Raw genomic sequence first — 129,000 nt, forward strand, 5'->3', positions numbered from 1 at the left:
ACTGACTCCCTCTGTCTGTGTCCCTCACTCTCTCTGATATTCTTTCTCGCTCTCCTTCTGTCTGTCTCTCTCTGCCTCTGCTACGATATCCCGCCTGAAGTCTGTGATCCCGCCCAGGGTGCGGTCTGACTGCTTCCCCTCTCCGACAGATGCACCGTTTCCTGCCGCCGCAACTCCCCCCGCCCCCCAACCACCAACTCTCTGAGTCAGAGTTGCTGGAGCCAGGGCCTGAATTCAGAACTTCCCTCTCGGCACACGCGTGTTTCACTGCACGTTTCGAATCCGTCCCCTCTCCGGGGCGACTCACCACCCCTGTCCCTCCTCTGCTCCCTTCCCTCATCACCCCGTCCCTCCTCTGCTCCCTTCCCTCACCACCCCCGTCCCTCCTCTGCTCCCTTCCCTCACCACCCCCGTCCCTCCTCTGCTCCCTTCCCTCACCACCCCTGTCCCTCCTCTGCTCCCTTCCCTCACCACCCCCGTCCCTCCTCTGCTCCCTTCCCTCACCACCCCTGTCCCTCCTCTGCTCCCTTCCCTCACCACCCCTGTCCCTCCTCTGCTCCCTTCCCTCACCACCCCCGTCCCTCCTCTGCTCCCTTCCCTCACCACCCCGTCCCTCCTCTGCTCCCTTCCCTCACCACCCCTGTCCCTCCTCTGCTCCCTTCCCTCACCACCCCTGTCCCTCCTCTGCTCCCTTCCCTCACCACCCCCGTCCCTCCTCTGCTCCCTTCCCTCACCACCCCTGTCCCTTCTCTGCTCCCTTCCCTCACCATCCCCGTCCCTCCTCTGCTCCCTTCCCTCACCACCCCTGTCCCTCCTCTGCTCCCTTCCCTCACCACCCCCGTCCCTCCGCTGCTCCCTTCCCTCACCACCCCTGTCCCTTCTCTGCTCCCTTCCCTCACCATCCCCGTCCCTCCTCTGCTCCCTTCCCTCACCACCCCTGTCCCTCCTCTGCTCCCTTCCCTCACCACCCCCGTCCCTCCTCTGCTCCCTTCCCTCACCACCCCCGTCCCTCCTCTGCTCCCTTCCCTCACCACCCCTGTCCCTCCTCTGCTCCCTTCCCTCACCACCCCTGTCCCTTCTCTGCTCCCTTCCCTCACCACCCCTGTCCCTCCTCTGCTCCCTTCCCTCACCACCCCTGTCCCTCCTCTGCTCCCTTCCCTCACCACCCCTGTCCCTCCTCTGCTCCCTTCCCTCACCACCCCGTCCCTCCTCTGCTCCCTTCCCTCACCATCCCCGTCCCTCCTCTGCTCCCTTCCCTCACCACCCCGTCCCTCCTCTGCTCCCTTCCCTCACCACCCCCGTCCCTCCTCTGCTCCCTTCCCTCACCACCCCTGTCCCTTCTCTGCTCCCTTCCCTCACCACCCCTGTCCCTCCTCTGCTCCCTTCCCTCACCACCCCCGTCCCTTCTCTGCTCCCTTCCCTCACCACCCCTGTCCCTCCTCTGCTCCCTTCCCTCACCACCCCTGTCCCTTCTCTGCTCCCTTCCCTCACCATCCCTGTCCCTTCTCTGCTCCCTTCCCTCACCACCCCCGTCCCTCCTCTGCTCCCTTCCCTCACCACCCCTGTCCCTTCTCTGCTCCCTTCCCTCACCACCCCTGTCCCTCCTCTGCTCCCTTCCCTCACCACCCCTGTCCCTCCTCTGCTCCCTTCCCTCACCACCCCTGTCCCTCCTCTGCTCCCTTCCCTCACCACCCCTGTCCCTTCTCTGCTCCCTTCCCCCCCTGTCCCTCCTCTGCTCCCTTCCCTCACCACCCCTGTCCCTCCTCTGCTCCCTTCCCTCACCACCCCTGTCCCTTCTCTGCTCCCTTCCCTCACCACCCCTGTCCCTCCTCTGCTCCCTTCCCTCACCACCCTGTCCCTCCTCTGCTCCCTTCCCTCACCACCCCCGTCCCTCCTCTGCTCCCTTCCGATCCCCGACCATCTCGCTCCGCTTCTCTTCTAAATTCGCCTCCCTCCCGTCCCCCTCTAGCCTCATCCACCCCTCCCATCCCGCTCCCCTTTACGCCTCTCCTCCATCCCCTCCCCCTTCCTCCTTCCCCCTCCCCTTCCCCCTTCCCCCTCCCCCCTCCCCCTCCCCTCCCCTTCCCCTTCCCCATCCCTCCCCCTTCCCTTCCCCTCCCCTTCCCCTTCCCCTTCCCCTTCCCCTCCCTTCCCCTTCCCTCCCCTTCCCCCTCCCCATTCCCCCACTCCCCCTCCCCACCCCATTCCCCCACTCCCCTCCCCCTCCCCATTCCCCCATTCCCCTCCAAACTTTACCATCCCCCACTCCTCTCCCCTCCCCCTTCCCCCACTCCTCTCCCCTCCCCTTCTTAGCCTCCCACTTTCCCCTCCCCTCCCCTACCCCTTCTCCCCCTCCCCTTCCCTCCCCTTCCCTCCCCTCCCCCCTTCTCCCCTACCCTTCCCCTCCCCTCCCCCTTCCCCCACCTCTCCCCCTTCCCCACTCCTCTCCCCCTTCCCTCCCCTCCCCTCCCCTCCCCTCCCCTCCCCCTTCTCCCCTCCCCTTCCCTCCCTCCCCTTCTCCCCTCCCTTCTCATCCTCCCACTTCCCCCCTATCCCTTCATCCCCATCCCCTCCCCTCCCCTCCCCCTTCTCCCCTCCCCTCCCCCTTCCCCCTCCCCTCCCCCTTCCCCCACACCTCTCCCCTATCCCCCTCCCCTCCCCTTCTCAGCCTCCCCACTTTCCCCTACCCTCCCCTACCCCTCCTCCCTCCCCTTCTCCATCTCCTCCCCTCCCCTTCTCCATCTCCTCCATACCCATCTTCTCCCTTCACTATTCCCTCCTTTTAAACCCTCCCTCTCCCCTACCCCTTGCCCCTCCTTCCCTTCTCCTCTCTCCCCCCTCTGCCCTTCCCTCTCCCCACTCTCCCCACCCCACTTCTCCCCCCCTCTCCCCCTTCTCCCCTCCCTCTCCCTCCCTCTCCTCTCCCCTCCCTCTCCCCCTTCTCCTCTCCCTCTCTCCCCCTTCTCCCCCTCTCTCCCCCTCTCCCCCCTTCTCCCCCTCTCTCCCCCTCTCTCCCCTTCTCCCCTCTCTCCCCCTCTCTCCCCCTTCTCCCCCTCTCTCCCCCCTCTCCCCTTCTCCCCCTCTCTCCCCCTTCTCCCCCCTCTCTCCTCCTCTCTCTCCCCCCTCCTCTGCCCTTCCCCTCTCCCCACTCTCCCCACCCACTTCTCCCCCCCCTCTCCCCCTTCTCCCCTCCCTCTCCCCTCCCTCTCCCCTCTCCCCCTTCTCCTCTCCCTCTCTCCCCCCTTCTCCCCCTACCCTCCCCTACCCCTCCTCCCCTCCCCTTCTCCATCTCCTCCCTCCCCTTCTCCATCTCCTCCCATCTCCTTCTCCCTTCACTATTCCCTCCTTTTAACCCTCCCTCTCCCCTACCCCTTGCCCCTCCTCCCTTCTCTCTCCCCCCTCTGCCCTTCCCCTCTCCCCACTCTCCCCACCCACTTCTCCCCCCTCTCCCCCTTCTCCCCTCCCTCCCCTCCCTCTCCCTCTCCCCTCTCCCCTTCTCCTCTCCCCTCTCCCCTTCTCCTCTCCCCTCTCCCCTTCTCCTCTCCCCTTCTCCCTCTCCCCTCTCCCCCTTCTCCTCTCCCTCTCTCCCCCCTTCTCCTCTCCCTCTCTCCCCCTTCTCCTCTCCCTCTCTCCCCCTTCTCCCCCTCTCTCCCCCCTTCTCCCCCTCTCTCCCCCTTCTCCCCTCTCCCCTCTCTCCCCCTCTCTCCCCCTCTCTCGCCCTTCTCCCCCTCTCTCCCCCTCTCTCCCCCTTCTCCCCCTTTCCCCCCTCTCTCCCCCTTCTCCCCCTTTTCCCCCTCTCTCCCCCTCTCTCTCCCCTTCTCCCCCTTTTCCCCCTCTCTCCCCCTTCTCCCCCTCTCTCCCCCTTCTCCCCCTCTCTCCCCCTTCTCCCTTTTTCCCCCTCTCTCCCTTTTCCCCCTCTCTCCCCCTCTCTCCCCTTCTCCCCCTTTTCCCCCTCTCCCCCTCTCTCCCCCTTCCCCCCCTCTCCCCTCCTCTCCCCCTCTCTCCCCCTTCTCCCCCTTTTCCCCTCTCTCCCCCTCTCTCCCCCTTTCCCCCCCCTCTCCCCTCCTCTCCCCCTCTCTCCCCCCTCTCCCTTCCTCTCCCCCTTCTCCCCCTTTTCCCCCTCTCTCCCCCTCTCTCGCCCTTCTCCCCCTTTTCCCCCTCTCTCCCCCCCCCTCTCTCCCCCTTCTCCCCCTCTCTCCCCCCTTCTCCCCCTCTCTCCCCCTTCTCCCCCTTTTCCCCCTCTCTCCCCTTTTCCCCCTCTCCCCCTTTTCCCCCTCTCTCCCCCTTTTCCCCCTCTCTCCCCCTTTTCCCCCTCTCTCCCCCTTTTCCCCCTCTCCCCCTCTCTCCCCCTCTCTCCCCCTTCTCCCCCTTCTCCCCCTCTCTCCCCCCTCTCCCCCTTCTCCCCCTCTCTCCCCCCTCTCCCCCCTCTCCCCCCTCTCCCCCCTCTCCTCATCCCCTCTCTCCATCCTCTTCTCCCCTCCTCCCCTCCCTTCCCCTTCTCCCCCTCCTCCCCTCCCTCTCCCCTCCCCTTCTCCACCTCCCCTCCCCTCTCCCTTTCATCCCTCTCTCCCTCTCTTCCCTCTCCCTTTCCTTCCTCTTCCTCCCTGTCCCTCATCTCCTTTCTCTCATTCATCCACCCTCTCCCCTCTCACTCATATCCCTATGTTTATAAGGTACAATGACATGCAAAAGTTTGGGCACCCCTGGTCAAAGTTTCTGTTAGTGAATAGCTAAGCGAGTATAAGATGACCTGATTTCCAAAAGGCATAAAGTTCACGACGACACATTTCTTTAATATTTTAAGCATGATTACTTTTTTATTTCCATCTTTTACAGTTTCAAAATAACAAAAAAAGGAAAAGGGCCCGAAGCAAAAGTTTGGGCACCCTGCATGGTCAGAACTTAGTAACACCCCCTTTGGCAAGTATCACAGCTTGTAAATGCTTTCTGTAGCCAGCTCAGTCTTTCAATTCTTGTTTGGGGGAGTTTTCGCCCATTCTTCCGTACAAAAGGCTTCTAGTTTTCTGAGAGTCTTGGGCCGTCTTGCATGCACTGCTCTTTTGAGGTCTGTCCACAGATTTTTCAACGATGCTTAACTCAGGAGACTGTGAGAGCCATGACAAAGCTTTCAGCTTGTGCCTCTTGAGGTAGTCCATTGTGGATTTTGAGGAGTGTTTCGGATCATTATCCTGTTGTGGAAGCCATCCTCTTTCCACCTTCAGCTTTTTTACAGACGGTGTGATGTTTGCTTCCAGAATTTGCTGGTGTTTAATTGAATTCATTCTTCTCTCTACCAGTGAAATGTTCCCCGTGCCACTGGCTGCAACACAAGCCCAAAGCAATATTGATCCACCCCCGTGCTTAACAGTTGCAGAGATGTTCTTTTCATGAAGTTCTGCACCCTTTTTTCTCCAAACATACCTTTGCTCATTGCGGCCAAAAAGTTCTATTTTAACTTCATCAGTCCACAGGACTTGTTTACAAAATGCATCAGGCTTGCTAAGATGTTCCTTTGCAAACTTCTGACACTGCATTTTGTGGTGAGGATGCAGGAAAGGTTTTCTTCTGATGACTCTTCCATGAAGGTCATATCTGTGCAGGTGTCACTACACAGTAGAACAGTGCACCACCACTCCAGAGTCTGCTAAATCTTCCTGAATGTCTTTTGCAGTCAAACGGGGGTTTTGATTTGCCTTTCCAGCAATCCTACGGGCAGTTCTCTCGAAAAGTTTTCTTGTTCTTCCAGACATCAACTTGACTTCCACCATTCCTGTTAACTGCCATTTCTTAATTACATAGGAAATGGCTACCTGAAAATGGCTATCTTATAACCTTCTCCTGCTTTGTGGGCATCATTTATTTTAATTTTCAGAGTGCTAGGCAGCTGCTTAGAGGAGCCCGTGGCTGCTGATTGTTGGGACAAGGATTGAGGAGACAGGGTTTGAAATTTGCATCACCTGGTCTTTTCTAATGGTAACTGTGAACAAGCCAGAGCCCTAACAAGCTAATTAAGGTCTGAGACCTTGGTAAAAGTTATCTGAGAGCTCAAATCTCTTGGGGTGCCCAAACTTTTGCATAGTGCTTCTTTCCTTTTTTTCATGCTAAAATTGTACAAAACAAAAATAATCCTCTAATCTCGCTTAAAATGTTGAAAAGAATGTTTCATCTTTAACTTTATGACTTTTGGAGATCAGTTCATCTACTCACTTAACTATTCACAATAACAGAAATTTTGACCAGGGGGTGCCTGAACTTCTGCATGCCACGGTATTTATTATTTCGATTTGTTTTGTTTGCCACCAATATGTAGTTCTGTGGCTTCACCAGCACCATCTTAAACCAGACGCCATGCATTTAGGTTGGGTAGATATTGAGGACTATGGTTCAAATAAGGGCAATGGGATTATCACACTGACCATGTTGCTCGAATCTGTGACTCCTCTCTGACTGTTCACCTACCCTGAAAATCTCTCTCTACACCCTCCTTCCGGATGTACGACCTCAAACCTGTCCCAGCAACACACTCAAAATGCTGGTGGAACACAGCAGGCCAGGCAGCCTTTATAGGGAGAAGCACTGTTGACATTTCGGGCCGAGACCCTTCGTCAGGACCCTTATAGATGCTGCCTGGCCTGCTGCGTTCCACCAGCATTTTGCGTGTGTTGCTTGAATTTCCAGCATCTGCAGATTTCCTCGTGTTTGCTTATGAACCTATCCCTCTGCCTCTTTGGTCTGCTGAGTTCTTCCAGAGGTTTAATTCTTACCTGGTTCTGCCACTCACTTCATGTAGGGGTAGGGTGGTGACACGAACTTCAGTGAACTTTGGCTGCAGCAGCAAGCATAGCAGTGCCCCAGAAGAGCAGGGTGAGCTGCCTCAGTGACTCTCCCCAGTCTCACTCATATCTACGGTGAGAGGTTGGTTATGAATCAACTCCTGTCTCAGCAAGGATCTGGACTCACTCCAACTTGCCTATTGCCACAATAAATCTACAGTGGCTGCAATCCCATTGGCTCTCCATGTGGTCTGGGATCACCTGGACATCAGGATTATTGATTAGAGCTCAGTGTCAACACAATCACACCCTCAGTTCTGATCAGAAAGTTCCAATACTTGGGCCTTCTGTATCTCCCTCTGCAACTAGATCCTTGACTTCCTCACCAGGAGACCAAAGTCTGCGCGGATCAGAAACAGCATCTCCTTCTTGCTGACCATCAACATTGGTTCACCTGCTTAGCCCACCGCTCCACTCTCTCTCTACGTACGACTGTGTGGCTAGGCACCTTCTATAAATTTGCCAATAACACAGCTACAGTTGGCAGAACTTCAGACGGTGACAAGGAGCGAGATCAATCAAACTTGCACTCAACGTCAGTAAGAGCAAGGAATCGATTGTGGACTGTAGGAAGGGGAACTTGAGGGAACACACACCAGTCCTCATCGAGGGATCAGAAGTGGAAAGGGTGAGCAGTTTCAAGTTCCTGACTGTCAACATCTCTGTTGTATAATTGTGCCAACATATTGATGCAATTACATGTAACCCTCAGGCTCGGTCAGCTTGGGTTTGTCTCGGGAGAAACAGCCCCTGGCCCCGCCAAACTGAGAAATCACGTGTAATGTACCATCCGATGTACTGTGTAATGTAATGTAATGTAATGCAATTACATGATTGAACTGTATGAATCTTAATCTGAATATAGGGTTAGTAATGAAAATAAAAAAGGGCCCATCTCAAGGAAAAGTCCCCGTTGGAACTCACTCAGTAGTCTTTCTTCCACCATGGGTCTCCTCCGAGCGTCGCAGACCTTTGGACCCTCAGATCCCAGTCCACTCTATCTGGTGGTCTCCACACACGTCTTCCCTCTTCATCTCTCCTCGACCAAAGACCACGAAAAATCACCTTCCAGATTCACAAGACAGAGCAACATGCTCTCATTGGCTAACAGTCCCGTTATCTCCAGTCATAACCCAAACATGGCCGCTACAGAGAAACCGTTACCTCAGCAGGGAACATTACAGAGAAGCCATTACATTAGCAGTGAATCCTCACAGTGTGTTACATACAAAAAAACTATGAGAGCGGCTATATGTCACTAGGAGTTTGAAGAGATTTGATATGTCACCAAAGACACTTATTAATTTCTACAGATGTATGGAGAGTATTCCAACTGGCATCACTGTCTGGGATGGAGGGGCCACTGCAAAGGATTGGAAAAGGCTGCAGAAAGTTGTAAACTCAGCCAGCTCCATCGTGGGCACTGCCCTCCCCAGCACCGAGGACACCTTCAAAAGGTGGTGCCTCAAGAAACAGCACCCATTATTAAGGATGCTCATCACCCAGGAGACACCCTCTTCTCATTTTTACCATCAAAGAGGTACAGGAGTGTACAGACACACAGACACAGGAACAGCTTCTTCCCCTCAACCATCAGATTTCTGAATTGACAATTAACCCATGAACACTACCTCAATTTCTTTTGCTCTCTTTTTGTACAACTTCTTTAATTTATTAAAAATATATTTCATTGAAATTTTTATATATTTTGTATTATTATGTATTGCTTAGTACTGCTGCAGCAAAATAACAAATTTCATGATGTTTGGTGATATTACAAGTGATTCTGATTCTGGTCTGAACAAAGTGCTATTGAGTTATATTTTCAACTTCCTGCTCTTCACCTCCTTCAGAAATCAATGCACCCCAGAGATCCTCTGTTCACCCTTGTACACGAAGGTCCGTCTCTGACCCCGACTCTCCTCACTGTTCACAGTTTGTGTCAGATGAACCCTTAGCATACTCCACCGTTCGCAGTGCATGTCCAATTCTTGTCCCTCTGTTCCTCAGTACCTGACACCTTCCCATTCACTCCCACCGTCCAATCTCCTAATGGGACCCAAACCCTTCCCATTCACTCCCACTGACCGCAGTCCCTTCCTATTCCCATTCACTCCCACCGTCCACACTCCTAATGGGACCCCACCCCTTCCCATTCACTCCCACCGTCCACACTCCTAATGGGACCCCACCCCTTCCCATTCACTCCCACTGACCGCAGTCCCTTCCTATTCCCATTCACTCCCACCGTCCACACTCCTAATGGGACCCAACCCCTTCCCATTCACTCCCACTGACCGCAGTCCCAATGGGACCCCCCCTTCCTATTCCCATTCACTCCCACTGTCCACACTCCTAATGGGACCCCACCCCTTCCCATTCACTCCCACTGACCGCAGTCCCTTCCTATTCCCATTCACTCCCACCGTCCACACTCCTAATGGGACCCCACCCCTTCCCATTCACTCCCACCGTCCACACTCCTAATGGGACCCCACCCCTTCCCATTCACTCCCACCGTCCACACTCCTAATGGGACCCCACCCCTTCCCATTCACTCCCACCGTCCACACTCCTAATGGGACCCCACCCCTTCCCATTCACTCCCACCGTCCACACTCCTAATGGGACCCCACCCCTTCCCATTCACTCCCACCGTCCACACTCCTAATGGGACCCCACCCCTTCCCATTCACTCCCACCGTCCACACTCCTAATGGGACCCCACCCCTTCCCATTCACTCCCACCGTCCACACTCCTAATGGGACCCCACCCCTTCCCATTCACTCCCACCGTCCACACTCCTAATGGGACCCCACCCCTTCCCATTCACTCCCACCGTCCACACTCCTAATGGGACCCCACCCCTTCCCATTCACTCCCACCGTCCACACTCCTAATGGGACCCCACCCCTTCCCATTCACCTGCTTGGTCAAGGACTGTGTTGCAGTTATGTACACCGATGATGTCAGACAGGAAGTGAGAATGAGACATTACCCCCATACCCACAGATTCACACCTCTCTCATTCTATACATAGCAGCACATCCGCTCCCTTTTCTTAGAATTCCTCTAACTTCGAAGTGAGAAATTGTCACAGAAGGTGTGAAGTATCATTGAGTGGTGACTGAGAACAGAAGTCCTGGCTGATTCTCTCCTCTCTCTCTCCATCTAACGCAGGGTCCCTTGACAGTGATGGGGAACAGGAAACCCAGCAGAATTACCCCCCCACCTCTCTAACCCCAGGGTCACTGGACAGTGATGGGGAACAGGAAACCCAGCAGAATTACCTCCCCACCTCTCTAACCCCAGGGTCACTGGACAGTGATGGGGAACAGGAAACCCAGCAGAATTACCCCCCCACCTCTCTAACCCCAGGGTCACTGGACAGTGATGGGGAACAGGAAACCCAGCAGAATTACCCCCCCACCTCTCTAACCCCAGGGTCACTGGACAGTGATGGGGAACAGGAAACCCAGCAGAATTACCCCACCACCTCTCTAACCCCAGGGTCACTGGACGGTGATGGGGAACAGGAAACCCAGCAGAATTACCCCCCCACCTCTCTAACCCCAGGGTCACTGGACGGTGATGGGGAACAGGAAACCCAGCAGAATTACCCCACCACCTCTCTAACCCCAGGGTCACTGGCCAGTGATGGGGAACAGGAAACCCAGCAGAATTACCCCCCCACCTCTCTAACCCCAGGGTCACTGGACGGTGATGGGGAACAGGAAACCCAGCAGAATTACCCCCCCCCCACCTCTCTAACCCCAGGGTCACTGGACAGTGATGGGGAACAGGGAACCTAGCAGAATTACCCCCCTACCTCTCTAACCCCAGGGTCACTGGACAGTGATGGGGAACAGGAAACCCAGCAGAATTACCCCCCCCCACCTCTCTAACCCCAGGGTCTCTGGACAGTGATGGGGAACAGGGAACCTAGCAGAATTACCCCCCTACCTCTCTAACCCCAGGGTCACTGGACAGTGATGGGGAACAAGAAACCCAGCAGAATTACCCCACCCCTACCTCTCTAACCCCAGGGTCACTGGACAGTGATGGGGAACAGGAAACCCAGCAGAATTACCCCACCACCTCTCTAACCCCAGGGTCACTGGACGGTGATGGGGAACAGGAAACCCAGCAGAATTACCCCCCTACCTCTAACCCCAGGGTCACTGGACAGTGATGGGGAACAGGAAACCCAGCAGAATTACCCCCCCCCCCACCTCTCTAACCCCAGGGTCACTGGACAGTGATGGGGAACAGGAAACCCAGCAGAATTACCCCCCCCCCACCTCTCTATCCCCAGGGTCACTGGACGGTGATGGGGAACAGGAAACCCAGCAGAATTACCCCACCACCTCTCTAACCCCAGGGTCACTGGACAGTGATGGGGAACAGGAAACCCAGCAGAATTACCCCACCCTTACCTCTCTAACCCCAGGGTCACTGGACAGTGATGGGGAACAGGGAACCTAGCAGAATTACCCCCCTACCTCTCTAACCCCAGGGTCACTGGACAGTGATGGGGAACAGGGAACCCAGCAGAATTACCCCCCCCACCTCTCTAACCCCAGGGTCACTGGACAGTGATGGGGAACAGGAAACCCAGCAGAATTACCCCACCACCTCTCTAACCCCAGGGTCACTGGACAGTGATGGGGAACAGGGAACCCAGCAGAATTACCCCACCCCTACCTCTCTAACCCCAGGGTCACTGGACAGTGATGGGGAACAGGAAACCCAGCAGAATTACCCCACCACCTCTCTAACCCCAGGGTCACTGGACAGTGATGGGGAACAGGAAACCCAGCAGAATTACCCCACCACCTCTCTAACCCCAGGGTCACTGGACAGTGATGGGGAACAGGAACCCTGGCAGAATTACCCCCCTACCTCTCTAACCCCAGGGTCACTGGACAGTGATGGGGAACAGGAACCCTGGCAGAATTACCCCACCCCTACCTCTCTAACCCCAGGGTCACTGGACAGTGATGGGGAACAGGAACCCTGGCAGAATTACCCCCCTACCTCTCTAACCCCAGGGTCACTGGACAGTGATGGGGAACAGGAACCCTGGCAGAATTACCCCATCCCTACCTCTCTAACCCCAGGGTCACTGGACAGTGATGGGACAGGAATCCTGGCTGATTCACTCTCTCCCCCTCCCCACTCTCTCTCTAACCCAGGGTCCCTGAACAGTAATGGGGAACAGGAGCCTGGCCAATTCGCTACCCCCCATCTCTCTCTAACCCTGGGGTCACTGGACAGTGATGGAACAGGAACCCTGGCTGATTCTGCCCCCCATTTCTTCTAACTGGGGGTTATTGGACAATGATGTGGTACAGAAATCCTGGGCGATTCACCCCCTGCCCCTGTCTCCCTCTACCCCTGGGGTCACTGGACGGTGATGGGCAACAGGAACCCTGGCAGATTCACTCCCCTCCTCTCTCTCTAGCCCAGGGTCAAATATTCATTTTTTTTCTCTCTCCCTTCACACACACACTATTTAATTCAATAACAGAGACAGGGAAAGGGGGAGGGGAGGGGGAGAGAGAGTGAGGGAACATTTTGATGCACCATCAATAACTCACTCTGAGACGTGGAGGCGAGATATCGGCTTTTATTGACTGGAAGAAGGAGAAGCAGTGAGTGACCACCATACTACATCCTGGAGACTGAGAGGCCGGGCTCCGGCCTTGATCGCCTTTATACAGGGGTCTATGGGACGAGCCACAGGAGCAGTCAGCGGGGGGCGTGTCCACAGGGGTCTGTGGGACGAGCCACAGGAGCAGTCAGCAGGGGGCGTGTCCAGACAGGTATATGTAGTTCACCACACATTTTGGGAAAGAGGGTGTGGTAGAGAGGCACTGGGGTATGAGTGACGGTGTGATGGAGGGGATGCTGGGGCCTATGTCTCTCTTTACTGCAGAGGGCAGTGTTGTACAGGTAGTTGCACACAGGAAGGTGAGGCCTGTTACGGGACACTTTCGTTCTGTGTGATCAGACTGCTGGGTTTCCTGCTCCCGAACACCAGTCCTTGCCTTTTCCCTCCTCATCCTCTCTCTGACCACCTCCCTCATCCTCACCCCATCCCTCATCTTTCACATTTCCTCACTCCTTTACACTCCCACACCTCCCTCCTCCTTTTCCTTTTATCCCCCTCCCATGACTGTAAGATATAGGAGCAGAATTAGGCCATCAGCCCATTGAGTCAGCTCTGCCACTCTACCACAGCTGATTTATTATCCCTTGCAACCCTATTTTCCTGTTTTCTCCTGTGGTGAACTACGTGTGCCTGTCTGAACACGCCCCTGCTGACAGCTCCTGTGGCTCCTCCCACAGGCCCCTGTATAAAGGCGATCTGAGGCCTGACGCTCGGCCTCAGTCTCCAGGACATAGTATGATGGACACTCACTCCTGGTTCCTTCTTCCAGTCAATAAAAGCCGATATCTCGCCTCACGTCTCAGTGTGAGTTATTGATGGTGCATCATCTCCCTATAACCTTTGAAACCCTGACTAATCAAGAACCACTCAATGCCCACTTCAAACATACCCAATGACTTGGCCTCCGCAGCTGTCTGTGGCAATGAATTCCACACATTCACCAACCTCTGGCTTAAGAAATTCTTCCTCATCTCTGTTGTAAATGGACATCCCTCTATTCTGAGGCTGTGCCTAGACTCATGCACTGCAGGAAATAATCCTCTGCATGTCCATCTAAACCCTTCAATATTCAATAGGTTTCAATGATCCAGCAAGTACAGGCGCAGAGGCATCAAACACTCTCTTTCATTCTCCTAAGCACATTCCCAAAATCATTCTCATGAACCTCCTCTTGACCCTCTCCAATTCCAGCACCTGTTCTTAGATAAGAGGCCCGAAACTGCTGACAGTTTCTGTGGGGTCTGACCTGTGTCTTATAAAGCCTCAGCATCACATCCTCCCTCTTATATTCTAGTCCTCTTGAAATGAATGATTGCATTTGCCTTCCTCACCACTGTCTCAAGTTAACCTTTAGGGAATCCTGCACAATGACTTTGCACATCAGATTTTTGAATTGTTTCCCTGCTTATACAATAATCCATGCTTTTAACTTTTCTACCATGGACATACACTTCCAGACTCTGTAATCCATCAGCCACTTCTTTGCCCATTCTGCCCATTCTCCTCATCTGTAAGTCCTTCTGTAGCCTCTCTGCTTCCTCAATACTACCTGCCCCTCCACCTATCTTTGTATCATCCACAGTCCTTAATTCCATCATTGATATACAGCGGTCCCAATACAGTCCTAATAATTCCATCATTGATATACAGCGGTCCCAATACAGTCCTAATAATTCCATCATTGATATACAGCGGTCCCAATACAGTCCTAATAATTCCATCATTGATATACAGCGGTCCCAATACAGTCCTAATAATTCCATCATTGATATACAGCGGTCCCAATACAGTCCTAATAATTCCATCATTGATATACAGCGGTCCCAATACAGTCCTAATAATTCCATCATTGATATACAGCGGTCCCAATACAGTCCTAATAATTCCATCATTGATATACAGCGGTCCCAATACAGTCCTAATAATTCCATCATTGATATACAGCGGTCCCAATACAGTCCTAATAATTCCATCATTGATATATAACAGTCCCTGTGGGACCTTATTCCCTCTCTTTGCCACCTGCCGATCAGCCAATCTTCTACACATACCAATATCTCTCCTGTGAGACCACGGGTCCTCATCTTGCTTAGCAGCCTTGTGTGTGGCACCTTGCCAAAAACCTTTGCAAAATCCAAGTACACAACGTCCACTGACTCTCCTTTGTCTATCCTGCCGATATTTCCTCTAAGAATTCCAACAGGTTTGCCAGGCAAGATTCTCCTGCAGGAAACCATGCTGATTTCGGCCTATGTTGTCACGTGCCTCCAAGTAGCCTGAAATCTCCTCTTTAATTAGAGGAGTTAAGATGTTGTCAAAGTCCAACATCTTCCCAACCACTGAAGTCAGGTTAATTAGCCAATAATCTCCTTTCTTCTGCCTCCCTCCCTTCTTAAAGAGTGGGGTGACATTTGCAATTTTCCAGTCCTCTGGAACCATTCCAGGATGAAGTGATTTGTGAAGGATCACTACTAATATCTCCCCAGTCTCTTCAGCAACCTCTTTCAGAACCCTGGGCTGGAGTCCATCTGGTCCAAGTGACTGACTTAGCTACTTGTGACTGGTTCAGCTTCTCAAGCGCCTTCTCCTTGGTAAAACAAACTACACTCAATTCTGTCCCTGACACTGGAATTTCTGGCATGCTGCTGGTGTGAAGACAGATGAAAATGCTTACTAAGTTCCTCCACCATTTCTTTGTTCCCCATTACTACCTCTCCCATGTCCTTCTCCATTGGTCTCATATCCGCCTGATGCACCATCAATAACCCTCGGAGACGGGAGGTGAACAATTGGCTTTTATTAGCAACAAAAGGGAGCACGGCATCTCAGAGACTGAGGGAGGAGCAGTGCCTCCAATCGCCTTTATACAGGGTCTGTGGGAGGAGCCACAGGAGCAGTCAGCAGAGGGGTGCGTCCAGACAGGTATACATAGTTTACCACACCGCCGTTGCCTCTATTTTACATATTGTGACGCTCTGGGGGGGTGTGGTCGACAGCGCGTCCCTGCATTTCTAACGACCAGCACTGATTATTGTTCTCATGTTAAAATGCTGTTGTGGGATTGTGGTAGGAAGCTCCAGTTCACTGATTGTTACATATTAGCTTGGGTTATACAGTTACTCGCTTGTGGTCACCCTAAATGTAACCAGAGTGTGTGATGTTCACCTCCCCCGTCTGAGTGAGAATGGTTAAGTTCACTCTCCGGGTCCCGATCTGTTTTGTGTTTATCACAATAAGACGGTTGTTGAGTTAACAAGCTTCCTCGCCTCTCATTATGGACCAAATGCTGCATACGGTATCTTATATCTAAAAATCATTTGATATCCTCTTTGATATTCTTGGCTAGCTTAGCTTTGTATTTCATCTTCTCCATTCTCATCTCTCTTGACTCACCCTCCCCTATCTCTTCCCTCTTACCCCCATCCTTCTTTTCACATCCTCCCATCGCTCCCCTTTCCCTCTTGTTCTTTGCCTTCTCCCACCCTCCCACTCCTGACACCACTCCCTCTTTCTCCCTCAATAACATTCACCAGATGTGTTTGAATAACAACATTTTAATTGATATTTTGAAAGCTGAGGTGTGTGGTGAGGAGTGGGCGGGATTATGCATGAGGTTATGAGGAGGGTTGGGGAAGATTGGGGGTAAGGAGGGAACGTGGAAGAAGGGGAGAGGTGAAGCAACAAAAGGGAAGGAGGAGGGGCAGGTATTTGAGTGGGGTGATAGGACAGGGTGAGATTGGGGTGTGGGGTGACGGGACAGGGTGAGATTGGGGTTGTGTGGGGAGGGGAGTGGGGTGACGGGACAGGGTGAGATTGGGGTTGTGTGGGGAGGGCAGTGGGGTGACGAGACAGGGTGAGATTGGGGTTGTGTGAGGAGGGGAGTGGGGTGACGGGAGAGCGTGGAGTGGGGTTGTGGGGTAGTTATTGTGCACTGCCATGTAGATAGTCTTGTTGCCCCCGTGCCAAGCTGACGTCCCTTTGCTGACTCAGCTCTTCGTCGAACGTTCCCTCCTCCGCGTGTCTTCTTCCGGCAAGTTCACAGCTTGTGCCCTCGGACACCAGACGCCAAGGGAAGAACGTGGACCGCACCCAGGTGGGCTCTACAGTAACATAAACACAGACATCACACCTGTCCCCAGAAACTGAAAGGCCAGTGAATGGTGAATGTGCGGCAGGAGATGTTCTCCACAGCAGCTTCGGCAGGGTCTTTGTAAAAGTCTGTCCTGGGAGGCTCATCCCGGAGATTAAGATGTGAATTGTCTGTTTGGATCCTGAACTGGCTCGTCTCCAGAAACTCTGTGACGTATTCTGCTGGCCGTCCACAAGCACTGGCATTTAACAGTAATCTGAAATGGGACCCCTGCTCTCTGTGATAGGTATCAGTGATCTGGATGGGAGAGTTAGTAAGTTTGCAAATTATACAAAGATTGATGGGATATTGAGATCTGTAGCCGGCTGGCAAAGAATATCAAGTGATATTGATCAGATGCAGAGAGGGAGGCGAAGGTTGTGCACGGGGAACAGACAGAGGTGGACAAACGTAGTATCTGGGGAATGAAGAGAGATGGACATTGTGTACGGGGAATGGAGGGGGATGGACATTGTGTACGGGGAATGGAGGGAGATGGACATTGAGTACGGGGAATGGAGAGAGACGGACATTGTGTATGGGGAATGGAGGGAGATGGACTGTGTACGGGGAATGGAGGGAGATGGACATTGTGTACGGGGAACGGAGGGAGATGGACATTGTGTACGGGGAATGGAGAGAGACGGACATTGTGTATGGGGAATGGAGGGAGATGGACATTGTGTACGGGGAATGGAGGGAGATGGACATTGTGTATGGGGAATGGGGGAGATGGACATTGTGTACGGGGAATGGAGGGAGATGGACGTTGTGTACGGGGAACGGAGGGAGATGGACATTGTGTACGGAGAATGGAGGGAGATGGACATTGTGTACGGGGAATGGAGGGAGATGGACATTGTGTACGGGAAATGGAGAGAGATGGACGTTGTGTACGGGGAATGGAGGGAGATGGACGTTGTGTACGGGGAATGGAGGGAGATGGACGTTGTGTACGGGGAACGGAGAGAGATGGACATTGTGTACGGGGAACGGAGGGAGATGGACATTGTGTACGGGGAACGGAGGGAGATGGACATTGTGTACGGGGAATGGGGGGAGATGGACATTGTGTACGGAGAATGGAGGGAGATGGACATTGTGTACGGGGAATGGAGGGAGATGGACAATGTGTACGGGGAACGGAGGGAGATGGACATTGTGTACGGGGAACGGGGGGAGATGGACATTGTGTACGGAGAATGGGGGGAGATGGACATTGTGTACGGAGAATGGAGGGAGATGGACATTGTGTACGGGGAATGGGGGGAGATGGACATTGTGTACGGGGAATGGAGGGAGATGGACATTGTGTACGGGGAACGGAGAGAGATGGACATTGTGTACGGGGAACGGAGGGAGATGGACATTGTGTATGGGGAACGGAGAGAGATGGACATTGTGTACGGGGAATGGGGGGAGATGGACATTGTGTACGGAGAATGGAGGGAGATGGACATTGTGTATGGGGAATGGGGGGAGATGGACATTGTGTACGGGGAATGGAGGGAGATGGACATTGTGTACGGGGAATGGAGGGAGATGGACATTGTGTACGGGGAATGGAGGGAGATGGACATTGTGTACGGGAAATGGAGGGAGATGGATATTGTGTATGGGGAATGGAGGGAGATGGACATTGTGTACTGGGAATGGAGGGAGATGGACATTGTGTACGGGGAATGGAGGGAGATGGACATTGTGTACGGGGAATGGAGGGAGATGGACATTGTGTACGGGGAATGGAGGGAGATGGACATTGTGTACGGGGAATGGAGGGAGATGGACATTGTGTACGGGGAATGGAGGGAGATGGACATTGTGTACGGGGAACGAAGGGAGATGGACATTGTGTACGGGGAATGGGGGGAGATGGACATTGTGTACGGGGAATGGAGGGAGATGGACACTGTGTACGGGGAATGGAGGGAGATGGACATTGTGTACGGGGAATTGAGGGAGATGGACACTGTGAACGGGGAATGGAGGGAGATGGACATTGTGTACGGGGAATGGAGGGAGATGGACATTGTGTACGGGGAATGGAGGGAGATGGACATTGTGTACGGGAAATGGAGAGAGATGGATATTGTGTATGGGGAATGGAGGGAGATGGACATTGTGTATGGAGAATGGAGGGAGATGGACTGTGTACGGGGAATGGAGGGAGATGGACATTGTGTACGAGGAACGGAGGGAGATGGACACTGTGTATGGGGAATGGAGGGAGATGGACATTGTGTACGGGGAACGAAGGGAGATGGACATTGTGTATGGGGAATGGGGGGAGATGGACATTGTGTACGGGGAATGGAGGGAGATGGACATTGTGTATGGGGAATGGGGGGAGATGGACATTGTGTACGGGGAATGGAGGGAGATGGACACTGTGTACGGAGAATGGAGGGAGATGGACATTGTGTACGGGGAATGGAGGGAGATGGACATTGTGTACGGGGAACGGAGGGAGATGGACGTTGTGCACGGGGAATGGAGGGAGATGGACACTGTGTATGGGGAATGGAGGGAGATGGACATTGTGTACGGGGAATGGAGGCAGATGGACTGTGTACGGGGAATGGAGGGAGATGGACATTGTGTATGGGGAATGGAGGGAGATGGACATTGTGTACGGGGAATGGAGGGAGATGGACATTGTGTACGGGGAATGGAGGGAGATGGACGTTGTGTACGGGGAATGGGGGGAGATGGACATTGTGTACGGGGAATGGAGGGAGATGGACATTGTGTACGGGGAATGGAGGGAGATGGACACTGTGTACGGGGAATGGAGGGAGACGGACATTGTGTACTGTGAATGGAGGGAGATGGACACTGTGTACGGGGAATGGAGGGGGATGGACACTGTGTACGGGGAACGAAGGGAGATGGATATTGTGTACGGGGAATGGGGGGAGATGGACATTGTGTATGGGGAATGGAGGGAGATGGACACTGTGTACGGGGAATGGAAGGAGATGGACATTGTGTACGGGGAATGGAGGGAGATGGACATTGTGTACGGGGAACGGAGGGAGATGGACATTGTGTATGGGGAATGGAGGGAGATGGACATTGTGTACTGGGAATGGAGGGAGATGGACATTGTGTATGGGGAATGGAGGGAGATGGACATTGTGTACGGGGAATGGAGGGAGATGGACATTGTGTATGGGGAACGAAGGGAGATGGACATTGTGTACGGGGAATGGAGGGAGATGGACATTGTGTACGGGGAATGGAGGGAGATGGACACTGTGTACAGGGAATGGAGGGAGATGGACATTGTGTACGGGGAATGGAGGGAGATGGACATTGTGTACGGGGAATGGAGGGAGACGGACATTGTGTACTGGGAATGGAGGGAGATGGACACTGTGTACGGGGAATGGAGGGGGATGGACATTGTGTACGGGGAATGGAGGGAGATGGACATTGTGTACGGGGAATGGAGGGAGATGGACATTGTGTTCGGGGAATGGAGGGAGATGGACATTGCGTACGGGGAATGGGGGGAGATGGACATTGTGTACGGGGAATGGAGGGAGATGGACACTGTGTACGGGGAATGGAGGGAGATGGACATTGTATATGGGGAATTGAGGGAGATGGACATTGTGTACAGGGAACGAAGGGAGATGGACATTGTGTATGGGGAATGGAGGGAGATGGACATTGTGTACTGGGAATGGAGAGAGATGGACATTGTGTATGGGGAATGGAGGGAGATGGACATTGTGTACGGGGAACGAAGGGAGATGGACATTGTGCACGGGGAATGGGGGGAGATGGACATTGTGTACGGGGAATGGAGGGAGATGGACACTGTGTACGGGGAATGGAGGGAGATGGACATTGTGTACGGGGAATTGAGTGAGATGGACACTGTGTACGGGGAATGGAGGGAGATGGACATTGTGTACGGGGAATGGAGGGAGATGGACTGTGTACGGGGAATGGAGGGAGATGGACATTGTGTATGAGGAACGGAGGGAGATGGACACTGTGTACGGGGAATGGAGGGAGATGGACATAGTGTACGGGGAACGAAGGGAGATGGACATTGTGTATGGGCAATGGGGGGAGATGGACATTGTGTACGGGGAATGGAGGGAGATGGACACTGTGTACGGAGAATGGAGGGAGATGGACATTGTGTACGGGGAATGGAGGGAGATGGACATTGTGTACGGGGAACGGAGGGAGATGGACGTTGTGCACGGGGATTGGAGGGAGATGGACATTGTGTACGGGGAACGGAGGGAGATGGACGTTGTGTACGGGGAATGGAGGGAGATGGACATTGTGTACGGGGAACAGAGGGAGATGGACGTTGTGCACGGGGAATGGGGGGAGATGGACATTGTGTACGGGGAATGGAGGGAGATGGACGTTGTGTACGGGGAATGGGGGGAGATGGACATTGTGTACGGGGAATGGCGGGAGATGGACATTGTGTATGGGGAATGGACGGAGATGGACATTGTGTACGGGGAATGGAGGGAGATGGACATTGTGTACGGGGAACAGAGGGAGATGGACGTTGTGTACGGGGAATGGGGGGAGATGGACATTGTGTACGGGGAATGGAGGGAGATGGACGTTGTGTACGGGGAATGGGGGGAGATGGACATTGTGTACGGGGAATGGAGGGAGACGGACATTGTGTACGAGGAACGGAGGGAGATGGACACTGTGTATGGGGAATGGAGGGAGATGGACATTGTGTACGGGGAACGAAGGGAGATGGACATTGTGTATGGGGAATGGGGGGAGATGGACATTGTGTACGGGGAATGGAGGGAGATGGACACTGTGTACGGAGAATGGAGGGAGATGGACATTGTGTACGGGGAATGGAGGGAGATGGACATTGTGTACGGGGAACGGAGGGAGATGGACGTTGTGCACGGGGAATGGAGGGAGATGGACACTGTGTACGGGGAATGGAGGGAGATGGACATTGTGTACGGGGAATGGAGGGAGATGGACTGTGTACGGGGAATGGAGGGAGATGGACATTGTGTGTGGGGAATGGAGGGAGATGGACATTGTGTACGGGGAATGGAGGGAGATGGACATTATGTACGGGGAATGAAGGGAGATGGACATTGTGTACGGGGAATGGAGGGAGATGGACGTTGTGTACGGGGAATGGGGGGAGATGGACATTGTGTACGGGGAATGGAGGGAGATGGACATTGTGTACGGGGAATGGAGGGAGATGGACACTGTGTACGGGGAATGGAGGGAGACGGACATTGTGTACTGGGAATGGAGGGAGATGGACACTGTGTACGGGGAATGGAGGGAGATGGACATTGTGTACGGGGAACGAAGGGAGATGGACATTGTGTATGGGGAATGAGGGGAGATGGACATTGTGTACGGGGAATGGAGGGAGATGGACTCTGTGTACGGAGAATGGAGGGAGATGGACATTGTGTACGGGGAATGGAGGGAGATGGACATTGTGTACGGGGAACGGAGGGAGATGGACGTTGTGCACGGGGAATGGAGGGAGATGGACACTGTGTACGGGGAATGGAGGGAGATGGACATTGTGTACGGGGAATGGAGGGAGATGGACTGTGTACGGGGAATGGAGGGAGATGGACATTGTGTGTGGGGAATGGAGGGAGATGGACATTGTGTACGGGGAATGGAGGGAGATGGACATTGTGTACGGGGAATGAAGGGAGATGGACATTGTGTACGGGGAATGGAGGGAGATGGACGTTGTGTACGGGGAATGGGGGGAGATGGACATTGTGTACGGGGAATGGAGGGAGATGGACATTGTGTACGGGGAATGGAGGGAGATGGACACTGTGTACGGGGAATGGAGGGAGACGGACATTGTGTACTGGGAATGGAGGGAGATGGACACTGTGTACGGGGAATGGAGGGGGATGGACACTGTGTACGGGGAATGGAGGGAGACGGACATTGTGTACGGGGAATGGAGGGAGATGGACACTGTGTACGGGGAATGGAGGGAGATGGACGTTGTGTACGGGGAACGGAGGGAGATGGACGTTGTGTACGGGGAATGGAGGGAGATGGACATTGTGTACGGGGAATGGAGGGAGATGGACATTGTGTATGGGGAATGGGGGGAGATGGACGTTGTGTACGGGGAATGGAGGGAGATGGACATTGTGTACGGGGAATGGAGGGAGATGGACATTGTGTACGGGGAACGGAGGGAGATGGACGTTGTGCACGGGGAATGGAGGGAGATGGACACTGTGTACGGGGAATGGAGGGAGATGGACATTGTGTACGAGGAATGGAGGGAGATGGACTGTGTACGGGGAATGGAGGGAGATGGACATTGTGTACGGGGAATGGAGGGAGATGGACATTGTGTACGGGGAACGGAGGGAGATGGACATTGTTTACGGGGAATGGAGGGAGATGGACATTGTGTACGGGGAATGGAGGGAGATGGACGTTGTGTACGGGGAATGGGGGGAGATGGACGTTGTGTACGGGGAACGGAGGGAGATGGACATTGTGTACGGGGAATGGGGGGAGATGGACATTGTGTACGGAGAATGGAGGGAGATGGACATTGTGTACGGGGAATGGGGAGAGATGGACATTGTGTACGGGGAACGGAGAGAGATGGACATTGTGTACGGGGAACGGAGGGAGATGTACATTGTGTACGGGGAAAGGAGAGAGATGGACATTGTGTACGGGGAATGGGGGGAGATGGACATTGTGTACGGAGAATGGAGGGAGATGGACATTGTGTATGGGGAATGGGGGGAGATGGACATTGTGTACGGGGAATGGAGGGAGATGGACATTGTGTACAGGGAATGGAGGGAGATGGACATTGTGTACGGGGAACGGAGGGAGATGGACAATGTGTACGGGGAATGGAGGGAGATGGACATTGTGTACGGGGAATGGAGGGAGATGGACATTGTGTACGGGGAATGGAGGGAGACGGACATTGTGTACTGGGAATGGAGGGAGATGGACACTGTGTACGGGGAATGGAGGGGGATGGACATTGTGTATGGGGAATGGAGGGAGATGGACATTGTGTACGGGGAATGGAGGGAGATGGACATAGTGTTCGGGGAATGGAGGGAGATGGACATTGTGTACGGGGAATGGGGGGAGATGGACATTGTGTACGGCGAATGGAGGGAGATGGACTCTGTGTACGGGGAATGGAGGGAGATGGACATTGTGTATGGGGAACGGAGGGAGATGGACACTCTGTACGGGGAATGGAGGGAGATGGACACTGTGTATGGGGAACTGAGGGAGATGGACACCGTGTACGGGGAATGGAGAGAGATGGACATTGTGTACGGGGAATGGAGGGAGATGGACATTGTGTACGGGGAACGGAGGGAGATGGACATTGTGAACGGGGAACGGAGGGTGGTGGACATTGTGTACTGGGAATGGAGGGAGATGGACATTGTGAACGGGGAATGGAGGGTGATGGACATTGTGTATGGGGAATGGAGGGAGATGGACATTCTGTACGGGGAATGGAGGGAGATGGACATTGTGTACGGGGAATGAAGGGAGATGGACATTGTGTACGGGGAATGGAGGTAGATGGACGTTGTGTACGGGGAATGGGGGGAGACGGACATTGTGTACGGGGAATGGAGGGAGATGGACATTGTGTACGGGGAATGGAGGGAGATGGACACTGTGTACGGGGAATGGAGGGAGACGGACATTGTGTACTGGGAATGGAGGGAGATGGACACTGTGTACGGGGAATGGAGGGGGATGGACACTGTGTACGGGGAATGGAGGGAGACGGACATTGTGTACGGGGAATGGAGGGAGATGGACACTGTGTACGGGGAATGGAGGGAGATGGACGTTGTGTACGGGGAACGGAGGGAGATGGACGTTGTGTACGGGGAATGGAGGGAGATGGACATTGTGTACGGGGAATGGAGGGAGATGGACATTGTGTATGGGGAATGGGGGGAGATGGACATTGTGTACAGGGAATGGAGGGAGATGGACATTGTGTACGGGGAACGGAGGGAGATGGACATTGTTTACGGGGAATGGAGGGAGATGGACTGTGTACGGGGAATGGAGGGAGATGGACGTTGTGTACGGGGAATGGGGGGAGATAGACGTTGTGTACGGGGAACGGAGGGAGATGGACATTGTGTACGGGGAATGGGGGGAGATGGACATTGTGTACGGAGAATGGAGGGAGATGGACATTGTGTATGGGGAATTGGGGGAGATGGAAATTGTGTACGGGGAATGGAGGGAGATGGACACTGTGAACGGGGAATGGAGGGAGATGGACATTGTGTACTGGGAATGGAGGGAGATGGACACTGTGTACGGGGAATGGAGGGGTATAAACATTGTGTACTGGGAATGGAGGGAGATGGACACTGTGTACGGGGAATGGAGGGGGATGGACATTGGGTATGGGGAACGGAGGGAGATGGACACTGTGTACGGGGAATGGAGGGAGATGGACACTGTGTATGGGGAACGGAGGGAGATGGACACCGAGTACGGGGAATGGAGAGAGATGGACATTGTGTACGGGGAATGGAGGGAGATGGACATTGTGTACGGGGAACGGAGGGAGATGGACATTGTGAACGGGGAACGGAGGGTGGTGGACATTGTGTACTGGGAATGGAGGGAGATGGACATTGTGAACGGGGAACGGAGGGTGATGGACATTGTGTATGGGGAATGGAGGGAGATGGACATTGTGAACGGGGAACGGAGGGTGATGGACATTGTGTATGGGGAATGGAGGGAGATGGACATTGTGTACGGGGAACGGAGGATGATGGACATTGTGTACTGGGAATGGAGGGAGATGGACATTGTGAACGGGGAACGGAGGGTGATGGACATTGTGTATGGGGAATGGAGGGAGATGGACATTGTGTACGGGGAACGGAGGGTGATGGACATTGTGTATGGGGAATGGAGGGAGATGGACATTGTGTACGGGGAACGGAGGGTGATGGACATTGTGTACTGGGAATGGAGGGAGATGGACATTGTGAACGGGGAACGTAGGGTGATGGACATTGTGTACGGGGAATGGAGGGAGATGGACATTGTGTACGGGGAATGGAGGGAGATGGACATTGTGTACGGGGAATGAAGGGAGATGGACATTGTGTACGGGGAATGGAGGGAGATGGACATTGTGTCCGGGGAATGGAGGGAGATGGACACTGTGTACGGGGAATGGAGGGAGACGGACATTGTGTACTGGGAATGGAGGGAGATGGACACTGTGTACGGGGAATGGAGGGGGATGGACACTGTGTACGGGGAATGGAGGGAGACGGACATTTTGTACGGGGAATGGAGGGAGATGGACACTGTGTACGGGGAATGGAGGGAGATGGACAATGTGTACGGGGAACGGAGGGAGATGGACGTTGTGTACGGGGAATGAAGGGAGATGGACATTGTGTACGGGGAATGGAGGGAGATGGACATTGTGTATGGGGAATGGGGGGAGATGGACATTGTGTACGGGGAATGGAGGGAGATGGACATTGTGTACGGGGAATGGAGGGAGATGGACATTGTGTACGGGGAACGGAGGGAGATGGACGTTGTGCACTGGGAATGGAGGGAGATGGACACTGTGTACGGGGAATGGAGGGAGATGGACTTTGTGTACGAGGAATGGAGGGAGATGGACTGTGTACGGGGAATGGAGGGAGATGGACGTTGAGTACGGGGAATGGAGGGAGATGGACATTGTGTACGGGGAACGGAGGGAGATGGACATTGTTTACGGGGAATGGAGGGAGATGGACATTGTGTACGGGGAATGGAGGGAGATGGACGTTGTGTACGGGGAATGGGGGGAGATGGACGTTGTGTACGGGGAACGGAGGGAGATGGACATTGTGTACGGGGAATGGGGGGAGATGGACATTGTGTACGGAGAATGGAGGGAGATGGACATTGTGTACGGGGAATGGGGAGAGATGCACATTGTGTACGGGGAATGGAGGGAGATGGACATTGTGTACGGGGAACGGAGAGAGATGGACATTGTGTACGGGGAACGGAGGGAGATGGACATTGTGTACGGTGAAAGGAGAGAGATGGACATTGTGTACGGGGAATGGGGGGAGATGGACATTGTGTACGGAGAATGGAGGGAGATGGACATTGTGTATGGGGAATGGGGGGAGATGGACATTGTGTACGGGGAATGGAGGGAGATGGACACTGTGTACGGGGAATGGAGGGCGATGGACATTGTGTACGGGGAATGGGGGGAGATGGACATTGTGTACGGGGAATGGAGGGAGATGGACATTGTGTACGGGAAATGGAGAGAGATGGATATTGTGTATGGGGAATGGAGGGAGATGGACATTGTGTACGGAGAATGGAGGCAGATGGAAATTGTGTACGGGGAATGGAGGGAGATGGACACTGTGAACGGGGAATGGAGGGAGATGGACATTGTGTACGGGGAATGGAGGGAGATGGACATTCTGTACGGGAAATGGAGAGAGATGTATATTGTGTATGGGGAATGGAGGGAAATGGACATTGTGTACGGGGAAAGGAGGGAGATGGACATTGTGTACGGGGAACGAAGGGAGATGGACATTGTGTACGGGGAATGGGGGGAGATGGACATTGTGTATGGGGAATGGAGGGAGATGGACACTGTGTACGGGGAATGGAAGGAGATGGACATTGTGTACGGGGAATGGAGGGAGATGGACATTGTGAACGGGGAACGGAGGGAGATGGGCGTTGTGTACGGGGAATGGAGGGAGATGGACATTGTGTACGGGGAATGAAGGGAGATGGACATTGTGTACGGGGAATGGAGGGAGATGGACATTGTGTCCGGGGAATGGAGGGAGATGGACACTGTGTACGGAGAATGGAGGGAGATGGACATTGTGTACGGGGAATGGAGGTAGATGGACATTGTGTACGGGGAACGGAGGGAGATGGACGTTGTGCACGGGGATTGGAGGGAGATGGACATTGTGTACGGGGAACGGAGGGAGATGGACGTTGTGTACGGGGAATGGAGGGAGATGGACATTGTGTACGGGGAACAGAGGGAGATGGACGTTGTGTATGGGGAATGGGGGGAGATGGACATTGTGTACGGGGAATGGCGGGAGATGGACATTGTGTATGGGGAATGGACGGAGATGGACATTGTGTACGGGGAATGGAGGGAGATGGACATTGTGTACGGGGAACAGAGGGAGATGGACGTTGTGTACGGGGAATGGGGGGAGATGGACATTGTGTACGGGGAATGGAGGGAGATGGACGTTGTGTACGGGGAATGGGGGGAGATGGACATTGTGTACGGGGAATGGAGGGAGATGGACGTTGTGTACGGGGAACAGAGGGAGATGGACGTTGTGTACGGGGAATGGGGGGAGATGGACATTGTGTACGGGGAATGGAGGGAGATGGACGTTGTGTACGGGGAATGGAGGGAGATGGACGTTGTGTACGGGGAATGGGGGGAGATGGACATTGTGTACGGGGAATGGAGGGAGACGGACATTGTGTACTGGGAATGGAGGGAGATGGACACTGTGTACGGGGAATGGAGGGAGACGGACATTGTGTACTGGGAATGGAGGGAGATGGACACTGTGTACGGGGAATGGAGGGGTATAAACATTGTGTACTGGGAATGGAGGGAGATGGACACTGTGTACGGGGAATGGAGGGGGATGGACATTGTGTATGGGGAACGGAGGGAGATGGACACTCTGTACGGGGAATGGAGGGAGATGGACACTGTGTATGGGGAACGGAGGGAGATGGACACCGTGTACGGGGAATGGAGAGAGATGGACATTGTGTACGGGGAATGGAGGGAGATGGACATTGTGTACGGGGAACGGAGGGAGATGGACATTGTGAACGGGGAACGGAGGGTGTTGGACATTGTGTACTGGGAATGGAGGGAGATGGACATTGTGAACGGGGAATGGAGGGTGATGGACATTGTGTATGGGGAATGGAGGGAGATGGACATTCTGTACGGGGAATGGAGGGAGATGGACATTGTGTACGGGGAATGAAGGGAGATGGACATTGTGTACGGGGAATGGAGGGAGATGGACGTTGTGTACGGGGAATGGGGGGAGATGGACATTGTGTACGGGGAATGGAGGGAGATGGACATTGTGTACGGGGAATGGAGGGAGATGGACACTGTGTACGGGGAATGGAGGGAGACGGACATTGTGTACTGGGAATGGAGGGAGATGGACACTGTGTACGGGGAATGGAGGGGGATGGACACTGTGTACGGGGAATGGAGGGAGACGGACATTGTGTACGGGGAATGGAGGGAGATGGACACTGTGTACGGGGAATGGAGGGAGATGGACGTTGTGTACGGGGAACGGAGGGAGATGGACGTTGTGTACGGGGAATGGAGGGAGATGGACATTGTGTACGGGGAACGTAGGGTGATGGACATTGTGTACGGGGAATGGAGGGAGATGGACATTGTGTACGGGGAATGGAGGGAGATGGACATTGTGTACGGGGAATGAAGGGAGATGGACATTGTGTACGGGGAATGGAGGGAGATGGACATTGTGTCCGGGGAATGGAGGGAGATGGACACTGTGTACGGGGAATGGAGGGAGACGGACATTGTGTACTGGGAATGGAGGGAGATGGACACTGTGTACGGGGAATGGAGGGGGATGGACACTGTGTACGGGGAATGGAGGGAGACGGACATTGTGTACGGGGAATGGAGGGAGATGGACACTGTGTACGGGGAATGGAGGGAGATGGACGATGTGTACGGGGAACGGAGGGAGATGGACGTTGTGTACGGGGAATGGAGGGAGATGGACATTGTGTACGGGGAATGGAGGGAGATGGACATTGTGTATGGGGAATGGGGGGAGATGGACATTGTGTACGGGGAATGGAGGGAGATGGACATTGTGTACGGGGAATGGAGGGAGATGGACATTGTGTACGGGGAACGGAGGGAGATGGACGTTGTGCACTGGGAATGGAGGGAGATGGACACTGTGTACGGGGAATGGAGGGAGATGGACATTGTGTACGAGGAATGGAGGGAGATGGACTGTGTACGGGGAATGGAGGGAGATGGACGTTGAGTACGGGGAATGGACGGAGATGGACATTGTGTACGGGGAACGGAGGGAGATGGACATTGTTTACGGGGAATGGAGGGAGATGGACATTGTGTACGGGGAATGGAGGGAGATGGACGTTGTGTACGGGGAATGGGGGGAGATGGACGTTGTGTACGGGGAACGGAGGGAGATGGACATTGTGTACGGGGAATGGGGGGAGATGGACATTGTGTACGGAGAATGGAGGGAGATGGACATTGTGTACGGGGAATGGGGAGAGATGCACATTGTGTACGCGGAATGGAGGGAGATGGACATTGTGTACGGGGAACGGAGAGAGATGGACATTGTGTACGGGGAACGGAGGGAGATGGACATTGTGTACGGTGAAAGGAGAGAGATGGACATTGTGTACGGGGAATGGGGGGAGATGGACATTGTGTACGGAGAATGGAGGGAGATGGACATTGTGTATGGGGAATGGGGGGAGATGGACATTGTGTACGGGGAATGGAGGGAGATGGACACTGTGTACGGGGAATGGAGGGCGATGGACATTGTGTACGGGGAATGGGGGGAGATGGACATTGTGTACGGGGAATGGAGGGAGATGGACATTGTGTACGGGAAATGGAGAGAGATGGATATTGTGTATGGGGAATGGAGGGAGATGGACATTGTGTACGGAGAATGGAGGCAGATGGAAATTGTGTACGGGGAATGGAGGGAGATGGACACTGTGAACGGGGAATGGAGGGAGATGGACATTGTGTACGGGGAATGGAGGGAGATGGACATTCTGTACGGGAAATGGAGAGAGATGTATATTGTGTATGGGGAGTGGAGGGAAATGGACATTGTGTACGGGGAAAGGAGGGAGATGGACATTGTGTACGGGGAACGAAGGGAGATGGACATTGTGTACGGGGAATGGGGGGAGATGGACATTGTGTATGGGGAATGGAGGGAGATGGACACTGTGTACGGGGAATGGAAGGAGATGGACATTGTGTACGGGGAATGGAGGGAGATGGACATTGTGAACGGGGAACGGAGGGAGATGGACGTTGTGTACGGGGAATGGAGGGAGATGGACATTGTGTACGGGGAATGAAGGGAGATGGACATTGTGTACGGGGAATGGAGGGAGATGGACATTGTGTCCGGGGAATGGAGGGAGATGGACACTGTGTACGGAGAATGGAGGGAGATGGACATTGTGTACGGGGAATGGAGGTAGATGGACATTGTGTACGGGGAACGGAGGGAGATGGACGTTGTGCACGGGGATTGGAGGGAGATGGACATTGTGTACGGGGAACGGAGGGAGATGGACGTTGTGTACGGGGAATGGAGGGAGATGGACATTGTGTACGGGGAACAGAGGGAGATGGACGTTGTGTATGGGGAATGGGGGGAGATGGACATTGTGTACGGGGAATGGCGGGAGATGGACATTGTGTATGGGGAATGGACGGAGATGGACATTGTGTACGGGGAATGGAGGGAGATGGACATTGTGTACGGGGAACAGAGGGAGATGGACGTTGTGTACGGGGAATGGGGGGAGATGGACATTGTGTACGGGGAATGGAGGGAGATGGACGTTGTGTACGGGGAATGGGGGGAGATGGACATTGTGTACGGGGAATGGAGGGAGATGGACGTTGTGTACGGGGAACAGAGGGAGATGGACGTTGTGTACGGGGAATGGGGGGAGATGGACATTGTGTACGGGGAATGGAGGGAGATGGACGTTGTGTACGGGGAATGGAGGGAGATGGACGTTGTGTACGGGGAATGGGGGGAGATGGACATTGTGTACGGGGAATGGAGGGAGACGGACATTGTGTACTGGGAATGGAGGGAGATGGACACTGTGTACGGGGAATGGAGGGAGACGGACATTGTGTACTGGGAATGGAGGGAGATGGACACTGTGTACGGGGAATGGAGGGGTATAAACATTGTGTACTGGGAATGGAGGGAGATGGACACTGTGTACGGGGAATGGAGGGGGATGGACATTGTGTATGGGGAACGGAGGGAGATGGACACTCTGTACGGGGAATGGAGGGAGATGGACACTGTGTATGGGGAACGGAGGGAGATGGACACCGTGTACGGGGAATGGAGAGAGATGGACATTGTGTACGGGGAATGGAGGGAGATGGACATTGTATACGGGGAACGGAGGGAGATGGACATTGTGAACGGGGAACGGAGGGTGGTGGACATTGTGTACTGGGAATGGAGGGAGATGGACATTGTGAACGGGGAATGGAGGGTGATGGACATTGTGTATGGGGAATGGAGGGAGATGGACATTCTGTACGGGGAATGGAGGGAGATGGACATTGTGTACGGGGAATGAAGGGAGATGGACATTGTGTACGGGGAATGGAGGGAGATGGACGTTGTGTACGGGGAATGGGGGGAGATGGACATTGTGTACGGGGAATGGAGGGAGATGGACATTGTGTACGGGGAATGGAGGGAGATGGACACTGTGTACGGGGAATGGAGGGAGACGGACATTGTGTACTGGGAATGGAGGGAGATGGACACTGTGTACGGGGAATGGAGGGGGATGGACACTGTGTACGGGGAATGGAGGGAGACGGACATTGTGTACGGGGAATGGAGGGAGATGGACACTGTGTACGGGGAATGGAGGGAGATGGACGTTGTGTACGGGGAACGGAGGGAGATGGACGTTGTGTACGGGGAATGGAGGGAGATGGACATTGTGTACGGGGAATGGAGGGAGATGGACATTGTGTATGGGGAATGGGGGGAGATGGACATTGTGTACAGGGAATGGAGGGAGATGGACATTGTGTACGGGGAACGGAGGGAGATGGACATTGTTTACGGGGAATGGAGGGAGATGGACTGTGTACGGGGAATGGAGGGAGATGGACGTTGTGTACGGGGAATGGGGGGAGATAGACGTTGTGTACGGGGAACGGAGGGAGATGGACATTGTGTACGGGGAATGGGGGGAGATGGACATTGTGTATGGAGAATGGAGGGAGATGGACATTGTGTACGGGGAATCGGGAGAGATGGACATTGTGTACGGGGAATGGAGGGAGATGGACATTGTGTACGGGGAACGGAGAGAGATGGTCATTGTGTACAGGGAACGGAGGGAGATGGACATTGTGTACGGGGAAAGGAGAGAGATGGACATTGTGTACGGGGAATGGGGGGAGATGGACATTGTGTACGGGGAACGGAGGGAGATGGACGTTGTGTACGGGGAATGGAGGGAGATGGACATTGTGTACGGGGAACAGAGGGAGATGGACGTTGTGTACGGGGAATGGGGGGAGATGGACATTGTGTACGGGGAATGGCGGGAGATGGACATTGTGTATGGGGAATGGACGGAGATGGACATTGTGTACGGGGAATGGAGGGAGATGGACATTGTGTACGGGGAACAGAGGGAGATGGACGTTGTGTACGGGGAATGGGGGGAGATGGACATTGTGTACGGGGAATGGAGGGAGATGGACGTTGTGTACGGGGAATGGGGGGAGATGGACATTGTGTACGGGGAATGGTGGGAGATGGACGTTGTGTACGGGGAGCAGAGGGAGATGGACGTTGTGTACGGGGAATGGGGGGAGATGGACATTGTGTACGGGGAATGGAGGGAGATGGACGTTGTGTACGGGGAATGGAGGGAGATGGACGTTGTGTACGGGGAATGGGGGGAGATGGACATTGTGTACGGGGAATGGAGGGAGACGGACATTGTGTACTGGGAATGGAGGGAGATGGACACTGTGTACGGGGAATGGAGGGAGACGGACATTGTGTACTGGGAATGGAGGGAGATGGACACTGTGTACGGGGAATGGAGGGGTATAAACATTGTGTACTGGGAATGGAGGGAGATGGACACTGTGTACGGGGAATGGAGGGGGATGGACATTGTGTACGGGGAATGGAGGGAGATGGACACTCTGTACGGGGAATGGAGGGAGATGGACACTGTGTATGGGGAACGGAGGGAGATGGACACCGTGTACGGGGAATGGAGAGAGATGGACATTGTGTACGGGGAATGGAGGGAGATGGACATTGTGTACGGGGAACGGAGGGAGATGGACATTGTGAACGGGGAACGGAGGGTGGTGGACATTGTGTACTGGGAATGGAGGGAGATGGACATTGTGAACGGGGAATGGAGGGTGATGGACATTGTGTATGGGGAATGGAGGGAGATGGACATTCTGTACGGGGAATGGAGGGAGATGGACATTGTGTACGGGGAATGAAGGGAGATGGACATTGTGTACGGGGAATGGAGGGAGATGGACGTTGTGTACGGGGAATGGGGGGAGATGGACATTGTGTACGGGGAATGGAGGGAGATGGACATTGTGTACCGGGAATGGAGGGAGATGGACACTGTGTACGGGGAATGGAGGGAGACGGACATTGTGTACTGGGAATGGAGGGAGATGGACACTGTGTACGGGGAATGGAGGGGGATGGACACTGTGTACGGGGAATGGAGGGAGACGGACATTGTGTACGGGGAATGGAGGGAGATGGACACTGTGTACGGGGAATGGAGGGAGATGGACGTTGTGTACGGGGAACGGAGGGAGATGGACGTTGTGTACGGGGAATGGAGGGAGATGGACATTGTGTACGGGGAATGGAGGGAGATGGACATTGTGTATGGGGAATGGGGGGAGATGGACATTGTGTACAGGGAATGGAGGGAGATGGACATTGTGTACGGGGAACGGAGGGAGATGGACATTGTTTACGGGGAACGGAGGGAGATGGACATTGTGTACGGGGAATGGGGGGAGATGGACATTGTGTATGGAGAATGGAGGGAGATGGACATTGTGTACGGGGAATCGGGAGAGATGGACATTGTGTACGGGGAATGGAGGGAGATGGACATTGTGTACGGGGAACGGAGAGAGATGGTCATTGTGTACAGGGAACGGAGGGAGATGGACATTGTGTACGGGGAAAGGAGAGAGATGGACATTGTGTACGGGGAATGGGGGGAGATGGACATTGTGTACGGAGAATGGAGGGAGATGGACATTGTGTATGGGGAATGGGGGGAGATGGACATTGTGTACGGGGAATGGAGGGAGATGGACACTGTGTACGGGGAATGGAGGGAGATGGACATTGTGTACGGGGAATGGAGGGAGATGGACATTGTGTACGGGGAATGGAGGGAGATGGACATTGTGTACGGGAAATGGAGAGAGATGGATATTGTGTATGGGGAATGGAGGGAGATGGACATTGTGTACGGAGAATGGAGGGAGATGGAAATTGTGTACGGGGAATGGAGGGAGATGGACACTGTGAACGGGGAATGGAGGGAGATGGACATTGTGTACTGGGAATGGAGGGAGATGGACACTGTGTACGGGGAATGGAGGGGTATAAACATTGTGTACTGGGAATGGAGGGAGATGGACACTGTGTACGGGGAATGGAGGGGGATGGACATTGGGTATGGGGAACGGAGGGAGATGGACACTGTGTACGGGGAATGGAGGGAGATGGACACTGTGTATGGGGAACGGAGTGAGATGGACACCGAGTACGGGGAATGGAGAGAGATGGACATTGTGTACGGGGAATGGAGGGAGATGGACATTGTGTACGGGGAACGGAGGGAGATGGACATTGTGAACGGGGAACGGAGGGTGGTGGACATTGTGTACTGGGAATGGAGGGAGATGGACATTGTGAACGGGGAACGGAGGGTGATGGACATTGTGTATGGGGAATGGAGGGAGATGGACATTGTGAACGGGGAACGGAGGGTGATGGACATTGTGTATGGGGAATGGAGGGAGATGGACATTGTGTACGGGGAACGGAGGATGATGGACATTGTGTACTGGGAATGGAGGGAGATGGACATTGTGAACGGGGAACGGAGGGTGATGGACATTGTGCATGGGGAATGGAGGGAGATGGACATTGTGTACGGGGAACGGAGGGTGATGGACATTGTGTATGGGGAATGGAGGGAGATGGACATTGTGTACGGGGAACGGAGGGTGATGGACATTGTGTACTGGGAATGGAGGGAGATGGACATTGTGAACGGGGAACGTAGGGTGATGGACATTGTGTACGGGGAATGGAGGGAGATGGACATTGTGTACGGGGAATGGAGGCAGATGGACATTGTGTACGGGGAATGAAGGGAGATGGACATTGTGTACGGGGAATGGAGGGAGATGGACATTGTGTCCGGGGAATGGAGGGAGATGGACACTGAGTACGGGGAATGGAGGGAGACGGACATTGTGTACTGGGAATGGAGGGAGATGGACACTGTGTACGGGGAATGGAGGGGGATGGACACTGTGTACGGGGAATGGAGGGAGACGGACATTGTGTACGGGGAATGGAGGGAGATGGACACTGTGTACGGGGAATGGAGGGAGATGGACGATGTGTACGGGGAACGGAGGGAGATGGACGTTGTGTACGGGGAATGGAGGGAGATGGACATTGTGTACGGGGAATGGAGGGAGATGGACATTGTGTATGGGGAATGGGGGGAGATGGACATTGTGTACGGGGAATGGAGGGAGATGGACATTGTGTACGGGGAATGGAGGGAGATGGACATTGTGTACGGGGAACGGAGGGAGATGGACGTTGTGCACTGGGAATGGAGGGAGATGGACACTGTGTACGGGGAATGGAGGGAGATGGACATTGTGTACGAGGAATGGAGGGAGATGGACTGTGTACGGGGAATGGAGGGAGATGGACGTTGAGTACGGGGAATGGAGGGAGATGGACATTGTGTACGGGGAACGGAGGGAGATGGACATTGTTTACGGGGAATGGAGGGAGATGGACATTGTGTACGGGGAATGGAGGGAGATGGACGTTGTGTACGGGGAATGGGGGGAGATGGACGTTGTGTACGGGGAACGGAGGGAGATGGACATTGTGTACGGGGAATGGGGGGAGATGGACATTGTGTACGGAGAATGGAGGGAGATGGACATTGTGTACGGGGAATGGGGAGAGATGCACATTGTGTACGGGGAATGGAGGGAGATGGACATTGTGTACGGGGAACGGAGAGAGATGGACATTGTGTACGGGGAACGGAGGGAGATGGACATTGTGTACGGTGAAAGGAGAGAGATGGACATTGTGTACGGGGAATGGGGGGAGATGGACATTGTGTACGGAGAATGGAGGGAGATGGACATTGTGTATGGGGAATGGGGGGAGATGGACATTGTGTACGGGGAATGGAGGGAGATGGACACTGTGTACGGGGAATGGAGGGCGATGGACATTGTGTATGGGGAATGGAGGGAGATGGACATTGTGTACGGGGAATGGAGGGAGATGGACATAGTGTTCGGGGAATGGAGGGAGATGGACATTGTGTACGGGGAATGGGGGGAGATGGACATTGTGTACGGGGAATGGAGGGAGATGGACGTTGTGTACGGGGAATGGGGGGAGATGGACATTGTGTACGGGGAATGGAGGGAGACGGACATTGTGTACGAGGAACGGAGGGAGATGGACACTGTGTATGGGGAATGGAGGGAGATGGACATTGTGTACGGGGAACGAAGGGAGATGGACATTGTGTATGGGGAATGGGGGGAGATGGACATTGTGTACGGGGAATGGAGGGAGATGGACACTGTGTACGGAGAATGGAGGGAGATGGACATTGTGTACGGGGAATGGAGAGAGATGGACATTGTGTACGGGGAACGGAGGGAGATGGACATTGTGTACGGAGAATGGAGGGAGATGGACATTGTGTACGGGGAATGGGGAGAGATGCACATTGTGTACGGGGAATGGAGGGAGATGGACATTGTGTACGGGGAACGGAGAGAGATGGACATTGTGTACGGGGAACGGAGGGAGATGGACATTGTGTACGGTGAAAGGAGAGAGATGGACATTGTGTACGGGGAATGGGGGGAGATGGACATTGTGTACGGAGAATGGAGGGAGATGGACATTGTGTATGGGGAATGGGGGGAGATGGACATTGTGTACGGGGAATGGAGGGAGATGGACACTGTGTACGGGGAATGGAGGGCGATGGACATTGTGTACGGGGAATGGGGGGAGATGGACATTGTGTACGGGGAATGGAGGGAGATGGACATTGTGTACGGGAAATGGAGAGAGATGGATATTGTGTATGGGGAATGGAGGGAGATGGACATTGTGTACGGAGAATGGAGGCAGATGGAAATTGTGTACGGGGAATGGAGGGAGATGGACACTGTGAACGGGGAATGGAGGGAGATGGACATTGTGTACGGGGAATGGAGGGAGATGGACATTCTGTACGGGAAATGGAGAGAGATGTATATTGTGTATGGGGAATGGAGGGAAATGGACATTGTGTACGGGGAATGGAGGGAGATGGACACTGTGTACGGGGAACGAAGGGAGATGGACATTGTGTACGGGGAATGGGGGGAGATGGACATTGTGTATGGGGAATGGAGGGAGATGGACACTGTGTACGGGGAATGGAAGGAGATGGACATTGTGTACGGGGAATGGAGGGAGATGGACATTGTGTACGGGGAACGGAGGGAGATGGACATTGTGTATGGGGAATGGAGGGAGATGGACATTGTGTACTGGGAATGGAGGGAGATGGACATTGTGTATGGGGAATGGAGGGAGATGGACATTGTGTACGGGGAATGGAGGGAGATGGACATTGTGTACTGGGAACGAAGGGAGATGGACATTGTGTACGGGAAATGGAGGGAGATGCTCATTGTGTACGGGGAAAGGAGGGAGATGGACACTGTGTACAGGGAATGGAGGGAGATGGACATTGTGTACGGGGAACGGAGGGAGATGGACAATGTGTACGGGCAATGGAGGGAGATGGACATTGTGTACGGGGAATGGAGGGAGATGGACATTGTGTACGGGGAATGGAGGGAGACGAACATTGTGTACTGGGAATGGAGGGAGATGGACACTGTGTACGGGGAATGGAGGGGGATGGACATTGTGTACGGGGAATGGAGGGAGATGGACATTGTGTACGGGGAATGGAGAGAGATGGACATTGTGTTCGGGGAATGGAGGGAGATGGACATTGTGTACGGGGAATGGGGGGAGATGGACATTGTGTACGGGGAATGGAGGGAGATGGACACTGTGTACGGGGAATGGAGGGAGATGGACATTGTGTATGGGGAATGGAGGGAGATGGACATTGTTTACAGGGAACGAAGGGAGATGGACATTGTGTATGGGGAATGGAGGGAGATGGACATTGTGTATGGGGAATGGAGGGAGATGGACATTGTGTACGGGGAATGGAGGGAGATGGACATTGTGTACGGCGAACGAAGGGAGATGGACATTGTGCACGGGGAATGGGGGGAGATGGACATTGTGTACGGGGAATGGAGTGAGATGGACACTGTGTACGGGGAATGGAGGTAGATGGACATTGTGTACGGGGAATGGAGGGAGATGGACATTGTGTACGGGGAATGGAGGGAGATGGACATTGTGTACGGGGAACGGAGGGAGATGGACGTTGTGCACGGGGAATGGAGGGAGATGGACACTGTGTACGGGGATTGGAGGGAGATGGACATTGTGTACGAGGAATGGAGGGAGATGGACTGTGTACGGGGAATGGAGGGAGATGGACATTGAGTACGGGGAATGGAGGGAGATGGACATTTTGTACGGGGAACGGAGGGAGATGGACATTGTTTATGGGGAATGGAGGGAGATGGACATTGTGTACGGGGAATGGGGAGAGATGAACATTGTGTACGGGGAATGGAGGGAGATGGACATTGTGTACGGGGAACAGAGAGAGATGGACATTGTGTACGGGGAACGGAGGGAGATGGACATTGTGTACGGTGAAAGGAGAGAGATGGACATTGTGTACGGGGAATGGGGGGAGATGGACATTGTGTACGGAGAATGGAGGGAGATGGACATTGTGTATGGGGAATTGGGGGAGATGGACATTGTGTACGGGGAATGGAGGGAGATGGACACTGTGTACGGGGAATGGAGGGCGATGGACATTGTGTACGGGGAATGGAGGGAGATGGACATTGTGTACGGGGAATGGAGGGAGATGGACATTGTGTACGGGAAATGGAGAGAGATGGATATTGTGTATGGGGAATGGAGGGAGATGGACATTGTGTACGGAGAATGGAGGCAGATGGAAACTGTGTACGGGGAATGGAGGGAGATGGACACTGTGAACGGGGAATGGAGGGAGATGGACATTGTGTACGGGGAATGGAGGGAGATGGACATTCTGTACGGGAAATGGAGAGAGATGTATATTGTGTATGGGGAATGGAGGGAAATGGACATTGTGTACGGGGAATGGAGGGAGATGGACATTGTGTACGGGGAACGAAGGGAGATGGATATTGTGTACGGGGAATGGGGGGAGATGGACATTGTGTATGGGGAATGGAGGGAGATGGACACTGTGTACGGGGAATGGAAGGAGATGGACATTGTGTACGGGGAATGGAGGGAGATGGACATTGTGTACGGGGAATGGAGGGAGATGGACATTGTGTATGGGGAATGGAGGGAGATGGACATTGTGTACTGGGAATGGAGGGAGATGGACATTGTGTATGGGGAATGGAGGGAGATGGACATTGTGTACGGGGAATGGAGGGAGATGGACGTTGTGCACGGGGAATGGAGGGAGATGGACACTGTGTACGGGGATTGGAGGGAGATGGACATTGTGTATGAGGAATGGAGGGAGATGGACTGTGTACGGGGAATGGAGGGAGATGGACATTGAGTACGGGGAATGGAGGGAGATGGACATTGTGTACGGGGAACGGAGGGAGATGGACATTGTTTACGGGGAATGGAGGGAGATGGACATTGTGTACGGGGAATGGGGAGAGATGAACATTGTGTACGGGGAATGGAGGGAGATGGACATTGTGTACGGGGAACGGAGAGAGATGGACATTGTGTACGGGGAACGGAGGGAGATGGACATTGTGTACGGTGAAAGGAGAGAGATGGACATTGTGTACGGGGAATGGGGGGAGATGGACATTGTGTACGGAGAATGGAGGGAGATGGACATTGTGTATGGGGAATTGGGGGAGATGGACATTGTGTACGGGGAATGGAGGGAGATGGACACTGTGTACGGGGAATGGAGGGCGATGGACATTGTGTACGGGGAATGGAGGGAGATGGACATTGTGTACGGGGAATGGAGGGAGATGGACATTGTGTACGGGAAATGGAGAGAGATGGATATTGTGTATGGGGAATGGAGGGAGATGGACATTGTGTACGGAGAATGGAGGCAGATGGAAACTGTGTACGGGGAATGGAGGGAGATGGACACTGTGAACGGGGAATGGAGGGAGATGGACATTGTGTACGGGGAATGGAGGGAGATGGACATTCTGTACGGGAAATGGAGAGAGATGTATATTGTGTATGGGGAATGGAGGGAAATGGACATTGTGTACGGGGAATGGAGGGAGATGGACATTGTGTACGGGGAACGAAGGGAGATGGATATTGTGTACGGGGAATGGGGGGAGATGGACATTGTGTATGGGGAATGGAGGGAGATGGACACTGTGTACGGGGAATGGAAGGAGATGGACATTGTGTACGGGGAATGGAGGGATATGGACATTGTGTACGGGGAACGGAGGGAGATGGACATTGTGTATGGGGAATGGAGGGAGATGGACATTGTGTACTGGGAATGGAGGGAGATGGACATTGTGTATGGGGAATGGAGGGAGATGGACATTGTGTACGGGGAATGGAGGGAGATGGACACTGTGTTATGGGAACGAAGGGAGATGGACATTGTGTACGGGGAATGGAGGGAGATGCTCATTGTGTACGGGGAATGGAGGGAGATGGACACTGTGTACAGGGAATGGAGGGAGATGGACATTGTGTACGGGGAACGGAGGGAGATGGACAATGTGTACGGGGAATGGAGGGAGATGGACATTGTGTACGGGGAATGGAGGGAGATGGACATTGTGTACGGGGAATGGAGGGAGACGGACATTGTGTACTGGGAATGGAGGGAGATGGACACTGTGTACGGGGAATGGAGGGGGATGGACATTGTGTACGGGGAATGGAGGGAGATGGACATTGTGTACGGGGAATGGAGAGAGATGGACATTGTGTTCGGGGAATGGAGGGAGATGGACATTGTGTACGGGGAATGGGGGGAGATGGACATTGTGTACGGGGAATGGAGGGAGATGGACACTGTGTACGGGGAATGGAGGGAGATGGACATTGTGTATGGGGAATGGAGGGAGATGGACATTGTTTACAGGGAACGAAGGGAGATGGACATTGTGTATGGGGAATGGAGGGAGATGGACATTGTCTACTGGGAATGGAGGGAGATGGACATTGTGTATGGGGAATGGAGGGAGATGGACATTGTCTACGGGGAATGGAGGGAGATGGACATTGTGTACGGGGAACGAAGGGAGATGGACATTGTGCACGGGGAATGGGGGGAGATGGACATTGTGTACGGGGAATGGAGTGAGATGGACACTGTGTACGGGGAATGGAGGTAGATGGACATTGTGTACGGGGAATTGAGTGAGATGGACACTGTGTACGGGGAATGGAGGGAGATGGACATTGTGTACGGGGAATGGAGGGAGATGGACTGTGTACGGGGAATGGAGGGAGATGGACATTGTGTACGAGGAACGGAGGGAGATGGACACTGTGTACGGGGAATGGAGGGAGATGGACATTGTGTATGGGGAACGAAGGGAGATGGACATTGTGTATGGGGAATGGGGGGAGATGGACATTGTGTACGGGGAATGGAGGGAGATGGACGTTGTGCACGGGGATTGGAAGGAGATGGACATTGTGTACGGGGAATGGAGGGAGATGGACATTGTGTACGGGGAACGGAGGGAGATGGACGTTGTGCACGGGGATTGGAGGGAGATGGACATTGTGTACGGGGAACGGAGGGAGATGGACGTTGTGTACGGGGAATGGAGGGAGATGGACATTGTGTACGGGGAACAGAGGGAGATGGACACTGTGTACGGGGAATGGAGGGGGATGGACATTGTGTATGGGGAACGGAGGGAGATGGACACTGTGTACGGGGAATGGAGGGAGATGGACACTGTGTATGGGGAACGGAGGGAGATGGACACCGTGTACGGGGAATGGAGAGAGATGGACATTGTGTACGGGGAATGGAGGGAGATGGACATTGTGTACGGGGAACGGAGGGAGATGGACATTGTGAACGGGGAACGGAGGGTGGTGGACATTGTGTACGGGGAATGGAGGGAGATGGACACTGTGTACGGGGAATGGAGGGGTATAAACATTGTGTACTGGGAATGGAGGGAGATGGACACTGTGTACGGGGAATGGAGGGAGACGGACATTGTGTATGGGGAATGGACGGAGATGGACATTGTGTACGGGGAATGGAGGGAGATGGACATTGTGTACGGGGAACAGAGGGAGATGGACGTTGTGTACGGGGAATGGAGGGATATGGACATTGTGTACGGGGAATGGAGGGAGATGGACGTTGTGTACGGGGAATGGGGGGAGATGGACATTGTGTACGGGGAATGGAGGGAGACGGACATTGTGTACTGGGAATGGAGGGAGATGGACACTGTGTACGGGGAATGGAGGGAGACGGACATTGTGTACTGGGAATGGAGGGAGATGGACACTGTGTACGGGGAATGGAGGGGTATAAACATTGTGTACTGGGAATGGAGGGAGATGGACACTGTGTACGGGGAATGGAGGGGGATGGACATTGTGTATGGGGAACGGAGGGAGATGGACACTGTGTACGGGGAATGGAGGGAGATGGACACTGTGTATGGGGAACGGAGGGAGATGGACACCGTGTACGGGGAATGGAGAGAGATGGACATTGTGTACGGGGAATGGAGGGAGATGGACATTGTGTACGGGGAACGGAGGGAGATGGACATTGTGAACGGGGAACGGAGGGTGGTGGACATTGTGTACTGGGAATGGAGGGAGATGGACATTGTGAACGGGGAACGGAGGGTGATGGACATTGTGTACTGGGAATGGAGGGAGATGGACATTGTGTACTGGGAATGGAGGGAGATGGACATTGTGTACGGGGAATGGAGGGAGATGGACATTGTGTACGGGGAATGGAGGGAGATGGACATTGTGTTCGGGGAATGGAGGGAGATGGACATTGTGTACGGGGAATGGGGGGAGATGGACGTTGTGTACGGGGAATGGAGGGAGATGGACACTGTGTACGGGGAATGGAGGGAGATGGACATTGTGTATGGGGAATGGAGGGAGATGGACATTGTGTACAGGGAACGAAGGGAGATGGACATTGTGTATGGGGAATGGAGGGAGATGGACATTGTATACTGGGAATGGAGGGAGATGGACATTGTGTATGGGGAATGGAGGGAGATGGACATTGTGTACGGGGAATGGAGGGAGATGGACATTGTGTACGGGGAACGAAGGGAGATGGACATTGTGTACGGGGAATGGGGGGAGATGGACATTGTGTACGGGAATGGAGGGAGATGGACACTGTGTACGGGGCATGGAGGGAGATGGACATTGTGTACGGGGAATTGAGGGAGATGGACACTGTGTACGGGGAATGGAGGGAGATGGACATTGTGTACGGGGAATGGAGGGAGATGGACTGTGTACGGGGAATGTAGGGAGATGGACATTGTGTACGAGGAACGGAGGGAGATGGACACTGTGTACGGGGAATGGAGGGAGATGGACATTGTGTACGGGGAACGAAGGGAGATGGACATTGTGTATGGGGAATGGGGGGAGATGGACATTGTGTACGGGGAATGGAGGGAGATGGACACTGTGTACGGAGAATGGAGGGAGATGGACATTGTGTACGGGGAATGGAGGGAGATGGACATTGTGTACGGGGAACGGAGGGAGATGGACGTTGTGCAAGGGGATTGGAGGGAGATGGACATTGTGTACGGGGAACGGAGGGAGATGGACGTTGTGTACGGGGAATGGAGGGAGATGGACATTGTGTACGGGGAACAGAGGGAGATGGACGTTGTGTACGGGGAATGGGGGGAGATGGACATTGTGTACGAGGAATGGAGGGAGATGGACGTTGTGTACGGGGAATGGGGGGAGATGGACATTGTGTACGGGGAATGGCGGGAGATGGACATTGTGTATGGGGAATGGACGGAGATGGACATTGTGTACGGGGAATGGGGGGAGATGGACATTGTGTACGGGGAATGGAGGGAGACGGACATTGTGTACTGGGAATGGAGGGAGATGGACACTGTGTACGGGGAATGGAGGGAGACGGACATTGTGTACTGGGAATGTAGGGAGATGGACACTGTGTACGGGGAATGGAGGGGTATAAACATTGTGTACTGGGAATGGAGGGAGATGGACACTGTGTACGGGGAATGGAGGGGGATGGACATTGTGTATGGGGAACGGAGGGAGATGGACACTGTGTACGGGGAATGGAGGGGGATGGACATTGTGTATGGGGAACGGAGGGAGATGGACACTGTGTACGGGGAATGGAGGGAGATGGACACTGTGTATGGGGAACGGAGGGAGATGGACACCGTGTACGGGTAACGGAGGGTGATGGACATTCTGTATGGGGAACGGAGGGAGATGGACATTGTGTATGGGGAACGGAGGGAGATGGACACCGTGTACGGGGAACGGAGGGAGATGGACGTTGTGCAAGGGGATTGGAGGGAGATGGACATTGTGTACGGGGAACGGAGGGAGATGGACGTTGTGTACGGGGAATGGAGGGAGATGGACATTGTGTACGGGGAACAGAGGGAGATGGACGTTGTGTACGGGGAATGGGGGGAGATGGACATTGTGTACGGGGAATGGAGGGAGATGGACGTTGTGTACGGGGAATGGGGGGAGATGGACATTGTGTACGGGGAATGGCGGGAGGTAGACATTGTGTATGGGGAATGGACGGAGATGGACATTGTGTACGGGGAATGGGGGGAGATGGACATTGTGTACGGGAAATGGAGGGAGACGGACATTGTGTACTGGGAATGGAGGGAGATGGACACTGTGTACGGGGAATGGAGGGAGACGGACATTGTGTACTGGGAATGTAGGGAGATGGACACTGTGTACGGGGAATGGAGGGGTATAAACATTGTGTACTGGGAATGGAGGGAGATGGACACTGTGTACGGGGAATGGAGGGAGATGGACACTGTGTATGGGGAACGGAGGGAGATGGACGTTGTGCACGGGGATTGGAGGGAGATGGACATTGTGTACGGGGAATGGAGGGAGATGGACATTGTGTACGGGGAACGGAGGGAGATGGACGTTGTGCACGGGGATTGGAGGGAGATGGACATTGTGTACGGGGAACGGAGGGAGATGGACGTTGTGTACGGGGAATGGAGGGAGATGGACATTGTGTACGGGGAACAGAGGGAGATGGACGTTGTGTACGGGGAATGGGGTGAGATGGACATTGTGTACGGGGAATGGAAGGAGATGGACGTTGTGTACGGGGAATGGGGGGAGATGGACATTGTGTACGGGGAATGGAGGGAGACGGACATTGTGTATGGGGAATGGACGGAGATGGACATTGTGTACGGGGAATGGAGGGAGATGGACATTGTGTACGGGGAACAGAGGGAGATGGACGTTGTGTACGGGGAATGGAGGGATATGGACATTGTGTACGGGGAATGGAGGGAGATGGACGTTGTGTACGGGGAATGGGGGGAGATGGACATTGTGTACGGGGAATGGGGGGAGATGGACATTGTGTACGGGAATGGAGGGAGATGGACACTGTGTACGGGGCATGGAGGGAGATGGACATTGTGTACGGGGAATTGAGGGAGATGGACACTGTGTACGGGGAATGGAGGGAGATGGACATTGTGTACGGGGAATGGAGGGAGATGGACTGTGTACGGGGAATGTAGGGAGATGGACATTGTGTACGAGGAACGGAGGGAGATGGACACTGTGTACGGGGAATGGAGGGAGATGGACATTGTGTACGGGGAACGAAGGGAGATGGACATTGTGTATGGGGAATGGGGGGAGATGGACATTGTGTACGGGGAATGGAGGGAGATGGACACTGTGTACGGAGAATGGAGGGAGATGGACATTGTGTACGGGGAATGGAGGGAGATGGACATTGTGTACGGGGAACGGAGGGAGATGGACGTTGTGCAAGGGGATTGGAGGGAGATGGACATTGTGTACGGGGAACGGAGGGAGATGGACGTTGTGTACGGGGAATGGAGGGAGATGGACATTGTGTACGGGGAACAGAGGGAGATGGACGTTGTGTACTGGGAATGGGGGGAGATGGACATTGTGTATGGGGAATGGAGGGAGATGGACGTTGTGTACGGGGGATGGGGGGAGATGGACATTGTGTACGGGGAATGGCGGGAGATGGACATTGTGTATGGGGAATGGACGGAGATGGACATTGTGTACGGGGAATGGGGGGAGATGGACATTGTGTACGGGGAATGGAGGGAGACGTACATTGTGTACTGGGAATGGAGGGAGATGGACACTGTGTACGGGGAATGGAGGGAGACGGACATTGTGTACTGGGAATGTAGGGAGATGGACACTGTGTACGGGGAATGGAGGGGTATAAACATTGTGTACTGGGAATGGAGGGAGATGGACACTGTGTACGGGGAATGGAGGGGGATGGACATTGTGTATGGGGAACGGAGGGAGATGGACACTGTGTACGGGGAATGGAGGGGGATGGACATTGTGTATGGGGAACGGAGGGAGATGGACACTGTGTACGGGGAATGGAGGGAGATGGACACTGTGTATGGGGAACGGAGGGAGATGGACACCGTGTACGGGTAACGGAGGGTGATGGACATTCTGTATGGGGAATGGAGGGAGATGGACATTGTGTATGGGGAACGGAGGGAGATGGACACCGTGTACGGGGAACGGAGGGAGATGGACGTTGTGCAAAGGGATTGGAGGGAGATGGACATTGTGTACGGGGAACGGAGGGAGATGGACGTTGTGTACGGGGAATGGAGGGAGATGGACATTGTGTACGGGGAACAGAGGGAGATGGACGTTGTGTACGGGGAATGGGGGGAGATGGACATTGTGTACGGGGAATGGAGGGAGATGGACGTTGTGTACGGGGAATGGGGGGAGATGGACATTGTGTACGGGGAATGGCGGGAGGTAGACATTGTGTATGGGGAATGGACGGAGATGGACATTGTGTACGGGGAATGGGGGGAGATGGACATTGTGTACGGGAAATGGAGGGAGACGGACATTGTGTACTGGGAATGGAGGGAGATGGACACTGTGTACGGGGAATGGAGGGAGACGGACATTGTGTACTGGGAATGTAGGGAGATGGACACTGTGTACGGGGAATGGAGGGGTATAAACATTGTGTACTGGGAATGGAGGGAGATGGACACTGTGTACGGGGAATGGAGGGGGATGGACATTGTGTATGGGGAACGGAGGGAGATGGACACTGTGTACGGGGAATGGAGGGAGATGGACACTGTGTATGGGGAACGGAGGGAGATGGACGTTGTGCACGGGGATTGGAGGGAGATGGACATTGTGTACGGGGAATGGAGGGAGATGGACATTGTGTACGGGGAACGGAGGGAGATGGACGTTGTGCACGGGGATTGGAGGGAGATGGACATTGTGTACGGGGAACGGAGGGAGATGGACGTTGTGTACGGGGAATGGAGGGAGATGGACATTGTGTACGGGGAACAGAGGGAGATGGACGTTGTGTACGGGGAATGGGGTGAGATGGACATTGTGTACGGGGAATGGAAGGAGATGGACGTTGTGTACGGGGAATGGGGGGAGATGGACATTGTGTACGGGGAATGGAGGGAGACGGACATTGTGTATGGGGAATGGACGGAGATGGACATTGTGTACGGGGAATGGAGGGAGATGGACATTGTGTACGGGGAACAGAGGGAGATGGACGTTGTGTACGGGGAATGGAGGGATATGGACATTGTGTACGGGGAATGGAGGGAGATGGACGTTGTGTACGGGGAATGGGGGGAGATGGACATTGTGTACGGGGAATGGAGGGAGACGGACATTGTGTACTGGGAATGGAGGGAGATGGACACTGTGTACGGGGAATGGAGGGAGACGGACATTGTGTACTGGGAATGGAGGGAGATGGACACTGTGTACGGGGAATGGAGGGGTATAAACATTGTGTACTGGGAATGGAGGGAGATGGACACTGTGTACGGGGAATGGAGGGGGATGGACATTGTGTATGGGGAACGGAGGGAGATGGACACTGTGTACGGGGAATGGAGGGAGATGGACACTGTGTATGGGGAACGGAGGGAGATGGACACCGTGTACGGGGAATGGAGAGAGATGGACATTGTGTACGGGGAATGGAGGGAGATGGACATTGTGTACGGGGAACGGAGGGAGATGGACATTGTGAACGGGGAACGGAGGGTGGTGGACATTGTGTACTGGGAATGGAGGGAGATGGACATTGTGAACGGGGAACGGAGGGTGATGGACATTGTGTACTGGGAATGGAGGGAGATGGACATTGTGTACTGGGAATGGAGGGAGATGGACATTGTGTACGGGGAATGGAGGGAGATGGACATTGTGTACGGGGAATGGAGGGAGATGGACATTGTGTTCGGGGAATGGAGGGAGATGGACATTGTGTACGGGGAATGGGGGGAGATGGACGTTGTGTACGGGGAATGGAGGGAGATGGACACTGTGTACGGGGAATGGAGGGAGATGGACATTGTGTATGGGGAATGGAGGGAGATGGACATTGTGTACAGGGAACGAAGGGAGATGGACATTGTGTATGGGGAATGGAGGGAGATGGACATTGTGTACTGGGAATGGAGGGAGATGGACATTGTGTATGGGGAATGGAGGGAGATGGACATTGTGTACGGGGAATGGAGGGAGATGGACATTGTGTACGGGGAACGAAGGGAGATGGACATTGTGTACGGGGAATGGGGGGAGATGGACATTGTGTACGGGAATGGAGGGAGATGGACACTGTGTACGGGGCATGGAGGGAGATGGACATTGTGTACGGGGAATTGAGGGAGATGGACACTGTGTACGGGGAATGGAGGGAGATGGACATTGTGTACGGGGAATGGAGGGAGATGGACTGTGTACGGGGAATGTAGGGAGATGGACATTGTGTACGAGGAACGGAGGGAGATGGAAACTGTGTACGGGGAATGGAGGGAGATGGACATTGTGTACGGGGAACGATGGGAGATGGACATTGTGTATGGGGAATGGGGGGAGATGGACATTGTGTACGGGGAATGGAGGGAGATGGACACTGTGTACGGAGAATGGAGGGAGATGGACATTGTGTACGGGGAATGGAGGGAGATGGACATTGTGTACGGGGAACGGAGGGAGATGGACGTTGTGCAAGGGGATTGGAGGGAGATGGACATTGTGTACGGGGAACGGAGGGAGATGGACGTTGTGTACGGGGAATGGAGGGAGATGGACATTGTGTACGGGGAACAGAGGGAGATGGACGTTGTGTACGGGGAATGGGGGGAGATGGACATTGTGTACGGGGAATGGAGGGAGATGGACGTTGTGTACGGGGAATGGGGGGAGATGGACATTGTGTACGGGGAATGGCGGGAGATGGACATTGTGTATGGGGAATGGACGGAGATGGACATTGTGTACGGGGAATGGGGGGAGATGGACATTGTGTACGGGGAATGGAGGGAGACGGACATTGTGTACTGGGAATGGAGGGAGATGGACACTGTGTACGGGGAATGGAGGGAGACGGACATTGTGTACTGGGAATGTAGGGAGATGGACACTGTGTACGGGGAATGGAGGGGTATAAACATTGTGTACTGGGAATGGAGGGAGATGGACACTGTGTACGGGGAATGGAGGGGGATGGACATTGTGTATGGGGAACGGAGGGAGATGGACACTGTGTACGGGGAATGGAGGGGGATGGACATTGTGTATGGGGAACGGAGGGAGATGGACACCGTGTACGGGGAACGGAGGGTGATGGACATTCTGTATGGGGAATGGAGGGAGATGGACATTGTGTATGGGGAACGGAGGGAGATGGACATTGTGTACGGGGAATGGAGGGAGATGGACATTGTGTACTGGGAATGGAGGGAGATGGACTGTGTATGTGGAATGGAGGGAGATGGACATTGTGTACGGGGAATGGAGGGAGATGGACTGTGTACGGGGAATGGAGGGAGATGGACATTGTGTACGAGGAACGGAGGGAGATGGACATTGTGTATGGGGAATGGGGGGAGATGGACATTGTGTACGGGGAATGGAGGGAGATGGACACTGTGTACGGGGAATGGAGGGAGATGGACATTGTGTATGGGGAATGGAGGGAGATGGACATTGTGTACAGGGAACGAAGGGAGATGGACATTGTGTATGGGGAATGGAGGGAGATGGACATTGTGTACTGGGAATGGAGGGAGATGGACTGTGTATGTGGAATGGAGGGAGATGGACATTGTGTATGGGGAATGGGGGGAGATGGACGTTGTGTACGGGGAATGGAGGGAGATGGACACTGTGCACGGGGAATGGAGGGAGATGGACATTGTGTACGGGGAACGAAGGGAGATGGACATTGTGTATGGGGAATGGGGGGAGATGGACATTGTGTACGGGGAATGGAGGGAGATGGACACTGTGTACGGGGAATGGAGGGAGATGGACATTGTGTATGGGGAATGGAGGGAGATGGACATTGTGTACAGGGAACGAAGGGAGATGGACATTGTGTATGGGGAATGGAGGGAGATGGACATTGTGTACTGGGAATGGAGGGAGATGGACTGTGTATGTGGAATGGAGGGAGATGGACATTGTGTATGGGGAATGGGGGGAGATGGACGTTGTGTACGGGGAATGGAGGGAGATGGACACTGTGTACGGGGAATGGAGGGAGATGGACATTGTGTACGGGGAACGAACGGAGATGGACATTGTGTACGGGGAATGGGGGGAGATGGACATTGTGTACGGGGAATGGAGGGAGATGGACACTGTGTACGGGGCATGGAGGGAGATGGACATTGTGTACGGGGAATTGAGGGAGATGGACACTGTGTACGGGGAATGGAGGGAGATGGACATTGTGTACGGGGAATGGAGGGAGATGGACTGTGTACGGGGAATGGAGGGAGATGGACATTGTGTACGAGGAACGGAGGGAGATGGACACTGTGTACGGGGAATGGAGGGAGATGGACATTGTGTACGGGGAACGAAGGGAGATGGACATTGTGTATGGGGAATGGGGGGAGATGGACATTGTGTACGGGGAATGGAGGGAGATGGACACTGTGTACGGAGAATGGAGGGAGATGGACATTGTGTACGGGGAATGGAGGGAGATGGACATTGTGTACGGGGAACGGAGGGAGATAGACGTTGTGCAAGGGGATTGGAGGGAGATGGACATTGTGTACGGGGAACGGAGGGAGATGGACGTTGTGTACGGGGAATAGAGGGAGATGGACATTGTGTACGGGGAAGAGAGTGAGATGGAAGTTGTGTACGGGGAATGGGGGGAGATGGACATTGTGTACGGGGAATGGAGGGAGATGGACATTGTGTACTGGGAATGTAGGGAGATGGACACTGTGTACGGGGAATGGAGGGGTATAAACATTGTGTACGGGGAATGGAGGGAGATGCACATTGTGTTCGGGGAATGGAGGGAGATGGACATTGTGTACGGGGAATGGGGGGAGATGGACATTGTGTACGGGGAATGGAGGGAGATGGACACTGTGTGCGGGGATTGGAGGGAGATGGACATTGTGTATGGGGAACGGAGGGAGATGGACATTGTGTACAGGGAACGAAGGGAGATGGACATTGTGTATGGGGAATGGAGAGAGATGGACATTGTGTACTGGGAATGGAGGGAGATGGACTGTGTATGTGGAATGGAGGGAGATGGACATTGTGTACGGGGAATGGAGGGAGATGGACATTGTGTACGGGGAACGAAGGGAGATGGACATTGTGTACGGGGAATGGGGGGAGATGGACATTGTGTACGGGGAATGGAGGGAGATGGACACTGTGTACGGGGAATGGAGGGAGATGGACATTGTGTACGGGGAATTGAGGGAGATGGACACTGTGTACGGGGAATGGAGGGAGATGGACATTGTGTACGGGGAATGGAGGGAGATGGACTGTGTACGGGGAATGGAGGGAGATGGACATTGTATACGAGGAACGGAGGGAGATGGACACTGTGTACGGGGAATGGAGGGAGATGGACATTGTGTACGGGGAACAAAGGGAGATGGACGTTGTGTACGGGGAATGGGGGAGATGGACATTGTGTACGGGGAATGGCGGGAGATGGACATTGTGTATGGGGAATGGACGGAGATGGACATTGTGTACGGGGAATGGAGGGAGATGGACATTGTGTACGGGGAACAGAGGGAGATGGACGTTGTGTACGGGGAATGGGGGGAGATGGACATTGTGTACGGGGAATGGAGGGAGATGGACGTTGTGTACGGGGAATGGGGGAGATGGACATTGTGTACGGGGAATGGAGGGAGACGGACATTGTGTACTGGGAATGGAGGGAGATGGACACTGTGTACGGGGAATGGAGGGAGACGGACATTGTGTACTGGGAATGGAGGGAGATGGACACTGTGTACGGGGATTGGAGGGGTATAAACATTGTGTACTGGGAATGGAGGGAGATGGACACTGTGTACGGGGAATGGAGGGGGATGGACATTGTGTATGGGGAACGGAGGGAGATGGACATTGTGTACGGGGAATAGAGGGAGATGGACACTGTGTATGGGGAACGGAGGGAGATGGACACCGTGTAAGGGGAATGGAGAGAGATGGACATTGTGTACGGGGAATGGAGGGAGATGGACATTGTGTACGGGGAACGGAGGGAGATGGACATTGTGAACGGGGAACGGAGGGTGGTGGACATTGAGTACTGGGAATGGAGGGAGATGGACATTGTGAACGTGGAACTGAGGGTGATGGACATTGTGTACTGGGAATGGAGGGAGATGGACATTGTGTACTGGGAACGGAGGGAGATGGACATTGTGTACGGGGAACGAAGGGAGATGGACATTGTGAACGGGGAACGGAGGGTGATGGACATTGTCTATGGGGAATGGAGGGAGATGGACATTGTGTACGGGGAACAGAGGGAGATGGACGTTGTGTACGGGAAATGGGGGGAGATGGACATTGTGTACGGGGAATGGAGGGTGATGGACGTTGTGTACGGGGAATGGGGGGAGATGGACATTGTGTACGGGGAATGGCGGGAGATGGACATTGTGTATGGGGAATGGACGGAGATGGACATTGTGTACGGGGAATGGAGGGAGATGGACAGTGTGTACGGGGAATGGAGGGAGATGGACGTTGTGTACGGGGAATGGGGGAAATGGACATTGTGTACGGGGAATGGAGGGAGACGGACATTGTGTACTGGGAATGGAGGGAGATGAACACTGTGTACGGGGAATGGAGGGAGACGGACATTGTGTACTGGGAATGGAGGGAGATGGACACTGTGTACGGGGAATGGAGGGGTATAAACATTGTGTACTGGGAATGGAGGGAGATGGACACTGTGTACGGGGAATGGAGGGGGATGGACATTGTGTATGGGGAACGGAGGGAGATGGACACTGTGTACGGGGAATGGAGGGAGATGGACACTGTGTATGGGGAACGGAGGGAGATGGACACCGTGTACGGGGAATGGAGAGAGATGGACATTGTGTACGGGGAATGGAGGGAGATGGACATTGTGTACGGGGAACGGAGGGAGATGGACATTGTGAACGGTGAACGGAGGGTGGTGGACATTGAGTACTGGGAATGGAGGGAGATGGACATTGTGAACGTGGAACGGAGGGTGATGGACATTGTGTACTGGGAATGGAGGGAGATGGACATTGTGTATGGGGAACGGAGGGAGATGGACATTGAGTACGGGGAATGGAGGGAGATGGACATTGTGTACTGGGAACGAAGGGAGATGGACATTGTGTACGGGGAATGGAGGGAGATGCTCATTGTGTACGGGGAATGGAGGGAGATGGACACTGTGTACAGGGAATGGAGGGAGATGGACATTGTGTACGGGGAACGGAGGGAGATGGACAATGTGTTCGGGGAATGGAGGGAGATGGACATTGTGTACGGGGAATGGAGGGAGATGGACATTGTGTACGGGGAATGGAGGGAGACGGACATTGTGTACTGGGAATGGAGGGAGATGGACACTGTGTACGGGGAATGGAGGGGGATGGACATTGTGTACGGGGAATGGAGGGAGATGGAAATTGTGTACGGGGAATGGAGGGAGATGGACATTTTGTTCGGGGAATGGAGGGAGATGGACATTGTGTACGGGGAATGGGGGGAGATGGACATTGTGTACGGGGAATGGAGGGAGATGGACACTGTGTACGGGGAATGGAGGGAGATGGACATTGTGTATGGGGAATGGAGGGAGATGGACATTGTTTACAGGGAACGAAGGGAGATGGACATTGTGTATGGGGAATGGAGGGAGATGGACATTGTGTACTGGGAATGGAGGGAGATGGACATTGTGTATGGGGAATGGAGGGAGATGGACATTGTGTACGGGGAATGGAGGGAGATGGACATTGTGTACGGGGAACGGAGGGAGATGGACATTGTGAACGGGGAACGGAGGGTGGTGGACATTGAGTACTGGCAATGGAGGGAGATGGACATTGTGAACGTGGAACGGAGGGTGATGGACATTGTGTACTGGGAATGGAGTGAGATGGACACTGTGTACGGGGAATGGAGGGAGATGGACATTGTGTACGGGGAATTGAGTGAGATGGACACTGTGTACGGGGAATGGAGGGAGATGGACATTGTGTACGGGGAATGGAGGGAGATGGACATTGTGTACGAGGAACGGAGGGAGATGGTCACTGTGTACGGGGAATGGAGGGAGATGGACATTGTGTACGGGGAACGAAGGGAGATGGACATTGTGTATGGGGAATGGGGGGAGATGGACATTGTGTACGGGGAATGGAGGGAGATGGACGTTGTGCACGGGGATTGGAGGGAGATGGACATTGTGTACGGGGAATGGAGGGAGATGGACATTGTGTACGGGGAACGGAGGGAGATGGACGTTGTGCACGGGGATTGGATTGAGATGGACATTGTGTACGGGGAACGGAGGGAGATGGGCGTTGTGTACGGGGAATGGAGGGAGATGGACATTGTGTACGGGGAACAGAGGGAGATGGACGTTGTGTACGGGGAATGGGGGGAGATGGACATTCTGTACGGGGAATGGAGGGAGATGGACACTGTGTACGGGGAATGGAGGGAGATGGACATTGTGTATGGGGAATGGAGGGAGATGGACATTGTTTACAGGGAACGAAGGGAGATGGACATTGTGTATGGGGAATGGAGGGAGATGGACATTGTGTACTGGGAATGGAGGGAGATGGACATTGTGTATGGGGAATGGAGGGAGATGGACATTGTGTACGGGGAATGGAGGGAGATGGACATTGTGTACGGGGAACGGAGGGAGATGGACATTGTGAACGGGGAACGGAGGGTGGTGGACATTGAGTACTGGCAATGGAGGGAGATGGACATTGTGAACGTGGAACGGAGGGTGATGGACATTGTGTACTGGGAATGGAGTGAGATGGACACTGTGTACGGGGAATGGAGGGAGATGGACATTGTGTACGGGGAACAGAGGGAGATGGACGTTGTGTACGGGGAATGGGGGGAGATGGACATTCTGTACGGGGAATGGAGGGAGATGGACGTTGTGTACGGGGAATGGGGGGAGATGGACATTGTGTACGGGGAATGGACGGAGACGGACATTGTGTATGGGGAATGGACGGAGATGGACATTGTGTACTGGGAATGGAGGGAGATGGACACTGTGTACGGGGAATGGAGGGAGACGGACATTGTGTACTGGGAATGGAGGGAGATGGACACTGTGTACGGGGAATGGAGGGGTATAAACATTGTGTACTGGGAATGGAGGGAGATGGACACTGTGTACTGGGAATGGAGGGGGATGGACATTGTGTATGGGGAACGGAGTGAGATGGACACTGTGTACGGGGAATGGAGGGAGATGGACGTTGTGTACGTGGAATGGGGGGAGATGGACATTGTGTACGGGGAATGGAGGGAGACGGACATTGTGTACTGGGAATGGAGGGAGATGGACACTGTGTACGGGGAATGGAGGGAGACGGACATTGTGTACTGGGAATGGAGGGAGATGGACACTGTGTACGGGGAATGGAGGGGTATAAACATTGTGTACTGGGAATGGAGGGAGATGGACACTGTGTACGGGGAATGGAGGGAGACGGACATTGTGTACTGGGAATGGAGGGAGATGGACACTGTGTACGGGGAATGGAGGGGTATAAACATTGTGTACTGGGAATGGAGGGAGATGGACACTGTGTACTGGGAATGGAGGGGGATGGACATTGTGTATGGGGAACGGAGTGAGATGGACACTGTGTACGGGGAATGGAGGGAGATGGACACTGTGTATGGGGAACGGAGGGAGATGGACACCGTGTACGGGGAATGGAGAGAGATGGACATTGTGTACGGGGAATGGAGGGAGATGGACATTGTGTACGGGGAACGGAGGGAGATGGACATTGTGAACGGGGAACGGAGGGTGGTGGACATTGTGTACTGGGAATGGAGGGAGATGGACATTGTGAACGGGGAACGGAGGGTGATGGACATTGTGTACTGGGAATGGAGGGAGATGGACACTGTGTACTGGGAATGGAGGGAGATGGACATTGTGTACGGGGAACAAAGGGAGATGGACGTTGTGTACGGGGAATGGGGGGAGATGGACATTGTGTACGGGGAATGGCGGGAGATGGACATTGTGTATGGGGAATGGACGGAGATGGACATTGTGTACGGGGAATGGAGGGAGATGGACATTGTGTACGGGGAACAGAGGGAGATGGACGTTGTGTACGGGGAATGGGGGGAGATGGACATTGTGTACGGGGAATGGAGGGAGATGGACGTTGTGTACGGGGAATGGGGGAGATGGACATTGTGTACGGGGAATGGAGGGAGACGGACATTGTGTACTGGGAATGGAGGGAGATGGACACTGTGTACGGGGAATGGAGGGAGACGGACATTGTGTACTGGGAATGGAGGGAGATGGACACTGTGTACGGGGATTGGAGGGGTATAAACATTGTGTACTGGGAATGGAGGGAGATGGACACTGTGTACGGGGAATGGAGGGGGATGGACATTGTGTATGGGGAACGGAGGGAGATGGACACTGTGTACGGGGAATGGAGGGAGATGGACACTGTGTATGGGGAACGGAGGGAGATGGACACCGTGTACGGGGAATGGAGAGAGATGGACATTGTGTACGGGGAATGGAGGGAGATGGACATTGTGTACGGGGAACGGAGGGAGATGGACATTGTGAACGTGGAACGGAGGGTGATGGACATTGTGTACTGGGAATGGAGGGAGATGGACATTGTGTACTGGGAACGGAGGGAGATGGACATTGTGTACGGGGAACGAAGGGAGATGGACATTGTGAACGGGGAACGGAGGGTGATGGACATTGTGTATGGGGAATGGAGGGAGATGGACATTGTGTACGGGGAACAGAGGGAGATGGACGTTGTGTACGGGAAATGGGGGGAGATTGACATTGTGTACGGGGAATGGAGGGAGATGGACGTTGTGTACGGGGAATGGGGGAGATGGACATTGTGTACTGGGAATGGAGTGAGATGGACACTGTGTACGGGGAATGGAGGGAGATGGACATTGTGTACGGGGAATTGAGTGAGATGGACACTGTGTACGGGGAATGGAGGGAGATGGACATTGTGTACGGGGAATGGAGGGAGATGGACTGTGTACGGGGAATGGAGGGAGTTGGACACTGTGTACGAGGAACAGAGGGAGATGGACACTGTGTACGGGGAATGGAGGGAGATGGACATTGTGTACGGGGAACGAAGGGAGATGGACATTGTGTATGGGGAATGGGGGGAGATGGACATTGTGTACGGGGAATGGAGGGAGATGGACATTGTGTACGGGGAATGGAGGGAGATGGACATTGTGTACGGAGAACGGAGGGAGATGGACGTTGTGCACGGGGATTGGAGGGAGATGGACATTGTGTACGGGGAACGGAGGGAGATGGACGTTGTGTACGGGGAATGGAGGGAGATGGACATTGTGTACGGGGAACAGAGGGAGATGGACGTTGTGTACGGGGAATGGGGGGAGATGGAGATTGTGTACGGGGAATGGAGGGAGATGGACGTTGTGTACGGGGAATGGGGGGAGATGGACATTGTGTACGGGGAATGGAGGGAGACGGACATTGTGTATGGGGAATGGACGGAGATGGACATTGTGTACGGGGAATGGAGGGAGATGGACATTGTGTACGGGGAACAGAGGGAGATGGACGTTGTGTACGGGGAATGGGGGGAGATGGACATTGTGTACGGGGAATGGAGGGAGATGGACGTTGTGTACGGGGAATGGGGGAGATGGACATTGTGTACGGGGAATGGAGGGAGACGGACATTGTGTACTGGGAATGGAGGGAGATGGATACTGTGTACGGGGAATGGAGGGAGACGGACATTGTGTACTGGGAATGGAGGGAGATGGACACTGTGTACGGGGAATGGAGGGGTATAAACATTGTGTACTGGGAATGGAGGGAGATGGACACTGTGTACGGGGAATGGAGGGGGATGGACATTGTGTATGGGGAACGGAGGGAGATGGACACTGTGTACGGGGAATGGAGGGAGATGGACACTGTGTATGGGGAACGGAGGGAGATGGACTCCGTGTACGGGGAATGGAGAGAGATGGACATTGTGTACGGGGAATGGAGGGAGATGGACATTGTGTACGGGGAACGGAGGGAGATTGACATTGTGAACGGGGAACGGAGGGTGGTGGACATTGAGTACTGGGAATGGAGGGAGATGGACATTGTGAACGTGGAACGGAGGGTGATGGACATTGTGTACTGGGAATGGAGGGAGATGGACATTGTGTATGGGGAATGGAGGGAGATGGACATTGTGTACGGGGAATGGAGGGAGATGGACATTGTGTACAGGGAACGAAGGGAGATGGACATTGTGTACGGGGAATGGAGGGAGATGCTCATTGTGTACGGGGAATGGAGGGAGATGGACACTGTGTACAGGGAATGGAGGGAGATGGACATTGTGTACGGGGAACGGAGGGAGATGGACAATGTGTATGGGGAATGGAGGGAGATGGACATTGTGTACGGGGAATGGAGGGAGATGGACATTGTGTACGGGGAATGGAGGGAGACGGACATTGTGTACTGGGAATGGAGGGAGATGGACACTGTGTACGGGGAATGGAGGGGGATGGACATTGTGTACGGGGAATGGAGGGAGATGGACATTGTGTACGGGGAATGGAGGGAGATGGACATTTTGTTCGGGGAATGGAGGGAGATGGACATTGTGTACGGGGAATGGGGGGAGATGGACATTGTGTACGGGGAATGGAGGGAGATGGACACTGTGTACGGGGAATGGAGGGAGATGGACATTGTGTATGGGGAATGGAGGGAGATGGACATTGTTTACAGGGAACGAAGGGAGATGGACATTGTGTATGGGGAATGGAGGGAGATGGACATTGTGTACTGGGAATGGAGGGAGATGGACATTGTGTATGGGGAATGGAGGGAGATGGACATTGTGTACGGGGAATGGAGGGAGATGGACATTGTGTACGGGGAACGGAGGGAGATGGACATTGTGAACGGGGAACGGAGGGTGGTGGACATTGAGTACTGGGAATGGAGGGAGATGGACATTGTGAACGTGGAACGGAGGGTGATGGACATTGTGTACTGGGAATGGAGTGAGATGGACACTGTGTACGGGGAATGGAGGGAGATGGACATTGTGTACGGGGAATTGAGTGAGATGGACACTGTGTACGGGGAATGGAGGGAGATGGACATTGTGTACGGGGAATGGAGGGAGATGGACTGTGTACGGGGAATGGAGGGAGATGGACATTGTGTACGGGGAACGAAGGGAGATGGACATTGTGTATGGGGAATGGGGGGAGATGGACATTGTGTACGGGGAATGGAGGGAGATGGACATTGTGTACGGCTAATGGAGGGAGATGGACATTGTGTACGGGGAACGGAGGGAGATGGACGTTGTGCACGGGGATTGGAGGGAGATGGACATTGTGTACGGGGAACGGAGGGAGATGGACGTTGTGTACGGGGAATGGAGGGAGATGGACATTGTGTACGGGGAACAGAGGGAGATGGACGTTGTGTACGGGGAATGGGGGGAGATGGACATTGTGTACGGGGAATGGAGGGAGATGGACGTTGTGTACGGGGAATGGGGGGAGATGGACATTGTGTACGGGGAATGGAGGGAGACGGACATTGTGTATGGGGAATGGACGGAGATGTACATTGTGTACCGGGAATGGAGGGAGATGGACATTGTGTACGGGGAACAGAGGGAGATGGACGTTGTGTACGGGGAATGGGGGGAGATGGACATTGTGTACGGGGAATGGAGGGAGATGGACGTTGTGTACGGGGAATGGGGGGAGATGGACATTGTGTACGGGGAATGGAGGGAGACAGACATTGTGTACTGGGAATGGAGGGAGATGGACACTGTGTACGGGGAATGGAGGGGTATAAACATTGTGTACTGGGAATGGAGGGAGATGGACACTGTGTACGGGGAATGGAGGGGGATGGACATTGTGTATGGGGAACGGAGTGAGATGGACACTGTGTACGGGGAATGGAGGGAGATGGACTGTGTACGGGGAATGGAGGGAGATGGACATTGTGTACGGGGAACGAAGGGAGATGGACATTGTGTATGGGGAATGGGGGGAGATGGACATTGTGTACGGGGAATGGAGGGAGATGGACATTGTGTACGGCTAATGGAGGGAGATGGACATTGTGTACGGGGAACGGAGGGAGATGGACGTTGTGCACGGGGATTGGAGGGAGATGGACATTGTGTACGGGGAACGGAGGGAGATGGACGTTGTGTACGGGGAATGGAGGGAGATGGACATTGTGTACGGGGAACAGAGGGAGATGGACGTTGTGTACGGGGAATGGGGGGAGATGGACATTGTGTACGGGGAATGGAGGGAGATGGACGTTGTGTACGGGGAATGGGGGGAGATGGACATTGTGTACGGGGAATGGAGGGAGACGGACATTGTGTATGGGGAATGGACGGAGATGTACATTGTGTACCGGGAATGGAGGGAGATGGACATTGTGTACGGGGAACAGAGGGAGATGGACGTTGTGTACGGGGAATGGGGGGAGATGGACATTGTGTACGGGGAATGGAGGGAGATGGACGTTGTGTACGGGGAATGGGGGGAGATGGACATTGTGTACGGGGAATGGAGGGAGACGGACATTGTGTATGGGGAATGGACGGAGATGTACATTGTGTACCGGGAATGGAGGGAGATGGACATTGTGTACGGGGAACAGAGGGAGATGGACGTTGTGTACGGGGAATGGGGGGAGATGGACATTGTGTACGGGGAATGGAGGGAGATGGACGTTGTGTACGGGGAATGGGGGGAGATGGACATTGTGTATGGGGAACGGAGTGAGATGGACACTGTGTACGGGGAATGGAGGGAGATGGACACCGTGTACGGGGAATGGAGAGAGATGGACATTGTGTACGGGGAATGGAGGGAGATGGACATTGTGTACGGGGAATGGAGGGGTATAAACATTGTGTACGGGGAATGGAGGGAGATGGACACCGTGTACGGGGAATGGAGAGAGATGGACACCGTGTACGGGGAATGGAGAGAGATGGACATTGTGTACGGGGAATGGAGGGAGATGGACATTGTGTACGGGGAACGGAGGGAGATGGACATTGTGAACGGGGAACGGAGGGTGGTGGACATTGTGTACTGGGAATGGAGGGAGATGGACATTGTGAACGGGGAACGGAGGGTGATGGACATTGTGTACTGGGAATGGAGGGAGATGGACACTGTGTACTGGGAATGGAGGGAGATGGACATTGTGTACTGGGAACGGAGGGAGATGGACATTGTGAACGGGGAACGGAGGGTGATGGACATTGTGTATGGGGAACGGAGTGAGATGGACATTGTGTATGGGGAATGGGGGGAGATGGACATTGTGTATGGGGAACGGAGGGAGATGGACATTGTGTACGGGGAATGGAGGGAGATGGACATTGTGTACGGGGAATGGAGGGAGATGGACATTGTGTTCGGGGAATGGAGGGAGATGGACATTGTGTACGGGGAATGGGGGGAGATGGACATTGTGTACGGGGAATGGAGTGAGATGGACACTGTGTACGGGGAATGGAGGGAGATGGACATTGTGTATGGGGAATGGAGGGAGATGGACATTGTGTACAGGGAACGAAGGGAGATGGACATTGTGTATGGGGAATGGAGGGAGATGGACATTGTGTACTGGGAATGGAGGGAGATGGACATTGTGTATGGGGAATGGATGGAGATGGACATTGTGTACGGGGAATGGTGGGAGATGGACATTGTGTACGGGGAACGAAGGGAGATGGACATTGTGTACGGGGAATGGGGGGAGATGGACATTGTGTACGGGGAATGGAGGGAGATGGACACTGTGTACGGGGAATGGAGGGAGATGGACATTGTGTACGGGGAATTGAGGGAGATGGACACTGTGTACGGGGAATGGAGAGAGATGGACATTGTGTACGGGGAATGGAGGGAGATGGACTGTGTACGGGGAATGGAGGGAGATGGACATTGTGTACGAGGAACGGAGGGAGATGGACACTGTGTACGGGGAACGGAGGGAGATGGACATTGTGTACGGGGAACGAAGGGAGATGGACATTGTGTACGGGGAATGGAGGGAGATGGACACTGTGTACGGAGAATGGAGGGAGATGGACATTGTGTACGGGGAATGGAGGGAGATGGACATTGTGTACGGGGAACGGAGGGAGATGGACGTTGTGCAAGGGGATTGGAGGGAGATGGACATTGTGTACGGGGAACGGAGGGAGATGGACGTTGTGTACGGGGAATGGAGTGAGATGGACATTGTGTACGGGGAACAGAGGGAGATGGACATTGTGTACGGGGAATGTGGGGAGATGGACATTGTGTACGGGGAATGGAGGGAGATGGACGTTGTGTACGGGGAATGGGGGGAGATGGACATTGTGTACGGGGAATGGCGGGAAATGGACATTGTGTATGGGGAATGGACGGAGATGGACATTGTGTACGGGGAATGGGGGGAGATGGACATTGTGTACGGGGAATGGAGGGAGACGGACATTGTGTACTGGGAATGGAGGGAGATGGACACTGTGTACGGGGAATGGAGGGAGACGGACATTGTGTACTGGGAATGTAGGGAGATGGACACTGTGTACGGGGAATGGAGGGGTATAAACATTGTGTACTGGGAATGGAGGGAGATGGACACTGTGTACGGGGAATGGAGGGGGATGGACATTGTGTATGGGGAACGGAGGGAGATGGAAACTGTGTACGGGGAATGGAGGGAGATGGACACTGTGTATGGGGAACGGAGGGAGATGGACACCGTGTACGGGGAACGGAGGGTGATGGACATTCTGTATGGGGAATGGAGGGAGATGGACATTGTGTATGGGGAACGGAGGGAGATGGACATTGTGTACGGGGAATGGAGGGAGATGGACATTGTGTTCGGGGAATGGAGGGAGATGGACATTGTGTACGGGGAATGGGGGGAGATGGACATTGTGTACGGGGAATGGAGGGAGATGGACACTGTGTACGGGGAATGGGGGGAGATGGACATTGTGTATGGGGAATGGAGGGAGATGGACATTGTGTACAGGGAACGAAGGGAGATGGACATTGTGTATGGGGAATGGAGGGAGATGGACATTGTGTACTGGGAATGGAGGGAGATGGACTGTGTATGTGGAATGGAGGGAGATGGACATTGTGTACGGGGATTGGAGGGAGATGGACATTGTGTACGGGGAACGAAGGGAGATGGACATTGTGTACGGGGAATGGGGGGAGATGGACATTGTGTACGGGGAATGGAGGGAGATGGACACTGTGTACGGGGAATGGAGGGAGATGGACATTGTGTACTGGGAATGGAGGGAGATGGACACTGTGTACGGGGAATGGAGGGAGACGGACATTGTGTACTGGGAATGGAGGGAGATGGACACTGTGTACGGGGAATGGAGGGGTATAAACATTGTGTACTGGGAATGGAGGGAGATGGACACTGTGTACGGGGAATGGAGGGGGATGGACATTGTGTATGGGGAACGGAGTGAGATGGACACTGTGTACGGGGAATGGAGGGAGATGGACACCGTGTACGGGGAATGGAGAGAGATGGACATTGTGTACGGGGAATGGAGGGAGATGGACATTGTGTACGGGGAACGGAGGGAGATGGACATTGTGAACGGGGAACGGAGGGTGGTGGACATTGTGTACTGGGAATGGAGGGAGATGGACATTGTGAACGGGGAACGGAGGGTGATGGACATTGTGTACTGGGAATGGAGGGAGATGGACACTGTGTACTGGGAATGGAGGGAGATGGACATTGTGTACTGGGAACGGAGGGAGATGGACATTGTGAACGGGGAACGGAGGGTGATGGACATTGTGTATGGGGAACGGAGTGAGATGGACATTGTGTATGGGGAATGGGGGGAGATGGACATTGTGTATGGGGAACGGAGTGAGATGGACATTGTGTACGGGGAATGGAGGGAGATGGACATTGTGTACGGGGAATGGAGGGAGATGGACATTGTGTTCGGGGAATGGAGGGAGATGGACATTGTGTACGGGGAATGGGGGGAGATGGACATTGTGTACGGGGAATGGAGTGAGATGGACACTGTGTACGGGGAATGGAGGGAGATGGACATTGTGTATGGGGAATGGAGGGAGATGGACATTGTGTACAGGGAACGAAGGGAGATGGACATTGTGTATGGGGAATGGAGGGAGATGGACATTGTGTACTGGGAATGGAGGGAGATGGACATTGTGTATGGGGAATGGATGGAGATGGACATTGTGTACGGGGAATGGTGGGAGATGGACATTGTGTACGGGGAACGAAGGGAGATGGACATTGTGTACGGGGAATGGGGGGAGATGGACATTGTGTACGGGGAATGGAGGGAGATGGACACTGTGTACGGGGAATGGAGGGAGATGGACATTGTGTACGGGGAATTGAGGGAGATGGACACTGTGTACGGGGAATGGAGAGAGATGGACATTGTGTACGGGGAATGGAGGGAGATGGACTGTGTACGGGGAATGGAGGGAGATGGACATTGTGTACGAGGAACGGAGGGAGATGGACACTGTGTACGGGGAATGGAGGGAGATGGACATTGTGTACGGGGAACGAAGGGAGATGGACATTGTGTACGGGGAATGGAGGGAGATGGACACTGTGTACGGAGAATGGAGGGAGATGGACATTGTGTACGGGGAATGGAGGGAGATGGACATTGTGTACGGGGAACGGAGGGAGATGGACGTTGTGCAAGGGGATTGGAGGGAGATGGACATTGTGTACGGGGAACGGAGGGAGATGGACGTTGTGTACGGGGAATGGAGTGAGATGGACATTGTGTACGGGGAACAGAGGGAGATGGACATTGTGTACGGGGAATGTGGGGAGATGGACATTGTGTACGGGGAATGGAGGGAGATGGACGTTGTGTACGGGGAATGGGGGGAGATGGACATTGTGTACGGGGAATGATGGGAAATGGACATTGTGTATGGGGAATGGACGGAGATGGACATTGTGTACGGGGAATGGGGGGAGATGGACATTGTGTACGGGGAATGGAGGGAGACGGACATTGTGTACTGGGAATGGAGGGAGATGGACACTGTGTACGGGGAATGGAGGGAGACGGACATTGTGTACTGGGAATGTAGGGAGATGGACACTGTGTACGGGGAATGGAGGGGTATAAACATTGTGTACTGGGAATGGAGGGAGATGGACACTGTGTACGGGGAATGGAGGGGGATGGACATTGTGTATGGGGAACGGAGGGAGATGGAAACTGTGTACGGGGAATGGAGGGAGATGGACACTGTGTATGGGGAACGGAGGGAGCTGGACACCGTGTACGGGGAACGGAGGGTGATGGACATTCTGTATGGGGAATGGAGGGAGATGGACATTGTGTATGGGGAACGGAGGGAGATGGACATTGTGTACGGGGAATGGAGGGAGATGGACATTGTGTTCGGGGAATGGAGGGAGATGGACATTGTGTACGGGGAATGGGGGGAGATGGACATTGTGTACGGGGAATGGAGGGAGATGGACACTGTGTACGGGGAATGGGGGGAGATGGACATTGTGTATGGGGAATGTAGGGAGATGGACATTGTGTACAGGGAACGAAGGGAGATGGACATTGTGTATGGGGAATGGAGGGAGATGGACATTGTGTACTGGGAATGGAGGGAGATGGACTGTGTATGTGGAATGGAGGGAGATGGACATTGTGTACGGGGATTGGAGGGAGATGGACATTGTGTACGGGGAACGAAGGGAGATGGACATTGTGTACGGGGAATGGGGGGAGATGGACATTGTGTACGGGGAATGGAGGGAGATGGACACTGTGTACGGGGAATGGAGGGAGATGGACATTGTGTACTGGGAATGGAGGGAGATGGACACTGTGTACGGGGAATGGAGGGAGACGGACATTGTGTACTGGGAATGGAGGGAGATGGACACTGTGTACGGGGAATGGAGGGGTATAAACATTGTGTACTGGGAATGGAGGGAGATGGACACTGTGTACGGGGAATGGAGGGGGATGGACATTGTGTATGGGGAACGGAGTGAGATGGACACTGTGTACGGGGAATGGAGGGAGATGGACACCGTGTACGGGGAATGGAGAGAGATGGACATTGTGTACGGGGAATGGAGGGAGATGGACATTGTGTACGGGGAACGGAGGGAGATGGACATTGTGAACGGGGAACGGAGGGTGGTGGACATTGTGTACTGGGAATGGAGGGAGATGGACATTGTGAACGGGGAACGGAGGGTGATGGACATTGTGTACTGGGAATGGAGGGAGATGGACACTGTGTACTGGGAATGGAGGGAGATGGACATTGTGTACTGGGAACGGAGGGAGATGGACATTGTGAACGGGGAACGGAGGGTGATGGACATTGTGTATGGGGAACGGAGTGAGATGGACATTGTGTATGGGGAATGGGGGGAGATGGACATTGTGTATGGGGAACGGAGGGAGATGGACATTGTGTACGGGGAATGGAGGGAGATGGACATTGTGTACGGGGAATGGAGGGAGATGGACATTGTGTTCGGGGAATGGAGGGAGATGGACATTGTGTACGGGGAATGGGGGGAGATGGACATTGTGTACGGGGAATGGAGTGAGATGGACACTGTGTACGGGGAATGGAGGGAGATGGACATTGTGTATGGGGAATGGAGGGAGATGGACATTGTGTACAGGGAACGAAGGGAGATGGACATTGTGTATGGGGAATGGAGGGAGATGGACATTGTGTACTGGGAATGGAGGGAGATGGACATTGTGTATGGGGAATGGATGGAGATGGACATTGTGTACGGGGAATGGTGGGAGATGGACATTGTGTACGGGGAACGAAGGGAGATGGACATTGTGTACGGGGAATGGGTGGAGATGGACATTGTGTACGGGGAATGGAGGGAGATGGACACTGTGTACGGGGAATGGAGGGAGATGGACATTGTGTACGGGGAATTGAGGGAGATGGACACTGTGTACGGGGAATGGAGAGAGATGGACATTGTGTACGGGGAATGGAGGGAGATGGACTGTGTACGGGGAATGGAGGGAGATGGACATTGTGTACGGGGAATGGCGGGAGATGGACATTGTGTATGGGGAATGGACGGAGATGGACATTGTGTACGGGGAATGGAGGGAGATGGACATTGTGTACGGGGAACAGAGGGAGATGGACGTTGTGTACGGGGAATGGGGGGAGATGGACATTGTGTACGGGGAATGGAGGGAGATGGACGTTGTGTACGGGGAATGGGGGAGATGGACATTGTGTACGGGGAATGGAGGGAGACGGACATTTTGTACTGGGAATGGAGGGAGATGGACACTGTGTACGGGGAATGGAGGGAGACGGACATTGTGTACTGGGAATGGAGGGAGATGGACACTGTGTACGGGGAATGGAGGGGTATAAACATTGTGTACTGGGAATGGAGGGAGATGGACACTGTGTACGGGGAATGGAGGGGGATGGACATTGTGTATGGGGAATGGAGGGAGATGGACACTGTGTACGGGGAATGGAGTGAGATGGACACTGTGTATGGGGAACGGAGGGAGATGGACACCGTGTACGGGGAATGGAGAGAGATGGACATTGTGTACGGGGAATGGAGGGAGATGGACATTGTGTACGGGGAACGGAGGGAGATGGACATTGTGAACGGGGAACGGAGGGTGGTGGACATTGAGTACTGGGAATGGAGGGAGATGGACATTGTGAACGTGGAACGGAGGGTGATGGACATTGTGTACTGGGAATGGAGGGAGATGGACATTGTGTACTGGGAACGGAGGGAGATGGACATTGTGTACGGGGAACGAAGGGAGATGGACATTGGGTATGGGGAATGGAGGGGGATGGACATTGTGTACGGGGAATGGAGGGAGATGGACATTGTGTTCGGGGAATGGAGGGAGATGGACATTGTGTACTGGGAATGGAGGGGGATGGACATTGTGTACGGAGAATGGAGGGCGATGGACATTGTGTACGGGGAACGGAGGGAGATGGACATTGTATACAGTGAATGGAGGGAGATGGACATTGTGTACGGGGAACGGAGGGAGATGGACACTGTGTACGGGGAATGGAGGGAGATGGATATTGTGTACGGGGAATGGAGGGAGATGGACACTGTGTACGGAGAATGGAGGGAGATGGACATTGTGTACGGGGAATCGAGGGAGATGGACACTGTGTACGGGGAATGGAGGGAGATGGATATTGTGTACGGGGAATGGAGGGAGATGGACACTGTGTACGGAGAACGGAGGGAGATGGACATTGTGAACGGGGAACGGAGGGTGGTGGACATTGTGTACTGGGAATGGAGGGAGATGGACATTGTGAACGGGGAACGGAGGGTGATGGACATTGTGTACTGGGAATGGAGGGAGATGGTCATTGTGTACTGGGAATGGAGGGAGATGGACATTGTGTATTGGGAACGGAGGGAGATGGACATTGTGTACTGGGAATGGAGGGAGATGGACATTGTGTACTGGGAATGGAGGGAGATGGACATTGTGAACGGGGAACGGAGGGTGATGGACATTGTGTATGGGGAACGGAGTGAGATGGACATTGTGTATGGGGAATGGGGGGAGATGGACATTGTGTATGGGGAACGGAGGGAGATGGACATTGTGTACGGGGAATGGAGGGAGATGGACATTGTGTACGGGGAATGGAGGGAGATGGACATTGTGTTCGGGGAATGGAGGGAGATGGACATTGTGTACGGGGAATGGGGGGAGATGGACATTGTGTACGGGGAATGGAGTGAGATGGACACTGTGTACGGGGAATGGAGGGAGATGGACATTGTGTATGGGGAATGGAGGGAGATGGACATTGTGTACAGGGAACGAAGGGAGATGGACATTGTGTATGGGGAATGGAGGGAGATGGACATTGTGTACTGGGAATGGAGGGAGATGGACATTGTGTATGGGGAATGGATGGAGATGGACATTGTGTACGGGGAATGGTGGGAGATGGACATTGTGTACGGGGAACGAAGGGAGATGGACATTGTGTACGGGGAATGGGGGGAGATGGACATTGTGTACGGGGAATGGAGGGAGATGGACACTGTGTACGGGGAATGGAGGGAGATGGACATTGTGTACGGGGAATTGAGGGAGATGGACACTGTGTACGGGGAATGGAGAGAGATGGACATTGTGTACGGGGAATGGAGGGAGATGGACTGTGTACGGGGAATGGAGGGAGATGGACATTGTGTACGAGGAACGGAGGGAGATGGACACTGTGTACGGGGAATGGAGGGAGATGGACATTGTGTACGGGGAACGAAGGGAGATGGACATTGTGTACGGGGAATGGAGGGAGATGGACATTGTGTACGGGGAATGGAGGGAGATGGACATTGTGTTCGGGGAATGGAGGGAGATGGACATTGTGTACGGGGAATGGGGTGAGATGGACATTGTGTACGGGGAATGGAGTGAGATGGACACTGTGTACGGGGAATGGAGGGAGATGGACATTGTGTATGGGGAATGGAGGGAGATGGACATTGTGTACAGGGAACGAAGGTTGATGGACATTGTGTATGGGGAATGGAGGGAGATGGACATTGTGTACTGGGAATGGAGGGAGATGGACATTGTGTATGGGGAATGGATGGAGATGGACATTGTGTACGGGGAATGGTGGGAGATGGACATTGTGTACGGGGAACGAAGGGAGATGGACATTGTGTACGGGGAATGGGGGGAGATGGACATTGTGTACGGGGAATGGAGGGAGATGGACACTGTGTACGGGGAATGGAGGGAGATGGACATTGTGTACGGGGAATTGAGGGAGATGGACACTGTGTACGGGGAATGGAGAGAGATGGACATTGTGTACGGGGAATGGAGGGAGATGGACTGTGTACGGGGAATGGAGGGAGATGGACATTGTGTACGAGGAACGGAGGGAGATGGACACTGTGTACGGGGAATGGAGGGAGATGGACATTGTGTACGGGGAACGAAGGGAGATGGACATTGTGTACGGGGAATGGAGGGAGATGGACACTGTGTACGGAGAATGGAGGGAGATGGACATTGTGTACGGGGAATGGAGGGAGATGGACATTGTGTACGGGGAACGGAGGGAGATGGACGTTGTGCAAGGGGATTGGAGGGAGATGGACATTGTGTACGGGGAACGGAGGGAGATGGACGTTGTGTACGGGGAATGGAGTGAGATGGACATTGTGTACGGGGAACAGAGGGAGATGGACATTGTGTACGGGGAATGTGGGGAGATGGACATTGTGTACGGGGAATGGAGGGAGATGGACGTTGTGTACGGGGAATGGGGGGAGATGGACATTGTGTACGGGGAATGGCGGGAAATGGACATTGTGTATGGGGAATGGACGGAGATGGACATTGTGTACGGGGAATGGGGGGAGATGGACATTGTGTACGGGGAATGGAGGGAGACGGACATTGTGTACTGGGAATGGAGGGAGATGGACACTGTGTACGGGGAATGGAGGGAGACGGACATTGTGTACTGGGAATGTAGGGAGATGGACACTGTGTACGGGGAATGGAGGGGTATAAACATTGTGTACTGGGAATGGAGGGAGATGGACACTGTGTACGGGGAATGGAGGGGGATGGACATTGTGTATGGGGAACGGAGGGAGATGGAAACTGTGTACGGGGAATGGAGGGAGATGGACACTGTGTATGGGGAACGGAGGGAGATGGACACCGTGTACGGGGAACGGAGGGTGATGGACATTCTGTATGGGGAATGGAGGGAGATGGACATTGTGTATGGGGAACGGAGGGAGATGGACATTGTGTACGGGGAATGGAGGGAGATGGACATTGTGTTCGGGGAATGGAGGGAGATGGACATTGTGTACGGGGAATGGGGGGAGATGGACATTGTGTACGGGGAATGGAGGGAGATGGACACTGTGTACGGGGAATGGGGGGAGATGGACATTGTGTATGGGGAATGTAGGGAGATGGACATTGTGTACAGGGAACGAAGGGAGATGGACATTGTGTATGGGGAATGGAGGGAGATGGACATTGTGTACTGGGAATGGAGGGAGATGGACTGTGTATGTGGAATGGAGGGAGATGGACATTGTGTACGGGGATTGGAGGGAGATGGACATTGTGTACGGGGAACGAAGGGAGATGGACATTGTGTACGGGGAATGGGGGGAGATGGACATTGTGTACGGGGAATGGAGGGAGATGGACACTGTGTACGGGGAATGGAGGGAGATGGACATTGTGTACGGGGAATTGAGGGAGATGGACACTGTGTACGGGGAATGGAGGGAGATGGACATTGTGTACGGGGAATGGAGGGAGATGGACTGTGTACGGGGAATGGAGGGAGATGGACATTGTGTACGAGGAACGGAGGGAGATGGACACTGTGTACGGGGAATGGAGGGAGATGGACATTGTGTACGGGGAACAAAGGGAGATGGACGTTGTGTACGGGGAATGGGGGGAGATGGACATTGTGTACGGGGAATGGCGGGAGATGGACATTGTGTATGGGGAATGGACGGAGATGGACATTGTGTACGGGGAATGGAGGGAGATGGACATTGTGTACGGGGAACAGAGGGAGATGGACGTTGTGTACGGGGAATGGGGGGAGATGGACATTGTGTACGGGGAATGGAGGGAGATGGACGTTGTGTACGGGGAATGGGGGAGATGGACATTGTGTACGGGGAATGGAGGGAGACGGACATTGTGTACTGGGAATGGAGGGAGATGGACACTGTGTACGGGGAATGGAGGGAGACGGACATTGTGTACTGGGAATGGAGGGAGATGGACACTGTGTACGGGGAATGGAGGGGTATAAACATTGTGTACTGGGAATGGAGGGAGATGGACACTGTGTACGGGGAATGGAGGGGGATGGACATTGTGTATGGGGAATGGAGGGAGATGGACACTGTGTACGGGGAATGGAGTGAGATGGACACTGTGTATGGGGAACGGAGGGAGATGGACACCGTGTACGGGGAATGGAGAGAGATGGACATTGTGTACGGGGAATGGAGGGAGATGGACATTGTGTACGGGGAACGGAGGGAGATGGACATTGTGAACGGGGAACGGAGGGTGGTGGACATTGAGTACTGGGAATGGAGGGAGATGGACATTGTGAACGTGGAACGGAGGGTGATGGACATTGTGTACTGGGAATGGAGGGAGATGGACATTGTGTACTGGGAACGGAGGGAGATGGACATTGTGTACGGGGAACGAAGGGAGATGGACATTGGGTATGGGGAATGGAGGGGGATGGACATTGTGTACGGGGAATGGAGGGAGATGGACATTGTGTTCGGGGAATGGAGGGAGATGGACATTGTGTACTGGGAATGGAGGGGGATGGACATTGTGTACGGAGAATGGAGGGCGATGGACATTGTGTACGGGGAACGGAGGGAGATGGACATTGTATACAGTGAATGGAGGGAGATGGACATTGTGTACGGGGAACGGAGGGAGATGGACACTGTGTACGGGGAATGGAGGGAGATGGATATTGTGTACGGGGAATGGAGGGAGATGGACACTGTGTACGGAGAATGGAGGGAGATGGACATTGTGTACGGGGAATCGAGGGAGATGGACACTGTGTACGGGGAATGGAGGGAGATGGATATTGTGTACGGGGAATGGAGGGAGATGGACACTGTGTACGGAGAACGGAGGGAGATGGACATTGTGAACGGGGAACGGAGGGTGGTGGACATTGTGTACTGGGAATGGAGGGAGATGGACATTGTGAACGGGGAACGGAGGGTGATGGACATTGTGTACTGGGAATGGAGGGAGATGGTCATTGTGTACTGGGAATGGAGGGAGATGGACATTGTGTATTTGGAACGGAGGGAGATGGAGATTGTGTACTGGGAATGGAGGGAGATGGACATTGTGTACTGGGAATGGAGGGAGATGGACATTGTGTACTGGGAACGGAGGGAGATGGACATTGTGTACGGGGAACGAAGGGAGATGGACATTGTGAACGGGGAACGGAGGGTGATGGACATTGTGTATGGGGAATGGAGGGAGATGGACATTGTGTATGGGGAACGGAGGGAGATGGACATTGTGTACGGGGAATGGAGGGAGATGGACATTGTGTACGGGGAACGGAGGGTGATGGACATTGTGTATGGGGAATGGGGGCAGATGGACATTGTGTACGGGGAATGGGGGGAGATGGACATTGTGTACGGGGAACGGAGGGAGATGGACATTGTGTACGGGGAATGGGGGGAGATGGAGATTGTGTACGGGGAATGGGGGGAGATGGACATTGTGTACGGGGAATGGAGGGAGACGGACATTGTGTACGGGGAACGGAGGGTGATGGACTTTGTGTACGGGGAATGGGGGGAGATGGACATTGTGTACTGGGAATGGAGGGAGATGGACATTGTGTACGGGGAATCGAGGGAGATGGACACTGTGTACGGGGAATGGAGGGAGACGGACATTGTGTACGGGGAACGGAGGGTGATGGACTTTGTGTACGGGGAATGGGGGGAGATGGACATTGTGTACTGGGAATGGAGGGAGATGGACATTGTGTACGGGGAATCGAGGGAGATGGACACTGTGTACGGGGAATGGAGGGAGATGGATATTGTGTACGGGGAATGGAGGGAGATGGACACTGTGTACGGAGAACAGAGGGAGATGGACATTGTGAACGGGGAATGGAGGGTGATGGACATTGTGTACTGGGAATGGAGGGAGATGGACATTGTGTACTGGGAATGGAGGGAGATGGACATTGTGTACTGGGAACAGGGAGATGGACATTGTGTACTGGGAATGGAGGGAGATGGACATTGTGTACTGGGAATGGAGGGAGATGGACATTGTTTACTGGGAACGGAGGGAGATGGACATTGTGTACGGGGAACGAAGGGAGATGGACATTGTGAACGGGGAACGGAGGGTGATGGACATTGTGTATGGGGAATGGAGGGAGATGGACATTGTGTATGGGGAACGAAGGGAGATGGACATTGTGTACGGGGAATGGAGGGAGATGGACATTGTGTACGGGGAACGGAGGGTGATGGACATTGTGTATGGGGAATGGAGGGGGATGGACATTGTGTACGGGGAATGGAGGGAGATGGACATTGTGTACGGGGAATGGAGGGAGATGGACATTGTGCACGGGGAACGGAGGGTGATGGACATTGTGTATGGGGAATGGAGGGAGATGGACATTGTGTATGGGGAACGGAGGGAGATGGACATTGTGTACGGGGAATGGAGGGAGATGGAAGTTGTGTACGGGGAACGGAGGGTGATGGACATTGTGTATGGAGAATGGAGGGAAATGGACATTGTGTATGGGGAACGGAGTGAGATGGACATTGTGTATGGGGAATGGGGGGAGATGGACATTGTGTACGGGGAATGGGGGGAGATGGACATTGTGTTCGGGGAATGGAGGGAGATGGACACTGTGTACGGGGAATGGAGGGAGACGGACATTGTGTACGGGGAACGGAGGGAGATGGACACTGTGTACGGGGAATGGAGGGAGATGGATATTGTGTACGGGGAATGGAGGGTGATGGACACTGTGTACGGAGAATGGAGGGAGATGGACATTGTGTACGGGGAATCGAGGGAGATGGACACTGTGTACGGGGAATGGAGGGAGATGGATATTGTGTACGGGGAATGGAGGGAGATGGACACTGTGTACGGAGAACGGAGGGAGATGGACATTGTGAACGGGGAACGGAGGGTGGTGGACATTGTGTACTGGGAATGGAGGGAGATGGACATTGTGAACGGGGAACGGAGGGTGATGGACATTGTGTACTGGGAATGGAGGGAGATGGTTATTGTGTACTGGGAATGGAGGGAGATGGACATTGTGTACTGGGAACAGAGGGAGATGGACATTGTGTACTGGGAATGGAGGGAGATGGACATTGTGTACTGGGAATGGAGGGAGATGGACATTGTGTACTGGGAACGGAGGGAGATGGACATTGTGTACGGGGAACGAAAGGAGATGGACATTGTGAACGGGGAACGGAGGGTGATGGACATTGTGTATGGGGAATGGAGGGAGATGGACATTGTGTATGGGGAACGGAGGGAGATGGACATTGTGTACGGGGAATGGAGGGAGATGGACATTGTGTACGGGGAACGGAGGGTGATGGACATTGTGTATGGGGAATGGAGGGAGATGGACATTGTGTACGGGGAACGGAGGGTGATGGACATTGTGTATGGGGAATGGAGGGAGATGGGCACTGTGTACGGGGAATGGAGGGAGATGGACATTGTGTACGGGGAATTGAGGGAGATGGACACTGTGTACGGGGAATGGAGGGAGATGGACATTGTGTACGGGGAATGGGGGGAGATGGACTGTGTACGGGGAATGGAGGGAGATGGACATTGTGTACGAGGAACGGAGGGAGATGGACACTGTGTACGGGGAATGGAGGGAGATGGACATTGTGTACGGGGAACAAAGGGAGATGGACGTTGTGTACGGGGAATGGGGGGAGATGGACATTGTGTACGGGGAATGGCGGGAGATGGACATTGTGTATGGGGAATGGACGGAGATGGACATTGTGTACGGGGAATGGAGGGAGATGGACATTGTGTACGGGGAACAGAGGGAGATGGACGTTGTGTACGGGGAATGGGGGGAGATGGACATTGTGTACGGGGAATGGAGGGAGATGGACGTTGTGTACGGGGAATGGGGGAGATGGACATTGTGTACGGGGAATGGAGGGAGACGGACATTGTGTACTGGGAATGGAGGGAGATGGACACTGTGTACGGGGAATGGAGGGAGACGGACATTGTGTACTGGGAATGGAGGGAGATGGACACTGTGTACGGGGAATGGAGGGGTATAAACATTGTGTACTGGGAATGGAGGGAGATGGACACTGTGTACGGGGAATGGAGGGGGATGGACATTGTGTATGGGGAATGGAGGGAGATGGACACTGTGTACGGGGAATGGAGTGAGATGGACACTGTGTATGGGGAACGGAGGGAGATGGACACCGTGTACGGGGAATGGAGAGAGATGGACATTGTGTACGGGGAATGGAGGGAGATGGACATTGTGTACGGGGAACGGAGGGAGATGGACATTGTGAACGGGGAACGGAGGGTGGTGGACATTGAGTACTGGGAATGGAGGGAGATGGACATTGTGAACGTGGAACGGAGGGTGATGGACATTGTGTACTGGGAATGGAGGGAGATGGACATTGTGTACTGGGAACGGAGGGAGATGGACATTGTGTACGGGGAACGAAGGGAGATGGACATTGGGTATGGGGAATGGAGGGGGATGGACATTGTGTACGGGGAATGGAGGGAGATGGACATTGTGTTCGGGGAATGGAGGGAGATGGACATTGTGTACTGGGAATGGAGGGGGATGGACATTGTGTACGGAGAATGGAGGGAGATGGACATTGTGTACGGGGAACGGAGGGAGATGGACATTGTATACAGTGAATTGAGGGAGATGGACATTGTGTACGGGGAACGGAGGGAGATGGACACTGTGTACGGGGAATGGAGGGAGATGGATATTGTGTACGGGGAATGGAGGGAGATGGACACTGTGTACGGAGAATGGAGGGAGATGGACATTGTGTACGGGGAATCGAGGGAGATGGACACTGTGTACGGGGAATGGAGGGAGATGGATATTGTGTACGGGGAATGGAGGGAGATGGACACTGTGTACGGAGAACGGAGGGAGATGGACATTGTGAACGGGGAACGGAGGGTGGTGGACATTGTGTACTGGGAATGGAGGGAGATGGACATTGTGAACGGGGAACGGAGTGTGATGGACATTGTGTACTGGGAATGGAGGGAGATGGTCATTGTGTACTGGGAATGGAGGGAGATGGACATTGTGTATTGGGAACGGAGGGAGATGGACATTGTGTACTGGGAATGGAGGGAGATGGACATTGTGTACTGGGAATGGAGGGAGATGGACATTGTGTACTGGGAACGGAGGGAGATGGACATTGTGTACGGGGAACGAAGGGAGATGGACATTGTGAACGGGGAACGGAGGGTGATGGACATTGTGTATGGGGAATGGAGGGAGATGGACATTGTGTATGGGGAACGGAGGGAGATGGACATTGTGTACGGGGAATGGAGGGAGATGGACATTGTGTACGGGGAACGGAGGGTGATGGACATTGTGTATGGGGAATGGGGGCAGATGGACATTGTGTACGGGGAATGGGGGGAGATGGACATTGTGTACGGGGAACGGAGGGAGATGGACATTGTGTACGGGGAATGGGGGGAGATGGAGATTGTGTACGGGGAATGGGGGGAGATGGACATTGTGTACGGGGAATGGAGGGAGACGGACATTGTGTACGGGGAACGGAGGGTGATGGACTTTGTGTACGGGGAATGGGGGGAGATGGACATTGTGTACTGGGAATGGAGGGAGATGGACATTGTGTACGGGGAATCGAGGGAGATGGACACTGTGTACGGGGAATGGAGGGAGACGGACATTGTGTACGGGGAACGGAGGGTGATGGACTTTGTGTACGGGGAATGGGGGGAGATGGACATTGTGTACTGGGAATGGAGGGAGATGGACATTGTGTACGGGGAATCGAGGGAGATGGACACTGTGTACGGGGAATGGAGGGAGATGGATATTGTGTACGGGGAATGGAGGGAGATGGACACTGTGTACGGAGAACGGAGGGAGATGGACATTGTGAACGGGGAATGGAGGGTGATGGACATTGTGTACTGGGAATGGAGGGAGATGGACATTGTGTACTGGGAATGGAGGGAGATGGACATTGTGTACTGGGAACGGAGGGAGATGGACATTGTGTACTGGGAATGGAGGGAGATGGACATTGTGTACTGGGAATGGAGGGAGATGGACATTGTGTACTGGGAACGGAGGGAGATGGACATTCTGTACGGGGAACGAAGGGAGATGGACATTGTGAACGGGGAACGGAGGGTGATGGACATTGTGTATGGGGAATGGAGGGAGATGGACATTGTGTATGGGGAACGAAGGGAGATGGACATTGTGTACGGGGAATGGAGGGAGATGGACATTGTGTACGGGGAACGGAGGGTGATGGACATTGTGTATGGGGAATGGAGGGAGATGGACATTGTGTATGGGGAACAGAGGGAGATGGACATTGTGTACGGGGAATGGAGGGAGATGGACATTGTGTACGGGGAACGGAGGGTGATGGACATTGTGTATGGAGAATGGAGGGAAATGGACATTGTGTATGGGGAACGGAGTGAGATGGACATTGTGTATGGGGAATGGGGGGAGATGGACATTGTGTACGGGGAATGGGGGGTGATGGACATTGTGTTCGGGGAATGGAGGGAGATGGACACTGTGTACGGGGAATGGAGGGAGACGGACATTGTGTACGGGGAACGGAGGGAGATGGACACTGTGTACGGGGAATGGAGGGAGATGGATATTGTGTACGGGGAATGGAGGGTGATGGACACTGTGTACGGAGAATGGAGGGAGATGGACATTGTGTACGGGGAATCGAGGGAGATGGACACTGTGTACGGGGAATGGAGGGAGACGGACATTGTGTACGGGGAACGGAGGGAGATGGACACTGTGTACGGGGAATGGAGGGAGATGGATATTGTGTACGGGGAATGGAGGGAGATGGACACTGTGTACGGAGAACGGAGGGAGATGGACATTGTGAACGGGGAACGGAGGGTGGTGGACATTGTGTACTGGGAATGGAGGGAGATGGACATTGTGAACGGGGAACGGAGGGTGATGGACATTGTGTACTGGGAATGGAGGGAGATGGTTATTGTGTACTGGGAATGGAGGGAGATGGACATTGTGTACTGGGAACAGAGGGAGATGGACATTGTGTACTGGGAATGGAGGGAGATGGACATTGTGTACTGGGAATGGAGGGAGATGGACATTGTGTACTGGGAACGGAGGGAGATGGACATTGTGTACGGGGAACGAAAGGAGATGGACATTGTGAACGGGGAACGGAGGGTGATGGACATTGTGTATGGGGAATGGAGGGAGATGGACATTGTGTATGGGGAACGGAGGGAGATGGACATTGTGTACGGGGAATGGAGGGAGATGGACATTGTGTACGGGGAACGGAGGGTGATGGACATTGTGTATGGGGAATGGAGGGAGATGGACATTGTGTACGGGGAACGGAGGGTGATGGACATTGTGTATGGGGAATGGAGGGAGATGGACATTGTGTATGGGGAACGGAGGGAGATGGACATTGTGTACGGGGAATGGAGGGAGATGGACATTGTGTACGGGGAACGGAGGGTGATGGGCATTGTGTACGGGGAATGGAGGGAGATGGATATTGTGTACGGGGAATGGAGGGAGATGGACACTGTGTACGGAGAATGGAGGGAGATGGACATTGTGTACGGGGAATCGAGGGAGATGGACACTGTGTACGGGGAATGGAGGGAGATGGATATTGTGTACGGGGAATGGAGGGAGATGGACACTGTGTACGGAGAACGGAGGGAGATGGACATTGTGAACGGGGAACGGAGGGTGGTGGACATTGTGTACTGGGAATGGAGGGAGATGGACATTGTGAACGGGGAACGGAGTGTGATGGACATTGTGTACTGGGAATGGAGGGAGATGGTCATTGTGTACTGGGAATGGAGGGAGATGGACATTGTGTATTGGGAACGGAGGGAGATGGACATTGTGTACTGGGAATGGAGGGAGATGGACATTGTGTACTGGGAATGGAGGGAGATGGACATTGTGTACTGGGAACGGAGGGAGATGGACATTGTGTACGGGGAACGAAGGGAGATGGACATTGTGAACGGGGAACGGAGGGTGATGGACATTGTGTATGGGGAATGGAGGGAGATGGACATTGTGTATGGGGAACGGAGGGAGATGGACATTGTGTACGGGGAATGGAGGGAGATGGACATTGTGTACGGGGAACGGAGGGTGATGGACATTGTGTATGGGGAATGGGGGCAGATGGACATTGTGTACGGGGAATGGGGGGAGATGGACATTGTGTACGGGGAACGGAGGGAGATGGACATTGTGTACGGGGAATGGGGGGAGATGGAGATTGTGTACGGGGAATGGGGGGAGATGGACATTGTGTACGGGGAATGGAGGGAGACGGACATTGTGTACGGGGAACGGAGGGTGATGGACTTTGTGTACGGGGAATGGGGGGAGATGGACATTGTGTACTGGGAATGGAGGGAGATGGACATTGTGTACGGGGAATCGAGGGAGATGGACACTGTGTACGGGGAATGGAGGGAGACGGACATTGTGTACGGGGAACGGAGGGTGATGGACTTTGTGTACGGGGAATGGGGGGAGATGGACATTGTGTACTGGGAATGGAGGGAGATGGACATTGTGTACGGGGAATCGAGGGAGATGGACACTGTGTACGGGGAATGGAGGGAGATGGATATTGTGTACGGGGAATGGAGGGAGATGGACACTGTGTACGGAGAACGGAGGGAGATGGACATTGTGAACGGGGAATGGAGGGTGATGGACATTGTGTACTGGGAATGGAGGGAGATGGACATTGTGTACTGGGAATGGAGGGAGATGGACATTGTGTACTGGGAACGGAGGGAGATGGACATTGTGTACTGGGAATGGAGGGAGATGGACATTGTGTACTGGGAATGGAGGGAGATGGACATTGTGTACTGGGAACGGAGGGAGATGGACATTCTGTACGGGGAACGAAGGGAGATGGACATTGTGAACGGGGAACGGAGGGTGATGGACATTGTGTATGGGGAATGGAGGGAGATGGACATTGTGTATGGGGAACGAAGGGAGATGGACATTGTGTACGGGGAATGGAGGGAGATGGACATTGTGTACGGGGAACGGAGGGTGATGGACATTGTGTATGGGGAATGGAGGGAGATGGACATTGTGTATGGGGAACAGAGGGAGATGGACATTGTGTACGGGGAATGGAGGGAGATGGACATTGTGTACGGGGAACGGAGGGTGATGGACATTGTGTATGGAGAATGGAGGGAAATGGACATTGTGTATGGGGAACGGAGTGAGATGGACATTGTGTATGGGGAATGGGGGGAGATGGACATTGTGTACGGGGAATGGGGGGTGATGGACATTGTGTTCGGGGAATGGAGGGAGATGGACACTGTGTACGGGGAATGGAGGGAGACGGACATTGTGTACGGGGAACGGAGGGAGATGGACACTGTGTACGGGGAATGGAGGGAGATGGATATTGTGTACGGGGAATGGAGGGTGATGGACACTGTGTACGGAGAATGGAGGGAGATGGACATTGTGTACGGGGAATCGAGGGAGATGGACACTGTGTACGGGGAATGGAGGGAGACGGACATTGTGTACGGGGAACGGAGGGAGATGGACACTGTGTACGGGGAATGGAGGGAGATGGATATTGTGTACGGGGAATGGAGGGAGATGGACACTGTGTACGGAGAACGGAGGGAGATGGACATTGTGAACGGGGAACGGAGGGTGGTGGACATTGTGTACTGGGAATGGAGGGAGATGGACATTGTGAACGGGGAACGGAGGGTGATGGACATTGTGTACTGGGAATGGAGGGAGATGGTTATTGTGTACTGGGAATGGAGGGAGATGGACATTGTGTACTGGGAACAGAGGGAGATGGACATTGTGTACTGGGAATGGAGGGAGATGGACATTGTGTACTGGGAATGGAGGGAGATGGACATTGTGTACTGGGAACGGAGGGAGATGGACATTGTGTACGGGGAACGAAAGGAGATGGACATTGTGAACGGGGAACGGAGGGTGATGGACATTGTGTATGGGGAATGGAGGGAGATGGACATTGTGTATGGGGAACGGAGGGAGATGGACATTGTGTACGGGGAATGGAGGGAGATGGACATTGTGTACGGGGAACGGAGGGTGATGGACATTGTGTATGGGGAATGGAGGGAGATGGACATTGTGTACGGGGAACGGAGGGTGATGGACATTGTGTATGGGGAATGGAGGGAGATGGACATTGTGTATGGGGAACGGAGGGAGATGGACATTGTGTACGGGGAATGGAGGGAGATGGACATTGTGTACGGGGAACGGAGGGTGATGGGCATTGTGTATGGGGACTGGAGGGAGATGGACATTGTGTATGGGGAACGGAGGGAGATGGACATTGTGTATGGGGAATGGGGGGAGATGGACATTGTGTACGGGGAATGGGGGGAGATGGACATTGTGTACGGGGAACGGAGGGAGATGGACATTGTGTACGGGGAATGGGGGGAGATGGAGATTGTGTACGGGGAATGTGGGGAGATGGACATTGTGTACGGGGAATGGAGGGTGACGGACATTGTGTACGGGGAACGGAGGGTGATGGACTTTGTGTACGGGGAATGGGGGGAGATGGACATTGTGTACTGGGAATGGAGGGAGATGGACATTGTGTACGGGGAATCGAGGGAGATGGACACTGTGTACGGGGAATGGAGGGAGATGGATATTGTGTACGGGGAATGGAGGGAGATGGACACTGTGTACGGAGAACGGAAGGTGATGGACATTGTGAACGGGGAATGGAGGGTGATGGACATTGTGTACTGGGAATGGAGGGAGATGGACATTGTGTACTGGGAATGGAGGGAGATGGACATTGTGTACTGGGAACGGAGGGAGATGGACATTGTGTACTGGGAACGGAGGGAGATGGACATTGTGTACTGGGAACGGAGGGAGATGGACATTGTGTACTGGGAACGGAGGGAGATGGACATTGTGTACGGGGAACGAAGGGAGATGGACATTGTGAACGGGGAACGGAGGGTGATGGACATTGTGTATGGGGAATGGAGGGAGATGGACATTGTGTATGGGGAACGGAGGGAGATGGACATTGTGTACGGGGAATGGAGGGAGATGGACATTGTGTATGGGGAACGGAGGGTGATGGACATTGTGTATGGGGAATGGAGGGAAATGGACATTGTGTATGGGGAACGGAGTGAGATGGACATTGTGTATGGGGAATGGGGGGAGATGGACATTGTGTACGGGGAATGGGGGGAGATGGACATTGTGTACGGGGAATGGAGGGAGATGGACACTGTGTACGGAGAATGGAGGGAGATGGACATTGTGTACGGGGAATGGAGGGAGATGGACATTGTGTACGGGGAATGGAGGGGGATGGACATTGTGTACGGGGAATGGAGGGGGATGGACATTGGGTATGGGGAATGGAGGGGGATGGACATTGTGTACGGGGAATGGAGGGAGATGGACATTGTGTTCGGGGAATGGAGGGAGATGGACATTGTGTACTGGGAATGGAGGGGGATGGACATTGTGTACGGAGAATGGAGGGAGATGGACATTGTGTACGGGGAACGGAGGGAGATGGACATTGTATACAGTGAATGGAGGGAGATGGACATTGTGTACGGGGAACGGAGGGCGATGGATATTGTGTACGGAGAATGGAGGGAGATGGACATTGTGTACGGGGAATGGAGGGAGATGGATATTGTGTACGGGGAATGGAGGGAGATGGACACTGTGTACGGGGAATGGAGGGAGATGGACACTGTGTACGGAGAATGGAGGGAGATGGACACTGTGTACGGAGAATGGAGGGAGATGGACACTGTGTACGGGGAATGGAGGGAGATGGACATTGTGTACGGGGAACGGAGGGAGATGGACACTGTGTACGGAGAATGGAGGGAGATGGACACTGTGTACGGAGAATGGAGCGAGATGGACACTGTGTACTGGGAATGGAGGGAGATGGACATTGTGTTTGGGGAACGGAGGGAGATGGACATTGTGTACTGGGAATGGAGGGACATGGACACTGTGTACGGGGAATGGTGGGAGATGGACACTGTGCACGGGGAATGGAGGGTGATGGACATTGTGTACTGGGAATGGAGGGAGATGGACATTGTGTACGGGGAATGGAGGGAGATGGACATTGTGTACGGGGAACGGAGGGTGATGGAAATTGTGTACTGGGAATGGAGGGAGATGGACATTGTGTCCGGAGAATGGAGGGAGATGGACACTGTGTACGGGGAATGGAGGGAGATGGATACTGTGTACGGGGAATGGAGGGAGATGGACATTGTGTATGGGGAACGGAGGGAGATGGACATTGTGTACTGGGAATGGAGGGAGATGGACATTGTGTACTGGGAATGGAGGGAGATGGACATTGTGTTTGGGGAACGGAGGGTGATGGTTATTGTGTATGGATAATGGAGGGAGATGGATATTGTGTACGGGGAACGGAGGGTGATGGACATTGTGTACGGGGAATGGAGAGAGATGGATATTGTGTACGGGGAATGGAGGGGGATGGACATTGTGTACGGGGAATGGAGAGAGATGGACATTGTTTACGGGGAACGGAGGGAGATGGACACTGTGTACGGAGAATGGAGGGAGATGCACATTGTGTACGGGGAATGGAGGGAGATGGACATTGTGTATGGATAATGGAGGGAGAATAACATTTTACGGGGAATGGTGGGCAATAGACACCTACGGAGAATTGATTTAACTTTATTACATGTTTACATCTTCATATACATGATGAGTAAAAAATTTTATATTACGTCTCTGTCTAAATGTGCAATGTGTAGTTTATCATAATTTATAACAAATAGTATGTTCAACAGGACAGTCAATATAAGATAGAAATACAGTTGTATCAGCATGAGTTAATCAGTCTGATGGCCTGGTGGGATAAGCTGTCCCGGAGCCTGTCGGTCCTGGCTTTTATGCTGTGGTACCGTTTCCCGGATGGTAGCAGCTGGAACATTTTGTGGTTGGGGTGACTCAGGTCCCCAGTGATCCTTCGGGCCCTTTTTACACATCTGTCTTTGTCTGTATAGTGGGAAGTTCACATCTACAGATGCACTGGGTTGTCCGCACCACTCTGTGCAGAGTCCTGCGATTAAGGGAGACACAGTGCTCATACCCGGCAGTGATGCAGCCAGTCAGGATGCTCTGAATAGTGCCCCTATGGAAATTTCTTAGGATTTGGGAGCCTATACCAAACACTTCAACCGTCTGAGGTGAAGGAGGTGCTGTTGTGCCTTTTTCACCACACAGTTGGTATGTACAGACCATGTACGATCCTTGGTGATGTTTATGCTCGAATTGCTGGATGGGCGGAAGCCAAACTAAAGAGATGGAGGAAGGGGCTGTTGGCTCACAATAGAGAAAGCTTGGAGACAGTGCGAGAGGGAGGATAGGCAGGTGATAGAGAAGGGATGCGCTCAAATCAATGGCTTGAGATGTGTCTATTTTAATGCATCATGAACAAAGCGTAGAAATGTGTCTTTGCAACAGGGCCTGCTGCTACATCCCACACATGTAGTCCCAATGACTTCCAGCCCTGACATAAAACATCAGGACAAATTTTACAAATTTAGAGCGTGGATCTGTACTTGGAGCTATGATGTTGTGGCCATTACAGAGACTTGGATGGCTCAGGGGCAGGAATGGTTACTTCGAGTGCCAAGCTTTAGATGTTTCAGAAAGGACAGGGAGGGAGGCAAAAGAGGTGGGGGCATGGGACTGCTGATCAGAGATAGTGTCACGGCTGCAGAAAAGGAGGAAGTCATGGAGGGATTAAAACACAAAAATACAACTGCAGATGCTGTGGATCAAAGAATACATTCACAACGCTGGAAGAACACAGCAGGTCAGGCAGCATCCGTGAGAAAAGAGTAGCCAGCGTTTCGGGCCGAGACCCTTCATCAGGAATGGAGGGGAAGAGAGGGAATGCATCTTGGTTGGCATCTCCCTGGAGCAAGGGGTTTAGATGGATGGAGTTTGTTAGGTGAGTTCAGGGTGGTTTCCTGACACAATATGTAGATAAGCCCACAAGGGGAGAGGCTGTACATGATCTGGTTTTGGGAAATGAACCTGGTCAGGTGTCAGGTCTGAGTCAGAACTGAGAAAAATGGATGACTATGGGTAACCGTAGGTAATTTCTAAAGTAAGTACTTGTTCGGCAAAGGATTGTGGGCCGAAGGGCCTGTATTGTGCTGTAGCTTTTCTATGTTTCTATATTTCTAACATAAAGCAGTTCACCCACTCATTGATGACAATAGGGGCTAGCCTGTCTCCATTCCTCCTGTAGAATGGAGCAAGAGTGACATTGTATAAGGGGAACAAATGGAAATGGACTTTGTGTACGGGAACGGAGTAGTAGTGTAGAGAGAAGGGATTAAAATTGTGGGCTGAATGGCCTGGTCCTGTACTGTATTGGGAGTTATGCCATCTCACCCCAAAGAGAATCTCCCTCTCTCTCCCTCTTTGCCCTTTCATGGGGTAAATGGGTGGTGGGGCTGCTCTTACCTTGGTAACAGCTGGGGATGGCGAGTTGCCCTTCGGTACACACGGCCTGGGCCAGGAATGAGCAGCCACGGTCCACATCCTCGCAGAAGAAGTCGAGAGTTTCCCCGTGGTGTAGCTTCCCGCCAGGAATCTCCGAATGCCAGACCCTCCGTCCCTGGTACAGCATCCGGTCCCGATGAGCAGGTATGCTGCAGGGTGCTGCGGGGGGGGAGAGCGACCAGGAGAGAGGGAGACGGGGTGAGAGTAAGAAATTAGGGCAATAGAGAGGGGAGGGAAGGTGGTGGAGGAGAGAGGGGCATGAGAGAGGTAGGGAAGAGAGGAGGGAGAAGGTGCAGAGGGAGGTGGGTGGAGAGGTGGTAAAAGAAGAGGGGAGAGATGGAGGGGTTGGGACAAGGATGGAGGGAATGAGAGCGTGTTGAGTTGGTGGAGAGGGAGGAAACTGTAGTGGTGGGGGAGGGGGAGGCAGCCCTTTGATCTTGAGTGTAGGGGTCAGAGCTCCCTACACCCTCCTTCCGTCTCCGCAATCCCCCTCGCATGCCCCTCATCTCCATACCCTCCTTCTCCCTCCTCTTGTCCTCCACTTCCCACTTTCCCTCCCCTCCCCTCACCTTGGCAGGTGGGCAGCTGTGTCCACTCCCCTTGCAGGTCACAAGTCACCTTGTGCGACCCTACCATGCGGTAGCCTCTGCGGCAGAGGTAATAGACCCTGGTTCCGGCAGGGTACGAGTCTCTCTGTACAGCCACCAGGTGACTCTGCGGGATGTCTGGGGGTGGTTGGCAGGATATGGCTGGGGTGGGGAGGGGGTGCGGGGGAGTTGAGGTGGCAGGGAGGGGGAAGGGTGGAGGAAGGGGGGAGGGGGTGGAGGGAGGTGAAAGGTGGGATGGAGGGGAGGGGAGGGGAGATGTGGGATGGAGAGGGTGGGGATATATGGGGTGGAGGGGAGGAGGGTTGAGAGGGTGGAGGGAGGGGGTTTGAGATGGTGGGAGGGAGAGGGTGGAGAAAGGGGGTGAGAGATGGGGAAAGGGGAGGGGAGACGGGGAGAAAGAAAGTAAGAGGGAGAGAGCGGTATGACGGGGTCGAGGGGAAGAGAGTTGAGTGGTGAGGGAAGAGGAGAGGGAGAGAGAGGGGGAGAAATGGGGAGAGAGGGAAAAAAGAGGGGTAAGAGGGCGGAGAGTGGGAGGTGGTAGAGGGGAGAGAAGAGAGGAAGAGAGGGTGAGAGGGGTGAATAAGGGGTATCAGTAGATTGTCAGACTACCCTTGCCCTCCCCTACCCTTTCCCATTTTCTCCATCCCTTTTTCTCCCATCCCCTCTCCTTTCCCCCCTCCTTCTCCCTCTCCTTTCCCCTTCCCCCTCTCCTTTCCCCATCTTTTCCCTTCCCCCTCTCCTTTCCCTTTCCCCCTCTCCTTTCTCCCTTCCCCTCTCCTTTCCTCCTTCTCTATTTTCCCCCATCCCCCTCTCCTTTCCCCCTTTCCTCTTCCAGCTAGTAGAATCCCCTTGAGGTTCTGTCCTTTACCCTATCATAGAAACAGGCCCTTTGGCCCATCTTGTCTGTGCTGAACCATTAAAAATGCCTTCTCCCATCGATCTGCACTGGGACCATGGCCATCCATACCCCTCCCATCCATGTACCTATCCAAACTTCTCTTAAACATTGTGGTCAAGCTCGCATGCACCACTCGTGCTGGTGGCTCATTCCACAATCTCACAACCGGAAGGAGTTGCCCTTGATGTTGCATTTAAACTTTTCATCTTTTACCCTTAACACAACCTCAGTGGAAAAAGCCTGCTTGCATTTACCCTGTCTCTACTCCTCATGATTTTCTATACCTCTATCAAGTCTCCTGTCAATCTTCTACATTCCAGGGATAAAGTCCTAACCCCTATTCAATCTTTTCTTAGATCTTCCAGACTTGGCAACATCCTTGTAAATTTTCTTTGTACCCTCAACTTTGTCTTCATTTGGACAGGTGACCAAAACTGCACACAATACTCCAGATCTGGCCTCCCCAATGTCTTACACAGCCTCAGCATAACATCTCCTCTCCTGTACTCCATGATTTGATTTATGAAGGCTAATATGCAAAAACCAACCCTATCTACCAGTGATGCCACTTTCAATGAATTATGGACCTGTATTCCCAGATCCCGTTGTTCTACCTCACTCCTCAGTGCCCAGTGCCCTCCTCACTCCTCACTCCTCAGTGCCCTCCTCACTGTGTAAGACCTACTGAAATGCAACACCTCATGCTTGTCTGCGTTAAATTCCATCTGCACTTTTCAGCCCATTTTTCCCAGCTGGTCCAGATCCCTCCGGAAGCCATGACAGGCTTCCTCACTCTCCACTGCAGCCCAATCTTGATGTCATCTGCAAAATTGCTGATCCAATTAACCACAGTATCATCCAGATTGTTTATCATCTACATCAACAACAGACCCAGCACTGATCCCTACAGCATTCCTCCAGTCAGAGAGGCAACCATCCACTACCACTCTCTGGCTTCTCCCACAAAGCCAGTGTCTAATCCAGTTTACTATCTCATCCTGAACGCTGAGTGATTGAACCTTCTTGAACAACCTCCCATGTGGCACCTTTGCAGATGCCTTGCTAGAGGCAGTGTGGACAACATCCACTACTTTGCCTTCATCCATTTTCCTTTCTTTCAACTTTATTTACATCTTTCCTGTAGGTAGATGACCAAAACTGCACACAATACTCCAAATTAGACCTCGCCAATGTCTTATGTAACTTCAACATCACAGTCCATCTCCTGTACTCAATAATTTGATTTATTAAGGCCAATATTCCAAAAGCTATCTTTATGACCATATCTACCTGCAATGCCACTTTCAACAAATTATGGACCTATATTCCCAGATTCCATTGTTCTACCTCACTCCTCGGCGCCCTACTGTGTAAGACCTACCCTGGTTGGTCCTACTGAAATGCAACGCCTCACACCTCTCATGCATTAAATTCCATCTGCCATTTTCCAGCTGGTGCAGACCCCTCCACAAACTCTGGAGGTCCTCCTCACTGTCCACTACAGCTGCAGTCTTGGTTTCATCCGCAATTTTGCTGATCCGGTTATCACCCAGATCCCCAGATTGCTGACAAACAACAACAGACCCAGCACCAACCCCTGTAGCACTTCACTAGCCACAGGCCTCCATCAGAGAGACAACCATCTATGACCACTCTCTGGCTTCTCCCACAAAGTCCAGTTTACTACCTCATCCTGAACGGCAGCAAAATCTGTACAGGGTCCATGAAGTTGATGCCACTTTGCCTCACTTTTACAAACTCTGTGCCCATCTCTGGAGTAAATTCAGATGCAAAAGCCCATTTAAGATCTCCCCCATCTCTTTTGGCTCCAAACTCGAATTACCATTCTGATCTTCCAGGAGACCAATGTTGTCCCTTGCAATCCTCTTGCTCTTAACATATCTGTAGAACCCTTTGGGATTCTCCTCCACCTAATTCACTTAGGCAGCCTCGTGCCTTCTTTTAGCCCTGATTTCTACCTTCAGTGTTCTCTTGCATTTTTTATACTCCTTAAGTGCCACATTTGTACCCACCTGCCATCGGGAAGGAGGTACAGGAGCCTGAAGGCACACAGTCAAAGACTCGGGAACGGCTTCTTCTGCTCTAACATCTGATTTCTGAATGGACATTGTACCCATGAACGCAGCCTCACTACTTCTTTTTACTTCTGTTTTTGCACTAATTACTTAACTATTTAATGTATAGAGTAATTCACTTATTTTTCTATGTTTAGCTTTCATATTCAGCTTTCACAATGGGTACCAGTAATATTAAACCTGCTTCATGCTGATACCTGATATCACCTCCTTTTCTTTTTATTAACCAGGGCCTCAATATCTTATGAAAACCAACGTTCCCTACACCTGTCATCTTTACCTTTTCTTGACAGGTACCTAGAAGCTTTGTAACCCCAAGATCCCAATCCCAATTGTTCCTTTCTCTTTATTGTTCTTTGTTCTTTTTATATGGGAGGCAGGGTTTAAGGGTCGGCACAACATTGTGGGCCGAATGGCCTGTACTGCGCAGTTTTGTTCTTAGTTCACACTTGCCAGATGCTTTCCCATATCATCAAAACCGATCTTTCTCCAATTCAGAATCTCAACTCGTGGCCTAGACTATCTTTTTCCATACTTACTTTACATCTAGTGTTCTAGTTTCCAAGTGCTCCCCTACACAAACCTCTATCACCTGCCCTGTCTTGTTCCCGAATAGCAGATCAAGTATCACACACTCTATCATTGGGACTTCAGGAAACTTTCCCGAACACAGTCGACAAACTCTGTCCCATCCAGTCCTTTTACAGTGCGGGATTGCCAGTCAGTGTGTGGTAAGTTAAAATCACCAACTATTAACAACCTTAGGTTTTTTAAAACAGTCTGCAATCTCTCTTGAAATCCCTAGGACTTGGGTGGGTGGTCTATAATATAGCCCCATTAATGTGGTCATACCTTCCTTATTTCTCAGTTCCACCTCCAATACCCCACTGGATGAGTTTTCCAGCGTGCCTTGACATCTTTCCTGACTAATAACATTAGCCCTTTTCCTTTAATTTTTCCTGCTCTGTCACATCTGAAACAATGGAACTGCCGTTCCTCCTGCATCTGAGTCTCACTAGTAGCTGCCACGTTCTAATCCCAGGAGCTCGTCTGCCTTTTCAACGATACTTCACTGCAAGATGCAGGAACAAGGGGATGTTCATGGGAAGTGTGAACCTTCATATCTGGGTTTGTAACAACCAACACCCTTCCTCCTGACTGACACTCCCCCCCCACCCACTTGCACCCCAATGAAGGGATCCTGAATCGAGGATCCCTCAAGCACCCTAATGGTGGGAAGGAAACTGAAATCACAGCCAAAGCAAACTAAACCCCAGCAGGGATTAACTCCAGGGGAACTGGAGACTAATTCGGGAAGGGGAATATTCCATGGGGATCTGGGAGAAATTACTATTCAGGCGGGCATCGTCAGGTCATCAAAGCAATTAAAATAGAGAGAACAGTGTGGGACTTGAATCCAGTGGGAGTGTTGAAAAATATCAAGGAGGCAATGTTCACCTTGTCCCAAAATTTTGTTAGTCTTATCTGGGAGTACTATGTGTAATTCCCATCTCCAAATACCCCTGGGTCGGACCCACAATGGGAATATAGTGTGCAGTGTCTATCTCTGCACCTATGGCTCAGAAGGGCAGGAAACTGAAGAGGATGGCAGCAGTAATAGGAGACTCTGTAGTTAGGGGGACAGATAGGCGATTCTCTGGACACAAAAAGGAAACACGGATGGTAGTTTGCCTCCCAGGTGTCAGGATCTGTAATGTTTCTGAACGCATCGACAATATCCTGAAAAGGGAGGGTAACCAGCTGATGCACCATCAATAACTTTCTGAGATGTGAAGGCGAGATATCGGCTTTTATTAACTGGAAGAAGGAACAAGCAGTGAGTGACCACCATGCTACATCCTGGAGACTGAGAGGCCGGGCTCAGGCCTTGATCGCCTTTATACAGGGGTCTATGGGAGGAGCCACAGGAGCAGTCAGCAGAGGGGCGTGTCCAGACAGGTATATGTAGTTCACCACATTCACCCCCCCTTTGTTTTAAAAGAGAGTCCCCACGGGGCGAAGTTTTTTACAAGTATATTTACAGGTTAGGTCTATCAGGTGGTCGAATCTGTCGCTGCGATCTACGTAGCACCGGCTGTGATTGCACCGGAGACGGAGGTTGTGCTGGTTCCGGCCTAACCGGAGGTGTCAGCCCACTAGGCATCAGTGATCCCTCATGCGCGTACGAGATGCCTGGTATAGGAGTGTCGTGAGGAGTCTGTGTAGGGCTTGGTGTGCGCGGTGTCACCTCGGGTACAGGGTTCATAGTTACCGGGGAGTGTTCGGGGTAGTGGTCTGCTGCTCCTGCGGGTGCCAGGTCGCGGACGGAGACCGTGTCCTCCCACCCATCAGGTAGTACATGTAAGCATACTGGGGGTTCGCACGTAGAAGGTGAACCCTCTCGACCAGCGGGGAGTATTTATTGCTCCTCACATGTTTCCGGAGCAGCACTGGCCCTGGGGACGTCAGCCAAACTGGTAGGGTGGTCCCAGTGACAGACTTCCTGGGAAAAGAGAACAGGTGCTCGTGGGGTGGCATTGGTGGTCGTACATAACAGAGAGCGGATAGAGTGGAGTGCCTCAGGGAGGACCTCCTGCCATCGAGAGACTGGAAACCCTTTTGACTTAAGGGCTAAAAGTGTGGCCTTCCACACTGTGGCATTCTCCCTCTCCACCTGTCCATTTCCCTGGGGATTATAGCTTCTGGTCATAGTAGCAATGGCCCTAGCCAGCAGGTACTGGTGCAGCTCGTCACTCATAAAGGAGGACCCTCTATCACTGTGGATATAGCAGGGATATCCGAACAGTGAAGAGCTGGCGCAGGGATTTTATGACGGACGTGGCAGTGGTGTCGGGGCAGGGGATGGCAAAGGGGAACCGCGAGTACTTGTCGATAATGTTGAGAAAGTAGACATTGCGGTCAGTGGAGGGAAGGGGGCCCTTAAAGTCGACACTCAGTCGCTCAAAGGGGCGGGTGGCCTTGATAAGTTGCGCCTTTTCAGGATGGTAGAAGTGCAGTTTGCACTCAGCGCAGACTTGGCAGTCCCTGGTCATCGTCCTGAAGTCCTCAAGGGAGTATGGCAGGTTCCGGGTTTTCACGAAATGGTAAAATTGGGTGACCCCAGGGTGGCAAAGATGTGCATGGAGGGCGTATAGCTGGTCGAGCTGTACGCTCCCCGGGATAGGGCATCAGGGGGCTCATTGAGCCTTCCAGGCCGGTACAGGGTATCATAGTTGTAGGTGGAGAGTTCTATTTTCCACCACAAAATTTTATCATTTTTGATTTTGCCCCGCTGTTGGTTGCTGAACATGAACGCGACCAAGTGCTGGTCGGTCAGCAAGGTGAACCTTTTGCCAGCGAGATAGTGCCTCCAGTGCCTAACAGCCTCCACTATGGCCTGGGCTTCTTTCTCCACCGCGGAGTGCCAAATTTCAGGGCCTTGAAGGGTACGAGAAAAGAATGCTACTGGCCTGCCTGCCTGATTGAGGGTAGCAGCAAGTGTGAAATCGGAGGCGTCACTCTCTACTTGGAAGGGAATGGTCTCGTCCACCGCATGCATCGTTGCTTTGGCAATGTCCCCTTTAATGCAGCTGAAGGCCGCGCGGGCCTCAGCTGAGAGGGGAAATGTGGTGGACTTGATCAGGGGGCGGACCTTGTCTGCGTAATGGGGGACCCATTGGGCGTAATAGGAAAAGAAGCCCAGGCACCGTCTGAGGGCTTTGAGGGTGGTGGGAAGAGGGAGTTCTAACAGGGGGCACATACGGTCGGGATCAGGGCCAATGACCCCGTTCTTCACAATATACCCAAGGATAGCGAGTCGGGTGGTTCTGAACACACACTTGTCCCTATTATAAGTAAGGTTCAGGGCTTTGGCCACTTGGAAAAATCATTGGAGGTTGGCTTCATGATCCAGCCAGTCGTGACCGCAGATGGTGATATTATCCAGATAGGGAAATGTGGCCTTCAGTTGGCACTGGTCCACCATCCGGTCCATTTTCCTCTGGAAGACAGAGACACCATTTGTGACACCGAAGGGGATGCACAGGAAGTGATAGAGCCTGCCGCCCGCCTCGAAGGCGGTGTAGGGGCGGTCCTCTGGGCAGATGGGGAGCTGGTGATAAGCGGATTTCAGATCTATTGTCGAGTACACCTTGTACTGAGCTACCTGATTGACCATATCCACGATGCGGGGTAGGGGGTACGTGTCAAGCTGCGTGAACCTATTGATGGTTTGACTATAGTCCACGACCATCCTATTTTTCTGCCCGGACTGAACAACAACCACCTGGGCCCTCCAAGGACTTGTGCTTGGCTCAATGATCCCCTCCCTGAGCAGCCGCTGCACCTCCGACTGAATGAAGGCCCTGTCCCCCGCGCTGTACCTCCTGCTTTTAGTTGCCACAGGTTTACAGTCAGGGATGAGGTTGGCGAACAGCGGTGGGGGAGGGATCTTGAGGGTGGAGATGCTGCAAGTGGTGTCAGTAGCGCAGCTGTTGGCCTGGTTCTGGATGGGATGTGTGTGTCCGTGTGTGTGTGTGGTCAGTAGCGGGGTATATGGCGAAGTCCCACAAAACTGAGGATTCCTGACAGTGAGTGGTGGGAGGGGCCCGTCATATGCCATAGTCACACTTTCGAGGTGGCTCTGGAAGTCCAGCCCCAATAGCACAGGGGCGCACAGTTGAGGCATGACCAGTAGCGCAAAGTCCCGATATTCTGTGCCTTGAACCACCAATGTCGCTACACAACCCACCCGGATGTCTGTGGAATACGACCCAGAAGCCAAGGTGACCTTCTGGCTTACCGGCCGTGTCACGAGTCCGCAGCGTTGCACCGTGTCCGGGTGAATGAAACTCTCAGTGCTGCCCATGTCAAACAGGCAGCTAGTCCTGCGCCCCTCCACCAGGATGTCCATCATTGACCTTGCAAGCTGGTGTGGGGCGCTTTGGTCGAGGGTTACAGAGGCCAGAGTTGAACTGCTGTCTTGGTGCCCGGTAAGCACTGGTGGGTAGGGGGCGGGGCATGTTGGTGCCGACAAAGATGGCCGCCCCCATCCGGGCATGCAAGATGGCGGCCCCCATGCCTCGCACGAGGCAGGCAGGCAAGATGATGACCAAGATGGCGGCCCCCATGCCTCGCACGAGGCAGGCAGGCAAGATGATGACCAAGATGGCGGCCCCCATGCCTCGCACGAGGCAGGCAGGCAAGATGATGACCAAGATGGCAGCCCCCATGCCTCACACACAGCGCTGCCCGACCCCGCTCGTGGTTCAGACTTACAGACCTTGGCGAAATGGCCCTCCTACCCGCAGCTGGAGCAGGTCGCTTCTCGGGCCGGGCAACGTTTTCGGGGGTGCTTTTCGAGTCCGCAGAAGTAACACTGCACAGACTTGCGACTGGCAGCAGCTGTGGTCGGTTTCGGGGAGTTCGTGGACTCGCGACTGGCAGCGGCGGGTGGCAGTGTCTGAGTTGTCCACGGAACCGGCGGGGGATTGCACGGCTGGACAGCGTCAGCGTTGTGCAGAGCAGCCTCCAGTGTGTTGGCCGTCTCGATCGCTGAGCGTAAGGTAAGGTCGGCATTTTCCAGCAGCTGCTGGCGCGCGTACACTGACCTGATACCCGTAAAGAAGGCGTCACTTACCAGGAGCTCCGCATGTTGTTCCGCTGTCAGTCGCCTGCAGTCGCAAGTTCGCACGAGTGTCTGTAGGGCTCGGAGAAACTCGGCGCTCGTCTCGTCGGGTCACTGTCGCCACGTCGCTAAGTGATGTCCTGCGTAGACGGTGTTCACCGGCCACAGGTACTGTTTTTTGAGGGCGTCCAGTGCCCCTTGGTAGGTCGGCAGGTCCCTGATAAGTGAGTAAACTTCCGGGGTGACCCTCGAGAGGAGAATTCTGTGCATAATAGCGGGCTCAGTCGCACGAACCTCCTCCAAGTACGATTGGAAGCATGCAAGCCAGAGTTCAAAGGCAAGAGCTGCTTCTGAGTGTTGAAGTTTAATTTTTCCAGACGTAAAATACTTTCCATGTTTTAAAACTTCCAGTCAATAAAATTGATGCATCATCAATAACTCTCTCTGAAAAGTGAGGCTTTTATTGACTGGAAGAAAGAACAAGCAGCAATTGACCACCATGCTACATCCTAGAGACTGAGAGGCCGGGCTCAGGCCCCAATTGCCTTTATACTGGGGTCTGTGGGAGGAGCCACGGGATCAGTCAGCAGGGGGCGTGTCCAGACAGGTATATGTAGTTCACCACACCAGCCAAAAGTCGTGGTACATATTGGTACCAATGACAGAGGTAGGAAAAGGGAGGAGGTCCTGAAAACAGACGACAGGGAGTTAGGACGGAAGCTGAGAAGCAGAACCTCAAAGGTAGTAATCTTGGGATTGATGCCTGTGTCACGTGACAGTGAGGATAGGAATCTAATGAGGTGGCGGATAAAAGAATTGGAGCGGGGGCAGGAATTTAGATTTCTGGATCACTGATACCTCTTCTGGGGCAGATGTTGCACTTCAGTCTGAGGGGGACCAATATCCTTGTGGGCAGGTTTGCTAGAGCTGTTGGGAGTGGTTTAAACTAATACGGCAGGGGAATGGGAATGGGAACCAGGATGATAGAGCTGAGGATGAGCCAGCAGATGATGGGTGTATCTTGAATGTAAGGAAGGACAAGCCCATGATTGGGTACAAATGCAGACAGAGCAACGAGTTCAGCTGTACCACAGAGGCAAAAGGGTGAAGAATGCAAGACTGAAGGAGCTGAAAGAGGTCATAATTAAGAGTTTAACATCAAAGGGTATACTTTGTATGGAAAGGACAGGCAGGAAGGCATAGACGATGGTGCGGCTCTGTGGGTAAGAGATGGAATTACATCTCTGTAAAGAGGTGACATAGGGTCAGAGAATGTTTAATCTTTGTGGGTGAAGTTAAGAAATTGGAAGGGTATAAAAATCATAGGTCTCCAAAATAAGGGTCTGAGATTGCAAAGGAAGCTGGAAATGGCACGCAATAAGGGTAACAGGGGACTTCAATGTTGCAAAGGGAATCAGGTTGGTGTTGGATCGCAAGAGAGGGAATTTGTTGAATGCCTGAGATGGCTTTCTAGAGCAGCTCGTGCTTGAGCCTTCTCGGGGAAAGGCCACCTTAGATTGGGTGTTGTGCAATAACACAGATATTATTTGTCAGCTTAACGTAAAGGAACCCCGAGGAGGCAGTGATCACAATCTGAGTGAATTCATACGGCAATTCGAGAGGGAGAAGCAGAACTCACATGTGTCAGTATCACAATCGAAGGAAAGGAATTACAGAGGCATGGGAGAGGAGCTTGCCCAGGTGAACTGGAGGGATGACAAAGCAGTGGACAGATACGTCCCACAGAAGAAGTCGTTCTCAAAAGGCAGGGGTGGGCAACCGTGGCTGACAAGGGAAGTTTAGGACTGCGTAAAAACTGAGGAAAGGGTAGCAAAAGTGAATGGGAAGTTGGGTGATAGGGAAACTTTTAAAATCCAGCAAAAGGCAACTAAAAAAGCCCTAAGGAGGGAAAAGGTGAAATACCAAGTCGTCAAGTCACTTCTATAGTCATCTTGATCATAATTGCTGCTACAGTACAACGTTTTTAATGAGACAACGTTTTTCAGGACCATGGTGTTACATGACACAGTACAAAAACTAGACTGCACTATGTAAAAAAAAACAACGCTACACTAGACTACAGACCTACACAGGACTGCATAAAGTGCACAAAACCGTGCAGGCATTACAATAAATAATAAACAGGACAATAGGGCAAGGTGTCAGTCCAGGCTCTGGGTATTGAGGGAGTCTGATGGCTGTTACATAGTCTGGTCGTGAGAGCCCGAATGCGTCGGATTTACGAGGAGCATTTGGCAGCTTTGGGCCTGCACTCAAATGGACTTAGAAGAATGCATGGGGATCCCATTGACACCTAGTGAATGCTGAAAGGACTAGATAGGGTGGATGTGGAGAGGATGTTTCCTGCGGTGGGGTATCCAGAGCGAGAGGACTTAGAGTTAAAATTGAGGGGCGACCTTTTAGAATGGAAGTAAGGAGGAATCTTTTTAGCCAAAGAGTGCTGGATCTGTGAAATGCTCCACCACAGACTGTGGTGGGGGCCAAGTCTGTGGGTATATTTGAAGCGTAACTTCATAGATTCCTGATTGGTCGAGGCATCGAAGAATATGGTGAGAGGACAGGTGTATAGGTTGAATGGGTTCTGGGATTAGTGACGATGAAATGATAGAGTGAACTTGATGGGCTGAATGGCCTAATTCTGCTCTTATGTCTTATGGTCCTATAGTACTGGGCACAGTTCCTGTTTCTATAACCCTAGGCCAGACCGACTCTGAGCATCTTGCCCATTCCCTATATCCAGATCCCTGGGTCAGACGTGTGCATTTCTCGTCAGTTTCCCGGGTCAGACGCACACCGGGAACAGCATGCAGAGTTTCTGTCTCTGCAACCCCCGGTCGGAACCACACTGGGAACACCGTGTACAGTTCCCATCTCTGAATCCATGTGTCAGACCCACACCGGGAGCATCCATGTGTCAGACCCACACCAGGAGCACTGTGCACAGTTCCTGTCCCTCTACCCCTGGGTCAGACCCACAATGAGAACACTATGAACAGTTCCCATCTCTGAATCCATGTGTCAGACCCACACCGGGAGCACTGTGCACAGTTCCTGTCTCTGCAACCCCTGGTCGGACCCAAACTGGGAAAACCGTGTACAGTCCCCACCTCTGTATCCATGAGTTAGACACACACCAGGAGCAGTGGGCACGGTTCCCATTACTGTATCGCTGTGTCTGACACACACCATGCACAGTTCACCTCCCAATCTCTGTAACCCCTACACTCCCAGTCCTCCTGTTCAAACCCCTCCCAATCTCTGTAACCCCTACACTCCCAGTCCTCCTGTTCAAACCCCTCCCAATCTCTGTAACCCCCACACTCCCCGTCCTCCTGTTCAAACCTCTTGCTATCTCTGAAACCCCTACACACCCAGTCCTCCTGTTCAAACCCCTCCCAATCTCTGTAACCCCTACACACCCTGTCCTCCTGTTCAAACCCCTCCCAATCTCTGTAACCCCTACACACCCTGTCCTCCTGTTCAAACCCCTCCCAACCTCTGTAACCCCTACACACCCTGTCCTCCTGTTCAAACCCCTCCCAATCTCTGTAACCCCTACACACCCTGTCCTCCTGTTCAAACCCCTCCCAATCTCTGTAACCCCTACACACCCTGTCCTCCTGTTCAAACCCCTCCCAATCTCTGTAACCCCTACACACCCTGTCCTCCTGTTCAAACCTCTTGCTATCTCTGAAACCCCTACACTCCCAGTACTCCAAGCCCCTCCCTCAGCCTCACCCTCCCTCTAGAAAATACATCACCCCACTTCCGTTTTCACCCAGTCTGAGGGCATACCAGTACATGTTGGTGCTTGCTGAGTCCAGAAACCATCCTCACCGCAGGAGTTCACTTCTGGTCCTTTGAGCACAAACCTATTGGCAAAAGAGAGTACCAAGGAGAGTTCCCTCCACACCGTCCATCCCCAACCGTCCCATCACACACTATCCCTCCACACCGTCCATCCCCAACCGTCCCATCACACACTATCCCTCCACACCGTCCATCCCCAACCGTCCCATCACACACTATCCCTCCACACCGTCCATCCCCAACCGTCCCATCACACACTATCCCTCCACACCGTCCATGCTCAACCGTCCCATCACACACCGTCCCTCCACACCGTCCATCCCCAACCGTCCCATCACACACTATCCCTCTACACACCGTCCCATCACACACTATCCCTCCACACCGTCCATCCCCAACCGTCCCATCACACACCGTCCCTCCACACCGTCCATCCCCAACCGTCCCATCACACACCGTCCCTCCACACCGTCCATCCCCAACCGTCCCATCACACACCGTCCCTCCACACCGTCCATCCCCAACCGTCCCATCACACACCGTCCCTCCACACCGTCCATCCCCAACCGTCCCATCACACACTATCCCTCCACACCGTCCATCCCCAACCGTCCCATCACACACTATCCCTCCACACCGTCCATCCCCAACCGTCCCATCACACACTATCCCTCCACACCGTCCATCCCCAACCGTCCCATCACACACCGTCCCTCCACACCGTCCATCCCCAACCGTCCCATCACACACTATCCCTCCACACCGTCCATCCCCAACCGTCCCATCACACACTATCCCTCCACACCGTCCATCCCCAACCGTCCCATCACACACCGTCCCTCCACACCGTCCATGCTCAACCGTCCCATCACACACTATCCCTCCACACCGTCCATCCCCAACCGTCCCATCACACACTATCCCTCCACACCGTCCATCCCCAACCGTCCCATCACACACTATCCCTCCACACCGTCCATCCCCAACCGTCCCATCACACACTATCCCTCCACACCGTCCATCCCCAACCGTCCCATCACACACTATCCCTCCACACCGTCCATCCCCAACCGTCCCATCACACACTATCCCTCCACACCGTCCATCCCCAACCGTCCCATCACACACTATCCCATCACACACCGTCCATCCCCAACCGTCCCATCACACACTATCCCTCCACACCGTCCATCCCCAACCGTCCCATCACACACTATCCCTCCACACCGTCCATCCCCAACCGTCCCATCACACACCGTCCCATCACACACTATCCCTCCACACCGTCCATGCTCAACCGTCCCATCACACACTATCCCTCCACACCGTCCATCCCCAACCGTCCCATCACACACTATCCCTCCACACCGTCCATCCCCAACCGTCCCATCACACACTATCCCTCCACACCGTCCATCCCCAACCGTCCCATCACACACTATCCCTCCACACCGTCCATCCCCAACCGTCCCATCACACACTATCCCTCCACACCGTCCATCCCCAACCGTCCCATCACACACTATCCCTCCACACCGTCCATCCCCAACCGTCCCATCACACACTATCCCTCCACACCGTCCATCCTCAACCGTCCCATCACACACTATCCCTCCACACCGTCCATCCCCAACCGTCCCATCACACACTATCCCTCCACACCGTCCATCCCCAACCGTCCCATCACACACTATCCCTCCACACCGTCCATCCCCAACCGTCCCATCACACACTATCCCTCCACACCGTCCATCCCCAACCGTCCCATCACACACTATCCCATCACACACCGTCCATCCCCAACCGTCCCATCACACACTATCCCTCCACACCGTCCATCCCCAACCGTCCCATCACACACTATCCCTCCACACCGTCCATCCCCAACCGTCCCATCACACACCGTCCCATCACACACTATCCCTCCACACCGTCCATGCTCAACCGTCCCATCACACACTATCCCTCCACACCGTCCATCCCCAACCGTCCCATCACACACTATCCCTCCACACCGTCCATCCCCAACCGTCCCATCACACACTATCCCTCCACACCGTCCATCCCCAACCGTCCCATCACACACTATCCCTCCACACCGTCCATCCCCAACCGTCCCATCACACACTATCCCTCTACACACCGTCCCATCACACACTATCCCTCTACACACCGTCCCATCACACACCGTCCCTCCACACCGTCCATCCCCAACCGTCCCATCACACACTATCCCTCCACACCGTCCATCCCCAACCGTCCCATCACACACTATCCCTCCACACCGTCCATCCCCAACCGTCCCATCACACACTATCCCTCCACACCGTCCATCCCCAACCGTCCCATCACACACTATCCCATCACACACCGTCCCATCACACACTGTCCCATCACACACCGTCCCATCACACACTATCCCATCACACACCGTCCCATCACACACTGTCCCATCACACACTATCCCTCCACACCGTCCATCCCCAACCGTCCCATCACACACTATCCCTCCACACCGTCCATCCCCAACCGTCCCATCACACACTATCCCTCTACACCGTCCATCCCCAACCGTCCCATCACACACTATCCCTCCACACCGTCCATCCCCAACCGTCCCATCACACACTATCCCTCCACACCGTCCATCCCCAACCGTCCCATCACACACTATCCCTCCACACCGTCCATCCCCAACCGTCCCATCACACACTATCCCTCCACACCGTCCCATCACACACCGTCCCATCACACACTATCCCATCACACACTGTCCCATCACACACCGTCCCATCACACACCGTCCCACCACACACCGTCCCACCACACACCGTCCCATCACACACCGTCCCATCACACACCGTCCCACCACACACCGTCCCATCACACACCGTCCCATCACACACCGTCCCATCACACACCGTCCCATCACACACTATCCCTCCACACCGTCCATCCCCAACCGTCCCATCACACACTATCCCTCCACACCGTCCATCCCCAACCGTCCCATCACACACTATCCCTCTACACACCGTCCCATCACACACTGTCCCATCACACACCGTCCCATCACACACCGTCCCACCACACACCGTCCCACCACACACCGTCCCATCACACACCGTCCCATCACACACCGTCCCACCACACACCGTCCCATCACACACCGTCCCATCACACACCGTCCCATCACACACCGTCCCACCACACACCGTCCCATCACACACTATCCCTCCACACCGTCCATCCCCAACCGTCCCATCACACACTATCCCTCCACACCGTCCATCCCCAACCGTCCCATCACACACCGTCCCATCACACACTATCCCTCCACACCGTCCATCCCCAACCGTCCCATCACACACTATCCCTCTACACACCGTCCCATCACACACTATCCCATCACACACCGTCCCATCACACACCGTCCCACCACACACCGTCCCACCACACACCGTCCCATCACACACCGTCCCATCACACACCGTCCCTCCACACACCGTCCCACCACACACCGTCCCATCACACACCGTCCCATCACACACCGTCCCATCACACACCATCCCACCACACACCGTCCCATCACACACCGTCCCATCACACACCGTCCCACCACACACCGTCCCATCACACACCGTCCCATCACACACCGTCCCACCACACACCGTCCCACCACACACCGTCCCATCACACACCGTCCCATCACACACCGTCCCACCACACACCGTCCCATCACACACCGTCCCATCACACACCGTCCCACCACACACCGTCCCATCACACACCGTCCCATCACACACCGTCCCTCCACACCGTCCCATCACACACCGTCCCATCACACACCATCCCACCACACACCGTCCCATCACACACCGTCCCATCACACACCGTCCCTCCACACCGTCCCATCACACACCGTCCCATCACACACCATCCCACCACACACCGTCCCATCACACACCGTCCCATCACACACCGTCCCACCACACACCGTCCCATCACACACCGTCCCATCACACACCGTCCCACCACACACCGTCCCACCACACACCGTCCCATCACACACCGTCCCATCACACACCGTCCCTCCACACCGTCCATCCCCAACCGTCCCATCACACACTATCCCATCCCCAACCGTCCCATCACACACTATCCCTCTACACACCGTCCCATCACACACTATCCCATCACACACCGTCCCATCACACACTATCCCATCACACACCGTCCCATCACACACTGTCCCATCACACACCGTCCCATCACACACTGTCCCATCACACACCGTCCCATCACACACTATCCCATCACACACCGTCCCATCACACACCATCCCACCACACACCGTCCCATCACACACCGTCCCATCACACACCGTCCCACCACACACCGTCCCATCACACACCGTCCCATCACACACCGTCCCACCACACACCGTCCCACCACACACCGTCCCATCACACACCGTCCCATCACACACCGTCCCTCCACACCGTCCCATCACACACCGTCCCATCACACACCGTCCCATCACACACCGTCCCATCACACACCGTCCCATCACACACCGTCCCATCACACACTATCCCATCACACACCGTCCCATCACACACTATCCCTCCACACACCGTCCCATCACACACCGTCCCATCACACACCGTCCCACCACACACCGTCCCACCACACACCGTCCCATCACACACCGTCCCATCACACACCATCCCACCACACACCGTCCCATCACACACCGTCCCACCACACACCGTCCCACCACACACCGTCCCATCACACACCGTCCCATCACACACCGTCCCACCACACACCGTCCCACCACACACCGTCCCACCACACACCGTCCCATCACACACCGTCCCACCACACACCGTCCCACCACACACCGTCCCATCACACACTATCCCATCACACACCGTCCCATCACACACTATCCCATCACACACCGTCCCATCACACACTATCCCATCACACACCGTCCCATCACACACTGTCCCATCACACACCGTCCCACCACACACCGTCCCACCACACACCGTCCCATCACACACCGTCCCATCACACACCATCCCACCACACACCGTCCCATCACACACCGTCCCACCACACACCGTCCCACCACACACCGTCCCATCACACACCGTCCCATCACACACCGTCCCACCACACACCGTCCCACCACACACCGTCCCACCACACACCGTCCCATCACACACCGTCCCACCACACACCGTCCCACCACACACCGTCCCATCACACACCGTCCCATCACACACCGTCCCATCACACATCGTTCCATCACACACCGTCCCTCCACACCGTCCCATCACACACCGTCCCATCACACATCGTTCCATCACACACCGTCCCTCCACACACCGTCCCATCACACACTATCCCTCCACACACCGTCCCATCACACACTATCCCTCCACACACCGTCCCATCACACACCGTCCCATCACACACTATCCCTCCACACACCGTCCCATCACACACTATCCCTCCACACACCGTCCCATCACACACCGTCCCATCACACACCGTCCCATCACACACCGTCCCATCACACACCGTCCCATCACACACCGTCCCATCACACACCGTCCCATCACACACCATCCCATCACACACCGTCCCACCACACACCGTCCCATCACACACCGTCCCATCACACACCGTCCCTCCACACCGTCCCATCACACACCGTCCCATCACACATCGTTCCATCACACACCGTCCCTCCACACACCGTCCCATCACACACTATCCCTCCACACACCGTCCCATCACACACTATCCCTCCACACACCGTCCCATCACACACTATCCCTCCACACACCGTCCCATCACACACCGTCCCATCACACACCGTCCCATCACACACTATCCCATCACACACCGTCCCATCACACACCGTCCCACCACACACCGTCCCACCACACACCGTCCCATCACACACCGTCCCACCACACACCGTCCCATCACACACCGTCCCATCACACACCGTCCCATCACACACCGTCCCACCACACACCGTCCCACCACACACCGTCCCATCACACACCGTCCCATCACACACCGTCCCACCACACACCGTCCCATCACACACCGTCCCTCCACACCGTCCCATCACACATCATCCCATCACACACCGTCCCACCACACACCGTCCCACCACACACCGTCCCATCACACATCGTCCCACCACACACTGTCCCACGACACACCCTCCCACCACACACCGTCCCACCACACACCGTCCCTCCACACACCGTCCAATCACACACCATCCCTCCACACACCGTCCAATCACACCGTCCCATCACACACCATCCCACCACACACCGTCCAATCACACACTCCCGTGGCCAGACACAGAGTGAATCTCCCTCCACACCGTCCCATCACACACTCCCGGGGTCAGACACAGAGTGAATCTCCCTCCACTTTGTCCCATCACACCCTCCTGGGGTCTGACACAGAGTGAATCTCCCTCCACTTTGTCCCATCACACACTCCCGGGGTCAGACACAGAGTGAATCTCCCTCCACACCGTCCCATCACACACTCCCGGGGTCAGACACAGAGTGAATCTCCCTCCACTTTGTCCCATCACACCCTCCTGGGGTCAGTCACAGAGTGAATCTCCCTCTACACCGCCCCATCACACAGTCCCGTGGTCAGACACAGAGTGAATTACCCTCCACATCGTCCCATCACACCCTCCTGGGGTCAGACACAGAGTGAATCTCCCTCCACATCGTCCCATCACACCCTCCCGGGGTCAGACACAGAGTGAAACTCCCTCCACACCGTCCCATCACACACTCCCGGGGTCAGACACAGAGTGAAACCCCTTCCACATTGTCCCATCACACACTCACGGGGTCAGACACAAAGTGAATCTCCCTCCACACCGTCTCATCACACACTCCCGGGGTCAGACACAGAGTGAATCTCCCTCCACACCGTCTCATCACACACTCCCGGGGTCAGACACAGAGTGAATCTCCATATACACCGTCTCATCACACACTCCTGGGGTCAGACACAGAGTGAAACTCCCTCCACACCGTCTCATCACACACTCCCGGGGTCAGACACAGAGTGAATCTCCCTCCACACCGTCTCATCACACACTCCCGGGGTCAGACACAGAGTGAACCTCCATATACACCGTCTCATCACACACTCCTGGGGTCAGACACAGAGTGAAACTCCCTCCACACCGTCTCATCACACACTCCCGGGGTCAGACACAGAGTGAATCTCCCTCCACACCGTCTCATCACACACTCCCGGGGTCAGACACAGAGTGAAACTCCCTCCACACCGTCTCATCACACACTCCCGGGGTCAGACACAGAGTGAATCTCCCTCCACACCGTCTCATCACACACTCCCGGGGTCAGACACAGAGTGAATCTCCCTCCACACCATCTCATCACACACTCCCGGGGTCAGACACAGAGTTAAACTCCCTCCACACCGTCTCATCACACACTCCCGGGGTCAGACACAGAGTGAATCTTCCTCCACACCATCTCATCACACACTCCTGGGGTCAGACACAGAGTGAATCTCCCTCCACACAGTCTCATCACACACTCCCGGGGTCAGACACAGAGTGAACCTGCATATACACCGTCTCATCACACACTCCTGGGGTCAGACATAGAGTGAATCTCCCTCCACACTGTCTCATCACACACTCCCGGGGTCAGACACAGAGTGAACCTCCATATACACCGTCTCATCACACACTCCTGGGGTCAGACACAGAGTGAATCTCCCTCCACACCATCCCATCACACACTCCCAGGGTCAGACACAGAGTGAAGCTCCCTCCACACTGTCTCATCACACACTCCTGGGGTCAGACACAGAGTGAATCTCCCTCCACACCGTCTCATCACACACTCCCGGGGTCAGACACAGAGTGAACCTCCATATACACCGTCCCATCACACACTCCTGGGGTCAGACACAGAGTGAATCTTCCTCCACACCGTCTCATCACACACTCCTGGGGTCAGACACAGAGTGAAGCTCCCTCCACACCGTCCCATCACACACTCCCGGGGTCAGACACAGAGTGAAGCTCCCTCCACACTGTCCCATCACACACTCCCGAGGTCAGAACAGAGTGAATCTCCCTCCACACCATCCCATCAAATAATTCCGGGTTCTGAAACAGACTGAAGTACCCCAATACGTTGCCAGAACCTACCCGGGGTTGCACTTGTATCTGATGAAGCTGTCCGAACTTTGATCCAGGACTTGGTAACTTCCGTGTGTAAGTGCCGGGGGGGGCCCACAGAATTGTTTTGGACTTTGCTGAGCTGCAGACAAATGGAGAAATGGTCTACTCGAGGAAATCTGCAGATGCTGGAAATTCAAGCAACACACACAAAATGCTGGTGGAACACAGCAGGCCAAAATAAGAGATTTGAAAGTAGTGAGGGGAGGGGGAAATGTGAAATGATATTCGATCCTTTTCAAAGTTATACATACAGAGTACACACAAAACGTTGTTAGAACACACCAGGCCAGGCAGCACTGTCGATGTTTCGGGCCGAGACCCTTCGTCAGGTCTCAGTCCTCAGACTCAGTCTTGACAAAGGGTCTCGGCCCGAAACATCGACAGCACTTCTCCCTATAGATGCTGCCTGGCCTGCTGTGTTCCACCAGCATTTTGTGTGTGTTGGTGAAGTGGTCTGATGTCTGCGTAACTCCCTGTCGATGAGCTCTTACGTTCTGGCCTCTTTCTCCTGACCCTCCACCAAGACCACACCTGCTCATCTGGTATAGGGCACCAAAGAACCCTCTCACTACTGTCCTTCAGCTTTGTGGGACAGTGGGGACTGTAGAGGTACTTGCAGAGAATGTAGGATATAGACAGTACAGCCCATGATTTTGTGCTAGCCTTATAACCTACTCCAAGATCAATCTATCCCTTCCCTCCTACATAACCCTCCATTTTTCTATCATCCATGTATCTATGTAAGAGTCTCTTAAATGTCCCTAATGTATCTGCCTCTACCAGCGCCCTTGGGTGTACGTTCCATGCACACAGAACCAGCCTCTGACACCCCTCTACCAGCACCCTTGGGTGTACGTTCCAAGCACACAGAACCAGCCTCTGACACCCCTCTACCAGCACCCTTGGGTGTACGTTCCAAGCACACAGAACCAGCCTCTGACACCCCTCTACCAGCACCCTTGGGTGTACGTTCCACGCATACAGAACCAGCCTCTGACACCCCTCTACCAGCACCCTTGGGTGTACGTTCCACGCACACAAAACCTGCCTCTGACACCCCTCTACCAGCACCCTTGGGTGTACGTTCCAAGCACACAGAACCTGCCTCTGACACCCCTCTACCAGCACCCTTGGGTGTATGTTCCACGCACACAAAACCTGCCTCTGACACCCCTCTACCAGCACCCTTGGGTGTATGTTCCAAGCACACAGAACCAGCCTCTGACACCCCTCTACCAGCACCCTTGGGTGTACGTTCCACGCACACAGAACCAGCCTCTGACACCCCTCTACCAGCGCCCTTGGGTGTATGTTCCACGCACACAGAACCAGCCTCTGACACCCCTCTACCAGCACCCTTGGGGGTACGTTCCACGCACACAAAACCTGCCTCTGACACCCCTCTACCAGCACCCTTGGGTGTACGTTCCACGCACACAGAACCTGCCTCTGACACCCCTCTACCAGCACCCTTGGGTGTACGTTCCACGCACACAAAACCTGCCTCTGACACCCCTCTACCAGCACCCTTGGGTGTACGTTCCACGTATACAAAACCTGCCTCTGACACCCCTCTACCAGCACCCTTGGGTGTACGTTCCACGCACACAAAACCTGCCTCTGACACCCCTCTACCAGCACCCTTGGGTGTACGTTCCACGCACACAAAACCTGCCTCTGACACCCCTCTACCAGCTCCCTTGGGTGTACGTTCCACGCACACAAAACCTGCCTCTGACACCCCTCTACCAGCGCCCTTGGGTGTACGTTCCAAGCACACAGAACCTGTCTCTGACACCCCTCTGCCAGCGCCCTTGGGTGTACGTTCCACGCACACAAAACCTGCCTCTGACACCCCTCTACCAGCACCCTTGGGTGTACGTTCCACGCATACAAAACCTGCCTCTGATGTCTCTCTGTATTTCCTTCAATTGCTTTAAAATTATGTCTGCAGTATTAGCCATTACTGCCCTGGTGGAAAGTTCCTGGCTGTCCGCTCAATCTATACCTCTTATCATCTTGCATGCCTCTATCATGTCACCTATCATCTTCTTTACGCTCCAAATAGAAACCGCCTACCTTGCTCAAGCTTTCCTCATAAGACACGATTTCTGAACCCTTTCTGACCTTTCCGATGAGATGACCAGAACTGACTGCAATCCTCCAAGCAACACACACAAAATGTGGGAGGAACTCAGCAGGCCAGGGAGCATCGATGGGGGAAACAAAAGTCCGGTTGACATTTCAGGTGCGAGCCTTCCTCAGCACTGGAGAAAGAAAGACAGGTGGTCAGAGTTAGAAGGTGGACGGAGGGGGGAACAAGAAACGCAAGGTGACAGGTGAAACTTGGAGGGGTGAGGGGTGAAGTATAGAGCTGGGAAGTTGATTGGTGAAAGAGATACAGGGCTGGAGAAGGTGGAATCTGATAGGAGGGGACAGAAGGCCCTGGGAAAAAGAAAAGGGGGAGGAGCACCAGAGAGTGTCGATGGACCGGTGAGTAGATAAAGTGAGATAGGGAAAGAGGGACGAGGAATGGTGAAGGAGGGGGGTGAGTACTGGAAGTCTGAGAAGTCGAAGTTCACGCCACCAGGTTTAAAGCTACCCAGACAGAGTTACTCCTCCATCCTGAGTTTGGTCTCAGCAGTAGAGGAGGCCACGGATAGACATATCAGAATGGGAAGTGGAATGAAAATGGGTGGGCACAGGGAGATCCCGCTTTTCCTGGTGGGTGAAGCATAGGAGCTCGGCGAAGCGCTCTCCCAATCTACGTCAGGGCTCACCGATATACAGGAGGCCACACCGCGGGCACTGGACACAGAAGATGACAACAGACTCACAGATGTTATCGTCTCACCTGGATTGACCACGAATGGTGGTGAGGGAGGAGGTGTAGGGGCAGGTGTAGCACTTGTTCTGCTTGCCAGGATAAGTGCCAGGAGGGAGATCGGTGGAGAGGGACGAATGGACAAGGGAGTCACGTAGGGAACGATCCCTGCAGAAAGCAGGAAGTGTCAGGGAGGGAAAGATGTGCTTGGTGGTGGGATCCCATTGGAGAATCTACAGAAGTCACAGAGAAGTTACAGAGAATTATGTGCTGGACATGGAGGCTGATGGGGTGGTAGGTGAGGACAAGAGGCACCCTGTCCTGGTGGGGGCAATGGAAGAGATGCAGATGAGGGCAGCATTAGTGGTGGAGGAAGGGAAGCCCCTTTCTTTGAAGAATGAGGACTCCTCCTTCGTTCCAGAATGAATAGCCTCATTCTGAGAGCAGATGCAGCAGAGATGGAGGAATTGAGAGAAGAGGGTGGCATTTTTAAAAGTAGCAGGGTGGGAAGCGATATCGTCTGGGTAGCTGTGTGGGTTTACAGTAGATATCAGTAGATAAGCTGTCTCCAGAGATAGAGACAGAATGATCGAGAAAGGCGAGGGAGGTGATGGAAATGGACCAGATAAATTTGAGGGCATTCTCATCCCCCCTCCCTCTCTCATCTTACCTGCCCACCACCTCCCTCTGGTGCTCCTCCCCCTTTTCTTTCTTCCATGGCCTTCTGTCCTCTTCTCTCAGATTTCCCCCTTCCCCAGCCCTGTTTCTCTTTTACCAGCTTCCCAGCTCTTTACTTCACCCCTCCCCCTCCCAGTTTTGCCTATCACCTCCCCTCCCCCACCAAAATCTGATTCCTCAGCTTTTTCCTCCCTCGTCCTACTGAAGGGTCTCACTCAAAATGTCTTTTGCATAGACCTGCTATGTTCCTCCAGCATTTTGTGTTTGTTGCTTGGATTTCCAGTGTCTGCAGAATTTCTCTTGTCTGCTAGTGACAAGTGTCATCTAACCAGTGTTTTTCAGAGCTGCACCAGCACCTCGTGATTCTTAATGCAAACACGAGGAAATCTGCAGATGCTGGTATCTTTCAGTTAGTCCTGACAAAGGGTGTCAGCCGGAAACGTCAACTGTGCTTCTTCCTGGCCTGCTGCGTTCCACCAGCGTTTTGTCGTGATTCTTAAACTCAGTTTCCTGAATAAAGAAGGCCAACACACCATATGCTTGTACCAAGTTCTACAGATTTGATAGTGATTGAAGAAGATTTTAAAAAGAAGTTGCCCAGAATGGACGGATTTAGTTGAATGAATAGATTTAAGATCATTTGACATAGACATAGGAGCAGAATTAGGCCATTCAGCCCATTGTGTCAGCTCTATCATTCCAGCATGGCCGATTTATTATCCCGCTCAACCCCAATCTTCTGACTTTTCCCTGTAATGTTTGGAGCCCTGACATATCAACCTCTGCCAATGACTTGGCCACCACTGCTGCCTGCAGCAATGAATTTTACAGATTTGCCACTCTCTGGCTGAGAAAATTCCTCCTCATCTCTGTTCTAAATGGATATCCTTCAGTTCTGAGGCTGTGCCCTCTGGTCCTAGACTTCCCCAATATAGGAAGCATCCTCTCCACGTAAATTCTATCTGTATCTTTCAATGTTCGATAGATTTCAATGAGAACTCCCCAAATGCAGCAAGAATAGGTACAGACCCATCAAACACCCCTCATACATTAACCCTTTCATTCCGGTTACCATACTCAAACCTAAATTTAGTTCAGTGAAGGTGTTTAGTATCAAGCACCAACAGTATAGGCTGAAGAGACTGTTCTGTGTTCTACCACCCTTGATCCCAGTACCTTTGTCTTGCTTCTGGAGTCTGTCCCACACATTTCCCGACGTTCCCTTCACTCACCCTGGCACTCCGGCATAGACCCACTCCACCTCTGGTCTCCCTGGCAACGGTGCCGAGAGACGGTTGGGCCTGCTTGGGTGATGAAACCTGGCAGGCACGACACCTCCAGCCAGTGGTTAAACAGGGGGCGGTTTCCCCCAAGGAGTCTCACCGTGGCATTGTCCACAGAAACAGGCCAGGGGCAGGTCCGACCTGAGAGAGAGAGAGAGAGAGAGAGAGAGAGAGAGAGAGAGATGGAGAGAGGGAGGGGAGAGAGAGAGGAGAGAGACAGAGAGGACAGAGAGATAGAGGTGAGAGAGACAGAGAGAAAGATTGAGAGAGTGAGTGAGAGAGGGAGAGAAAGTGAGAGAGACAGAGAGGACAGAGAGACAGAGAGAGGGAAGAGTAAGGTGACAGAGAGAGAGAAAGCGACAGAGAGAGTGAGAGACAGAGAGAGACAGTCAGAGAGAGAAACAGTGAGAGGAGAGAGAGAGTGAGAGGACAGAGGGAGAGGAGAGAGGGGGAGAGAGAGAGAAGAAAGAATATGAAATTAATCAGTAATTTGATTTATTATTGTCATACGTACCAAAATACAATGAAAAGCTTGTCTTGCAGACAGATCAGATCATTACACAATACACTGAGACATAACAGAGGAAAACAATAATAGAATGCAGAATAATGTGTTAAAGGCAGACAATGAAATGCAAGGACAATGAGGAGGTAGAGGTCAGGAGCCTGTCTTATTGTCCTGGGGGACCGTTCAATAGTCTGATAACTGCGGGGTAGAAGCTGTCTTATCGTACTGGGGGGCCGTTCAATAGTCTGATAACAGCGGGGTAGAAGCTGTCTTATCGTACTGGGGACCGTTCAATAATCTGATAACAGCGGGTAGAAGCTGTTTTATCGTACTGGGGGACCGTTCAATAGTCTGATAACAGCGGGGTAGAAGCTGTCTTCTCGTACTGGGGGACCGTTCAATAGTCTGGTAACAGCGGGGTAGAAGCTGTCTTATCGTACTGGGGGGCCGTTCAATAGTCTGATAACAGCGGGGTAGAAGCTGTCTTATCGTACTGGGGGACCGTTCAATAGTCTGGTAACAGCGGGGTAGAAGCTGTCTTATCGTACTGGGGGACCAATCAATAGTCTGATAACAGCAGGGTAGAAGCTGTCTTATTGTACTGGGGGACCGTTCAATAGTCTGGTAACAGCGGGGTAGAAGCTGTCTTATCGTACTGGGGGGCCGTTCAATAGTCTGATAACAGCGGGGTAGAAGCTGTCTTATCGTACTGGGGGACCGTTCAATAGTCTGGTAACAGCGGGGTAGAAGCTGTCTTATCGTACTGGGGGGCCGTTCAATAGTCTGATAACAGCGGGGTAGAAGCTGTCTTATTGTACTGGGGGACCGTTCAATAGTCTGATAACAGTGGGGTAGAAGCTGTCTTATCGTACTGGGGGACCGTTCTATAGTCTGATAACAGTGGGGTAGAAGCTGTCTTATCGTACTGGGGGACCGTTCAATAGTCTGATAACAGCAGGGTAGAAGCTGTCCTCGAGCCTGGTGGGACGTGCTTTCAGGCTTTTGTATCTTCTGCCCGATGGGAGGGGGAGAACAGAGAATGTCTGGGGTGGCTGGGGTATTTGATTTGGGTCTACACTTTACCAAGTGTAGACAGAGTCCATGGAGGGGAGACTGGTTTCCGTGCTGTGCTGAGCTGTGTGTCCACAACTCTCTGCGGTTTCCTGCGGTCCCAGGCGGGGCAGTTGCCGTACCGAGGGTTGACAGGGTCTTTACTGAATGTCTTTACGCTTCTGAGGTCATAGAGGTGTTGGTGTAACATCTACGTGGTTGGACCAGGACAGGCCACTGGTGATGCCCACATTCAGGAACACGAGCTGAGATCAGTGATGGCGGCGCAACGCAGCAGCCACTCCGGGATGAATATCTGTTAAGTAGGATGCCATGTACAATCCTGATTTGACGGGGACGGACGGGTGAACACGGTGGAACATCTGGTGAAACTTCTGAAATGCCTGTTTCGCTGCCGCTGTTACTGTGCGATCGAGAAATCTCCGGAGAGGAGGCCCCGAATCCTCGGCTTTGCCTGTTGCTTGGCGGCCGGGGCCGGGGTCGAAGCGCTCAACAGAGATGGTGCTCGGTGTCGGAGGGCTGGTCGGAGGCTCGAAGTTTTTGGACGGACCCGGAGTTGGTTGTGGTCGGGGCTCCCAGAAGGCCGTGTTGGCAAGCTGCGGCGCTGGAGGGTCATGGCAGGAAGAGTTTTTCTTCCTTCTTCCGTCTGTGTGAGATGATGGGCTGTCGGGACTTTGAGACTTTCTGTTAAACGGTGCCATGGTCTGCTCTTTATCAGATTACAGTATTGCTTTGCACTGTTGGAACTATATGTTAAATTATGTGGTTTTTGTCAGTTAGTCCTTTATCAATTATGGTATTGTCTGCACCGTTGTAACTAAATGTTAACTATAACTATGTGGTTTTTGTGTAGGTTTTTGGTTTGTTGGGTGGTAGTGTTGGTCTCTTGACTCGGTGGGTCTGGGTAGTCTTGTTTTGTCTGGTGGGTTTGGAGTTCCTTTCCGGGGAACGTGCCAAGACGGTAGCGCGATATCGATACACAGCAGCCTCTCCGGACTCCGGACCAAACGTTATGTGGTTTTTCTTGTGTGGTCTGTTTTGTGCTTTTTCGTGATATCATTCCGGAGAACGTTGTCTCATTTTTTAACTGCATTGCATTTGTGGTTTCTAAATGACAATAAACTGAATCTGAATCTGTTGATGTTGTCCAAGTCTCTTTTATCCGTGCAGCACAGGGGCTCTCTCAGCACACTAACCTGAGACTTACAGAGGGGGGAGAGGTTTTGAGGAATGAAGAGGGGAATTATCCACTGCAGGTTTCTGGCCTCTGACCTCCTTTTGTCAGTCACATGCACGGTGTGTAAAGGCTACACGGGTTCAGTGTGCAGCCCAGCTGGGGGGTTTGGAGGGGGTAATGTCAGGGCTGACAGCTGGTTGCATGTCATTGTCGCCTGTCTCTGGTATGCATTCTCCCACTTGAGCCGAAACTAGAGAAACCGTCCAAACAAAGTGAAGAAGTTTAGATTGATTGTGTACTCTACCCCCACCCTGCTCCCCCGTCTCTCAGACTTTCTCCCCCACGCCCTTTCCCACCCCTGCCGTCTCTCTCCTTTACCCGATCTGTCCCTCCACCCTCTCCCCCACATTTCTCTCACCTGATCTGTCTCCCACTCACACTCTCCCACCCTCTCTCTCATCCTCTAACCCAATCTCCCCATTTCTCTCACCCACTTTCCCCTACTCATGCTCGCTCCCCATCTTACCCCAATTATGTCTCCCACTCTACCCCCTCTCTTTTCCCCTATCTTGACCCTCACCTCCTCCCTCTCATCCCTCTCTCTTCTACATTCCTTTCACCTCTCTCTCCCACTCATGCCCTTGTTCTCCCTCTTGACCTGTTCTCCCTCTTTCTCCCCCTCTCACCCTCTTTACCTGCTCTCTTTCCCCCCTCTCTCACTCATGCCTTCTCTACTGCACTCTCTCATTCTCTCTTCCCCTTTCTTTCATCCCTCCCTCCTGTGCCCTTTACCTGCTCTTTTACCCCACTCTCCCCCTCTCTACCTGCATTGTCTCCCCTTCCCTCTCCCCAATTTCTCTCCCTCTCTCTTTCACCACCACTGCCACAGCACACCTTGATCTCCCCTGAAGGAGGGAAGGTGGAGGGGGAAAGGTTCAGACGTACCCTTCCGGACACAGCTAAGGCCACAGGCCCCATCGCAGTGACACTGACGTTTCCAACAGTCCCGGTTGCGCAGACAGCCCCTTGAGCACACTTGTCCAGTATTGGAGACCTCCGAGAAATTCCGTGCGGGACACGCCTCGTTCATCACACGCTCTGGGCAGACATGGTGGTTCAGACACATCATAATTTTCCCTCCACACTGTCCCATCACACACTCCCGGGGTCAGACACAGAGTGAAGCTCCCTCCACACCATCCCATCACACATTCCCGGAGTCAGACACAGAGTGAAGCTCCCTCCACACCGTCCCATCACACACTCCCGGGGTCTGACACAGAGTGAAGCTCCCTCCACACCGTCCCATCACACACTCCCGGGGTCAGACACAGAGTGAATCTCCCTCCACACCGTCCCATCACACACTCCCGGGGTCAGACACAGAGTGAATCTCCCTCCACACCGTCCCATCACACACTCCCGGGGTCAGACACAGAGTGAAGCTCCCTCCACACCGTCCCTCCACACACTCCCGGGGTCAGATACAGAGTGAAGCTCTCTTTGAAGTGTCCCATCACACACTCCCGGGGTCAGACACAGAGTGAATCTCCCTCCACACCCTCCCATCACACACTCCCGGGGTCAGACACAGAGTGAAGCTCCCTCCACACCGTCCCATCACACACTCCCAGGGTCAGACACAGAGTGAAGCTCCCTCCACACCATCCCATCACACACTCCCGGGGTTAGACACAGAGTGAATCTCCCTCCACACCGTCCCATCACACACTCCCGGGGTCAGACACAGAGTGAAACTCCCTCCACACCGTCCCATCACACACTCCCGGGGTCAGACACAGAGTGAATCTCCCTCCACACACTCCCATCACACACTCCCGGGGTCAGTCATGGAGTGAATCTCCCTCCACACCGTCCCATCACACACTCCCGGGGTCAGACACAGAGTGAAACCCCCTCCACACCGTCCCATCACACTCTCCCGGGGTCAGACACAAAGCGAAGCTCCATCCACACCGTCCCATCACACACTCCCGGGGTCAGACACAGAGTGAAACCCCCTCCACACCGTCCCATCACATACTCCCGGGGTCAGACACAGAGTGAATCTCCCTCCACACCGTCCCATCACACACTCCCGGGGTCAGACACAGAGTGAATCTCCCTCCACACCGCTCCATCACACACTCCCGGGGTTAGACACAGAGTGAAGCTCTCTTTGAAGTGTCCCATCACACACTCCCAAGGCAGTGACTGCACATGCAGGAACCTTGCACATGCAAGCACACGTGCACATATGCAAATCCAATTGCCTGGATGTACATACAGAATCGTGTATATACACACATGTATCAGTATCACAGTGGAGTAAAGGGAATTATAGAGGCTTGAGAGAGGAGTTGGCCAGAATTGTTTGGAAAAGAACACTGGCAGGGATGATGGCAGAGCGGCAATGGTAGGAAATTCTGGAAGCAATTCGAAAGGCAGTGGATACGTACATCCCAAAGTGGAAGACATTTCTAAAGGAAAGATGACACAACCATGGCTAACAGGAGAAGTCAAAACCAACTTAAAAGCCAATGAGAAGCTAGAGGATTGGGAAGCTTTTAAATACTAACAAAAGGCAACTAAAAAAGTCATTGAAAAAGTAAAGATGGAATATAAAAGTAAGCTAACCAATAATATTAAACAGGATATCAAAAGTCTGGAAGAGAGGCAAGAGTGGTAGTAATGGGGGACAACAAAAGAATGGACAAACGAATAAGTACTTTACATCAGTCTTCACTGTAGAAGACACGAGCGGTAAGTTGTCAGGGGGTATGAAGTGTGTGAAGTTACCATTACTAGGGTGAAGTTTCTTTGGGAAACTGAAAGGTCTGAAGGTAACACACAAAATGATGGAGGAACTCAGCAGGCCAGGCAGCATCTCTGGAAAAGAGTACAGTCAAAATTTATGGTTGAGACATCGATGCTGCCTGGCCTGTTGAGTTCATTCAGTACTTTGTGTGTGTTGTTTGGATTTCCAGAATCTGCAGATTTTTTTTTTGTTTGTGAGGTCTGAAGCTAGATAATTCACCTGGACCAGATGGTGTACACCCCAGGGTTCTGAAAGAAGTGGCTGACGAGATCATGGAGGCATTAATAATGATCTTTCAAGTATCACTAGATTCTGGAATGGTTCTGGAAGTCTGGAAAATTGCAAATGTCACTCCACTCTTCAAGAAGGGAGAGAGGCAGAAGAAAGGAAGCTAGTCTGACAGTAGTTGGGATGATGTTGGAGTCGATTGTTAAGGATGTGGCTTTGGGTTACTTGCAGGCACATGATAAAATAGGCCGTAGTCCGCATGTTTTCCTCAAGGGGAAGTCTTGCCTGATAAATCTGTGAGAAGTATTTGAATAATTAACAAGCAGAATAGACAAAGGAGAATCAGTAGGTGTTGTGCACTTGGATTTTCAGAAGGCCTTTGACAAGTTTACACATATGAAGCTGCTTAACAAGCTTCGAGCCCATGGTATTACAGGAAAGATTTCAGCACGGATAAAACAGTAGCCGATTGGCAGGAGGCAAAGAGCAGGCACAAAGGGAACCCTTTCTGGTTGATGTTCCACAGAGGTCAGTGTTGGGACCAATTCTTTTTGCATTATACATCAATGATTTGGATGATTGAATTAATAGCTTTGGTGCAAAATTTGCAGATGATACAAAGATAGATAGAGCGGCAGGTATTTTTGAGAAAATAGAAAGGCTGCAGAAGGACAGTCAGATTAGGAGAATGGGCAAAGAAGTGGCAAATAGAATACAGTGTTGGGAAGTGTATGGTCATGTTGGGAAGTGTATGGTCAGGCTCTTTGGTGGAAGAAATGAAAGGGTTGACTATTTAGTAAATGGAGAGAATCTGAGGTACAAAGGGACTTGGGAGTCTTTGCTTAGGTTCCTTAAAGGTTAATTTGCAGGTTGCGGAAGGCAAATATGATGCTAGCATTTGTTTCAAGAGGACTAGAGCAAGGATGTAATGATAAGACTCCGTTAAGGACTGGTGAAGCCTCTCTTGGAGTATTGTGAGCGGTTTCGGGCTCCTTATCTTAGAAAGGATGTGCTGAAACTGGAGAGGGCTCAAAGGAGATTCTCAAAAATGATTCCAGGATTAAATGGCTTGTCATATGAAGAGTGTTTGCTCTGGGGCTGTACACACTGCAGTTCAGAAGATTGAGGGGTGATCTCATTGAACCCTATCGAGTGGTGAAAAGCCTCAGTAATGTGGAGAGGATGTTTCCTATGGTGCCAGAGTCTAAGACCAGAGGACACAGCCTCAGAATAGAGAGATGTCCTTTTAGAATGGAGATGAGGAGGAATTTCTTTTGCCAGGAATGATGAATCTGTGGAATTCTTTGTCACAGACAGCTGTGGAAGCCATGTCTTTTTGTATTTTTAAGGCAGAGGTTGATAGGTTCTTGATTGGTCAGGGCATGAAGGGATATGGGGGAAGGCAGGAGATTGGGGCTGAGAGGAAAATTTGGATCAGCCATGATGAAATGGCACTTGATGTGCCAAATGGCTGAATTCTGCTCCTATATATTATGGTCTTATAGTCTCATTTCCTCTCCCTCTTTCTCTCTCACACACACACACACACACACACACACACACTCACACACTCTCCCTCTCTCCCTCTCTCTCTCACACACAGATAAGTAAATACTCTCCCTCCCTCTCTCTCACTCTCTCATAGAACATAAATGGCCCACAATGTTGTGCCAACCCTCAAACCCTGCCTTAAAAACCCTATCCCCCACCTTAAATTCCTCCATATACCTGTCTAGTAGTCTCTTATATTTCACTAGTGTATCTGCCTCCACCACTGACTCAGGCAGTGTATTCCACGCACCAACCACTCTCTGAGTGAAAAACCTTCCTCTAATATCCCCCTTGAACTTCCCTCCCCTTACCTTAAAGCCATGGCCTCTTGTACTGAGCAGTGGTGACCTGGGGAAGAGGCACTGGCTGTCCATTCTGTCTATTCCTCTTAATATCTTGTACACCTCTATCATGTCTCCTCTCATCCTCCTTCTCTCCAAAGAGTAAAGCTCGATCTTAATCTCTGATCATAATCCATACTCTCTAAACCAGCCAGCATCCTGGTAAATTTCCTCTGTACCCTTTCCAATGCTTCCACATCCTTCCTATAGTGAGGCGACCAGACCTGGACACAGTACTCCAAGTGTGGCCTAACCAGAGCTGCATCATTACATCGCGACTCTTAAACTCTATCCCTCCTCATATGAAAGCTAACACCCCATAAACTTTCTTAACTATCCTATCTACCTGAGAGGCAATTTTCAGGGATCTGTGGACATGTACCCCCAGATCCCTCTGCTCCTCTACACTCCCAAGTATCCTGCCATTTACTTTGTACTCTGCCTTGGAGTTTGTCCTTCCAAAGTGTACCACCTCACACTTCTCTGGGTTGAACTCCATCTGCCACTTCTCAGCCCACTTCTGCATCCTATCAATGTCTCTCTGCAATCTTTGACAATCCTCTACACTATCCACAACACCACCAACCTTTGTGTCATCTGCAAACTTGCCAACCCACCCTTTTACCCTCACATCCAGGTCGTTAATAAAAATAATGAAAAGTAGAGGTCCCAGAACCGATCTTTGTGGGACACCACTGGTCACAACCCTCCAATCTGAATGTACTCCCTCCACCATGACCCTCTGCTTTCTGCAGGCAAGCCAATTCTGAATCCACCTGGCCAAACTTCCCTGGATCCCATGCCTTCTGACGTTCTGAATAAGCCTACCGTGTGGAACTTTGTCAAATGCCTTACTAAAATCCATGTAGATACATCCACTGCACTACCCTCATCAATATGCCTGGTCACCTCCTCAAAGAACTCTATCAGGCTTGTTAGACACGATCTACCCTTCACAAAGCCATGCTGACTGTCCCTGATCAGACCATGATTCTCTAAATGCCCATAGATCCTATCTCTAAGAATCTTTTCCAGCAGCTTTCCCACCACAGACGTAAGGCTCACTGGTCTATAATTACCCGGATTATCCCTACTACCTTTTTTGAACAAGGGGACAACATTCACCTCCCAATCCTCCGGTACCATTCCTGTGAACAACAAGGACATAAAGATCCTAGCCAGAGGCTCAGCAATCTCTTCCCTCGCCTCATGGAGCAGCCCCAGGGACTTAGCTATCCTAATGTATTTTAACAACTCCAACACCTCCTCTCCCTTAATATCAATATGTTCCAGAACGTCAACCTCACTCATATTGTCCTCACCATCATCAAGTTCCCTCTCATTGGTGAATACTGAAGAGAAGTATTCATTGAGGACCTCGCTCACTTCCACAGCCTCCAGGCACATCTTCCCAACTTTATCTCTAATCAATCCTACCTTCACTCCTGTCATTCTTTTGTTCTTCACATAACTGAAGAATGCCTTGGGGTTTTCCTTTACCCTACTCGCCAAGGCCTTTTCATGCCCCCTTCTTGCTCTCCTCAGCCCCTTCTTAAGCTCCTTTCTTGCTACCCTATATTCCTCAATAGACTCATCTGATCCTTGCTTCCTAAACCTTATGTATGCTGCCTTCTTCCACCTGACTAGATTTTCCACCTCACTTGTCACCCATGGTTCCTTCACCCTACCATTCTTTATCTTCCTCTCCGGGTCAAAATGATCTCTAGCATCCTGCAAGAGATCCCTAAACATCGACCACATGTCCACAGTACACTTCACTGCAAAAACATCATCCCAATTCACACCCGCAAATTCTAGCCTTATAGCCTCATAATTTGCCCTTCCCCAATTAAAAATTTTCCTGTCCTGTCTGATTCTATCCTTTTCCATGATAATGCTAAAGGTCAGGGAGTGGTGATCACTGTCCCCCAGATGCTCGCCCACTGAGAGATTTGTGACCTGACCCGGTTCATTACCTAATACGAGATCCAGTATGGCATTCCCCCTCATCGGCCTGACAACATACTGTGACAGGAATCCATCCTGGATGCACTTAACAAACTCTGCCCCATCTAAACCCTTGGAACTAATCAGGTGCCAATCAATATTAGGGAAGTTAAAGTCACCCATGATAGCAACCCTGTTATTTTTGCACCTTTCCAAAATCTGCCTCCCAATCTGTTTCTTAATATCTCTGCTGCTACCAGGGGGCCTATAGAATACCCCCAGTAGAGTAACTGCTCCCTTCCTGTTCCTGACTTCAACCCATACTGACTCAAAAGAGGATCCTGCTGCTTTACCCACCCTTTCTGTAGCTGTAATGGTACCCCTGACCAGTAATGCCACCCCTCCTCCCCTTTCCCCTCTCGCTATCCCTTTTAAAGCACTGAATCTCCCTCCCTCTCTCTCACACACACATAGACACTCACACACTCTCCCTCCCTCTCTCTCACACACACATAGACACTCACACACTCTCCCTCCCTCTCTCTCACACACACATAGACACTCACACACTCTCCCTCCCTCTCTCTCACACACACATAGACACTCACACACTCTCCCTCCCTCTCTCTCACACACACATAGACACTCACACACTCTCCCTCCCTCTCTCTCACACACACATAGACACTCACACACTCTCCCTCCCTCTCTCTCACACACACATAGACACTCACACACTCTCCCTCCCTCTCTCTCACACACACATAGACACTCACACACTCTCCCTCTCTCGCTCATACACACACACATAGACACTCACACACTCTCCCTCCCTCTCTCTCACACACACATAGACACTCACACACTCTCCCTCCCTCTCTCTCACACACACATAGACACTCACACACTCTCCCTCCCTCTCTCTCACACACACATAGACACTCACACACTCTCCCTCCCTCTCTCTCACACACACATAGACACTCACACACTCTCCCTCCCTCTCTCTCACACACACATAGACACTCACACACTCTCCCTCCCTCTCTCTCACACACACATAGACACTCACACACTCTCCCTCCCTCTCTCTCACACACACATAGACACTCACACACTCTCCCTCCCTCTCTCTCACACACACATAGACACTCACACACTCTCCCTCCCTCTCTCTCACACACACATAGACACTCACACACTCTCCCTCTCTCGCTCATACACACATAGACACTCACACACTCTCCCTCCCTCTCTCTCACACACACATAGACACTCACACACTCTCCCTCCCTCTCTCTCACACACACATAGACACTCACACACTCTCCCTCCCTCTCTCTCACACACACATAGACACTCACACACTCTCCCTCCCTCTCTCTCACACACACATAGACACTCACACACTCTCCCTCCCTCTCTCACACACACATAGACACTCACACACTCTCCCTCCCTCTCTCTCACACACACATAGACACACACTCTCCCTCCCTCTCTCTCACACACACATAGACACTCACACACTCTCCCTCTCTCTCTCTCACACACACATAGACACTCACACACTCTCCCTCTCTCGCTCATACACACACATAGACACTCACACACTCTCCCTCCCTCTCTCTCACACACACATAGACACTCACACACTCTCCCTCCCTCTCTCTCACACACACATAGACACTCACACACTCTCCCTCCCTCTCTCTCACACACACATAGACACTCACACACTCTCCCTCCCTCTCTCTCACACACACATAGACACTCACACACTCTCCCTCTCTCGCTCATACACACACATAGACACTCACACACTCTCCCTCCCTCTCTCTCACACACACATAGACACTCACACACTCTCCCTCCCTCTCTCTCACACACACATAGACACTCACACACTCTCCCTCCCTCTCTCTCACACACACATAGACACTCACACACTCTCCCTCCCTCTCTCTCACACACACATAGACACTCACACACTCTCCCTCCCTCTCTCTCACACACACATAGACACTCACACACTCTCCCTCCCTCTCTCTCACACAGTTCCTCACTCTCCAACAGATGTAGCCTCCCCACACTCTTACACACACAATCACACACTCCTTCCCTCTCACTCACTCTCCCTCTCACTCACTCACAAACACTAAAGCACTTTCTAACACAGACACTCACACACACTCTCACTCTTACACACACCAGACTCTCACATACTTTCACTTTCTCTCACACACAAACACTCAAATACACAGACTGTATTCAGGGATTCACCTTTGAACCTGGATGAGTATGCTGCAGTTGTTACCGACTTCATTAAAACCTGTGTGGACGAATGTGTGCCCACAAAGACTTACTGTACATTCCCAAACCAACAGCCTTGGATGAACCAGAAAGTACATCATCTACTGAAGGCCAGATCTGTGGCATTCAAGTCTGGCGACCCAGGCCTGTACCAGAAAACCAGGTATGATTTGCAGAGGGCTATTTCAAGGGCAAAGAGACAATTTCAAATGAGGTTGGGGGCAATATCGGATGCACGGCAACTCTGTCAGGGTCTGCAAGATATTACTTCCTACAAAACAAAACCCAGTAGCATGAATGGCAGCGATGCTTCACTACCAGATGAACTCAACGCCTTCTGTGCCCGCTTTGAAAGGGAGAACACAGCGACAGCTGTGAAGATCCCTGCTGCACCCGATGACCCTGTGATCTCTGTTTCAGACACTGATGTTAGGCTGTCTCTAAAGAGAGTGAACCCTCGCAAAGCGGAAGGTCCGGATGGAGTACCTGGTCAGGCTCTGAAACCCTGTGCCAACCAACTATCCGGAGTACACAAGGACATTATCAACCTCTCACTGCTACGGGCGGAAGTTCCCACTTGCTTCAAAAAGGCAACAATTATATCAGTGCCAAAGAAGAATAATGTGGGCTGCCTTAATGACTATCACCCGGTAGCACTCACATCGACAGTGATGAAATGGTTTGAGAGGTTGGTCATAACTAGACTGAACTCCTGTTTCAGCAAGGACCTGGACCCACTGCAATTTGCCTGTCGCCACAATAGGTCAATGGCAGATGCAATCTCAATGGCTCTCCACACGGCTTTAGATCACCTGGACAACACAAACACCTACGTCAGGATGCTGATCATTGATCATTGCTCAGCATTTAATACCATCATTCCCACAATCCTGATTGAGAAGTTACAGAACCTGGGCCTCTGTACCTTCCTCTGCAACTGGATCCTCGACTTCCTAACCGGAAGACCACAGTCTGTGCAGATTGGTGATAACATATCCTCCTCGCTGACGATCAACACTGGCGCACCTCAGGGGTGTGTGCTTAGCCCTCAGCTCCACTCTGTATATATTCACATGACTGTGTGGCTAGGCATAGCTCAAACACCATCTATAAATTTTCTGACAATACAACCACTGTTGGTAGAGTCTGAGGTGGTGATGAGAGGGCATACAGGGGTGAGATATGCCAACTAGTGGAGTGGTGCTGCAGTAACAACCTGGCACTCAATGTCTGTAAGATGAAAGAACTGACTGTGGACTTCAGGAAGAGTAAGACGAAGGAACACATACCAATCCTCAAAGAGGGATCAGAAGTGGAGAGAGTGAGCAGCCTCAAGTTCCTGGGTGTCAAGATCTCTGAGGATCTAATCTGGACCCAACATATCAAAGTAGTTATACAGAAGGCAAGACAGTGGCTATACTTTATTAGGAGCTTGAAGAGATTTGGCATGTCAACAAATACACTCAAAAACTTCTATAGTTGTACCATGGAGAGCATTCTGACAGGCTGCATCACTGTCTGGTATGGACGGACTACAGTCCAGGACTGAAAGAAGCTGCAGAAGGTTTTAAATCTAGTCAGCTCCATCTTGGGTACTAGCCTACAAAGTTCCCAGGACATCTTCAAGGAGCGGTGTCTCAGAAAGGCAGCGTCCATCATTAAGGACCTCCAGAACCCAGGGCATGCCCTTTTCTCACTGTTACCATCAGGTGGGAGGTACAGAAGCCTGAAGCCACACACTCAGTGATTCAGGAACAGCTTCTTCCCCTCTGCCATCCAATTCCTAAACGGACATTGAAGCTTTGGACACTACCTCACTTTTTAAAAATATACAGTATTTCTGCTTTTGCATGTTTAAAAAAAAATCTATTCAATATATGTAATTGATTTACTTGTTTATTTATTATGTTTTATTTTATTTATGATTATAATTTTTTTCTCTCTCTGCTAGATTATGTATTGCATTGAACTGCTGCTGCTAAGTTAACAAATCTCACGTCACATGCCGGTGATGATAAACTCGACTGAACACCCACCACTTTAGTGCCAGAGCCAGTGGAGGAGACCCAACATGACAGCCTTGCAGTTCCCCAAGATCCTCCTCACGGGCGGGTCGTCACATAGGCCAAGAGACCACTTGCCCCTAGCAGGTTACGCCACAGTTGATCTATACCAGACAGGGGGAGCCTACGCACTGCCCCCAGGAACTTCGGCGCAGGCAGCCGAGCTTGTATATCGGCCGGCAGTCAGGTGGCAGATATGTACACAGACTCTCGTTACGCCTTTGGGGTGATTTCGGCCAAACATGGAAGAATAGGGGTTTCATTACCTCAGCGGGAAAGTTCATAAAACATTCACGACTGGTACTGACG

At 53.1% G+C, this 129,000-nt stretch overlaps 1 protein-coding gene across 1 annotated transcript; it reads right to left on the bottom strand.

The window, feature by feature from the left end:
* Positions 1-16,057: 16,057 nt before the first annotated feature.
* LOC132386547 (beta-2-glycoprotein 1-like) lies at positions 16,058-118,520 on the bottom strand. The gene is made up of 7 exons (XM_059958826.1): positions 118,376-118,520; positions 114,624-114,815; positions 109,857-109,968; positions 101,588-101,664; positions 89,113-89,292; positions 88,505-88,702; positions 16,058-16,608 (listed from the first exon to the last, which is right to left on the bottom strand). The coding sequence occupies exons 1-7, from the start codon at positions 118,518-118,520 to the stop codon at positions 16,430-16,432; spliced, it is 1,083 nt and encodes a 360-aa protein (XP_059814809.1). The 3' UTR covers positions 16,058-16,429.
* Between the last annotated feature and the right edge of the window lie 10,480 nt (positions 118,521-129,000).

This window comes from Hypanus sabinus, unplaced genomic scaffold (genome assembly GCF_030144855.1).
Source record: "Hypanus sabinus isolate sHypSab1 unplaced genomic scaffold, sHypSab1.hap1 scaffold_1198, whole genome shotgun sequence".
NCBI lineage: Eukaryota > Metazoa > Chordata > Chondrichthyes > Myliobatiformes > Dasyatidae > Hypanus > Hypanus sabinus.

Excerpts from the sequence above, each read along its gene's own strand:
- LOC132386547 (XM_059958826.1), bottom strand. The coding sequence starts at position 118,520 with ATGAACGAGGCGTGTCCCGCACGGAATTTCTCGGAGGTCTCCAATACT. Across the intron at positions 114,816-118,375 it reads CCTTAGCTGTGTCCGGAAGG|GTCGGACCTGCCCCTGGCCT; the intron begins GTACGTCTGAAC and ends TCTCTCTCTCAG. Across the intron at positions 89,293-101,587 it reads GCAAGCACCAACATGTACTG|CCATATCCTGCCAACCACCC; the intron begins GTATGCCCTCAG and ends TCCCCACCCCAG.